Consider the following 139,548-nt stretch of genomic DNA (forward strand, 5'->3'; position numbering starts at 1 on the left):
AGCCCAGTCTCTGTGGGCAAGTCCCAGCCTGAGCTGAGGTTTCTGTGTGTCCCAGCCCCGTGCCAGTCACGAGCAGGGCAGGTCTGATCTGGTCTTCTCTCCCTGAGTCTCCTCCTGCTCCCTTGGACCGCAGGATCCTGAGCAGGGAGGTCATGGCTCCCCGACAGCTCCTGTTGGGAGGATGTGGAACCCTCCCTTCCCTGCTGCCCGCTCGCCTGTCTCCAGGGCTGGACCATCTCCCAGCAGCCGCTGGAGGTGGCACTTCAGGCAGCAGACCGTTGGACCCTAACAAAAGCAGGAAATGGGTGTAATTCTCCCTCGGAGGAGGAATGAACAGCAGATCCCCGGAGGAGGCGAGGCCGGCTCAGAGAGCGGCAGCGATGTGAGAGACTCGGCTCATTCCTTGCGAGGCTGTGCTTCCTGAGAGCTTCCCCCTTCCTGCTGCTCTCCAGCCTCTCCCCAGCTCTGCCAGACCCTCAGCAGCTCCGGCAGCAGCAGGGCAGGACCCACCAGTGGTGTCCTGCTGGTCCCAAACCTGCTCCTGCCAGGTCATGGGGAGCCCGGGCTGGGGACAGCCAAAGGGGTCAGGGGACGTCAGGGATGTGATTTAGTGGATGACATCCCAGCTTTGGGATGAGATGAGCTTCAATGCCACTTCCAACCCAAACCACGCTGGGATTCCACGACTCTGACCCCACACCTCATGCACAGCACCGCTCACTCCTTCCTTATACCCAATCTGAGTATTTTGGGAATAAAGAGAGTGCCAGAGGCGGGGGATGGGAGGGAGGCCACCACAGCCCAAACCTCTGGCATGGGCATGGTGCTGGGAACAGCAGGAGCTGCCCCTTGGGGGTGGCTCCCAGCCTGGAGAAGCTGTTGGAGCATCCCACGGGCTTCCACCAGCTGGGAATGCCAGGGAAGCTCCTCTCCAGTCTGAATTCCAGGACGTGCTCAGGCACTGAGCTCCAAAGCTCAATCAGCCACCAAGGTTTCATTCTGGGGCTCTGCTGCTTCTTCTTGAAGGGATCTCTGGTGCCGCAGAGGATGGGTGGGGATTGGAGAAACCTTTCTGACCCCTGGAGCGGGAGATTGATTAATCAGTGCTCGAATAATTGCAGGGCACTGCAGACATTCTGTTCCCAGCGGCCTGTGCAGGGAAGGGATGAGGTGGAGGATCGGGCCAAGGAGGTCACTCACCCCAGCCCGTCCTCGCCTCGGCCTCAGAGCTGCTCCCAGGATTAAATGGTTTCTTTTTTAAAGCGAGATCTAATCTGGTGACAAAAGCTGCAGCAGCGCTGTGAGCCCATCATCTCCCTGAGAAAAGCTCCTGCAGCCTTCAAATGCTTTCACCACTCAGATGCTGGATTTCAATCCAAGGCTGAATCTGCCTCTCTTCAGCTCCAGCCCTGCTCTTGTCACTCCCTGCTGTGGGATTTCAGGGTTTCCCGCTCTGTTTTCCATGTGGGAGGACACAGGCCAGGTGCTCAGATCACCTGATAACAGAGTTTTAGCGGCATCACACCCCTAGGCCTGGCTTTTCTCCCTGTGGTTGGGTCTGCGGTGCTCCTTCCAGCTTTCCTGGTATTCCCTCGACATCCCTGAGGGTGGGTGCCAGACAAAGAGCTCCAGCAGGGCTCTATCCACTGATTGGCAGCCCCCGAAGCAGGGCACACCAGTACACAATGATCCCTAATTACTCTTCCAAATCTGCATCACTGGACGAGGCAGATATTCCTGGGAGGCCTTCAAGGAGCTCCCTTGGTTGCTGGTTAAAAGCCAGGGTTCCTCTCCCCAGCCTGTCTGGGCATGTCCAGAGTCGCTGCTTTCCAAGATCCAGCCTGAGGGCTTCACATCCAAACTTCAGTGCCACAGATACTCCGGATATCTGCAGTCAAATACGCCCCTGAGCATTCAGCCAGGTAAAAACATCCTCTTCCCTCTCTGTCTCCTCGCTCCGGGTGTCGTTTTCCAGCTTTCCCAGCAAAGATTTCATCTCTTCATCTCCACCATTGATAAAAACCTTTCACAGCAGCGGACGGAGCGCGGGGCCCTGGGGGAAGGAGGTGGGAATAATGCTCCTTTCTGCTCTCTCCCCATTAGCAGCCCCCTCGGAGCTCTGCCAGGGAAGCAGTTTGAATCCATCTCATCTGTGCCCCGTTAATTCCTTCTAATGCAAGTTTTAATCAAAATGTCAGGTGGAAGGAATTCAAACGCCTCGGAGAGATCCCAGCGTGCTCTATCAACACGAGCGCCTCTCTCCCCCCAGCCCCGTGATCCTGCCGCACACAGACAACAGGTCTGGGTGACAACCCTGCTGGCCCTGCCACCAACGCTGGCTGCAGCTCCCGAGTCTGGGGACATCACATCACCAGGTGGGACTTGTCCCAGGGATCCACGTGTGGATGAAAACCCAGTGGAGAGCAGCAACGTCCCGCCGAGCAATGCCCTCAGCACCTTCTCCCCGCCTAGACCCACGTTTCCTCCTCGTTATCCAGGGAATGGCGCTCCCTGAGGAAGGGGAGGAGCTTTCTGCATGCTCATCCTCAATGTCCATCCCAGGACAAGCTTCCAGTGTGACACAGGTGGAGCTCGTGTGGCCCTGAGGGACAAGGGACAATGGTCCCTGAGAAAAGGTCCCTGAGGAAGGGGAGGAGCTTTCAAGGCTGGATGAGGAGGTCTGCGATGCTCAGCCCCAATGTCCACCCCAGGAGGAGCTTCCAGCATGGCAGTGGTGGAGCTCATGTGGCCTTGAGGGACAGGAGACAGTGGTCTTGAGGAAGGGGAAGAGCTTTCAAGAGGAGACAAGAAGGTCTCAAATGCTCATCCCCAAGGACCATCCCAGGAGGAGCTTCCAGTGTGACACAGGTGGAGCTCATGTGGCCCTGAGGGACAACGGTCCCTGAGGAGAGGTCGCTGAGGAAACGTCCCTGAGGAAGGGGATGAGCTTTCAAGGCAGGGTGAGGCGATTTGGGATGCTCAGCCCCAACGCCCATCCCAGAAGGAGCTTCCAGAGTGGCAATGGTGGAGCTCATGTGGCCTCGAGGGACAAAGGACAGTGGTCCTGAGGATGGGGAAGAGCTTTCAAGGCTGGGTGAGGAAACTGGAGATGCTCAGCCCCGATGTCCACCGCAGGAGGAGCTCCCAGCCGGGCAGCCTGCGTCCCCTGCGGTGTGGGGTGGGCTGTGGAAGGACCAGGGCTCAGGGGCTTCCCTGGCTTGCAGGATCTTTCATCCTCCGTCACCACAAAGCCAGGCCAGATCTGCATTTGCAGCAGCCCACAGAAGCTGCCTCTGTTGTCTTATTTTTGTTATTTTTGAGAGGATATTTTAGCGCTGAGCACATTCCCTCCTGTTGCCATGGCAGCCGTGACAGGGGTTATATACCGTGAGAAAAATACCAAAATTAATGAGTGAGTGAAAGAGCAGCCAAGAGAAAAACAAGGTTAAAAAAAGAGTTAAAACAGTAATAAAAACAATCTCCCAATAATTTGGCAGCGAGCATCCCACAGGCAAGACAAGCGGCGAACATCCGAGCCCTCCGGCTCCTCCGTGGATCCCGGCTGGCGTCGCTGCCCGCATCCCGTGGCCAGAGCATCGCCGTGGTCCAAGGGCTGCGCTGCTCCCGCATCATCCCACCGACGCTCCGGATGGGGCTGCACCCACCCAGCTCCTTCCCCCGCAAACCTGCAGCCCTCGGTGACGCGGGAGGCGAGCGGAGGAGAAGTTCTTTAATGTGCTCATTTCCTCGCATTTGGGTTTTGAGGATCTTTTTGTTTTTAATTGTAGAAACAAGCGGATTGTCAGAACATCTGTGTTATTAGCATTTGCTGCCCAAATCTGAGCTGCTGCTTCTCCTGCGGAGCCCAGAGCTGATGAGAGAGAGAACAGAGGAGCCTTTGAACTCCTTGCAGCAGACGGCAGCCAGGTTGCTGCGTGTGTGCGTTGGGGAGGGGGTATTTATTCTCTTGTAAGGTTCATTTGCTCTCCGTGTTTCCCTTTCTTCTCGCTTTCCCAGAGATTTAGCTGGATGCTCTTCCCTCACAGGCTTTGTTCTTCTGACAAGGCCCCACCGGCACCACGAAGCAGCTGCCTCTGCGTGATGCCAGAGCAGCCCAGCACGGGGTACCTGGAGCAGCCCAGCACAGGGGACCCGGAGCTCGGGGCAAACCAGAGCCTCCAGCAGCAGCTCCGGGGGCGGTGGCACTGCCAGCACTGGGACAGGCGGGCGGGAAGCACCTGGAGGGTCTCACGGAATAACGCTGCAGACAGAGCTGCAGCCTGAGGGTTTCTGGTTGCTCAGACTGGCTCTGCTTTCTGGGAATGGTGAAGACAAGGTGAGAGTGGGTGACTCATCTGGAGCTGGTATATCTCAGGATGAAATTCTTCCCTGTGAGGGTGGTGAGGCACAGGGCGCCCAGAGAAGCTGTGGATGCTTCATCCCTGGAAGTGTTCAGGGCCGGGCTGGATGAGGCTTGGAGCAGCCTGGGATAGTGCAAGGTGTCCCTGACAGATAAGGGTGGAATGAGATGGCCTTTGAGGTCCTTTCTAACCCAAACCATTCCAGGGTTCTACAATAACGCCCAGGAGAAGGAAGTACAGGGAATGGCAAAGCTTCCTGTGCTGTCAGAGGGCAAGGAGCGCTCTGGGAGGGGCTTTCAAAGGCAGTGGGGTGGAGGAGGAAGGTAGAGGTGGACGAGGCAGCCCTGGGATCCAGGTCACCAGTGACCTGGACACGGTTTCCCCCCAGCTCCCCAGTGCTGCTGGCACTGCGGAGGGCTCTGCCAGGCAGCTCCTCTGGCCTGCACAGAAGTGATTCCTGATGCCAGGACACTTTTTCCCTGCATTCCTAGAGCCTGGACCTGTCCCTCAGAAACCTGTCTGAGCAGAGGCTGAGGTGACAGTCACCAGTGTCCCAGAAATCAGCGGCATCCAGTGATCTACGTACATGCCCAGCTCCCCAGCACTCCCTGTGCAGCTGCCGATCGACTGCCCCGTGACTCTTGTGAAATGTAAACCTTTGGTCCCCAGCAATCTCTAAAGTTTGCTGTCCCTGCTCCACGGGCAGCCTTGGATCCATGGGGTCACTCCCTCGGTTTTTCCCTTTGCTCCAGCTCTCCGTCCCTGCAAGGAGGGCTGCCAGTTACTGATCCATCAAATCTCCCCTTATCTCCAGAGAATTCCGCTCCCTCTCCCTGCCCAGCTCATTCTGGATCAGCAGGGCACAGCCTGACAAACCCCACAGCTCCTCTCCCTGCCCCAAAGGTGGGCTTTGACCTTCCCTGCCTTCTCACTTCTCATCTTCTGCTAAATTGGCTTCATGTGAATTGACACTCAGAAAAAAAAACCCGCACACGGACGCGGAGGAGCTGACATCTCTGCAGGAGCAGGTCTGGAAGGAGAGCTGGGCTTTCCAGCCTGAGGTTTGACTGTCCAGCCCCCTTTTCCTGCCTGGCAGGATGCAGCCCTGCCAGGGGCTGAGCCCGCTTGTTGCCGGGGAGAAGCGGGGAGATCTGGGAGAAGAGCAGGACAATTTTGGGGGGAAAACGGGGTGATTTAGGGGGTGAGATGGAGCCGGGCTGCTCCGAGCAGGCAGGCGCAGCCTCTAGATGGTGCAGTCATGCAGCCGAGCTGAGCATGTGTGCGGCGAAGGGCGCTGCGCAACAGGTTGGCGTAGCTCAGCGGGGAGACGCGCTCCCATCCTCGCTGCGGCGGAGCGGGAAGGACTTTCCAGCATCCTGGCGAGAAATCCACGCCGCAACCGGCCCGGGAGGTGGGTGAGGGGCAGCGCCACGGGCTGCGCGACCCTCGGAGGGTGCTGAGGGTTTTGGCAGGGCCGGGCTGCAGCTCCCAGCCCCTGGCAGGGAGCGCGGCCGCTCCTTGCAGGAGCACGGAGGCGGTGGAGGCAGCAAGGGAAGGGGCAGCCGCGGAACACGCTGTCCCCAGGCCCTCGGGGACTTTGCATGGCCAGCCGAGGTGCCGGCGTGAGGAGCCAGCTGAGGGAGAACAGCCTGTGAAGGCATCACAAGGGCGCTGGGAGCTCGCGGGTGCTTTTGGGAGCCGCAGGTGCTCCGTGCTGCTGCTGCTGCCGCTGCTGCGCCCCGACACCCCGCAATCAATAAAGCCGTGATTCACCGAGGTGTGACGGCAGGGCACGGCCGCCGCTCCAGCCCCACCACCGCAGCCAGCGGGGGAGCTTCGCAGCCTGCCCGCAGCCCTGCTGGGCTGGGGGCCGGGGAGGGGTGGGCACAGCCCCCGCTGAGCTCGGTCCCAAGGAGGGACCCTCCCGGGTGCGCTGCCGCGGGTCCCCGGCCCTGCGCGGGGGGGTTGTGGGGCCGTGAAGCGTCGGCTGGAAGAATAAATGAGTGAATGAATTATTAAGAGCACCGAGAGGGGAGTGAAAGGGGAGACCCGAGCCGCGCGGGCGCGGAGCGTAGGGGTCCCCGGGGTGAGGGGGTCCGGGGGACCGTGAGGACCCCCGTTCTCCACGGGCACGGCGCTGGGCGCGGTGCCGGCAGCCCGGAGACGGGCGGCTCTGCCCGGCAGCACTGCCCGCTCGTCCCGGCAGCCCGGCCGGGCTCGGGATCTGATAAGGAGCCGGAGCTCCACCTCCCCGTGGTGGTGGTGGAGGCGAGAGGCGGAGGCAGCGGCGGGCGGGGGGGGGGAAGGGGCCGTGCCTGCGCTGCGCTTCCCCTGCACATCCTCACACACACCGAGGGACGGAGGCGGGCACGGACCGAGCTGCCCACCGGGGCTGCCTCCAGCCTGAGCCGCCGCTCCGCCGGAGGAGCCGCAGCCCCGGCCCGGGGAGGGGGGCGGTTCCCACGGGACATTTATATATTTTTTGCCCCCCCCCCCTTTTTTTTTCTTTTTTTTTTTTTTTCTTTTTTTAAAATATTTTTTTCCCCATTTGGTTTTCATCCGTGGATAACGCTCGAGAGGAGCCGGGGGGGTGGGGGGAGCCCGGTCCCGGCGGGAAGGAGGCGATGGAGACGCCGCGGGACCAGCGCGCAGGGGCTCGGCACGGAGCGCAGCGCCGGCACCATCCAAGTAAGAGCTGCGGCGGGGCCGGGACCCCCGCCCGCGGCCAGGCAGAGCTGCGGGGGGGGGGGGGGTGCGGGATGCCCCACGCCGGAGCCCGGCGCCGTGCGGGAACGCGGGGCCGGGCGGCGGCGGGAGCGGCGCTGGCGAGCATCCCGCTCCCGAGCATCCCGCATCCCTCCGCTCCCCTCTGCGCCGAGCTGCGCGGGGCTCCGCGGCCAGCGGGGCGGCTCCCGCTTGTCCCCGGTCCCGCCCGGCGCTGCCACTTGTTGTGCGGAGCGGAGCGCGGCCAGCCCCGCGCAGCGCAGTGCAGGGCGGGCGGTGGTTGCGGGAAGGCGGCTGTGGCGGGGGGTGCGCGAGTGTTTCGGGGTGTTTATTTTTCCGCGTGGGGCGGCTCTGGGTGTGTGTCCCCCGTCCAACCCTGGGTGTGTGCGCCCGCGGGGTGCGCGGCTGCGTGGGAGCCGCAGAAGTTGCGGGTGAGCCGGGAGCCGGCTGGGAGCGGGGCTGTGCGTGTGCCGGAGCGGCGGGGCGCGGAGGGCTGGCGGGGGCCGTGCGGGGTGTCCGAGTGGGGTGCGTGTGACAGCGGGGTGCGGGGACGCGAGTGGGGTGCGCGTGTCTGTGTGCGGAGCTGTGTGTGTGTGTGACGGGGTGTGCGTGCGGGTGAGTGTGTCAGCCGGCTCCGAGTGTGCGTGTGTGTCAGCGGGCTGTGCGTGTGCGGGTGAGTGTGTCAGCGGGCTCTGTGTGTGTGTGTGTGCATATGAGTGTGTCAGCGGGCTGTGTGCGTGCGGGTGAGTGTGTCAGCCGGCTCTGAGTGTGTCAGCGGGCTGTGCGTGCCTGCGCCGCGGAGGATCCCTGTTTCCCGGTACGCGAGGCTGAGCGCGAAGCCGGTGCCGGCAGAGCGGCTCCCGTGGTTTTTCCACGGGTGTCTGCGTGTGTGTGTCCGTGCGTGTGTCCGTGCGTGTCTCTGTGCGTGTGCGCGGGGCTGGCGGAGGCGCCCGGGGGAGCGGGGGCTCCGCTCCCCTCCGTGCCCGCAGCCGGAGCCGGCGGCAGCCGGAGCCTCAGCTCGGGCAGCGCCGCGGGGACCGGGGAGCTTCGGCCGCGGCGGCCGGCAGCGGAGCCCGGCCTCCATCCTCCCTCCCAGCCGCCGGAGCCGGCAGCAGCCGCTCCCCGGGCGCGCTGCGAGGCCAGAGGAGGACCTTATCCTCCATCCCCAAGGTCCCCCCAACCCTCCCGGCTGCATCCCCGGAGCAGAGCCGCTCCCGCTGTGCCCAGCTCCCAGCGGCCCTGCCGGGGTGTTTCAGGCCCGCGACGTTTTTGTCGTCCCCGTGGGCCCCTCTCCAGCCGGGGTGGAGGGCGGGATGGTGGCGGGAGGGGACAGGAGCTCGGAGTGGCTGTGGAGGACCCACGGGTGGGAGGATGGGGGCTGCCACTCCAGGGAGGCTCTGACAGGTCTCTGCCTCGCTGGCTGCCAGAGTTGGAAGGGATGTGGAGAAGGCAGCAAGAAGAGGGAGGGCCCTGGGCTTTGCCGGGTTTTCATCACTGCCCAGCTTCTCAGGGATGATTTTGGGGTGACGCTGTTGCCAAGCCAGTGGGGTTCCTCCTCGCGGGGTGCTCTGGCTCTGTTCACTCGGGCCCAGCCTGCAGAAACGCCGAGCAGCCGCAGTGGCAGCCGGAGCTGGAGCAAATCCTGGGACGTGCTATGGAATACCCAGGATTCAGCCCATCCGTGCCTTCGGCGCAGGACTGACCATCAGCGGCCGTCTTCTCGGCTAACGCGATCCCTGATCTCCGAGCGGAGCTGGGATGAGCTGTTTGCTGCTCGATGGGATGTTGCTCCAGCTCCGAGTGCCGGAGCCGGGCTGGGGGGAGCGTGGGGGGGATTAGCACTTGTGTGCTCAGTGCAGGCTTTGGACAGACTTGTAAGCAGTGTCTCCGAGCCACGCAATCAGCCGTTGGGAGCAAGGAGAGGCTGGACTTCGGTGCCCATTCCCGAAGCGGTGCTGCCTCCCGTGGAACGGGGCCAGGAGGCTGTGGGAATCACAGGGAGCACAGGCTTGTTCAAGCAGTTGCTTAAATTCGCGGCGCTTTATAACCTCTCTCTCATTAAGGCTTGTTTTCTTTTTTTTTGGTGGGGATGGCTGAATTCTGTCGGATTTTGCATGCCACTGTCCTCCGAGAGCTTCCCAGTCATGCATTAAGCAGCGTGACTAACGCCTCTCTCATGTGGTTCAGTCTCTCTCACACTCTCCCCGTAGGGAGAATTGTGTGTGCGGAGGAATAGTTGTTTTGGGAGGGGTTTTTATTTTTAAGTGCTCTGTGCTCTGCCAGCAGGTTGGAAAAAGGTGCCTGGCACCAGAGAAGAAAGTGTGGGATGGTCCTTAGATCCCATGGGAAAATAGCCTGGTGCCTTGGACTGGCCCCTGGGAAGCCTGTGTCTCCTGCACAGACGTGCTTGTGGAGGCTTCCTCCCCCTCCTCCTCCTCCTCCTCCTCCTCCCCGTCCTCCTCCTCCTCCTCCTCCTCTTCACACCCAGCTCTGGGCTCTCACGTCTGCGCTGTGTCATTCGCACCCCTGGGTGCCAAGCAGGATTCCTGACCCTGCTGATTCCTTATCCTGCCGAACCCAGGGCCCCTCAGGTTCCCAGCCCCTCTTCTCCTCCAGCTGCCCTGCTCTGGAGGGTTCCTTCCTTCACCTGCAGGAATGGGACTTGGGTTCAGACTCCAGCCCTGTTTTTGGAGCAGAAATCCTGGGTGCTGGGCACCTTTGGGTGACGCCCTTCCTCCTCCAGGCTGGCACAGGGCTCCTGGCATTTCCAGCTGCTGGGCCCTCCCTCAGCCATGTGAGGCATCAGCACTGCCTTGAGACTTTCCCCTTTCCCTGTGCTCTTTCACCTCACACCAGGGCTTAGTCAGGATGTGGCTACGTCACCAGCACCAGGGCCCAGCCCAGTGCAAACAGCCCAGTGCAAACAGCCCAGCAGCGGGCACAGCGCCTCTCCCAGCCCGGGCATCCTCCAGGAGCCCCTTCCCAACAGCTGGAGCTGCCCATCTTCCTGTCCTCACTCGCAGCCGTTCCCAACACAGGGGTGCTGGAGCTCGGGGCAGCTTCACCTCATGGAGCCAGCTGGATGTGGGGGGTCTGGTGTGAGCGCACACCGGGGGTGTGGCAGACACGAGTGTGACCCAGGTGCCAGTGCCCCCGCACGGGTGACATCACACACGTGCACAGGCGGCGGCGCCAGGGCATGCGCACACGCGGGCACACGCGTTGTGTGGGGCACGCACACGTGCAGGAGCTCGAGCTCACACCTGGGGTAAGGATGTGCTCCTTGTCCTGTGTGACACGCCTGCACACCCTGCCAGAGCACAGCTGTGCTCTGTGTGTGTGTGTGACACACCTGCACACCCTGCCAGGGCACAGCTGTGCTGTGTGTGTGTGACACGCTTGCACACCCTGCCAGGGCACAGCTGTGCTCTGTGTGTGACACGCCTGCACACCCTGCCAGGGCACAGCTGTGCTGTGTGTGTGTGACACGCCTGCACACCCTGCCAGGGCACAGCTGTGCTCTGTGTGTGTGTGTGACACGCCTGCACACCCTGCCAGGGCACAGCTGTGCTCTGTGTGTGTGTGACACACCTGCACACCCTGCCAGGGCACAGCTGTGCTCTGTGTGTGTGTGTGACACGCCTGCACACCCTGCCAGGGCACAGCTGTGCTCTGTGTGTGTGACACGCCTGCACACCCTGCCAGGGCACAGCTGTGCTCTGTGTGTGTGTGTGTGACACACCTGCACACCCTGCCAGGGCACAGCTGTGCTGTGTGTGTGTGACACGCTTGCACACCCTGCCAGGGCACAGCTGTGCTGTGTGTGTGTGTGTGTGACACGCCTGCACACCCTGCCAGGGCACAGCTGTGCTGTGTGTGTGACATGCCTGCACACCCTGCCAGGGCACAGCTGTGCTCTGTGTGTGTGTGTGTGTGACACGCCTGCACACCCTGCCAGGGCACAGCTGTGCTCTGTGTGTGTGTGTGTGACACGCCTGCACACCCTGCCAGGGCACAGCTGTGCTGTGTGTGTGACACACCTGCACACCCTGCCAGGGCACAGCTGTGCTCTGTGTGTGTGTGTGTGACACGCCTGCACACCCTGCCAGGGCACAGCTGTGCTCTGTGTGTGTGACACACCTGCACACCCTGCCAGGGCACAGCTGTGCTGTGTGTGTGACATGCCTGCACACCCTGCCAGGGCACAGCTGTGCTCTGTGTGTGTGTGTGTGTGACACGCCTGCACACCCTGCCAGGGCACAGCTGTGCTGTGTGTGTGTGTGTGTGACACGCCTGCACACCCTGCCAGGGCACAGCTGTGCTGTGTGTGTGTGACACACCTGCACACCCTGCCAGGGCACAGCTGTGCTGTGTGTGTGTGTGTGACACACCTGCACACCCTGCCAGAGCACAGCTGTGCTCTGTGTGTGTGTGACACGCCTGCACACCCTGCCAGGGCACAGCTGTGCCCTTTCCTACGGACACACGGCCGTGCTCCGGGCAGGTGCACACCCCCGGAATGCTCACAGTGCACACCCAGCACAGACACACGCGTGTGTGCACACACTCCCTGTGTTGATGCAGAGATCTGTTGTGTTTCTGCTCGGCTCCTGAGCTCCTCCATCCTCAGCCTGGTCCAGGGATGGAAGAGGTCTTGCTCTCCTCATGCCTTCCTCCCGGAGCCACACATCCCAGCGCCGGTGAGGGCAGTTCTGCACGGCCTCAGCCAGCTGGGAATGGCTCTGCTCTGCACAAAGGAAGTGGCAGGACAAGGGAGCAGAGGCGAGCTTGGCTTCAGGGCCACCGTTTCCTCTCCAGACCTGGAGATGTATTTTCACTGTGGAGGCAGAGCTCATCTCTTCCATGTCCCCATGTCCATGGGCAAGCAGAGAGGTGGAAGGACCGGGAGCTGTTGGCTTGTGGGAAGTACCGAGGAGGACAGTGCAGGGTGCTCCACTTGCTGATGATCCATACAATGCCAGGCTAACCAGGAGCTGGGCACTTGCTGCATGGCACCACTGAGGGGGATGGGGATGGACCGCTTGCCCATGGAGCGTTTGCTTACCCTTGGGTGCAGAGTATGGACAGAGGGAGCGATGGGAGCGGCGAGAGGAGGGTGATGCTGCGGGGCCTTGGCAGATGTTTGTGGGTGTTAATTTTAGGGCACCCAGTCCCTGGGTTTTTGGGTGCCAGTGAGCTGCGTTGAACCCCTTTACGCTCACAGCTCAGCAGAAGCTGCGTGGGTGCTCCTGGACCCTGGAGGAGGAAAATGTGTTCCCAGAACGGAAACCAGGGGACGGGAAAGCTGATGGCCAAGCCCAGTAGCTATCAGGGGCTTGGTGGCAAGGCATGTGGCTTGGCACAGGAGGGGACAGTCTGTGGGGCTGGCGGTGTGCCTGGCACGGCCTGGGCAGTGTGTGGGCACGGGGAGGAGGTGCCAGTGGCAGGGGCAGCGGTGCAGGGGTGCAGCAGTGCAGGGGTGTCTCTGCAATGCAGGGGGGCAGTGCTCCCGGCACCGCCGCTGCAGCAGCGGGGTGGGCACTGGCACGGGGTGGGCATCCAGTGTGTGCCATGTCCCAGACTGGAGTGGGAGGGAATGGGAAGGAACAGTGTGTCTGCAGTGAGGAAGGGAACAGGAGCCGCTGGCGCAGGGTGTGGGGTTGCCTAGTGACTGTGCAGCGAGGGGGATGCTGCGCTGCCGTTGCAGTGCGCCGGGGCTGGGCACTGCCAGGGGCTGCCCGGGGGGTTCCTGCACTGCAGCGTAGCCTGGGCAGGGACCCGGTGTCCCTCGGAGTGCCAGGGGCACCGGGGGCGGCAGTGCTCTACAGGCAGTGCAGGAGGGATGAGGCACAGGGCCCCTGCATCCCTGCAGTGCCGGGTGGGTGGTGCCTCTGTACCTCGCAGTGCGAGGCTGGCAGTGCCACTGTGCTGGCAGTGCGGAGAGGGCAGTGCTGCTCTGTCCCTGCCACAGCGGTGCCCCACGGCTCTGCAGTGCTGAGGGGTGGCAGCCCTGCATCCCCGCAGCGTCCCGTGGCCCTGCAGTGGTGGAGGGGTGCAGTTCCTGCAGTGCAGGCAGTGCCCTGCAGCCCTGAAGTGCTGGGCGGGTGACAGTGCTGCGTTCCTGCAGTGTCCTGTGTCCCCAAAGTGATGGCTGCTGCGGGTCCTGCCGGGCAGGCAGTGATGGATGGGAGGGAGCTGTGTGCTGCCAGTGCCCCGTGTCCCTGCAGTGCTGGGGGCATGGCAGCCCTGCATCCCTGCAGTGCCCCGTGTCCCTGGGTGGGTGTCAGCCCTGTGTCCCTTCAATGTCTCATGTCCCTGCAGTGCCAGATGGGTGTCAGCCCCACAACCCCGCAGTGCCAGATGGGTGTCAGCCCCACATCCCCGCGGAGCAGGCAGAGCTCCCCGTTTGGTGCTCCCGTTTCTGCAGTCCTGGCAGCTGCGTGCAGTGCCTGTGTGTCCCTGCCGTGCGTGGCAGGCAGTGCCCCTGCACTGGTGGCACACAATGCTCCTGTGTTTGGGTGGTGAGAAGCTGTCTCGGAGCCTGGCCGGCTCCCATCGGGTTGTTGGCAGCAGGCTGCCTGCAGTCCACCCTGTTACTGTGCCTCGTTGGGTCTAATTACAGTTGGTGTGGTGACGAAGAGGGTGGACAGTGGCAGGAGTGGCTTCCTGCAAGTGACAGGGCTGAGGTTTCAATGATGGGGTTACTCACTCCAGCAGGGCGTTGCAGGAACTTTGCAAGCCGAGACGGGTCTTTCAGGGCACTTGAGGCTGCCAGGAGCCCTCGGCTGGGCCAGCCCCAGCAGCCCCTTCCCTTTGGGAGCCGTGCCAGGACCATGTGCAGCCCCACATGGTGCAGTGGGATAAGCCAGGGAAGTGGGCTGGTCCCTAACCTCCGGTGTCTGTGTCTCCTCCAGCTCCCCTGCAGCGCAGGATGAACTCGCTGGCATCCTGCCTGGGCCTGTGGCTCCTCTGCCAGCTCCCTGCCCTGGCCTCGGGGACACGTGCGGTCTACAAAGTGCAGGAGGAACAACCCCCCAACAGCCTCATAGGGAGCCTGGCCTCCGACTACGGCTTACCGGACATGGGGCACCTCTACAAGCTGGAAGTGGGGGCCCCGTACCTCCGTGTGGATGGCAAGACTGGGGACATCTACACCACAGAGACCTCCATCGACCGGGAGAACCTGCGGGAGTGCCAGCACCTCCTGCCTGGAGAGCCCTGCTTCCTGGAGTTTGAGGTGTCCATCACTAACCTGAATGCCAACAGCAGCCCGCGCCTGCTCGAGGGGCAGATCGAGGTGCTGGATATCAATGACAACACCCCCAATTTCGCCTCGCCTGTCCTCACCCTCTCCATCCCCGAAAACACCAACATCGGGACGCTCTTCCCCATCCCCCTGGCCATGGACCGGGACTCAGGCCCCAACGGTGTTGCCTCCTACGAGCTGATGGCTGGTCCGGAGGCGCAGGAGCTCTTTGGGCTGCAGGTGGCCGAGGACCAGGATGAGAAGCAGCCGCAGCTGATTGTCATGGGGAACCTGGACCGGGAGCAGTGGGACTCCTACGATCTGACCATCAAGGTGCAGGACGGGGGGAACCCCCCACGGGCGAGCAGCGCCCTGCTCCGCATCACCATCCTGGACATGAACGACAACGCGCCCAAGTTCGAGAAGGCCCTGTACGAGGCAGAGCTCTCCGAAAACAGCCCTGTGGGGCACTCTGTCCTCCAGGTGAGTGGGGGGGATGCTTCTCCTTCCTGCTTCCCCTTCTGCCTGGCTGCAGGGACAACCCAGAAGCATCGGCACAGCCGTGGTTCCTCCAGGGAGGAGGGAGGGTTGGATGGAGGAACCCACCATGTCACCCAGGGCCAGTGGGCAGGCAGGTCCCCGGGATGTCACATCTGCTCAAGCGAGGTTGGAGAGGATGCGCAGGAAGGCGCAGCCAGAGCGGGGCCGCAGGACGCAGCTGAGGGGCAGCAGCAGGGCTGCAGGGAGCAGGGTTCTGGGTTACTGGGAGGGCTGGGACCTGAGGGCCACCGGGAGTCTGGCTTGCAGCCAGTGCGGTCTCAGTGCTGCCCGCAGACAAGACACAGACCCTTTCATAAGTCGCATTCCCTTGGCCGCTCCATGGAAACTCAGGAGGTGGGGACAGGGAGCATCCCTGCTGCCCGTGTGCGGGCTGGCCGTGGCTCCAGAGCTGCCCTGCTGTCTGCAGGGAGCCGGGGCTCTGCCCCATCTTGGGCAGCGCTGCAAACTGGCCCAGAGAGCCCAGGGGGCTGGATCTTGGTGAATTTGGCTTGGAGGGGGCATTGAGATGATAGTAGTCGACATCTGTTTATCTGCAGCTGCCATCTTAATAAGCGGAGCGCGGCCAGCTCTCATCTGCCTGCTAATTCTGATGTGAATTTTTTAAGAATTCATTTTTCACTGTTAAGAGAATGGGAGTTGGAAGCAGATAAGGGAGCTGCATGGCCGGGAGGAGAATGGGCTGAGACGCCGCTGCTGCCATTGCTCAGCTTTTATCTTTCAGGGGGAAAATGACTTCCGCCTGTTTTGTGAGTGGAGGTAAAAGGTGGAATTTACATTTAACAACTTTCGTTCTCCATCCAAATCTGCTGAGCAAGATAACGGTGGAGCAGCAAATGGTGCAGAGAAGAGGCTGCTCAGAGAGCCGATTAGGGAGGCAAATGTTAGACAAACCTCATCTTCTTTAGAAAGCAAATAATAGGCATAGAGGCAGGTTTATGGGGATGCAGGGCTCCTGGCGGGCGGGCAGGGATGGACGGGGCTGTGCAGGGCTTAGGCAGCCCCAATCCCTGCTTGGCTGCACCCCTGGATGCCGCGATGGAGCTGCTGCAGCTCCGCACATCGTTGCCTCCCTCCTCAACCTCACCTGAGCCAGGCAGCTGCTCCAGCCCCTCCTCGGGGGCACAGCTGGAGCTGTCCCTCCCTGCTGCTGGCTGGGTCTCAGCGGCACGGTTCCATGGTTTCGGAGGATTCCCTGCGTGCCGGAGCTGGCCGGGAGGGGAGTGCAGCCAACCGGCCCAGCCGGTTTCTCTGGAAGAGTGAGGCAAAGCCTCCAAGCCCGAGGGCGGCTCCCAGCTGCTCTGCCGGTCCCAGGCTCTTTGCCCCACAGTCCTTGGCCCCAGAAGAGGAAATCCTGGTTTTTCCCCCCGGCTGTCCCCAGGGAAGGCTGCAGCGGTTTGCGGAGGGGCTCACTCCGCCGTCCCCTCATCCTGCTCACCGATTGTCCCTCTGTCCCCTAGGTGAAAGCCAACGACTCGGACCAGGGTTCCAATGCCGAGATCGACTACTCCTTCCACCAGGCCTCTGACATGGTGCGGCGGCTGCTGCGCCTGGACCGCGCCACGGGGCTCATCACCGTGCAGGGCCCCATCGACCGCGAGGACATCGGCACCCTCAAGTTCTCCGTCATGGCCAAGGACAAGGGTGCCAACCCCAAGAGCGCCCGCACGCAGGTGGTGGTCACCATCAAGGACATGAATGACAACGCGCCCTCCATAGAGATCCGGGGCATAGGGTTGGTCACCCACCAGGATGGCATGGCCAACATCTCGGAGGACGTGCCAGTAGAGACAGCAGTGGCTCTGGTGCAGGTGTCCGACCGAGATGAGGGTGAAAACGCTGTGGTGACCTGCGTGGTGGCCGGTGATGTCCCATTCCAGCTGCGCCAGGCCAGTGAGACAGGGAGTGACAGCAAGAAGAAATACTTCCTGCAGACCACCACGCCGCTGGACTACGAGTCAGTGAAGGAGTACACGATTGAGATCGTGGCTGTGGATTCGGGCAACCCGCCCCTCTCCAGTACCAACTCCTTGAAGGTGCAGGTGATGGACGTCAATGACAATGCCCCTGTCTTCAGCCAGAGCTTCACTGAGGTGGCCTTCCCCGAGAACAACGAGCCTGATGACCTGGTGATGGAGGTGAGTGCCACTGACGCTGACAGCGGCTCCAATGCCAAGCTGGTTTATTCCCTGGTGACAGACCCCGCCTCCAAGGGCTCCTTCACCATTGACCCTGACTCTGGGGAGATCCGAGTGAAGGCGGTGCTGGACCGAGAGCAACGGGAACGCTACGAGTTCTTGGTGGTGGCGGAAGATAAGGGGAGCCCCAGCAAGCAGGGCACAGCGTCTGTGGCCATCAATGTCATGGACAGGAATGACAACGACCCCAAGTTCATGCTGAGTGGCTACAACTTCTCAGTGATGGAGAACATGCCACCCCTCAGCCCTGTGGGCATGGTGACGGTCATCGATGCTGACAAAGGAGAAAATGCCCGGATCCAGCTATCAGTGGAGCAAGACAACGGGGATTTTGTCATCCAAAATGGCACTGGCACCATCCTCTCCAGCATCTCTTTTGACCGGGAGCAGCAGAGCACCTACACCTTCCGACTCAAGGCGGTGGATGGTGGGGATCCCCCCAGGTCTGCCTACGTGGGCGTGACCATTAACGTCTTGGATGAGAATGACAATGCCCCCTTCATCACCTCCCCCTCCAACGCCACCTACAAGCACATCCTGCCCCACACCAGCCCTGGCCAGCAGGTCAGCAAGGTCAAGGCAGAGGACATCGACTCGGGCATCAATGCCGAGCTGATCTACAGCATCACGGGAGGCAACCCCTTCGAGCTCTTCCAGATCTCCCCGCAGAGCGGAGACATCACCCTGGAGAAGGAGATCCTGCGCAAGCACCATGGCCTGCACCGCCTGGTCGTGCGCGTCAATGACAAGGGCAAGCCCTCGCGGCACGGCACGGCCCTGGTGCACTTCTACGTCAACGAGACGCTGGCCAACCGCACGCTGCTGGACACGCTGGTGGGGCACAGCCTGGACACTCCGCTGGACATCGACATCGCCGGTGACCCCGAGTATGAGCGCAGCAAGCAGCGGAGCAACATCCTCTTTGGGGTCATCGCCGGCATCGTGGCTGTCACCCTGGTCATCGTGCTGGTGGTCCTGGTGCGCTACTGCCGGCAGCGCGAGGCCAAGAGCGGCTACCAGGCGGGCAAGAAGGAGACCAAGGACCTTTATGCACCCAAGCAGGCCAGCAAGAGCGGGAAGAGCAAGAGCAAGGTGAAGAAGAGCAAGTCTCCCAAGCCGCCCAAGCCCACGGAGGATGAGGAGGAGACGGGGCTGCAGAAATCGCTCAAGTTCAACCTCATGAACGACTCTGTCAGCGACAGCCCCCGGATCCACCTGCCCCTGAACTACCCTCCGGGCAGCCCGGACCTGGGCCGCCACTACCGCTCCAACTCGCCGCTGCCCTCCATCCAGCTGCAGCCTCAGTCACCCTCCGCCTCCAAGAAGCACCAAGTGGTGCAGGACCTGCCGGCCACCAACACCTTTGTTGGCACCGGGGACAACAACTCGACGGGCTCCGAGCAGTACTCGGACTACAGCTACCGCACCAACCCCCAGAAATACACCAACAAGCAGGTAGGAGAGCTCATCCTGAGGCCGGCAGCGGCGCCCCCGCTGCACCGGGGAGCCATCTGGACAGAGGTGTGGGAGTGAACGTGGACTGGCCCCCAGCCCTGCATGTGTGGCCCGGGGGGATGGCGTTGGACTACCCTGGAGCCGAGCCACAGAGCCTGGGCGTGGTGCAGGGAGGGGATGGGGATGGTGTGGGGGAGACCAACAACTGTCTGAGCCCTTGTCAGAGCACCCGGGGCTGGGTCCTGGTGGAGCTGCCTGGGTGACGGTGATGCGAAGGGCGCTGCATGTGTGTGGCTCTGCATGTGGGGCTCCGGGCAGGGAATGCCACCCGCCTGCGTCCCCTTTGGGGACGGCTCTAAGAGCACCGAGGAGGGTGATGCCCACCCTCCCATCCCTCCCTCCGCTTAGGCTGGCTCTTGGGGAGGAGGGACTGGTCCTGCTCCTGCCACAGCTGGGTTCCAGCCCTGCCCTGCTCCAGGGAGCAGTTGGGAAGGCTCTGGCCTCGCTGTTGCCAGCCCGGCTCTGCTGGTGCGGCTGAACCTGCCATCAGCTCTGCGCCAGGGCGCCTCAAAGGAAGCTCTGCGCCCGCTGCGGCTGCCCGGGCAGGTGGGGCTGGGTGGAGGAGCAAAGTTCTGCCTTTTTCCCAGGCTCAGGCTCCGGCTTCCCCCAGGCTCGGGCCCTCTGCCACAGCCAGCGCAGTGAAATCTGCGCTTCCCTTAGTGCCAGAGCCGGGCCAGGAGCTGTGGCTCTGCGGGAGAGGGTCCACAGATCCTGGGGCACGGGAATGGCCCGTCCGTGTGGCAGGGCTGGGTCTGTGCTGGGGGCCGGGGGAGAGGGGCACTGGGGTCTCTGCTGTGGTCGGGTCACTGCTCTTGGTGTCGCCGGGAGGGTCTCTGCGTGCGGGGCAGGGCGGAGGCAGGTCTTGGCTGCTCGCTGGTGTGCACTGGAGCTTGGAGCTGAGCCACGAGGTCATGGGCTGAGCGCGGAGCTTGCAGGACCCTCTTTCTCGGGCTGTCTGGCCACTTAGGAGCTTGCACCACGTTTCTGCTTTGGCACCTCTGTCCTTAACCAGCCAGGGAGGGAGAGGGGGAGCGAGTGCCTGTGGCTTTGCCTTCTTCCTGGGGCCCCGTGGGTGAGGACCACCCACTCCCCCCCATGCTGTACCCCCTGTGCCCCATGAGACCCCTGCCCCCTTCTTTGTACCCCAGTGAGCGGCAGGCTGGGCTCCTGCCGTGGGGCTGAGCTCAGCTGCCCTGTTGGATTTGACTTCAATAAAGTTTTCTATTTTTGACCGGTTGTGCCTTATTTTCCCTGCTGCCCCTGAAGAGGCTCTTGCTCCCAGCAATTTCCCGGGCATATTTTCAATGTCCTTGGCCGCTGGAGCACTCAGGCCCTGCGGAGGCCAGAAGTGATGCTCACGTGGGCCGGCCGTCTCCACAAACCCTCCACCACACCCCAGTGTGGTCAGTCCAGAGGCCTCATGGTGCTGACGCTTCATCCCCAGGTTGACATCTCCCATGTCCAGTCACTGCCTGGCCCTCTAAGGATGTTTCTCCAGAACAGGGCTCCCACCACCTGCACACACACACGCACAGACACACACACACCAGGATGTGGACGCAGTCCGAGCCGTGGCCCAGCCCGCCCGGCTTTCTTCCACCCCAGCATCCTCCCTCAAAGCTTCTCCTGGTTGATCCCCACGTCCTCTTGAGCCACACCCACATCCCACAGCCAGAGCGTGGCGGAGCAGATCCCTGTGCCTGGCTAGCCTGACCCAAATCCCGCCGGCACGGGATGGCAGCCGCCGGCTCCCGCCCGCCGCAGTGCTGCAATGAGGGCGCACGCGGTTGCAGATGGAGCCTTGGCGTGTCAGCAGCACCCGGATCCTGGAGCTCCCCCACCCCGAGAGGTGATGGGAAGGAGAGATCCTCCCAGGAAGGCTTGCTGGAGCCGGGTGGTCCTCTCCCTCTCCCTGTATGGGATCTCCTGGCGGGATGGATGGGGGTGATGCCAATGCCGTGGGGCTTGCTCAGCTCCAGCTGTTTGGAGAAAAGATGGATCCTGGTAGGCAGGAACAGTCCAACACCCCCCCTCCCACCATCCAACCATCCCACCTCAGGGACCCCCTCCCTGGCCACCCATTCCTGTTTCTCCTGATTTTTCTTCCAAACTGGGGCACCCATCCCTGGTCCTGTCACACCAGTTCACCTCTTCCCCAGGGCCTCCAGTGGCCGCACCAGGCTGCCGGGCCAGAGGAGCTCTGGCGCTGGGAGAGATTAGATCAGCCAGGGAAACCAGTGGTTCTGGCTTCGGTGGTTTGAGCCCTGTGCCAGCCTTGGCTCTCACAGCCTCCTCGTTTGTTTTGCTAACAGCATAAGGTTTTATCTTGAACCATCCAGGAAGTGTCTGGGCCTCCTGGGCAGGCAGGGCTGGGACCCGCAGGGAGATGCGATGGCTGCAGAGAAGGAAAGGAGACACCAGCAACCACCTCAATAAGTGCTCCCCTCAGGGCTGGGCAGGGCAGTCTTGGGGCTTGGCTCAGCCCTGCTATCTGCTTCCCTTTGGGAACTTTCTGAGAGAAGTTTCCCTTCCTTCCTCGTCCTCAGCAGCTCTTTGATGAACCTAGGATGAGAACTCAGGCGCTGGCGTGGGGAGCGGCTCTTTCTTCTGCCTGGCTCCCAGGCTCCATCCTTTTTTACCGGGAGGGGATATTCTACATCCTTTCCCAAGACTGCCCTAGGTCCTTACAGCCCCCCACCACCTGGGCTGGAGTGATGTGAACTTGAGTGAGCGCAGCAGAGCTTCCTACACCTGCCCGTGGGCTCAGAGCGCGGTGCAGCATTAATTACTCTCTGCGGGAGGGGAGGAGAGGAATATTGTAGCTGTAATGGACAGAAATGAAATCGTTTTGTTTCAGAATTTAGCTCAGAGTCTCCATAAATTGCAGGTTTAGGTGCTGGCAGATGTCTGGGAAAGTCTCCCACTGTCCTGGGTCAGTGGGTTTTCTCAAGGTCGTTCACGTGGAATGAGCTGATAAATGGATCCAGCAAGGAGCTGCAGATGGAGCTGAGGGTTCATGGGGGACCTGCCCTGCTTTTCCCCAGTTTCAGAGACACGCTGTGCTGGGAGCAGCTCCTCCGCACTGTGAATCAGCTCCTGCTCCTGGGATCAGCTGGGCTTGGGTCAGATTTGGCTTTGCCAGGACGAGATCGAATGAGGGAGATGCCGTTGAGGGGCTGCAGATCCCTGGATCTGCTGGGAAGAGTGGCTGTGTCAAAGCACAGCAGCTTTGTGAGCCTCACTGGGGTGCCTGGGGGAGCACAGGACGGGGTGGGGAGTGGTTCGTTCTCTGTGCTGGGGCATTGGTGGGGATGCCAAGGGCACCACGGGCAAGGCAGGAAGGTGCGGTGGCTCCTGGCACGTCTGCGCTGGGGACTTTGGTTGATGGCAGGGATTGGGAGCACCGTGGGGTGTTTGGAGCCTCAGAATGAGGAGCTGCAGCCACGGGAGATGAGCAGCCCTGTGGTACAGGCAGAGCCAGAGTGGGTGTGCGCAGGCTGTGCTGCGGGGGAGGTTACGGCGGGGTGTACCCAGCCTGCGCCCCGTGCGTGGTGGGTGACAGCCGGATGCTCACTGCCAGCACCCCACGGAGGTGGCAGGGAGGGGAGCACCGTGTCTATGACAAGGGCTGGCAGGGACACACATACAGGCCGTGTAGGGGATGCAGGGGGGCAGCCAGAGTCTCCCTTGGGAGAAGGCGGCACGGGGCAGGGTACAACCCCTGTCCCCAGGGAGGTGGCAGTGGGGGCTGTGCAGCCTGCACTGTGGTGGGAGGTGGCACAGGGGGTGCACAGCCCCAGGAGAGTGGCACAGGGCTGTGCACAAGCTGTGCTGTGGGGAGGGTGGCAGTGGGGTGGACACAGTGACAGCAGGTGACAGCAGGATGGGCAGCCTTGGGCAGGTGACAACTCCGTAGGCAGTGTCTGCAAGGAGGCAGTGGCACTTGCTGTCCCTAAGCCATCAAGGAGCTCACTGGGTCTCTCCTGCCTGGCTGTCGCTGGCCCCACCAGCGCTGGGGACCTCGTCCTTTCTCCCGTGAAGGCACCCAGCCTGTGCTCCCTGCCTGGGGCTCCCCACACGGGGCTGGGTGACAGCACTGCCCAGTTCCCCTCCTGCCATTCCTCTCTGCTTCTCACTCCCCCCTGCCCTCCTCTTCCTCTCCCTTCTCACAGCCTCAGCCTCTCCGCTGCCTGGTGCCCTTGGAGCCAGCGTTGGCCTTTCCTAGCTTGGATCTGGGGAACTCCTCCTTTTTCCTCCCCAGTCTTCCCTCTTCTTTCACAACTGTGTCTGCTCCTCTCCACCCTCTCTCCTGATCTCTCCCTTTGCCCTGGCTTTCCCCAGTCTCTCCTGACTGTGCTGGCCCCAGTACAGAAGGATGCTGAGCCCTCCCAGCGCGGGGCTGAGCCCCTGCTTGGCTCTGCCGGCCGAGCTGTGGATCCTGGGGGATGAAAGCCCTGGCTGTGTGTGCGGCCGCCCGCTCCAAGCCTCCCTGATTGATATTCCCAGCACTGCTCTGCCTGCTCGGCCGGGCTCTCAGCTGCAGTGCTGTTCTCTGGAGCAGGGCCCAGCCCTGCAGGCTGCTTCACCCGGCACCCAAATCCTGGGGCAGAACCCAGGGCTGTGACAGCGTGTGTCCCCATGGTCCTCGGGTGTCCCCGTGGTCCCTGGGTGTCCCTGTGGTCCCTGGGTGTCCCCGTGGTCCCTGGGTGTCCCTGTGGTCCCTGGGTGTCCCCGTGGTCCCCGGGTGTCCCCGTGGTCCCTGGGTGTCCCCGTGGTCCCCGGGTATCCCCGTGGTCCCTGTGTGTCCCTGTGGTCCCTGGGTGTCCCCGTGGTCCCCGGGTGTCCCTGTGGTCCCTGGGTGTCCCCAGGCACTCGATGGCCCCTGCGTGTCCCTGGGCACTCAGCCCAGAGAGCATCCAGAGGCTGTGGATGGGGTGAAGCACAGAGGGTGGGATGCAGCTGGAGGGGGCGGAGGGTGGGGTGTTCCCGGGTGAGGACAGAGCTGGGATGTTCTGGGATGTTCTGGGATGGGATGGAAAGAGGCTGGAGTAATGAGAGGGTGCGGGATGTAGGACAGGCCAGGGAGGGTGTTGTGGAGGGAACAAGGGCTGAGGAATGCCTGGAGCAAAGGGCACGGAGTGGCTGGAACTGTGTTGGGGTGGGGAGGGCAGCGATGGGGGCCGTGGGACAACAGCAAAGGGGTGGCTGCTCTGCTCTGGTGTCCCTGAGCTGGTGGCCAGCCAGGACCCCCCAGAGTGAATCCCCCCATGTGGGGCTGTGCCAGGGCAGGTCCCAAAGAGCCCTTTGTGGTTTTTGGGGTGTTGGACACCCAGCCCCGGTGGTGCAAATCTCCTACTGGTTGGCACATCCTTTGGAATGCTGAGCGCTGTGCCAGGCCCAAATCACCTTCGTGGCCCTCCGCCCTCATCCCCACACACCCCTGTCCTGTGAGAGCACCTGCCAGGAGCCCTGGGCACGGCCCATCCCCAGGGCATGGCCCATCCCCAGGGCACAGCCACGCCACCATTGCACAACCCAGCTCTGCTCCTGGGAGAAACCAAGATGGTCAGTGGAGATTGTTCCAAAAGAGGCTCTCCCTGCAGTGCCCTGATCCTTCAGTGCCCCAGAAAGCACAGCTTGGCTGAGGATTGAACAGGGGTGAGGAGGTCACCCCTGGCATTTTGATGCCCACAGTCACCTCTGACTGTGGCTGCAGCATCCACCAGGGCAAGCTGGATGAAGCTCAGCCTTGGCTTCACTTCTGGAGTCAGATCTGCAACTCAGAGTCACTCAGCTTCCCCCTAACAGGCCCTTCATTGACCTTGTCTTTTGTATTGACCCTTTTCTGTACTTCAAGGAGAGCTACAAAAAAGGTGGAGAGAGATTTTACACAGGCAGAGAGTGATAGGACAAGGGGAACTCTTTTTAACTAAAAGAGGAGAGGTTTAGATGGGATGTTGGGAAGGAATTGTTCCCTGGGAGGGTGGGCAGGCCCTGGCACAGGGTGCCCAGAGCTGCTGGGGCTGCCCCTGGATCCCTGGCAGTGCCCAAGGCCAGGCTGGACATTGGGGCTTGGAGCAACCTGGGACAGTGGAAGGTGTCCCTGCCATGGCAGGGATGGGATGGGATGAGCTTTAAGGTTCCTTCCAACTCAAACCGTTCCATGATGCTATTCCCTGACTTTCTGAACTTTTCTGGAGGTCTCTGCACCCTTGAGGATCTGCTTTCCCTGTAGTAAAGGCTTCTTTCCCGAGTGCGATTCCCAACCCAACCCTCTCGAGAGGAAGAGGAGGTCAGGCAGAGGACCAGAAAGAAAACAACTCCCTCAGATCCCTTGGAAAACATTCCTGGCTGTTTTGCATCAATGCCTGGTGTGGTGGAGGCTGTTTACTGCCTCAGCCCTTCAGCTGCTTGCAGGGAAGCGTGGGTGGGTTTGTGGTGGGAGCATGGGCTGTGACCTGCCAGCAGAGCAGCAGGAAGCTCCACCACCTCATCATTTCCACCCTTCTGGCACCCACAGCCAGGCCTTGTGGGTCCTGCCCAGAGATCCCTGAAGATGCCCCTTTCCCGGGATGTAAACATCCTTCTGAGCTCCTCCTGGCTTGCAAAACACCCGCTCTGATCTCCTATCTGCACATGGCACCGGGATCCTCGCACGTTCTATCAAAGCTCAGGGCCGTCCTTTGGGGAGGGCAGCAATTCCCCACCTCTCTCCCTGGGAACTGATCCTGCTCCGGAGCTGTCGGAGCAGCGTGCCCTGATTCAGCTCTTCAGAGACATCTTGAAAGGCCCGAGCAACCTGAAAGCCTGCAGCTATTTTGCTCCCACATGGCCTGGTTTTCACATCCTCCCAACTCCTCGGTGCTCGGGAGCAGCTGCCAGGGAGGCTCTGCCAGAGATCCGGCCCTGCTGCTGGAGCACCTCTTGGCTGAGCTCTGGACTGAGATGCTGCTGGAAGTGTCCTGCTGGAGCGATGTGTGATGTTCCTCTCACACTCATCCATTCATCCTCCTGCTTGTGCCTCAAAAGCACTCGAGCCGCGTGGAAAGCAAAACCCGCGCTTCAGGCGTTTGAAGAGCCCTTCGTTTTCATTTAGGCTGGGCAAGACCTTCTGGGGTGTTGTGATTCCAGGCTCTTCAAACGCCTGCAGGAGCTTGGGTGGTTTTTTTCTCCAAGGATTTCAAGTGGATCACCATTTATTAGGGTCTATCAGGGCATCTCTTGCCCGGAGAGCTCAGAAACCTTTGCTAACATGCAGGAAATTTGTCTGGAGCCACGATCTGGTTCGGCCAAGGATGTGACAGCAATGCTGGGATTTGAGGAGCTCATCCATCCCAGGGATCCTGTGCCAGTGGGAATGGGAGTTGGAGCAGTGCACGCAAGATAAGTGGCCCTAAGAAGCCTTCCTATGACTTGTCCTACCTGTTTGATGTCTCCAAAGGGAGGTTTGTCTCACCTGGTATCTCCATTCATCAGGAGGTGCAGACCACTGAGGTGAGGGCTCTGCCCTTCTCTGCAGTGTGTGGGTGCCCAGACCTCGGGAACAGGCACGATTCCTCGGGCAAACAGGAAAAGCTGCTGTCCTTTGCCTGTGGAAATGGAGCTGGTTGAAGAACAGGTCTGCCCTCAGAGGAAAATTTTCAATTTGAAAGCAAATCAGGAGGAATTGACAGTTTTCCCCCTCTGTTTCCCAAGTCAATCAGAATATATATTATATACAAATATATTTTTTTCCTAGTAATTTCTAAAGGCATGATTCTGACCGACCTTTTTGGGTTGAGCTCTGTAATTAATACTTGGCTGGATTCCTGAAGTGAAAAGTTCCTTTGCAAGAGCATCATTTTTTCATTTTCACGTGTCAGCAAAGATCTTCCCCCCCCGCCCCAACCCTGAGACAAGGAGCTCTCTTGAATAATGATCTGATTTCAGCAATTTGACAGGTTTTCCATGGACAGGCTTCCATGGAAGCATTCCTGGTTATCTTCATTTTTTTTTCAATAGAGTCCTGAGCCTCCAGCTTTGGACCCCCTGGTCTCCCCAGAGCCTTCAACACTCCCTGTCAGCTCTGCTGGGTGCAACTGGGAGCCAGATTAGCTCATTATTTTCCCAGCATTATTTTCCCACTCCGCAGCTGTTGGATTCCTCGAGGGTTTTATTCGAGTGTTGCTCCCAGTCCCGGAAGCTTTTTCTCCCTGGGATCTTCAGATGGTTTTAACGTGATTATGAGACCTCCTGCTGCGGCCAGGGCAATTTCCACTCCACACCAACCATCTCCAGAATAGCTCCATTATCAGCGGGATGGTGACAGGCATTCCAGGGCAGCATGGCCGGGCCAATTTAGACATCATTCCGTAAAGATTATGACCCCTTTCCATTTTCCCGTTCGCCCTTCCGATGATTTATTTCCACATTTTCCTTGCCCATCTTCATTTCACCCAAAGAAAAGCCAAATGGCACCTCCTGGATGGGCTGGGAGATGGGATAGGCTGAGGGTTAGGCAGGCTCTGTCCCCAGGCTGCCTAAATGGGTTTCTAATTGCGTTAGATCTTGCTCTGAGTTAGATAAATTCGATCTGACCAGGCAGGTTGGCACCGGGCTTTGGCGGCTTCTTTGAGCATCATGCAAATTTCAGGAGGCTTCAGGGCACCTATGTGGAGTCAGCCCGCATTTTCCCTGGATTTATTCATTAAATAGTGCCTCGGGAGCTGATGTCCATTTGAGGCTGGCTGCTCTGCTATCATTATTTCGGCAGGACTTGGAGGCTGGCTCTGCTGACTGCAAGGTCAGCACTCGCTAATTGTCAGCTGAGCAGCCACTCAGGAGGGGGAGCAGGTGCTTTTTGGGATAACACCTGGCTCTGGGATTCCATGGATTCCTGCCTGTCGTTCCTCTGGTCGCGGATTCCTTCTCTGGTTTGTCAGCAGTGAAAGAGCTGGGGGGTTGTTGGGAACTGGGGGTGGGCACAGGGATTTGGGGGCAGGCACAGCCACCACACGAGGCCTCGTGAGCAGCACGGACCAGAGCTGTCACCCCCCGGCCGATGTGCCCTGTGGGACCCCCGTGGCTGTGGTGGAGGTGGCCCCAGTAAAGTCAGGCTGGCAGATGACAGAGCTGGGCCTTTAACTGTGCTGGCGCTCCTGCCCAGAACTGTCAGGGTCCTTTGGGGGACATCACCTTCAGGGATGAAATTTTGGGAGGGCCTGAACGAGTGTTTTGAACAAAGGAGGGGTCTCACAGGTGTGCACAGGCCGCACCTTTGCTTAGAGGTGGATCCATCCATCTCCCTCCCTTGTCCAAAGCAGGCAGAGCCCCTGGGACCTGATCCCGTGCTCGGCACCAGCTCTTCCCTCAATTCCTTTGTGTTGTGCAAACACGGAGCAATGCTGGGAATGCAGCTGGGTCTGCTTAAGCACCTGGACACCTGGAGATGCTGTGGCAGGGCAGGGAGGGACCCCCGGGCAGACAGGACCCCCAGGCCACCAAGGGGAGGAGCGGAGCAGAGGGGAACTGTAGGTGCCAGGAGGTGACACCAAGCCAGGGCAGGGCTTGCCTTGTCCCTGTCCCTCAGGGTGCTGCTGTGCCCGGAAACGCCCTGAGCTCTTCCCATCACCTGCAGGGTGGGTGCAGAACGAGCAGGGAGGGCTCCTGGGGGGCTTCTCCTCCAAAAATCAGTGCAGCACAGTGTTCTGCGAGGGGGGCATGGAAAAGGATGGGAAGAGCTGTCACAGCTCCATCCTTGCCCCAGCACAGCAGCAGAAGCGCCGGTGGCTCAGACGAGCGGTAAAATGGTCGGCTCAGGGATGAGCTGAACCCATGTCCTGTTTCCTGGAGCTTGAGCGTTGCCCTGGGTGGTTTTGGCAATTCAGCTCCAGCTTTCCTCGAGGCTTGCCCTGGTTTCCATGGCCATAATATTCCCCTCAGCCTCCTGCTCCGAAGGCTGTGCTGCGCTGGAGCCCTGCTCCTCTCCAGGCAAAGCAAATCATTCCCAAGCCTCCACCCACGGAAAGCTGGCTCTGGGGCGTTCAGAGCACGGTCCCTGGGCTTCTCTTTCTTTCCCTCCGTACCCAGGGATGTTGCAGCGCTCCAGGTCGGTTTGTGAAGGAGAGGGGTTCATGAATCCATGTGGAGTTGAGTAACTCGGGTGCCACAATGGCTCCCTTGTCACTTATTTTGATATTCCGGGCGCTGGCTCTGACATTGCCTTTCACTCCCGGCCCTGTGAGTTGCTGCATTGTGGCGGCTGTTGGGGAAGCAGCTCCTTTGGCAGCTGCCTGAGAGGAGGCTTCTGGCGTGTGGGGAGGCGCAGGAACCTTTGGAAGCTGCCAGAGGAGACCGGGAGACACAGATCCCGCTTTGGGATCAGCAGCGAGCCGGTTAACAAGGGCTGGATTTCCCCCACTGCGCTCGGGGAGGGTGAGCAGGGTGGCTCCCTCCATCCCTGCCAGCAGGAAAAGGGTGCCTGGGGCGGATTTTACGGTTTCCTTTGTGAACAATGGAATTTCTCCTGCTGCTCGGTCCCTGCCCTCTGCACACGGGGTAATGTGGGTTTGTGGGGACACGGTGGCATCCCAAATTCCTCTTCCCTCCTGGCACTGCTCTTGTTTGGGCTGAGTTTGTTTTCCCTGGGTTTAGCAAGGAGAATCTGCCTGGTGCAGGCCCTGATGGATCTGGAGATGTTTGAATGAGGGAAGGAAGAGGCAGGAGGGAGCAGAGGGGCTGAGGAGTGCGGGGTCCCCTTAGCCCCATCCAGCATCCGTGAGTGGGAATCCTCACAGAGCCATCAAGGTTGGAAAAGACCTCCAAGGTCATCAAGATTTGCTGTCACCCAGCCCAGAGCACTGAGTGCCACCTCCAGTTGTTCCTTGAACACCTCCAGGGATGGTGATTCCACCACCCTCCTTCCAATGCCACCCTTGCCATGAAGAAATTTCCCCCAATACAATTTTTCCTAACATGCCCTCATGGCAGAGGGAATCAGCACAGGCAGGGATTGGTGTTGGGGTGTTTGGGATGTGTAGCCAGGACCAGGCAGGTCAGGGACAGCCCATGAAAATTCATCACCGAAACAAATTCCTGCTACTGCCAGATGAGCCCCAAAACTGGAGCTGTGGGTTTGGGTCTGGCTTCCCTGTGGCTGGAAGGCTGGGACAGGGCTGGATGGAGCACAGGGAAGGGCAGCAGGGCTGGAAGGAGCAGAGGGAAGGGCAGCAGGGCTGGAAGGAGCAGAGGGAAGGGCAGCAGGGCTGGAAGGAGCAGAGGGAAGGGCAGCAGGGCTTGAAGGAGCACAGGGAGGGGCAGCAGGGCTGGAAGGAGCAGAGGGAAGGGCAGCAGGGCGGGATGGAGCACAGGGAAGGGCAGCAGGGCTGGAAGGAGCACAGGGAAGGGCAGCAGAGCTGGAAGGAGCAGAGGGAAGGGCAGCAGGGCGGGATGGAGCACAGGGAAGGGCAGCAGGGCGGGATGGAGCACAGGGAAGGGCAGCAGGGCTGGCCAGACCTGCCCGGTGTCTGCAGGAGGACCTGGCAGAGCAGAATGCAGCCCGGATTTGTGGAATTGGAAAGGGGCAGAGCGAGGAGCAATTACTGCTGTTTCCTCACAACCCTGCAGGTAGGAGAAGTTCAAGGCAAAATGAGCAGGCAGCAGAGGCAGCAGCAAAGGGAAGAGCTTTTCCAGAGAGCACATGGGCCGGGAGTTCATTGCTTCTGGAATCCGCGGAGGCCAGAGCAGGCATGGGCTCAAAAAGGCAGGAGAGCACTTCACAGAGGATGGGGGTCATCGGAGGGAGAGCTGCCAGCGATTCCTCCTCGAGAAAAATCCCTGAGCTGCGGCAGCACAGAACCTGCAGGATTTTCCTGGGGATGAACATCCCCGTCAGAGCATCCCCGCGGGAAGAGGGGGACGGGGGCTCTGTTTGTCCCTCAGATGTGGAGCTGGCACAGGTGTCCCCATCAGGAATATCACAGCGAGCACTGGGGAGCCCTGAAAATGAGGTTTTTTTTCCAAAGCCACCATTTCTCAGCAAATAGACAGCTCTGCCCCAAATCCCATTCCAGCACAGTGGCAGCAGTTGGAAATAGGAAACCAATAAATAGTGGGGGTAAAAGGAGGGAGTTACAGCAATTAGGAGAAATGAGTCGTTCTGGAGTGTAGAAAATTAACAAGCAAAGCCAAAGACATTGGGGGAAAATCAATTATTACAAAGTCACCACAATGAGTGCTTTAAAAAATGCGCCGGGAAGAGGCGGAATCCAGGAACTGTCAATCCCAAGTGGAGATTGCAAAATTGTTAATTATGGAGAAAAATGCAAAAGTATTCAATAAATAGTTGGCGTCATCTGGGCTGAGACATAACAACGTAGGATGTGGGACCTGCCCATGCACTGGGAGCCAGCAAAGGCGTTCAAAAGACACATATTTGACATGTTTGGATGGAATAATTTATGCCAAAAAGTGGGATCGCTCTGCTCTGAGGTGTCCATGGAGCTGGGGAACCCGGGACGGGCAGGACTGGGAGGGCAGCGATGCCACGAGCAGCTGGAAGAGCTGGCTGGGGCTGTGCAGTGCTCGCTGTCCTCGGCAGCCCCAGGGAACAACTGGATTAATGGCTAAGGCAGGGAATGGCTGATGGAAATAGCACTGACGTCAGTCACTGTGCCTGATGGCAGGGGACACTGGGCACTGGTGTTACGTGACAGGTCCGGCTTTGAAACCTTTCCTTAGGCATGGTCCTGGCCTCCGTGAGGAACAAGGTCTGCTCCAGGCATTCCTGCGGGGCTGGAGAGGCAGAGCTGGTTTGTGTTGGGTACAGAGCAGCTGGAGACTGATGGGTGTGCCTGCTGATAATGGGGACTTTATCATTACTATTATCATTATTATTATTATCATTGTTATTATTATTATTATCATTATTATTATTAATTCTTTTGCGTGGACGCAACTCTCAGGTTGGACATCAGCAGGAATTTCCCCATGGAAAGGGTGCTCAGGTCTTGGCAGGGGCTGCCCAGGGAGGTTTGGAGTGCCCATCCCTGGAGGTGTCCAAGGAACACCTGGATGTGGCACTCGGTGCTTTGGGCTGGGGATCAGGCACAGCTTGGACTCGATGGGTTGGGAGGCCTTTTCCGAGCTGGGATTCTCAGCACGGCATTGTGAGGCAGATCTGGTTTATCCAGAGCTTAGAGAAGGAAAGCTCGGCTGGGATTCCTCGTGGAGCGAGCTTCTCCTGGAGTGGCTCCTTGGCGCCGGTGCCGTGCTCGCTGCCATTCAGCGCCGCAATCAACGGTCTGGAAGGAAATCTAAAATCACTGCTGATAAAGCTGCGGCTGCCACGGAGATTGGCGGAGTGGGAGATGGTGCTGAGGACGGAGCAGTCATGCAGAGCAATCCAGATTGCTTGGTAAACTGGGCCCGTTTAAACAAAGTGCATTTTAAGCCGGCCCAGCGCGAAGCTGCGCACGGAGGAACGGGGAATGCTGGCTGGTATCCTGGGAAGCGCTGACTTGAAAATGGATTCGGGGTGATGCAAATGGACTACTCTGCGTGAGTAGCTCAGGGTTAAGAGGCTGGCACAGACCTCAGGTGGAAAAAGCCGCGAGGCTGGAGGGGCAGGAAGGCGCTGGAGGAGGCCCTGGTGAGATGGCAGCTGCAAGGGTCACCTCTGATGAGGAACGGGAAGAAAATGGGGCGAGAAAAGATGAGGGCCCCAAACCAGATTTGCTGTTTGCAGGCTGGGACTTGGCCCTGCTGTGTTTGGCTCCTCGAACAGAAGCTCAGGCCTGTCCCGACTGCACCGCACAAGCGGCTCCTTGTGCAGAGGCCGCTGCCGGCTCAAAGGCTCTTTAACCTCCCGCAGAAAGGTCACACCAAACCCAGCTTCTGCGAGCCAGGGCCAGGCAAATTGATTCCGTGCCTTTCCATGACTCCAGAGCGGGTGGAGAGCTTCCCAGGGCACCTGCTGCTGGGGCTGGGCACAGCGGGAGGGGGACGCTCCCTGTGCCAGTGCCATGCTGCCCTGTGGGGCTGCAGGGGACAGGGCTTGGGAGCCCTGCAGTGAGAGGAGCCCTTTTGAGGGCTGCCTGGCACGAGGTGACATTTAAAGGAGGTGTTTTTCAGGTGAAAGCGCTGCTGTTTGATGGAGCCCCCGGGGGAGGCATCGTGGCTGTCACAGGCGGGCTCCGGGAGGTTGGTTGGTTGTGTTACGGAGCCCGGCTCGTCTGGCTGGGCTGGGATGAGCACGGAAGGAAAGCAGGAGCCCGGAGCTCGGGATGAGCCGCGGCCAGGCAGGGAATTGGTGTCAGCCGGGCAGGCAGGGTGCAAGGGGAGGCTGGGGGAGGGCAGTGCCAGGCTTTACACACTCCCCGTGGGCTAAGAGGGCACTCCGGAGGGTCATCGGCACCTGGGCAGTGCTGCCTTGTCCTCAGCTCCTCCAGAGCCCTCCCGAGAGGGGCTCGCCTGGGCCTTAATGACAGGGATTGCACCCTCTGCTCTGGCACGCCATGGGCACAGGGTGCCTGTGCCCCATCCTGGCAGTGACCCAGGCCAGGCTGGACAGGGCTTGGAGCCACCTGGGATAGTGGGAGGTCCCTGCCCATGAGATGAGCTTTAAGGCCCTTCCAACCCAACCCATTCCATGATTCTGTGACTGCACTTGGCCAAACCTTGGCCAAACCTACCACTGGGTTGTTTTTACCATAGTGATCAACCTGGTCTTCCTTGCTGCAGGTGGAGGGCACCCCTTCTTATCTGCCAGTGGTCCCAAGCACAGACTTCTCCTTTCCAGCCTTTGCCACCCTCAACCTTCTCTTCCCTGAACCAATTTCTCTCTTTTTAAAAAAATTTTTCTCATGGTTTCTAACAACTGCTTCTCTGTTCTCTGCTGAAGTGGGGCACATCTCCTCCAAAGTGGTGCCCAGCTCAGCCTCCTGACGCCCAGCAGAGCTGTCACACCCCGACACTGCTGCATTTTTGGGTGGGAGGTTGGCACTGTGGGTGGATCCCCAGCCCGCGATGTGCAGGGATCCTCAGCCAGCTGTAATTACTCCTCGTGAGGGTGCAGATGTGACAGGTCCATCCCACATCTGTCACGGCAGCAGCTCATGAAAACAGTGCCCAGCAATGGGCTCAGGACACCACCCGGAGATTTAATTTGATCCATGATCCCAGCTGAAAGGGCTCTTTGCAGTAATTCCTTTGGGAATAACACTTCCCAAACGATTTGCACCCACCCCGCACTACATTACCCAGGCAGGGATGTGCCGTGCTGCACCTCCGCTGTTTGCTTGCATTACTTATGAGAAAAATCAGCTAAAACAGTGTCAAAAAAAACTTCCTCAAGTCGAGCTAGAGCACTGACTGCTCCTCCTCCTTCCACGAGGCCTGCTGTCTTTTCAAAGGAAGGAGTTCAATGGCTTGACATGTTTGTTTGTGACAAACCTACAGTGGCTGTTACTCATTTCCTTGTTATCTTGTAGGTACTTACAAAGAGTTCTTTTATCTGCTTCGGTATTTTTCCAGGAACTGAAATTAAGCTAACTGTTTTATAATTCTCCAGCTCTTCTTTTTTCTCGTCATTAAAGACAGGCGCTATTTTAGCTCGCTCCCAGTCTTCTGGAAGCTCCCTGATTCTCTACAAATTCTTCAGGAAAAAACCAAAAAGAAAAGTCTTGGGAAAAGGGGGAAAAAAAAACCAACCCAGCCCTAACAGCTCGGAAGTTACTTAAATCAGGTCTCTAAGCATCTGTGGTGAATTTAATCAGGTCCAACCAACCTTAAAGCAGCTCATCTAAATGCTCCCTCTGTGTTCCTTCCCTCTGTTCATCTCAATTCCTTCCCCTTCCTGGCCGGTGCTCGCTGTGTGTGGGACGCCTGATTGCCACTGATTTGTAGTAAAGACACCAGCACAAAAAAAGGTATTCAGCCTAAACGATGTGTTGGCTCCTCTCTCTCCTCGTCACCTTCAGATCCCCGTCAAATAATTCCCGTCTTGGGCTTCTTCCCGCGTTTATGGTGGAGAAATACCGTGGTGGCTTTTTCTTGCTCTCGGTGTTTGTGTTTCATTCCCTGCTCTTGCCCCTTGAACTCGTGCTACCCTCTCCACTCCTCGGTAATCACACCAAAGAAGGATTTGGTGGAAGGATTTGGAGCGGGATAATGATGTGGCTTAATGGCTCTTGGCAGGGAGCTCCTCCCCGAGTGTGAGCAGAGCTGGGGAGGGAAAGTGTGAAGTGGGGTCTTTGAAATGCTGAAGGAGCACACACGAAAGCGGCGATGGTGGTGACCCTGGGTGGAGAATGCTGAGGATGGGAGCTGGGGTCAGGCCAGGGGCTGGCAGGGCAGGGAGGATGTTGCCGTGGCTCCGTGCTGGGCAGTGATGCCATCAGAGAGGCTTTGGGGTGGCTTTGGCTGCGCAGGGCTTTGGGGTTGGGTGGGGGACCCACAGGATGGGGACACCCGGTAAAGGGTGGGGACAATGATTCAGGAGGCTGTGCCAATGAGGGACCTTTCCAGAGCTGTCCTGCCATGGGAGGGGACATCTGGGTGACAGAAGAGGCTGGGACAGAGCCGTGGAGGGAGTGATGGGTTGGGGGAGCCCAGGGACCACGCAAGGTGTGCTCCCTGCATGTGATGGGGGGCTCTTGGCTGGGATGGAGCCTGGTGCTGAGTGTGTCAGGATGGCTCTAGGGGCTGATGATGGGCTCAGGTTGGATGACCCCACCCTTTGCCTGCATCTGCTCGGTGGGTGATGCAACAGCTTCTCTCTTGCCTGCAGTTACCTCATCGCCGAGTGACGTTCTCTGCAGCCAGCCAGGCTCAGGACCTGCAGGACCCCTCCCAGCACAGCTACTACGACAGCGGGCTGGAGGAATCTGAGACCCCCAGCAGCAAATCTTCGTCGGGGCCCCGCATCGGGCCCCTGGCCCTGCCCGAGGACCACTACGAGCGTACCACGCCCGATGGCAGCATCGGGGAGATGGAGCACCCTGAGAACGGTACGTGCCCGCCCCCATGCCTGTCCCCTCCCCTGGGACCTGCACCCGAGGCTCCTGGTCCTCCATGATCCATGTCCCTGGTGTGGGTGACGTGGAGCTCGGCTGGGACAGGCTGGCCACACTCGGCTTGGTGGGGATGGGAGGATGGAGAAGAGGTGAGGCTCAAAGCAAGAGAGCAGCAAGGACGTGGTGGGGAGGGGAGAGGTGGGTGAGGGAGGGGAGGTCTGGGCGAGCTGTGGGATGGGAAGAGTCAGGGAGACAGGTGGGTGTGGCAGGGGACAGGTGGGGCTTGGAACGACGCAGAGAGGGGCCCCAACAGGGTGGTCCGAGATGGCAGCACAGGGCTGAGCAGAGTGGCTGTATCCCAGCCTGTGGGGAGCTCGTGTCCACAGTCAGGGTCCCGTCCCTGTCCCCACCACAGGGGGTTTGGGGCGTGCTGGAGCTCTCCACGTGTGTTTGGGCTCGCAGCTGCGGGAGTTCCAGAGGGCAGAGGGCAGAGGGCAGAGCAGCTTTAGTGGCACAGGCTGGGCTGAGGAGATCCGTGCAGTGGAGGCTCAGCGAGCGTGGTGGTGGTGGTGGCAAACCCCAGAGTGACGTGTCCTGCTGTCACCGTGCCCCTCGGGTCACCTCCCGGTGGGGTCCCGCTTTCCCTGAGAACCCCTGGAGGTGTCTGCGCTGTCACCGCGGGAGAGCCGCTTCCCCCCTGCCCCGGCGCAGCTTCACCGCGGCCGTGCTGCTCGTGCTGCCCCTGTGCTGCCCCGCCTGGCTGCAGCCCACCCCCCCAGCTGTCTGCTCCGGCCAGCTCCCGTCGCTTCCTTGGATTTGGCTCTGGCTGTGCACATAACATCTTGTCTCCCGTACCTGCTGCCTTCTGTGCTCGTGTCCCCAGGGGAGGTGGCTGTGGAGGTGGCAGGGTCAAAGAAACCTCTGGCAGGGAAGAGGAGGAGGTGGCAGAGGGTTCTCCTGAAGTCTCCTCCTGTTTCTGGGAGCATCCTTGATTTTGGGGCAGGTGTGTGTGTGGTGGGAAGGTGGCAGAGCGCGTGTTCAGCTGGTTTTTGGGGAGCTGCAAACCCGCTGGGTCCCTGTGTTATGGGAATGGACAGGTCTAGTGGAATGTCTCTTCCCGATTCCCAGGTTATTCCTGGAGTAACACTGGAGCTCTCTGTGTTACAACCATTGGAGCAAGGCACAGTGGGGTTCCCAAATCCATCTGTTGCTCTTGCAATGAGGCACTGCCCTGTCTAGGAATGTTGTGCAGATCACTTTCTTCCCAAAAGTGTCGGTCAGTTGCCTGGGAAGAGCAGTTTGGAGCAATTCCTGGAGCCCTGGCACAGGGCGACAGTGCTGGGCTTCCCAAGTGTCCTTGAGTACCTGGAAGAAGGGTGGTGAGCAAGGAGATGCCATGTGGATGAGCTGAAGGTGAGGCAGTGGTGATGATGGATATGGAAGAGGGAAGGTTGAGACATGGAATGTGGCAGGAAACTCGCAGATGATGAGGGAGGAGAAGGGCTAAAAGTAGAGAGAGGAGCACCTGGAAGCTGGAGGGCAGAGAGGGCTGTCCTGGGATGTTCCTTGGGATGTTCGTTGTGTGCCCAATGGGGATGAGCAGAGCTGAGGAAGGCCAAGGCTCACTGCCCGGAGCCCCTGGGAGCAGCTCCCTGCCCACAGCATCACAAACCTGCCCTAAAACCCTTCTTGGCACAAGGTGCTCTCTGTGTGTCCACCTCCCAGGAGGACGGGAATCACCCCACACCCATCCACCACCAGCTCCATGTGTGGTATGGGCACCGCAGAGGCTCCCAGGGAACAGCCACAACCCTGCTCTGCTCTCCATCCCCCAGGATTGGCTCCCTTCCCATGGCAGGGCTTGGGAATCAGGCTCCAGCAGCTGTCCTGACCTGCACTGGGTGCAAAGGCCGTGGCAGGCCAAGGCTCTGGGAAATCCACCAGCATTATCCCGAGCTGGTCCTGGGGCTCCGCAGATCATCTGGCACGGCACTTCAGGAGACCTGAGGAGCTGGGGTCAGGGTGGTGATCCTCTAAGCAGACTGTGAGGGGACCCTGGCACTGGGACAGGTGATTTGGGGATTAGGAGGTGCTGGGAGTGTTGTGTTTGCTCCGTCCCCTGCCCTCTCTGCTTCCAACCACACCTCGTTTGTCCAGAGAAGAGTCATGTCTTGCTTCCTACAGAGAAGGAATGATGCGGGATCACCATGACCTTTTGGGAACTGTCCCACCATGTCCTTGCCTTGGCTTCATCAGCAGCACCAGCCCCTCAAAGCGATCAGATCTTGAGTTTTTGGGAAGCTGGGCAGACTAAGCCGTTCTTGACCTTCTGTTAAACCGCGGAGACGCGCTGGATCCCGCACCCCCATCCCGCGGCACGAGCGCGAGGCTGACACGACTGTGCATTTTCTCGGCTTTCATCTGGTTATAAATATCCAACATAACAGGGCTTCCATTGCTTTCTCCAGGAGATTATCCCTGCAGCCGAACCAATCTGATAAGCAAGTATGCAAGGCTATTTATAGCTTTTCAACTAGAAGACAGATCCATGCCTTTTCTTTGTAGATGGTTCTTCACTTGATTAACACACATCTCAGTGTCCTCCTTTTTTGGACCCTTTCTGCTGTGCACACTGCAGGAAAATGCTGTATTGCAGGGGCTGAGCCAGGCCCTTTGCAGGAGGAATTACACCGGTTCTGGTGAAGACTCCTCCAGGAGCTCGGTGCTGCCGTGGCAGCTCCTCAGTCATCCCAGGCGTTTGGCATCGCTGCTATTTCCCCTCGCTGCCCGCTGTTTCCTCCCCAACATTTCCCTGGGCTGCTCCCCACCTTGGTGGGGCACGCTGAGCTGGGAGCAGAGCTCAGTCTCCCGCTTGGCCACCCGCTGCTTTCCCCAAAGACATCTGTTCCCCCCCGGATCCCAGATTTGCTTGGGTTGGAAGGAGCCTGGCAGTGCTGGTGCTCCGTGGAGGCTCTGCCCTGCCATAACGCACGCGGGGCTTGGGTGGGGGACAGTGCCAGCCGCTCTCCATCGGCCGTGGAGGGAATTGAGCAGGATTTCAGGAGCAAATATGAGCAATTTAGGATCTGTTACATGGAGTCTGTTTTCCCTCTGTCCCTGCGCGGTGCGAACGTTTCCGAAATTGTGATTTATTGGATGAGGCATTTCTGATTCGTGTTTTTCCGCCCCCAAAATCTGTTTTATGGCTGTTATTTAAAGTGGGGACCCCATGCCATTTTTAATGCATGCAGTTACAAGCCTGCTCGGAGTATGGAATTAACAACCACCTCATGAGCTTTCCCGACGCTCTCCGTGCCGTAGGGTCCACATTTCCCAGATGTTCACGAGTTTATCCTCACAGTTCCAGCGAAGAAACTCTGCCATAGGTGGGGAATGAAATAGGAAATTGCAATTTGCACTTTTCGGAGGTGGCTGCTCACTCTGGGTGACCCTGGATGAGCTGGCAGCTCCTCCCTCTGCCGTTTTCGGGATCCTGGTGTTCCAGAGGCACGAGGCAGGAATCCGGCTGCTCCCAGATGCCGCAGCCCAGGCTGCTGCTGACGTCCGAGGTGGGAGCAGAGCTCAGCTTTGGGACTTTGTGGCAGAGCTGGTTTCAAGCCCTCCTGCCTGGTTTTGCCAAGCCCAGCCTTTCCCAGTCCTGTCCCAGCCCCTCCCAACACCTTGGCACAGCTGGAGCGGATGGATGGAGATGCTGCTCAATAAAACCCCGCCAGCCCAGGTTTTCCTTGGTTTCAGGGAAGATTTAGAGGCACGCATTGCAAAGCTGAAAGGAGCAGCTTGTCTTACCCGTGTGCGACACGGCCATGAAATCCCAGCCCATGATTTCTGCTGGGAGCTTTCCTTTGGGGATTTCCCATTTTGTTAGCACAGAGTGCGAGACCCCAGGGGAGCCGTGCCAGTGGCAGGTCCTCTCTGCCCCTTAATTTCACCAGTCTACACTTAAATCCTGCTTCAGCTCCTCCCTTCTCTTCCCACGGAGTCCCACAACACCAGAATTGCCTCTCCTGGTGCGTACTCGGAGATCCCATTCAGGCAACTCAACATTTAAAGATCTCTTTGAAAGAAAACTGAGTCAAGTCCCTCCCTGTGAGCAGAGCCAAGGCAAGAGATTTTGGCAGCTGGGTCTCTCTTCCTCTCCTCCCACCCTTCCAAGCGCTCCTCCCAGCCATTGCCATCTGCTCCTGCCACCACCACAGACCTGCAGCCTCCTTCCTGGGCAGCAGCAACATCTGGCACATCTTGGATGTGTGTGGTGCTTTTTGGCAACCCTTGCAGAGGCAGTCTGGGGAGAAGTTTCCCTCCTCCTCTTTCCTCCATTTCTGATTATAGTTCAAGCCTTCCACTCCTTCCGCTCATTTTCCTCTCTGCATGGTCTCCAATTTGCCCACAAGCTTTTGGTGGGGTGGATGTGTCCAGGTGATGGCCCAGAGCCCCCCAGCAGCATTTGGTGACATGCACAGCAGCTCCAGGTGCAGGGATGATGTGGCTGGGAGTGTTTGTGTTCGCAGCGTGACCGTGGCATGGAAACACGGCTGCACCTGGCTGTGCGTGCACCCTGCAGTGCTGTGGGATCATGGAATGGTGTGGCTTGGAAAGGACCTTAAAACCCATCCAGTGCCACCCCTGCCACGGCCAGGGACACCTTTCCCTATCCCAGGCTGCTCCAGCCTGGCCTTGGGCACTGCCAGGGATGCAGGAGCAGCCACAGCTGCTCTGGGCACCCTGTGCCAGGAACAATTATTTCCCAACATCCCATCCATCCCTGCCCTCTGGCAGAGGGAAGCCATTCCCTGTGTCCTGTCCCTCCATGCCTTGTCCCCAGTCCCTCTCCAGCTCTTCTGGAGCCCCTTTAGGCCCTGCAAGGGGCTCTGAGCTCTCCCTGGAATTTTCTCAACGCTGAGCTCCCCCAGCTCTGAGCACCTTGAGAAGGTTGGATGGCTCAGAGGATTCCCGAGCCAACCATCCCTTTTTCCTGCTCACCACGAGGATGGATTTGCAGCCCTGGGCAGTCACTGCCTCCTGCCTCTGCTTTAGTGCCAGTCATGAGCTGCTTTTTAAGGTTCTCACTGCGATTGTTGTTCAATTCCTCGCAGCCAACAGATGGGACAAAAAAATTACATTCTGTCTCCTTCCCTGGCACAGAGGCTCCTCTAGATCTTAAAACCTATTCTCTTTTTCCTACATTATCTCTAAATGTCCCTTTTGTCTTGCAGAAAGAGTTCCAGGCACATTCGCAGTCTGTGGAGTTGGGCTGGTTTTTGTTTTTGCAAATGTACCCTGCAGCACTTCTGCTTTGTTGCAGAGGCTGAGGAATGCCTTTGTCTGGGGTGTGGGATGTGGGATTCCAGCTAGCTCCCGGTCCTTGCAGACTGGGATCCAGCAGGTCACGCATCTGCCCAGCTGAGCTTGGCCCTGGTTGCTGCTTGGACTCCTCTCTAGCTGAGACATTGTGGGTTTGGGGTTTTTCTAACTGATCTTCAGCCCTTTTTAACACTCCAGGGCTGGAATTCCTTTTGTCCTGAGCAGCAGTTCCCAGTCCTGCCCGGGTTTAGGGTGTCCACATTCTTTGTGACCATCTCCTGCTCCTCATCTGCCTCTGGAAATTCTCTCTGGGTCCCTCAGTGATCTTCAGCACCTGCATTTCTCCAGAAGAAATCCAGAGCTTCTCTCCTTTCCACACTTAATGTTGGTTCACCCCCAAAGCCGGCTCCTGATTTGCTTAATCACCGCTGGGAAAAGATTCTTATCAGGAGAGAAAACATCCAGCAGATTGCAAATGGCCCTGCATTGCCCCATCCCGGTTTCAACATTTCTGCCTGAGCTGTAATTCCAGCCCTATTTCCTTCGTTTCCATATTTTCTGGGTAAACTCTGACGCCAGAGCTGCTCAGGGCAGAGCAGCTGTCCTGCCATGCCAGCCAGGTCACCTTCCTTAATTGTCCCCAGGAGCCCGGGGTAAACAGCAGACGGCCGTTCCCCTGCCCCAGGAACGAGCACATCGCTCCCAGCTCCTGAGAGTGCCTTTAATCCTCTCAAGACCTTCTAAGAAGGCTGCTCCTCGCTTCCGACGTTGTCCGAAATAGCTGCAATAATTCATCTGCCTCTCTCGCCTCAGCAGGATTACGTGGTAGCGCACACATAAGGCTGTCCTCGAGTTCTCCAAAGATCCTTGGCGGATCCTGGATATCTTTAGAGCAGTTATTTGAAGAACCCACACTTCCCTGTTGGATTTCAGTTGCTTTTTTTCCCCCATTCCTGTCCCTGAGCCCACGTGGTGTGGTTGTGAAAGGTCTGGGCAGTGCAGTCACTCGGCGTCAACGCCCAAGAGACAAAATCTCCATATTTCAGTGGGAAAGTGCCTTCTCTTGGGGAATATCTAGGCCCCCATGGCTCTGTGTGTGCCTGCTGCATTCAGGATTGGATTTTGGGAGTTTTCCGCTGTTCCTTGCCGTCCTGGCCTGGGCTGGGATCTCCTCCATTCCCTCTTGCTGGTGGCAAGCCAGTGGAAATCCATGACTGTCCTCTCGCTCGTGTTGTGTCCTTCACATTCCTCCCGCTCTGAATTTACCAGATGGAGAAAACTTCATCATTTCTCCTAATCTTTATTCCTCTTTCCACCTGGAAGCCCTCCCCAGGACGCTGCTGTGCCCGTGCTTGGTGAGTGCACAGCTCAGGGAGGTGACCCTGCCCTCACTGTGCGCATTTTCCGGGCAATCCTGCAGAGACCCCAGGCCTGGGGAACCCGCTGGGAGCTGCTGACCCCAAACTCACCCCGCTCCTTGGGATCACTCTTAGGCTCGGTCAGCTCCATGGCAAGCTTTGAGACTTCCCTTAAGGGAATCAGCTCCAAACAGATGGGAGTTGAGAAGTTTTTAGCTAGGAGCTCTACATGAGCTCATCGAAGGAAGGCAACTTCTGCTGTCCCAGGGAAGGGAGGGTTCCCCATCTCCCCAACAAGGGAGGCCAAACTGTCATGGAACAACTCCAGTGCAAGGCAGGAACATTTTCCACCACATTCGACCTCAGCAGGCCTGGGAACGGGTTCTCACCTGGCAGAACACGACCCCAGTGACATTAAAACAGGGAACCCAACCCACACAGGACTTGGCATTTTCTTTTTCCCTGGCAATGGTTGCAAATTCCGATGCAAATGCCCATGCAAATGGTCATGCACAGCTATTCTTATCTCGGGGCCAAATCTTAACATCCCTTCTTTGGTAGAAAGTCGATTTTCCAAAAATAGTTTACGTCAGCCTCCAACTATTCGTGGCTTCAGCTCGAGTTCGTTAAACCCAGTTCCAGGAAGAGTTTTCCGAATTAGATCCGCAATGGGAACAGGAGGGTGGGGCCCTTCTTTGCCTGGACCATGTTCCTCTCCAGGAGGACGTTTCCTCGGAGTGAGGGGTTGGGTGAAGCTGCTTCAGGCTCTTCTTTGGTGTTTTCCAGCACATTTTAAACCACTCACCTGAACTGGGGAGCTGCTGCCACTCCTTTGGACAGGTGGGGACAGCCGGGCGTGGGAAGGATGATTTCTGTCGATGAGCCACAACACTCTGGGTGGTTTGGGAGCAGAATAGGTCTGTCCCCTCCTGTCCCTCTTGGCCAGCTCATCCCTGTCCTTGTGCCATCCTGCTGTCCCAGCACAGCTCCATGGCCAGCTGCACAGGGGAGTGACCAGGCTGAGGTGTTGCTGGGTCACTTTTTTTGGCCATTTTTGCTCTCCAGACAGAGCAGTTTTCCCACCCTGCCTGCTCCGTGGCTCCACAAAGAGCTGAACTTGCAGGGATTCTGCGGGAGGCAGGGATTCTGCGCTTGGCATTCAGCTTTAGAACACGTCTAAGCCAGAAAAAGCCACCGAGTGTAAAAGCAACAGACAGGCAGGATCCCTCAGCAGCCCCAGACTATTTGTTGTTTTCAAAGACCTGCTTCCTTAGAAAGCTCCTTTTGAAGTAATTTGACGTGCCATTTCCAGCTCCTGTGTGATCTACCGCAGTTATTCCCCCTTTATCTGCCTCCCAGTGCTCCGGAATGTCTCCATAAACCCGCCTGGCAGTGCCTCTGCCCGTGCAAGGGACCTGCATTAGCGTGGGATTTAAACCTAACGCCAGAGGAGCTTACAAAGTCTCCCGTTTGAGCTTCTCATGGACTCCGTGCTGCAGTTTCTTTCTCATAAAAATCGCAGGTGGCTGAGTTTGAAGGATCGGTCAGGTGTGGATCCCTCACATGGAAAATCCCTTTTGTTGGCAGGAGATAGAGGATAAGGGATTCATCCCTGTCCCTAGTGAAATCAATGGCAGCTCTGCTGTTGAGACAGGTCAGATGTCAGTCTCAGTTGTTGGCTCTTCCCTGGGATTTGATCCTTTGTGCTCTCACCATTAAAGAATCTCTCTTCCTGTCTCCTTCCCATGGGCTCTCATCCATCGTGATTTGAAGTCCCCTCCGTTAAGTGGCTGGAACGCCAGCGCTCCGCTTCCCCGGCCGAGAGGACACTCCATAAATCTCCCATTAGTCATGGATGTGGCGAGCCCTCAACAGGGATGGGCTGCTGTGCCTCAGAGGTTATCAAACCATGGCAGCCCCGGCGTTTGCCTCTCCTTTCCAAGAGCTCAGCTTCCCAACAGCGTCCAGGGCGCATTTCCCGGGAGCTGAGGTGGGCACGCTTCGCTCAGGGACACAACAGTGGCCACATGGTGCCCAGTCCTTGTTCCGTGGCCAGTGTGGCTGGAGCTGGGCTCCCTTTCCAGCACCTCTGAGCAGGACAAGAAGCTTCCAACAAGCAGGAATGGGGGAAGTTTATGTGTCCATGGCTGGAAGGCTCCGTTTTCCTCAGACAGACACACAGGGACATTGTCTGTGTGTGATGTCCCCAGTGGGATGGAGAGGGGGCTGTGCCTCTGCACGGGGTGCAAGGTTCCCAAATGACCCCTGTGAGGCATTTCAGCCTCAATCCCCGTGGAAAAGGAAGGCTGAGCCTCACTGATGGGAGCACAAAACCTCTCAGGGGCTGATGGATACCGAGTCCTACCTGGATGCTCCTTCCAGGGCTGTATCCCTGAAAACAAACAGCCAGATCTCAGTCCTGGGCTTGGGGGACAAGAGCAGGGAAGGATCCCTCCAAAGTGCTCTGTTCCAGGGCTCTTGTCTGTGAGGGAGCTGCTTTGATCCAGGAGAAAACAGGCTCACATCAGACTGAGCTGGAGGATGAGGACTCTGCTCATGGCAGCTCTTGGACATGCTTGGATTTACACTTGGCACCTTTACTCCAGCACGAGACTGGTGCTGTCAGGCTAAAATAACATCACTTTTCCAGTAATTTGGGGTAAACTGGCAGGCATGCTGTGAATCGGGAATAAATCAGCTCCGGTGGCCCATGGGTGAAACCTGTGACTGTCCACGGAGTCTGTGTTCTGATTATTCAGATAGAAAATGTTCTTCCACGGATGGCCATGAACCCTCTGGACAAGGAGCATGAGGGAGGCTGGGGAAGGGATCCAGCGGGGAAGAGCAGGGTGCTGGAATGCACAGGTTCCTGGGAACAGCAGTTCTCCATCAGCCGTGTGTGTCTGGGTTAGAACAACCTGCCTGGGCGTGAGGAAACAAGGGGCAGCAGGAACAGGAGGAGGGGGTCAGGATGTGATCCGTGCTCAGGATGTTGGAATGGCTGTCGTGTTGTTTTATTGCTGCCGAGGAAAGAGAAAATGGAGCAGGGAATGCAAAATGACAGAGAGTGAGGAGATGTGATATTTGCCTGATGTATTTTGCTGGTAATTAGTGTAATGCCAATTAGACAGAAGTAATCTTTTTTTTTTTTTTTTTTCCCCTTCTTCAGCTGTATAAATTATTGCTGGAATATCTGCCAGCTCAAACCCAGATATTAAACTCGGAGTGATGTGGAGATCTCTGCTCCTTGAGGATCTCTAGATGAAATTACCCAGACAACAGGGACCTTGACAAAAGCAAGGCCGACTCTATCCAGAATGAAAACGAATCAAAGCCAAAGGAATTTTTGTATTCCACGTCTGGCGTCTTGCTGCTTATTAGCCACACAGGAAGGGACCCCCACAGAGATGCAGCAACATCAGTGAGAAAAGGCAAATATCTCGCCTTTCCCGCAAACAATGCCACTTGCAGGCTATTGTTCCCCTATCAGCTTCCCTGAGGAGCAGATCCCGAGCCCTTCCCGTGCTCGGGCTGCAGGTAAACCCAGCCGCCCACATGCATTCCATTTGTTATTCCCGGAGCCCTGTTTTCTCCCCGTGCTACCCCGCACCGGGACAGCAGCGCCGGGCTTGTTTTGCCTCCGGGTCCCCCGGGACGTGGAGCTCTTTAATGATGATGAACGGCTTCCTTCAAAGGGTCAATTGCTGGCCTGGACCTCTCCAATCGCGGATCCCTCGGAGCTCTTTACCTGGGCACAGGCGCTGCTTTGCTCCATGCTGCTCACGCATTTTCCCTCGCATGAGGAGCGGACCTGCTCTTGCCATCTCCTCCCTTTGGAAAAATAACCGCTAAAAATGATGCCCTTGGACCGATTCCGGAAATTCTCATCCATCTCTGTTGGACCGTGAAATCCAAATCTTCTTGTGATCATCCTGCTGCTCCCTGGTGCTGTGCTCTGGGGGTTGCAGAGCTGGCAAATCCCCTTTGCCAACCTGCCTCTGACCCGGGGGGGGGGGGGAGGGATGATGTATCCCGCTTGTCCCGCCTGGATTTTAGGATTTTGTAATCCTGGCTGGCTCTTTAAAGCGTGTTTTATTCATGGCAGCCTTTAGGACCGCCTCTGGCTGGCCTCCCTCGAGTGGTGCAAACTTTACTGCGTCTCTCCTCCAGCAGCCTGTAAACTGCAGCACCCAGGGGTAGCTGGAGGTTGATATTCCCTATCGGAAGCGATTATCCGTCTTTTCCCTGCTTTTCCTGCAAGGGCTTCTTGCTGCCATCCTAATAACAAACTCAGGGCCCAGTGATATTCATCAGGATCGGGGCTTTTTCCCAAATGAGCCATAACCAGGCTGCCCCGTTCCTAAACCTCCCCATATCCCGTGTTCGCTCCTTCAGCCGGATGCTGTGGCTCTGATCCCTCCTGCTTTTCCAGGAGAAGGGGATTTCCCCCCAGTCCTGGCCATTAGGGCAGCAGATCCTTTCAGGGCTCGGTGGGCAATCACAGCAGGAGGGCAAATGGTCCAATTCGAGCACCAGGGTTGATTTCTCGGGGTGATTTTTGCCCGCACCACAGGAGGATGTGACCGGCGCTGCTCCTGCCACGTGCCAGCCACAAAACCTCTCCCCGTGGTGCTCCCACTGCAGATTTTCAGCCTGGGAGTCTGTGGGCGTTGGAGGCGTCAATAAGGAGCGTTTTCAGCTGCTTTGTGGCACGGCTGCACTGCAGAGAAAGGGGCTGGGCAGTTCAGGGGCTTGGGCTCGGGATCTCTGAGCAGTCGGCAGAGAATCGGCCTCATTTGGTGTGGGATCATTCCCCCAAAGTTTCCCGACTGTGTCCCTGCTGTAATGCTCCCAGGGCTGCTGCATGTTGGATTTCAGGTGGGTTTGGTTCCCTGGGGCTGGGTTTGGGATCCAGGGCTGTGTGAGCATCCATCGGGGACAGACATTTCCCCCTGAGCGCAGCCCAAGAGCCTCACCCTGCACTTAACGCCCGTCCCCTGAGCCTTGAGACAGCCACCAAAAATTCTGGCAGGGATCTCCCTCTTCCCCCTCGATGTCTGCAGGACAGCTCAGGCGAGCTCAGGACAGGCTGTAAAGGAGTTGGAATGATGGGAGGGGTGCTCCCTTTCCTCGGAAGCAGCCCAGGAAAGATCCGTGGCGAGGAAACAAAGCGTGCACATGCAAATCCGTACTGTCATTTCCTCTCCCAGTTTCCTTGGGGTTTGGCTTGACTCTCTTCCAAGGGCTCTTCCTTCTGCCTGCTCTGCTTCCCTCCGAGTGGTCTCGGCTCCCTTTGTTTGCAGAGCCCCTCGTTGAGAGGAGCCCTTTTCATAAACTTGAGATTTCTTTTGTCACTTAAACACCTCCGTGACTTCAAAGGCCGGGAACAGCACTTGGCTCTGTGGCTCCCGGCCCCCCTGCACCAACAATTTCCCCCCATCCATTGTCCTGCCAGGGAAGGATTATTAAATTGTTGATGGAGCTGAACAATGGTTTTGTTCAAAGGCAGACATGCGAACGCCACTTCTTTTCTCCTTGACACAAGAGCTTTAATACCCAGCAACAATGAGAGGCAGCCACCAAGGAGCAAACACGGAGAGGGCTCACAAAGCCAGGCTGGTATTCCCAAATCCCTGTGCACGTGAACTGGTGCTCCTTGGAGTGCTCCCCGTGGCTGTAGGTGAGGTGAAAGAACTGAAAATTAATTACAAATAATTCAAATATTGCCCGTTAATACTGGCTCATGTGATTAGGACGTGAGCAGCCGGTGGGAGAGGACCAGAATTAAGGTTGGAAAAAAACCTCTGAGATCTTCAAATCCAACCATTCCCCCAGCACTGCCCAGGCCACCACTAAGCCATGTCCCCAGGTGCCACATCCACAGGGCTTTGAAATCCCTCTAGGGTGACTCCACCACTGCCCTGGGCAGCTGTGCCAGGGCTTGACCATCCTGCACTGAAGAAATTTTCCCTGATGTCCGACTTGAACCTCTGCTGGTGCAACTTGAGGCCACTCCTCCTGTCCTTGTCCCCTGCGAGCAGAGCCCGACCCCCCCGGCTGCCCCCTCCTGTCAGGGACTTGTGCAGAGCCACAAGGTCCCCCCTGAGCCTCCTTTGCTCCAGGCTCAGCCCCTTTCCCAGCTCCTCCCCAGGCTGGTGCTCCCATTCCCAGCGCAGTGCTGGCACCGCGCTGCTCCCGTGGCTCCGTTCCTCGCGCTCGGAGTGTGCCAGGCACACACGCACAGCTCCAGCCGGGCTGTGCCTTCGGAGCAGCTCCTGGAGCCTGGAATGAGGATCATTCCCTGCACTGCGCAGCCTCGGGCTCTGACATTTTGTGCTGTGCAGGCTCCTTTCCCATCGCTTATCACCTCAGCTGCTTTCCAACACCACAGCGTTAATTTGCCATGCTGGGTTTCCCTCAGGTTAATTTCTTTTTTCTATTTTTCCTAAGTTTTAGCGGAGCTGTTCCGGCTGGTTTTGGAGAACAAGCCGTGCTGCCTCAGCCCTGCTAACAAAGTGATTATGAAAATTTCCTTTCAAGATCCATTAGCTTAACCACGCTCTGGGAGAGGGGTGTGGGATTTGGCACGGGAGCTGCCAGCAGCGGTCGGGGGCTGCTTGTCCTAAAATGTGCACTGAGTGTACTCCAGAACACATCCCGGGGTAGCTGCGCCCACACTGCCGTGTGTGGCCTTCAGACAACAGCATTCCCAGGGTTCATCCATCAGGGGAATGGATTCCAACTGGCAGAGAGTAGGTTTAGATTGGATATTAGGCAAAAATCCTTCTCTGTGAGGGGGGTGAAGCCCTGAGGTTGCCCAGAGGAGCTGTGGCTGCTCCAGCTGCTCCATCCCTGGAAGAGTCCAATGCCAGGTGGGACGGGGCTTGGAGCAGCCTGGGATAGTGGGAGGTGTCCCTGCCCATGGGAACAAGAAGAGCTTTAAGGTTCCTTCCAACCCAAACCAGTCTGTAATTCCACGATTCTGTGATCCATGTCCTCTTTTGGAGACCAGCAGGAGTTTGCTGCTGTTGCTCCATGGGCATCCATCCTGTTCCTTGATTTACATCCATCCAGTTGCTTAAATGTCCCCTGGACATTTCCCAGTGCTCTGTGGTCTCCAGTTTTCTTTGGGATGTTTGGCCCAGCACGGCAGGAATTGTCCTTTTCCTCTGGGAGGGTTGAGCATGGCTGGCTCTGCTCTGGGGCTCTGGGGTCAGGGTGCACCTGAGGGTGCCTCACTGGGAGCCCAGGGGTTCCCAGGTGGGCAAGGAGGCCATGGACACCTGGCCTGGATCACAAACAGTGTGACAGCAGGACTGGGGCAGTGCCCATTCTCTGTGCTGGCCCTGCTGAGGGACCTCGAGGGCTGTGTCCAGTTCTGGGCACCTCACAAGAAGACCCTGAGGGGCTGGAGCGTGTCCAGGGCAGGGAACGGAGCTGGGAAGGGGCTGGAGCCCCAGGAGCGGCTGAGGGAGCTGGGAAAGGGGCTCAGGCTGGAGCAAAGGAGGCTCAGGGGGGACCTTGTGGCTCTGCACAAGTCCCTGACAGGAGGGGGCAGCCGGGGGGGTCGGGCTCTGCTCGCAGGGAACAGGGACAGGAGGAGAGGGAACAGCCTCAGGCTGGGCCAGGGCAGGCTCAGGGTGGACAGCAGCAGGAATTTCCCCATGGAAAGGGTGCTCAGGCCTTGGCAGGGGCTGCCCCGGGAGGTTTGGAGTGCCCATCCCTGGAGGTGTCCAAGGAAGGGCTGGAGGTGGCACTCGGTGCTCTGGGCTGGGGATGAGGCGGGCATCGGGCACAGCTTGGATGGCTGGGAGGGCTTTTCCAACCTCAGTGACCCTGGAATTCTGTGGGGGAGCTCCTTTGGGGCTGCTTTGGGGGTGCTGGGAGATGGAGCCAGCCCGAAGTGCCTCCCAGCCAAGGCATTTTCTTGGCTCATTCCCAAGCTGTGGCATCGCCCAGGTCCACCTGGAGCAGAGCTGTCCCCACGTCCCCCCACGCACAGCACAGGGGTGGCACACTGGGGTCCCTTGCTGCATTCCCAGAGCCACCAGTACAAAGAGGCTCTTCCTTTATCTTCTTCTTCCTCTGCTTGTCCTTCCCGAGGCCTGTTCCCTCCCTTCTCCTGCTCTTCCTGGCGAGCTGACAGAGGCTCCCTCAAGCTCCAGTGCCCTCCGTGATGAGCTGCTGCCAGCCAGGGAAGCACGGCTGCAGCTTTAATTAAATGATAAGGGCAGAGCCCCGGAAGTGGGGAGATAAGTGCAGCCGTGTCTGCCACCACACTGGCCCAGGCTCTTTCTAATTAGCTTTGAGAAGCTCTGGAGAGGCTGATTAACCCTTGGAGGTGCGGGATGAGCGCTGGGATGCAGCAGGAGGAGGGTGCCCAGGCCAGCCCCAGGGATGGGGGTGCAATCCCATGGTCTGGGTGGGATGAGGGTGCAGGGGACCCTCTGTGCTCCCCCCAGCCCAGGGCAGAGGGGACAGGTCAGGGAGGATCAGAGCTGCCCTTTGACAGGCTCAGGCACAAGGCAAAGCTCCAGGATGCTGTGCTCAGGTTCCTCCTGGGAGAAGTGTTTGCTGCTGTGACATCCCCCTGCCAGGAGTGGGGGACTGTCCCCAGCCCCACAGGGCACAGCCCCTCTGGAACCACGATGTGTCCAGTGATGCTCTGAGAGCTGGGGACCTGGGGACACGGGGTAAGAGGACCACTGTGTGTCACCAAGCCACGTTAACATGGACTGGCAGCTCCCCAGGACCTGGTGCCACCAGGGCCACCACCTGTCCCTCACCCAGGTCCAGCCAAGAGTGAAGTGCAGCACAGGGCTGGGAAGGACAGCTGGGCTTGTGGGCACCGTGTCACCAGCTCAGTGGGTGGTCAGAGCTCTCAGTGGCACTGGTGACGCTGCTCCTGGTGGCCTGGCCCTTTGTGTCACATCGGCTGGCAGCACCGGGTACCCGGAGCGTGCCAGGGAGCTCTGGGAGGGCCATTCCCGTGTCCCCAGGGAGGTCTGGGAGGGCCATTCCCGTGTCCCCGGGGAGCTCTGGGATGGCCATTCCCGTGTCCCCAGGGAGCTCTGGGATGGCCATTCCCGTGTCCCCAGGGAGCTCTGGGGGAGCCATTCCCGTGTCCCCAGGGAGCTCTGGGATGGCCATTCCCGTGTCCCCAGGGAGCTCTGGGATGGCCATTCCCGTGTCCCCAGGGAGCTCTGGGATGGCCATTCCCGTGTCCCCAGGGAGCTCTGGGGGAGCCATTCCCGTGTCCCCAGGGAGCTCTGGGATGGCCATTCCCGTGTCCCCAGGGAGCTCTGGGATGGCCATTCCCGTGTCCCCAGGGAGCTCTGGGATGGCCATTCCCGTGTCCCCAGGGAGCCGCTGCCTGGAGGGGAGCCCAGGTCACCCCCACAGCCCCCACGGGCGGAATCCCGCGCATCCATCAGCAGAGCAGAGGTGGGAATTGGGCGGGAGCAATCGCGGAGGAATTTGGGCAGCAGGAATGCGCATCCAAGGCATGCATGAGCGGGCAGCCCCCGGGGATGGCAGGTGGAGCCGCGCTCCCATGGGATTTACATAACCATCATTAGCCCTACCGGAGCCAGGAGAGCCCTGTGCTCCCACCTGTCCCTGCTCCTGGGGCGGGGACGGAACCAGGGCAGCTCCACCGCCCGCAATTCCATGATTTTAGGACCTTCGTGCGCTCCTAAAGGAGCCTCAGGCGTTGTTGCTCACCTGGGTGTTGCAGGAGCTGGGGGAGGGTTTGGTTATTCCATGGATTGATTCGGACTCCCCAAGCTTTCTTGTGGACATCTGTGGAAGGTCTCTTGTCTGTAGGGTAATGTGTAGGATATTTATGGATTCAGGATTTCATTCATTGGTTTGTTTCATGCAACGTGAGTGAGGACGAATGCCCAGCAATGCTCGTTCCTCGCCTCTGCTTTTGGCTGCCTCGAGCTTTAGCTGCAAGGACCCGATCTTTCATGGAGGGCAGGTGCCAGGTACCTGATATTTTGAGAATTGCCAGTGAAATGTGCTCAGATATTTTATTTCCAGAAGGAGGAGAGGAAATTGCTGGTTTTTTCTCATTAGGAGAGCAACCCCCCCCCCCCCCCCCCCCATCCTCCAGCCCATTTTTAAAGAAGGAATTTTCTGTGGTCTCTTGACACTTTCCTTGCACCTTCCCCGATTTCTGCAGCCTCTGGGGCAGAGTCTCAGTGGCAAAGCAGCTTCCTCCCCGTTATCTCTCCCCGGTGGTTCTGTCCTCTCCTTGGAAGCCACAAAGGGACCCCAGGGGAAATATTTCCCACCGGAGTGTGACTCTGGTCTGCATCACAAAGCACTTTCATGAGGAGAATTAAGGCTGCCTGGACAATCCTAATTTTGGCATTTCCTAACCTTTGAACCCTGTAATCCCATTAAGGTGCTTCTTAACATAATCATATCAGCATGTGTGTAATAATTCTGCTTTTTATAGTCCAGCGAAGGTTGAAGCCCCTCCGTGCCAGGGTAGGAGATCATGGGGGTGGCACCACGAGCACAAAATCTGTTATAGGAGGGTTGGGTTTATTTCTCTGGGTACCACAGGGAAGCTGTGGGGTGATGGGGATTTTGGGAGCCCTAAGCGTGTCACTGAGCCCTGTGAGCCCCGCAGGGACATGCTCAGTGTCAGGGAACATCCATCTGGGTGCTCTGCCTGCCATTGCTGTGGCCATGTGGCCACTGTCTCACAGTGCCCGTGGTGTGACTGCGGCAGGGAGGTGGCTCCTCCAGCTCCAGCCCCGGCACACGCGGGAAGATCAGATCCCCTTGGAGTGGGAAAAGGAAATACAGATCCCCTGGGAGATGGGAGAAGGAAGAAGAGATCCCCTGGGAGCTGGGCTGAGGAAGAACACATCCCTGAGAGCAGGGAGAAGGAAGAACACATCCCCTGCGAGCCGGGCAAAGCCCCTCAGCCCCACCTGTGCCGGCGGTGCTGAGCCTGGTGGGTGCATCTGTCCCCATCCATTCCTGGGGGGTGCTGGGATCCCCTCGGCAGGAGCTGGGAAGCCGCTTGCAGCTCGGGAGTGTTGGAATGTCCTCCAGGAGCCGGGGACTCATCCGGGGGCTGACAGCCCCTTAACTTGGGGGCGAGCTGTGTGTGCCGCCTGGAGCTGCTGCTGTTCAGCACGGGGGCAGAGCCAGCGGGGCCGGGGGAGATGCTGGGTGTGTGTTCCATCTCCTGCCTCCGGAGCCCAGCAGAAACCCGTCTGTGCGCTGGGGAGCTCTCGGGGTTCATTGGAAGAGCGGGTGTTGCTCGCTCTTGCCCCGGGAGCCGGAGGTGTGGCTCGGAGCCGCAGTCGCCACCTTGGTGGGCAGTGCCGGGTCGGGCTCCGATACCGGGAGCCATCTGGAGCGAGGGTGGGAAGTTTGGGAAGCCATCTGTCAGGGTGTTGTAGCGCTAGGAACGGTCCTGCAAACCGTCTGCACCGGGAGGGGGTGAGGGAGCTGTGGCTGGGGAAAGCCGGGGCTGACGGGGACGCCAGGGAGCTCCGTGCCTGCGCTCCCAGCTCCCGAGCTTCCCGTGCTCCCAGCTCCCGCTGTTTCTGTGCCCATCAATCCCTGGAGCAGCGCTGTGGGGCCGGACACCTCTCCAGCAGCTCCCCCAGGGCCTGCACAGGGACATTGGTGAGCTCTGGGCTGGTCCACATGGGAATCTGGGGCCAGGAATGGGTGAGGAGCTGTGGGAGGGATCCTGCATCCGTAGGGTGTCCTGGGGTGCTCAGCCCAGGGAGGGATTGTCCCGCTCTGCTCTGGGCTGGGGCAGCCTCACCTCCAGTGCTGGGGCACTTTGGGTGCCACAACAGCAGAGAGATCCAAAGCTGCTCCAGAGTGTCCAAAGGAGGGAGCCGGGGCTGGGGAAGGGTCTGGAGGGGCCACCCGAGGAGCGGCTGAGGGCACTGGGCTGGTGCAGCTGCAGCAGAGGAGCTGAGGGCAGAGCTCAGGGAAGGAGGGAATGGCTGGAGAGGGAGGTTTGGGATGGAGAGCAGGGAAAGGTTCTGCCCCAGAGGGTGCCGGGCACTGCCCAGGCTCCCCAGGGAATGGGCACGGCCCCGAGGCTGCCAGAGCTCCAGGAGCGTTTGGACAGCGCTGCCAGGGGTGCACAGGGTGGGGTTGCTGGGGTGTCTGTGCAGGGCCAGGGGTTGGACTGGGTGATCCTTGTGGGTCCCAGGACATTCCATGATTCCATGATTCCCTGCTGGGATCATGCACTGGCTGTGCCCCCCTCATTTGGGGACCGTGAAGGGGGGCTTTGAAGGAGATCCTGGCTCCAGAGGCACCTGCAGCACAGCTCCCCTCTCCCAACAGCCCTGGCCAGGAAAAAACGTGTTGGGAATGGGCCATGGAGCTCCTGTTCCCTGCAGGGAGCTCCCACTGAGCTGGCCAGGGCTGGGATGGTGGGCATCTCTTGTGCCAGTGTGGGGGACTTCTCCAGGCTACCGGGCCTGGCATGGAGAGCGAGGAATAAAGGGGTGAGATAATGCAGGACATTCATTCACAGGCGTGGAGGAGGGCATGGGATGGGATGGGATGGGATGGGATGGGATGGGATGGGATGGGATAGGATAGGATAGGATAGGATAGGATAGGATTAGGATAGGATAGGATAGGATAGGATAGGATAGGATAGGATAGGATAGGATAGGATAGGATAGGATAGGATAGCAATGGGGTGTGAGAACATGGGATGCTGGGCTGCACAATGCCCACCAGCTTTCCTTAGGGTGTCTGAGGAGGGAGGGGAGCAGCAGCACCGGTGCCTGGAGGAAGCAGCTCCGCAGGGAAGTGGTGTCTGGAGGGAGCAGCGCTGTAAAACATGGAACCTGGAGGAAATGGCTCCACCGCAGCGGCGCTGCCTGCAGGGAAGGCAGCAGCGGGGGGAGGCAGCACCTGGAGGCGGCAGCAGCCCAGAACATGGCACCTGAGGGACGTGGCACCCCGGGGGAGCCTTACCTGGAGGCAGCGGCGCCGTGGGGGACGGCGCTTCCCGGGAACGGCGCTGCGGGGAGCGGCACCTGTGGGGAGCGGCGCCGTGGGAGAGCTGCGCCTTCGGGAGTGCGCCGTGGGGGACACACCTGGGGGACACACCTGGGGGGGGACACACCTGGGGAGGACACACCTGTGGGGAGTGACGCTGCGGGGAGTGGCACCGCTGGAGAACACTGGCACGGCAGGATGGGGCCCGTGAGCAGCTCTGCCGTGGGCAGCGGGGAGCAGGAGTCCCGGGAATGGTTCCTGGAGGAGTGATGGTGCAGGAGAACGGCTCTGGGAATGGTGGAGTAGGGAACGGTGCCGACTGCCAGGAGCTGTGGGGTAGGAAGGGAGTCCTTGTTGCACAGGGAGGGGGGGACAGTGCTGCTGGGAGAGGATGTCCTGGGAGGCCACCACCGTCAGGGACATCCCAGAGGGGTCTGCAGAGCCCTGAGGGCTTGGAATGGGAGAAGGGGCATTTCCAGGTGTCCACAGCTCGGTGGCCAAGCTGCCTCTCCTGGGAGCACTGCCCCCTGCCCTGGCTGAGGACAAACCTCTGGGCCCTGCTCCATCCCCCTGTCCCCGGGGCCAGCACAGCTCAGGGCTTTGGGGCTCTGCTTTCGGGGCAGCTGGGTGGGACGAGTGGCCAGTGGAGGCCAAGAAGGCTCTTTCTGATCCCAGCTATGGGAAAGCATCCGGTTTTCCTCCCAGCTGCTCTCCCCGCTCTCCCATTCCCCCTTTCTCCACACCACCAAGCCTCTCCCGTCCCTCCTGGCATGCTGTGCTTCCCTCCTCCCCTTTCCCGGGCTTCTCTGCATCCTCTGCTGTGCTCTGCTCTGTCACAGCCCCACTGCCTCCCCTCCAGAGCTGCTCCAGCACCTGCCCTCCCTTCCAAGCCCTCTCCTGTGCCGCCTCATCCATCCCTGCTCTCCTGACACTGCACGGTGCCGCCGTCCGATGCAAGTGGAAGACACGGGAGGACCCAACCAGGCTGGGGTGGCATAAAAAACATGCTCGGGGCTGGCTCTGGGCCTGTGCTTGGAGCTCCCGGGCTTGCAGAGGGCGAGGGAACCTCTGCCCGTCTCCTGCAGGAGATGGAAGCGCTGCTGTCTGAGGCTGCTGCTTTTGTCTCGTTCCCAAAGTGCCCCAGAGCTCTGCTGGAATCCCCCAGTACGGTTTCAGAGGGGCGACTGCGATGGGATGAGCTCCTGCTCTGGGTGGGGGGAGAGGCAGGCAGCAAAAATCAGCAGCAGCACCGATGTGAGCCTGTTCCCGGAGGAGCCAGCCTGGCACAGCCTCCTTCCCGAGGAGCAGGAGACGGGAACAGCATGGGAGCAGTGCCACGGCTCCAGGGGGCATCTCTGAGGGCATCCAGGTGTAAAACCCCCACCGTGCCCGTCAAAAACCCAAGGGGATCCGATTTTTCCTGCCCTGGATTCATCCCTGAGGAGGAGAGAGCCCCGGGGCAGCGGACAAGGGGGTACCAGAGAGAGGCAAAGCTGCAGGAAGGGGGGAGCTGGGAGGATGGGGGGGTTGTGAGTGGCCAAGCCACCGCTTCCCTGGCTGGGAAGCACAGTCTGGAGGCCTGGAGGGAGGATAACCAGGATGGGCCAACGCTCAGGGGAAGCCGGCAACTGCACAACTCGGCGTGGCCAGGATGCCGTGGTGCCACCGAGGGCGCGGCCGTCCTCTTCATCCCCCGGGAATATTGTCACATTCCAGGGCTTCGGAGGCACAACCTTGCATTTTGGGTGGAGGAGGGGCCCGAAATCCCGAGTGCCCTTTGTGCACCCCGAGGTGCGAGCCTGCCTCACCACCCCACAAAATTTGGGAAAAGCGATGGGCGAAATTCCCACCAAAGATGGATTAGTGCTTGCCTGGCGGCACATCCCTGAGCCACCAGCATGTGCTGGGAATTAGGCCATGGGGTCGTGTTTTCCCTCAGTCCCAGCTATTCAGGAATTCTGCCCTGCCCTGTTCCGGGCTCATGGCACAGAATCCGCTCCTCAGTGGCCCCGCAAGCGAGGGGACAACGCTGGAAAAAGGCTTCAGTGCCAGGAGCAGACAATGGGAAAAGCAGAATAAAAGCCCCTGAACACAGCGTTCCTGCTTGATCCTGCCATTCCCAAGCTGCTGCTGGCACGGGGAAATCTCTGTAGCTTTATTCCCTGCAGAGGTGGATTTTATTTCAGCCCTGCCAGTCCCCTCCGTGGGCTCGGCAAAGCTCCTTCTGCCCCAGGAAGAGGGGATGGCTCCCATCCACTCGCCCAGGAGCACAGAGCACCAGCGCCTTTCTGGGGGAGGAAAGGATGTGCAGGGGGAAAGCTGGTGAGGAAAGGATGGCCATAATTCCTCTTGGACAGAAGTGAAAGACCACAGAACACGACCTCAGAGTGACCAAGCCATTGCGTGGCCACTGGGGCATCCTGTGGTCCTGAGAGGAAAACCTGATGGATCCTCTTGGATTCAGGCTCCGTTCTCTGCTTCGACTTGCACGGAGCAGGGATGAAAACGGAGCTGTTGTGCCTCTGGTTCCCCATCTCCCATTCCAGCTGAGCTGGGGGAGAGGAACGAGGCCATTCCCCCGGAAATGGGGCGGCTGGTGCATGGCCAGCCCCAAGGACGTGCCCTGCCAAGCTGTGCCCTGGTGCCGCCCGTGCCGCTGCCGTGTCCCCCCCGCTGCTGCTTTTGTGCTGCTGCTTCTGTCCCCGCAGTGTGAGCATGGCTGTGCCCTGTGCTGTGAGCAGGGCGGAGCAACCTGCTCGGACGGATCCGTGTGTGTATCCATGTGTGTATCCACGTGCATCCGTGTGTGTATCCCTGCGTGTGCACAGCCCCAGCCCCTCTGCACGCCTGAGCTTCTGGTGTCACCACCCGCGTGGCTTCGAGCGTCCCCCGTGTGAGTCCAGCGAGGGCCACTGGGCTCCAGGGAGGATCGGGATAAAGCTGGAGCAAGGAGTGAGGGAGGAGCAGCCACGGCCAAGCAGCCTCCAGGAGGCTGGAGCAGGGCCAGGAGAGGCCGAGGAGGCAGCGGGGACAAGGGGGACAGGGCTCGGAGCAGTGTGACGGGGGGTGGCACAGGCTGAAGGGGGTGTGGAGGCCGGGGCTGTGCACTGACGTGACCCTGTCGTCCTTTTTCTGCCCCTCATCAGAGTCCCCTGAGCGGAGCAGGCTGTGAAGGGGGGCTGCCATCAGGTATGTCCGTGTGGCTCCCACCAGGATATCCCAGCTTCCGTGGGCGCCAGGGATGCAATGCGGGCACAGGCCCTAGGGGGAGAAGTGGGCTGCCTCAGCCCCCAGCTGAGGATTTGGGGACGGTCACTGGGGGCTGTTGTAGGGCAAGATGTGCTCGCACAGTGGTTGGCTGCTGACTTTGCCCCTTCGTCCATGCCCGTGTCAAGCATTCCCAGCATTGTCTGGAGCCTTCCCTGCATCCTGTGTGTGAAAGCTGTGCCAGGGTGACTCGGGGGTGTGACAATCCCAAACTGGTGGCAGGAGGGAGCGTTGGCCAGGGCAGAAACCCCACTATGGTGCTCTTTGCTTCTTCCCAGGGCTCAGGGAGCACCTGTGGGTCTACCCTGCTTTTGGGATCAGGGGATTGTGTGTATCCAGTGGGAAGGGGGATGTCCCACATGTCTCAGGTCCCCAGAGCTCTCTGGCATCTCCCTCCATCAGTCTGTCAGTGGAGAGAGCTCCACGGCGGAGGAGACATGGAGGGGATTTTTGGGAACCACAGGGACATCTGGAAGTCCGAGCAGTCTCAAGCTCCCACTTCCACCCCAGCACCAGCACCAGGCTGGCTCTGCCTGTGGCAGCAGGCAGTGACGTGTCCCAGGGCGCTCTGCGGTGTCCCAAATTGGGGTGGGAATCAAGGAATGGCTCATGACCAGGATGGCTCTTGGAGGGACGCTCAGCTCGGCATGGAAGTGCCAAATTCCGGCCTCGGAAGCCTCGTGACAGATGCTGCCTGTGCCAAGGACACCTGGCCAAGGCTCGGTGACACCTGGGGTAGGGGGTGGCTGCTGTGTGAGGACACCAGACCGTGGACTGGTGTAACTGGTGCTCCGTGTCCCGGCTGTGCCAGGAGCAGGGAGCTGTGGTGCCCTCGGGTGCTGGGCTCCCTCGGGCAGGGTTTGGTGCACAGGGCACCTCTGGCACGGGGGGCTCCCGGCATCTCCAGCCTCTCATGGCTTTGCCTCCGTGTGCTTGGGGGTTTCAGGCTCCACAGGAGACCAGGACTTCTGCCTGGGCTTGTGGCTCCTGCTGAGGGTGCCAGGGGGAGGCTGGAATGTGGCCTGGAATGCCTAGTGGGAGCAGGGCAGGGATGCCCGAGGATGCTGCCCAGGACGCACGGCTGTGCCTCAGGGCTGAGTTCAGGGCGGTTCTGCCTCTGCACAGTGAAACCATTGGTGGTACCCAGTGGAAATTCCTGGAGCTTAGCAGGTTCCAGGTGCTGCCTAAACTTTTGGGATCACGAGCCTGGTTGGCAGCGTGTGTCCCGCTGTGCAAACCCAGGCTCCCTGTGCCATCCTTGTCCCGAAGGGGCTCGCTGAGCTCTGCTCTGTGCTCTGCCTCCTGTTTCTCTGTGGCCTTGGGTTCCCCTCCCAGCTCTGCTTTGCTCCCTGGCTGTCCGTGGGTCCGGCTCTGGGGGTGTCCATGGGTCCGGCTCCAGGGGTGTCCATGGGTCCGGCTCTGGGGGTGTCCGTGGGTCCGGCTCCAGGGGTGTCCGTGGGTCCGGCTGTCCCTCCCAGCATGGGTAGGAGGGAGCTGTCCAGTCCCAGCCGCTCATCCCTGCGCTCCATCCCCGCATCCCGAGCTGGGGTTCCTGGGTGTGACGCTGCTGTCCCTTGTTCCCCGCAGATCTCCGGCCTCTGCCCGATGTAGCCATGACTGGGACCTGCACCCGGGAGTGCACGGAGTTCGGCCACTCCGACACCTGCTGGATGCCCGGCCAGTCCTCCCCCAGCCGCAGGCCCAAGAACGCCCTCAAACTCTCCACTTTTGTGCCTTACCAAGACCGAGGGAGTCAAGAGCAAGTCGGGAACGGCAGCCCCAGACTGTCGGAAGAGCGCAGCACCAAAATGGCCAACCTCCGCCTGCTCCCCACGTACAGTGCCTTCTCCAATAGTAGCCATGAGCCCTGCAAGGACTCTCCCATGGAAGAAATTCCTCTCACCCAGACCTCGGACTTCCAGCCAGCCACCACCCCCTCGGCCCAGACCACCAAGAGGGAGATCTACCTGTGAGGCTGGGCGCGAGGGGCAGGGAGCGGAGGCCAGAGGAACATTTCCCACTTCGATGCTTTATGGCTCCGGCTGCTTCTCCAGGCAGGGGGCTCTGCGGGGAGCAGGGCAGGGCGAGGCAGGGAGGAGAGGAGCGCCTTTTTAACCCCGTGTTTCCCGGGGCTGGGGGTGGGTGGGGAGGATGAGAAGCATCCCAACCCCGATTGCCGAGCATCCTGAACTGCTGCCGGGGAGGGCTGGGCAGGCTCCTGGTGCAGAGGGCACGGAGAAGGGGAGAGAAGGGCTTACGTACCAAAGGTCCACGCAGAGCTGGTGGAGTTCCTGGGGCATAGGACGAGGGGTGTCCCCAAGCACGGGGAGCCAGCTGCCTGTCTCTTTGCTGTAGACTCCTGTAAATACGAATCTTAGGAATGACATTCAAGTCCTGCCTGATCGCAACTTTTTATTGTCCTTGAAACAAACAAACAAACAAACAAACAAAAAAAAAAGACGTTTAAGGAGAAAACAAAACAAAAGAGAAAAAAAAAATCCAGACAAAAAAAAAAAAAAAAAGAGGAAAAACCAAACAAAAAAAAAAAAAGAGAGAGAAAAAGAAAAATAACAAACCACAGGGAGCAAGTTCCAGCTTTGAATGGTTTCGTGCGTGGAAGAGCCCCTGGGAGCGCAGCGTCCGGCCCGCACTCATGTTCTATATTGTAAATAGAGATGTGATCAGTCCCTGAAACAGCAGCTGGGGAGCTGGAGGAGAGAGGCAGCATCCTGGCCGGACTGTAGGGACTTTGCTATTTTTCAGCCTGGATCTCTTTCTGAACGTTGTCACTGTGCCCACAAGCTGCAGGGTCCCTAGGGACTGCCCGGTGCCATAGGTGGGGGCTGCTTTGGGGTGGGGGGGGGGTCCCCGGTGGTGGCCCTGCGGCTGGCGGGTGGAGGAGGGGTGGGGAAGCCCCCAGTCAAGGGACCGGCTGGGTCCGGGGAGGGGGTGTCCCCAGGCAAGGGACCGGCTGGGTCCGGAGAAGCCCTCAGTCCGCCTCTGCTGGCAGGGAGGTCGCCAGCGGCTCCGGCTCTCAGCCCATCGCCTCAGGCCTCCTCCGGGGCAGGGGTAATGCCCACGAGGCCAGGCTGTGCCGCGCCCTCCACCTCCGTCCCATCCGCCTGTAAAGCCACCATTGCCTTTGTGAGGAGGAGCTTTGTCTCAGGGTCACACCGGGGGCCGCCGAGCCCCTGCCCGCTGGACTCCCGCCGCCCTTAGGCCACAGGGCCACTCTCACGGGGTCCAGCTTTCTCTTCCATTGTCAAAGGTCCACCGGTCTCCCCGGCAGGTCCCCGCTGCCCCGGCGTCCTCAGCTCCCGTGCAGGGTCCCCGGCCGGGGCGGGGGGAGCCGAGCCCCTGCCCCTCACAGGGCTCCACAGAGGGGGACCCTTGGCTCTGCCACTGCTCCCTTGGCAGCCGGGGCACAGTCCTGGTTTTGGGATGCACCCCTGGCAGGAGGGGTCCGGGCGACTCGCGCCTCATTCCTGGGTAGCCCTTGCCAGTCCTGGCCCGCCGGGCCGTGCTGCACCCCTGTGCTTCCCGTCTCCAGCTCCGGCATCTTCCTGAGGGAGCGAGGCCAGCAGGATGGGTGTCCTGCGGCGGAGCATCCCCGGACCGCACGGTCCGTCCCCGCGGGGCTGGCGGGTGGCTCTACCGGGCTCCGGGGGCGCAGGGACCCCGCAGGGCCGGGGCGGGGCAGGGCCTGCCCTGCCATAGCTGTAGTGCCTGTCGGGCCCCCTGCCCAGCCTCCTCCCCCTCCAGCACCCCGCTCTGAGCAGCTCCTCTCTCTTTCTGGGGCGGTGGCGGGGTGCAGCCACCTCCCCGTGCGGCTCCCCGAGGGGACACGGCGCCAGCCGAGCCCGGGCGACAAAGGAAGGGCGGCAGAAGGCGCCTGCTCGCACCCGCTGCTTCGTGTCCCTCGTGTCCCCCCGTGCCCCAGCCCTGCCTTCCCCGGGTGGCACCGCCGCCACCCCGCATCGCCCGCGGCCCCGGCACCTGGCGGTGCCACCCGGAGGAGGCAGGACCCTCCTCCCGGCCTCCCGCTGCTGCTTCCGCCCGGCCGGGTGTCCCTGGAGGCGGGCGGGATGCTCCCGGTGGATGTGCAGCCGCCCGCCCGGCCGGGATTCCTGCTCTGCCCTGCGGGGCCGCGTTCCCCCGGTCTGGCTGCCTGAGCAGCTCCCGCTCCTGAACTCGTTTTTATTGTAGCTCTGTAGTTTCAGGGCCAAACTGGGCAGAATGTGCAATTTGGCCGCGCTGGCCACGATCTTTGACTCCACTGCCAACTTGGCTGCTCACGCCTCCCCTGGGCTCAGGCAGTGGCAGTGTCCAGTGCCCCTCTTGGGGACCTCCGGGAGAGCCACATCCGAGGGGGGCTTGTCCAAGACCACCTTATCGCGGCGGGTGGGCTCCCTACCTTGTGCTGGGGTCTCCAGAGGGATCCCGTGGCTGGAATTCCCGTGGCTGGAATTGCTGTGTCGTCTCCTGGAGCACCTGGCGATATCCTCAGTGCGAGCATGGGGGGGTTGGGGTGCAGAGGGGTCCCCGAGGGATAGGTTTGGGGGTGGGTTTGGGGATGGGGGTGGGGATGGATGAGTCCTGTGGGGTGCACAGAGGGGTGGTGGGGCTTTGAAGGGGAGCACAGTGGGGCACAGTTTGGTACCAGGGTTCGGTGTCTGGGGGTGCAGAGGGGTTGGGGGTCTCGGGGCGCTGGGTGGGCGTGTGGGGAAGGCCAGAGGGGGCACTGGGACCGAGGCCTCAGTGGGGTGCCAGGGTGCAGGGGGATGGGTCCCTGGGGAGGAGAGGGTGCTGGACATCAGTCCTGGGAGAGGGGTTTGAGGGGATTTGTTCTGGGGGGAAGCTCCCAGTGCCATTGGGGATCAGTCCCGGGGGAGGGCGAGGAGAGGTGCTGTGGGAAGAAGCTCATTTGCACAATTATAAGCCAGAAGGATAAAGCCTCTGTGCACGTGGGGGGGGACAGCTCCCCACGGGCTCCAGTCTAGACAAGCACAGGGAGGAGGAGGAGGAGGAGGAGGAGGAGGGTTCACTGTATCTCACACTGCACTAGGACAAGCCAGGGGGAAAACCAAAGGTGGGAGCCAGGGAGCAGGCGGGCTGCGTGGGAAGGATCTAAGCGACCCCTTTGTAGCTCTTCAGTGTTGGTTCTATTTATACGAGATTTCATTTCCTTGCTTGTGATGCCTTGTTTTTTGTACAGTTTTATGTACATGCAGGTGTAGCTTTTCTAAAGGAGAAATCCTATGGCAGAGTAAAGTACCCCACTATTTTTCAGATGGTGCCCTACGTCTAAGGCGACGCCTCTTGCTAAGGTTGTACTGCTCAATGTGTGATGCATTTCCCTGTGCGGGGAAGCCTTTGGGCCTTGGGCTTGGTTTTCCCCGGGCGCTGTGAGCACAAATTGATTCCCTTGTAACTCTTTCCGTTCGGAGCCGTGAGCATGACACCGTCGTGATCCCCTTTCCGTTCTCCCCTGTTCCGTTCGTTTGCTGAGCTGTCAGATGACCAACTCCATTGTAATTAGCCCTTCCTAAAGCTTTACAATAAAAGTGTGAAAACCCGGCTGCCTGCGCCTGCCTGCTTCTTCCCACGCGTCCCCCTGAGCATCCTCAGGGAAGAAAGGGCTGGGAAGGCTTTGGGATGTGCCTGCCTTCCTCCAGGTGCAAGGAGCCCTGCTCCTGTCTCCCTGTTTTCCAGCTTGGGGATGTTCCTGCACAAGGACAAGGAAGATAATCCCCCAGCGCATTTTCCCACGGAGCTGTGTCCTTCAAGGCCAGGCTGGACGGGGTTTGGATCATCCTGCTCCAGTGGGTTGGAGCTGGATGAGCTCTCAGGCCCCTTCCAGCACAAGCTGTTCCATGGTTCTGGGATTGATTTTATGATTGAAACCCAAAATATTTCAATGGAAAGACACCTCCAGCCCCAAGGCTGCCTGCACCGGTCACCAGCCAAGGTGGGAATCAGGAAAATCAGACCAAAGTGCTCCAGACCCTCTCCCACCTCCACCACTGCTCCTTGGAGATTTGCTCCATGCCCCACCATTTCACCATCTCCTTTCCCAGGCATGGCTGGGTTTTTTAGGTGGTTCAGACCCTTTGGAATCAGCTGCGTCCCTCCAAGCCAGGGCACATTTGCAGCTCTTCCCACCCCAGCTGCAGGGAGCGATTCCCTGCCTGCCTTTGCACAGGATCCCGACCATCCCCAGCTGCACCGGGAGTTTCCTGGCTCGGGGCAGAGCCCTGTACCACCCCTCTCTGGTGGGCTCCGTACAGGTGTGGCACAGCTGGGCTGTGCTGGGCTCACACACAGCCTGGCACCTCTCCCTGCTCAGCTCTGTGGTTGGACCACCAGGCCAAGACTCCTTCCCAGCTTGGAAGCCTCCAGGAAGGAAGGGTTCCCACGTGAAGATGAAGCTCAGCCTCCACTCCCCCTTGCAGAGCCTCCTTTCGAGCCATCCCCACCACAGGGCTCTGCAGGGCCATCGCAGGGCATCCAGTGCCCCCCACTCCCGAGGGATCCCCCCTTGCAGTGAGGGCTGGGGGCTCTCAGCTGCCCCTCGGGGCAGGCCCAGCCCAGCTGGGAGCAGGGATGTGTCCCCAGGGAGCCCAGGGAACCCAGTGCCCTTTGCTGCCATGCCGGGGAAAGAGGATCCAGGTGCTGAGGATGGTGCCAGGCTGGCACAGCTGGCACAGAGGGACAGAGCCACCAGCACCCTCCTGTCCCCAGGACAGGTGACCAAAGGGTGTTTTCCTAAGCAGAGACAGTCCCAGGCCCTCCCTGTCCCTCCTGAACACCCCTGGCCCCATGCCATGCCCTGCGGTTTCTCCTCACGCCCCCTCCTCCTCCTCAGCCATCCCAGAATACCCAGACCCCTCCCCGATCCCATCTGTGCCTCCTTCCCCTCTCTGCTGTCCCTTTCCCGGCCACTCCTTCTCCTCCTCGTTCCCTCCTTGCCTCTCCTCCCCGTTCCTGTGCTCTCCCCTCATCCCACACGACGCCTCCCCGCTCCTCCAGCACAGCCCCGAGCTCGCATCCAGCCGGCTCCGTGCCGGGCTGGAGCCCTCCGGTTTCCATGGCAGCACACATCAATTACCGGCTGGGAAGGGGCCTGCGGATGCTGCGGATGCTGCAGCTGCCCAGCACGGCCGGGGGCTCGGGCACGGGGATCCCGGCAGCACCGCCCTCCGATGGGATCCGGTGCCCACGGAGCCCTGCAGGGGAATGGGAGACAGGAATGGGCACAGGGATCCTGTCAGCACCACCCTCCGATGGGATCCGGTGCCCACGGAGCCCTGCAGGGGAATGGGAGACAGGAATGGGCACAGGCATCCCATCAGCACCACCCTCTGATGGGATCCGGTGCCCACGGAGCCCTGCAGGGGAATGGGAGACAGGAATGGGCACAGGGATCCCATCAGCACCACCCTCTGATGGGATCCGGTGCCCACGGAGCCCTGCAGGGGAATGGGAGACAGGAATGGGCACAGGGATCCTGTCAGCACCACCCTCCGATGGGATCCGGTGCCCACGGAGCCCTGCAGGGGAATGGGAGACAGGAATGGGCACAGGGATCCTGTCAGCACCACCCTCCGATGGGATCCGGTGCCCACGGAGCCCTGCAGGGGAATGGGAGACAGGAATGGGCACAGGGATCCCGTCAGCACCACCCTCCGATGGGATCCGGTGCCCACGGAGCCCTGCAGGGGGTGGGAACAGGAATGGGCACCTCAGGACTGTCCCACCTGGCCGGGCTCCAGCAGCAGAGTGATGCGGCCTCGGGGTGTCCCCGCTCAGCCCGTGGGGATTCAGGCCTGGCTGGAGGTGGAGATGGATCTGCTCCTCCTGGTGCCTTCCCTGGGGTTGGGGCACCTGCAGAGAGGGGTGAGGGGTGGCAGAGAGGGGTGACAGGGGATGGGCTGGGCTCGTGCCAGAGCTTTGTTGTGACCTGGCTTTTCCAGGTACCTCCGGTTTAATTGGGTCCTGGCTTACAGCGGCAGCTGGGAATGTGCCAGGCCAGGGACATCCATTTTGACGGGAAATTTAATTCCCGTGCCTCCCGAGGGCCTGACCCCGCAGCCCCAGCTGTCCAGCTGCCTGCACAGACCTGGCAGGGTCATTTCCAGGGCTTGCATGGTAATGGGGATAAGGTTTGGGATGTCTCCCTGGCTCCAGCAGTGCAGTGGCACCGTTTCCTCACAGACTGCTCTTCCTGAGGGTTTTCCCTGCAGGAATATGCCCAGCCCTAAGCTCTGTGGGGTTTAAAGCTGGATTCTCAGTAGCCACAGGAGCACAGGAGGGTTTGGGTTGGAAGGGACCTGCCATGGGCAGGGACACCTCCCACTGTCCCAGGCTGCTCCAAGCCCCAATGTCCAGCCTGGCCTTGGGCACTGCCAGGGATCCAGGGGCAACCCCAGCAGCTCTGGGCAGCCTCAGGGCCTCACCCCCTCACCATCTGTGCCCATGTGCTCCCTTCCCTGAGCTCCTGACTCCCAGAGCAATGGGCATTTCTGGGAGCTGGAAACAGGGAGCCAGGTGGGAACATCAGAACGGCCTCATCTGTTCTTCCTGAATCCTTAAAGAATTTCAAAGATGCTGAGGTTGTTCCTGGGCCAAGCAGCTCCGGTGGGAGCAGGGAGTGAGCCAGCAGAGCCCTGCCCAGGGCTGGCTGAGCAGCGAGTGCCCAGCAGGGTGGATTTTTCCTTGGATGAGCAACGGGACAGCTCTTTCTGCTGTGATGATGGCCACAAATCCCTGCTGGCATGGAAGCAGGGCTCTGGCTCACCGCGGAGCCAGCCCGGTGCTCAGGGTAGAAGTTCCAAAAGAATTGAAGAGCTGACACCACTTTTTTTTTTTTTAATCACCAGATGTGTTTTATTCCACGATTCCCAGAGGCAGCTGCGAAACCTCCAGAGCAGGACCATGGAGAGGGAAGGGAGAGGCTTCAGCGGCTGGACCAGGGTTGGGAACAGAGCCCGGAGTGCCGGAGGAGCGGGGCCGTGGCTGGCGCAGCCGCTCCCTCCTTCCTGCGCCGGCTGCGGGAGGTGCCCGGCCCCGCACGGCCCCGCCAGGCGCTCCGCTAATAGGATGAGCGAGCGACAAGCCCGCGGTGGCCCCGGAGCCTGGCCCTGCATATGTTGTGGTGGCCTCTGGGGGAGATTGGATATTGTGCTGCAGGAGAAGCCCCTGTAATCGCCCGCAGGATGATTGGGATTTGCAGCAGCTCAGAGGAGGCTGGGGGGCCCGGCCCCAGGCAGTTTGCTCGGTGTCTCTGCTTGTCTGGCACTCTGGTGAAGGGGATTAGGAGATTTAGAGCCAGCCCAGCCCCCTCTCTGGGGGGCTCTGGAGCCGGAGCCCCGGCAGAACGCACGGCTCCCTTGATTCCCACAGGCAGATTGATGGGGGCAGGGCCGGGGTGCTGCCACCAGCAGCTGATCACGGGCGGGAGCTCTGCTCCTCTGCCAGGGAGGAACTGCCCCCTCAGCACAGGGACAGTCCCTCACCTCCCTCCCTGGCCAGCTGATCATCCCAAAGCAGCTTCCACCCCACACTGCCCCCATCCCTCATCCCAAAGCAGCTTCCACCCCACACTGCCCCCATCCCTCATCCCAAAGCAGCTTCCACCCCACACTGCCCCCATCCCTCATCCCCAGAGCTCTCACCCCACCCCGTCCCCGTCCCTGCTCCGCTCCCAGCCCCTCCCAGTGCTCCGAGCCCCCTTTATCCCGGTGTGAGCCCCCAGGCTGGCCTGGCACCATGATTTAATCCCACAAGGAGGCACAGCTGCCTGGACCGAGCTCTCCTGCCCATCTGCCCGAGCTGAGCCTGGCCCAGAGCACGGCCCAGCCACTCCCTGGATAAGGCAGGCTCGGGGGCTTAGTGCGAGCGGCCCTAATGGGATTAGCGCGAATGGGAGCCACGCTCGGCGCCACGGAGAGGGATCCGTGCCTGCCCTCCCTCCCCGGCTCCCTCCCTGCCCGTCCATCCGCCCTGCACGTGCCAATCACATCCCAGCACCCACGTTCCTGGGGAAAGGCAGCTTCGGAAAACTCCTGCAAATGAACGCCTGCCACGGATCGGATCTCTCAGCTCCCTGAGCCCATCGCTCCACCCTGATCTCATTCATTATGGGCATGGCTCAGTCCCACCTGCACTCCTGAGACAGCCCCAACCTGCAAAGTTTGACTCCAGAGAGAGAAGTTTTTTTTCTCAAAAAACCTTAAAAAGGTTTTAAAAGGGGTTGGACATCCAACCCTTCCTCAGTTCCCTCTTTGCCGCAGCCTTGTCACAGTTCCAGTGCTGCAGGGATGCTCTGGAGCCCGTGAGGCTCAGTTTGGCTTTCTGGGAAGCTCGGGAAGGATCCCACAGGAAAACCACCAGGCCCAGTGATTAATTAGTGTTGTAATGACACTGAGGATCCCCCATAACCCACTGAGGTGTCACCCTGAAAGCACAGGGCAGAGAGTTCTGCTCCTCTGGCACTGCCACACATGGGATTTTGGGAAGGAATTGTTCCCTGGGAGGGTGCCAAGCCCTGGCACAGGGTGCCCAGAGCAGCTGGGGCTGCCCCTGGATCCCTGGCAGTGTCCCAGGCCAGGCTGGACATTGGGGCTGGGAGCAGCCTGGGACGGTGGGAGGTGTCCCTGCCCATGGCAGGGGGTGCAGCAAACTGGTTTTTAGGGTTGCTTCCAACCCAAACCATTCCATGGTCTATGACCCTGTGGAATCAGGCAGAGCTGATTGTGGTCCCAGCACTTTGTGTGGCCTTTGGGCAACACCTCTGGAATCAATGGAATTGAGTCATTCCTCAGTTTCCCTGCATGGAGCTGATCTGGAGGAACCACCAGGGAAGGCTGAGGCTGCTCTGCCCGCTCACAGCTCGTTGCCTGCATGGTGCCACCACATTCCAGTGGCACCTCCTCCGCCTGGGCAGACTCCAACAAAAACCCCTCACAAATCCAGGAAAAGCCCCAAAATCCAGTTCTTTCTCCCCAAACACAGCAGGGGGTTGCCAAAGGAGGATGTCCATCCTTAGGGAATGGATAACAGAGGCCACCTTGCCTGGCCCTCACACCGAGCACTCACCCCGAAGGTGCCTCCTGGCTGCAGCCACTTCCACCTGCTCCAAACATGAGGCCAGGAAAAGGGAACACGAGGCCTTCAAGGAAAGCCTGGAACGAAGCAGAGGGCTGGGTACCAGAGGGACTCGGCTGTAACGGAGCAGGGACAGCAGGGATGGGGCTGCAAAGCGCTGGGAAGGGCTGGTGTGCAGGGCAGGGATGTGGGGGAGCACTGGGAAAGCGTCAGGAGGGATGGAGCTTTCTTACCCTCCTTATCCCTACCCTGAACCCTTCCCCGTGCTCTCCATCCCACCCAACTCACTGCTCTGCTCCTGGTTCTGGTCCTCTGGGACCGTGGCAGGGCCGGCTCCTCCATCCACACACAGATCCCAGCTCCCTGAGAGCAGATCCATGACTCCCTCACGTGTGGCTCCTCCATCCACACACAGATCCCAGCTCCCTGAGAGCAGATCCATGACTCCCTCACGTGTGGCTCCTCCATCCACACGCAGATTCCAGCTCCCTGAGAGCAGATCCATGACTCCCTCACGTGTGGCTCCTCCATCCACACACAGATCCCAGCTCCCTGAGAGCAGATCCATGACCCCCTCACGTGTGGCTCCTCCATCCACACACAGATCCCAGCTCCCTGAGAGCAGATCCATGACCCCCTCACGTGTGGGCCTGCAGGATTTCTATCAGCAGCCACCCCAGCCTTGCTGCCAGGGCACTGCATTCCTTTCCTGGGAGAAGCTCTGCGCATCCCAGCCCTTTCCAAGCTTGCTGGAAAAGATGGCGCCTTTCCCAGGGTCTCTCTGGCTGCCAGGGCAGCTCTGCCATGGCACAGCTCCCTCGCTGTGCAGATGAGCTCATCCCCAGTGTGATGGCATCATCTGCACCCCAAAAGTCTTTGCTGGGGGTGAGGAGGGTGGGGAAGGACCCACAATTTCCGAGGAGGAAAAGCCAAGGAGAGGCTGTTTTCCCCCGGCCTCCCCGGAGCCTGAGAGCTGCTGATTTATGCTCATGACTCAAACGTGCAGGAGATGAGGACACGATCAAATCCCACTCGCTGCTCCAGGGCTCCGCCTCCGGCCGATGGATGCCGGAATCTGCTCCGGCACAGCCACCAGCCAGGGCTGAGCACAGCGGGAGGCAACGCTGGGACCCTTCACAGGCCCTCGGACAGCCTCGGGGACACGGTGGGATCCCAAAGGGGTCACAAATGCGATGGAAAATCAGCCCCAGCTGAGCCTTCGGGGCGCTGGTTTTCCTCTATGCAGGCAAAAGCGAGCTCCCTGAGATCCTCCCCCTGCTTGGGAAACACCAGGAAACACCAAATCCCTCAGGTCTCGTGCCGGAACTGTGGGATGCCCCCTCCAGCTTTCTCCCTCCTGGCTTTCATCCCTCGTGTTTGTCCTCCCATGCCCTTCCCACCCCCTCCTTTCCTGAGGACCCCAGGGCCTGTCTGGTGCCTGGAGAGGCCCTGGTTGTCCTCTCAGTGTGTGCCCAGCCCTGGTGACCCGGAATGTGTCACCAACCGGAGCCTGGCCAGCCTGAGCTCTGTCCTTCATCCCTTTGGCACCAGACCGATGCCAGCCCTCCCCCTGCCAGCGGCACAGAGGTGCCACACGCTCCGGAGCCGGGCTCACTTCATCCAGCCTGTCCCTGTCTGCAGCTGGACACTCCCTGGCAGCTTCCCAGGGGTCAGCGGTGGGTGGCAGATCTGTGGTGCAACAGGGACATTTCTCCAGGAGCAATTCCCCCCTGGTTTAACCTCGCACGAGACAGCAGAGAGTGGGAGGCTGGAGCTGAGGTGGCACCCAGCCCCTCTGGGGACAGCTCTGGGCCTGGCACTGGGCACAGCTCTCCTGCCCTGGGCACGAGGGGTCGGAGCACGGGCTGGGAAAGAGGGAAGCACCGGGAATGCTGTGAAGAGGGAGGAGCAGCGAGGGCTTGTCTACAATCCCTCAGCGTCCCAAGGTGGAACAGGAGCAGAGAAACGACGCCAGGAGCAGCCAGTGAGGAGGTGAGCCCAGGTGGCACCTGCAGATCCACTGGAGAAAAGGATGGGAAGGGATGGGATGGGATCAATGGGATGGGGTGGGATGGGATGGGATCAATGGGATGGGGTGGGATGGGATCAATGGGATGGGGTGGGATGGGGTGGGATGGGATGGAATGGGATGGGATGCGAAAGGCTCTGGGGGGTCCTGCATGCCAGGCTGGGCAGCTGGATGAACACAGCGAGGGCAAACCTCCCTCAGCACCTCGTCCCTGGGCTGGGCTGGGGGTATCCCCAGCAGCCTGGGGACGGTGCCAGCTGTGGGGGCAGTGCCACCCGGCTTTGCACACCCCCACACACCCACATCCTCCTCCCCGCGGCTACCACAGGGCTGTGAGTGCAAGGCTGAGCTACCACATGTCCGGGGGGGACACAGAGCGCGTCCCCGTGTGTCCCTGGGCAGGGGCTGGGTGCCACGCACCCACACACAGCATGTCCCCGTGTGTCCCCCGAGCACGGGGTGGGTGTCGCACCCAGCCTGGGCTCTCCCCGCCCCCAGCCCGAGGCGGGTGCGGCTGCCGCGCAGGGCCCGGGGCCGTTATTATTCTTTATTAGTTTTCCTGTCCGTCTGACATATTCTTTATCACTCTGTCTCAATCTTTCACTCATCCTCCTGCTCTCCCTCAATCATCCCCGATTAGTTTTCCTGTCTGCCTCCCATTCCCGGATTCCTCATCAGGCGCTCCCTCCCCCGCTCCTCCCTGCTCCCCTCCCATCCCCTCTCCCGCACTGCCCCGGTGGCGTGGAATTCTCGGGAATCGCGGGGCCATCGTGGATGTTCTCCAGGAGCTGGTGGCTGCCCAGCGCTCCCGCTCCGTCTCCATCCCCGCCCTGGGAGCTGCCAGCAGCATCCCGGGGATGTCGGGGGCCTCCAGCCCCCGCCCTGGCGAGGACGGTGCTGAATCGGCTGCAAGCTGAGCCCCTGGCTCCGAGCAGCTCAGGAGGAGCCAACATCTCCTCGGATCCCCTGGGATCTGCTCTGCTCCTGCTTCCCCATCCCTCCGCTCCTCCTCCTGGTGCCTCATTCCCATTCCCCTTCCAGTGGAAGTCCCTGCACAGGCTGGTGCTGGAGGACTGGGTGAGGCTGAAGGCAACTGGCCAGCAGAGCCAGAAGAGGCCCTGGCTGGCAGCCCCGGGCCGATTCCCAGCTTTTAATGCCTCTCATCCACGTCTGGCGCTGCTGCTGCCAGGATGTCCCCACCAAGCACACGTGAAGGGGTCAGAGCCAGGGATGGATGCTCGGGAAGGAATCTTTGGCTGAAGGCAGAGGCTGGGGGCAGACGTGGCTGCATCCCCCAGCAGAGAGGGCACAAATATTTCACCTCATCCCGCTCCTTTTGGGAGCCAGGGGGGAAAGTCTGCAGCGCTGGAGGAGCGGGCCTGGCTGTGGATGGAGGGGGATCCATCGGCCCAGACTGGTGGCAGCTCCTCATGGAGACGGGATCTGCTGGGCTCCCCTGATGCTGGAGGAAAGGGGTGCCCCGAGGACACAGTGCTGGCAGCTCCCTGAGTCCCAGCACGGACAAAATGGGAGCTGGAATTGCAGGAAGGACCTTTGGTGCCACAGCAGCCCCTGCCTGGGGCTGAGGGGGTGCCCTGACCCATCAGCTGGGACAAGAACGGGATTTCTGTCACTGGGCCAGCGGAGCTCAGTTTTGGGCAGGACCCATCCTCTCCAGCCTGATTTCCCAGCACTGCCCTCGCTCCTGTTGCCCTCATCCCTGCCCAGCCCCGAGCTGCCACCCCTGGCACCCATTCCAAGGGCTGGGGGGGCTCTGAGCTGCACCCACGCGGGATGGGAGCCCTCCTCAGCAGGACCCCCGTGGCAGCGGGGCTGCGGGTGCTGCGCTGCATCCGCTGCCGTGATGGATGTGACAGGCACGGGGGTTGCCAGGAGATAACGTCCCCCTCCTCCTCCTCCTCCTCCTCCTCCTCCTCCTCCTCCTCCTCCTCCTCCTCCTCGGGCGCTGCAGCCAACGCGGCTCGGCGCTGGTGAGGTAATGCTGCTCCGGCGCTGCCCGCCTGCCCGGCCTCTCCCCGCCAGCATCCAGGGGAAAAGGAAAAAGAGGGGGGGAAAAGCCTTTTCAGCCATCCCCGTGGCCATCCTCGCTCTGCCTCCCCTTCCCCGGGCACAGCCAGGGAGGGGTCACAGAAACCAGCGCCCAAAATTGCCCCCCTGCCCTTCCCAGGGCATCCCCGACCCCCTGCTCGGGTTTTGCCTCGGTGATGGGAAGAGCCAAAGAGGTTTCATGGATCTGGGAGGGGAGAGGGGGAGGCCGAGGGGGCTCCTCACGCACACAGAGGCTCGTGGAATAAATATCTGGCTACAAATTATCTGCTGATCTAATAAAAAAGATATTACCTAGCTCTCCAAACCTGGTTTCAAATTATTCCTCCTGCTCTGCTCAGCAGCCTCCTGGGAGATCACTGGCAGGTTAATTTGCTATTGAACGGGTCCCAACTGGAATTAGGCTCCAGCCTGGCTCTGCTTTCACTTGACACTTAATGAAAGTCGCTGTTATTCACTCCTGCCTCTGCACTTCATGCACTGCACCGCGTTTCACAGGTGGGAAAGAGCTGACCGGGAGATTTTCCTTGGGTTCCAACACTTGCAAGGCCCGGAAGGGGCTGAGGTAGAAAATAAACTGGCATTTGTGTGCTTTTCCACCAGAACTTGGTGTGTTCCTAACAGAAGTGGCCTTTATCTGGGGACTGTCATTTTGATTATTTTATGTCTCAGCAGTGCCCCAGAGGTGTGCATAGAAAATGAAAACAGATAAAGAGCCTGAACGAGGCACAGCTCTGCCACAGGCCCCAAGAAAGCAGCGGGGATTCGGGGGGGAGGCCGAGGGGGGACGACTTAAAGCCACCAGAGCAGCTCCATGGCACTGGAAGGAGGGATGGATCCCAATCCCAGCCCTCCCCACACCCCTGGGGTGATGTCCCAGTGATGACAGGACTGGGGTGGCCTCTGTCCCTGTGGGAGTGGGAGAACTCCATCCCTGTGCCTGGATTTCTGCATGGAGGGACCCCTTTCCTCTATCCTGGGCTCTCCCACCACGGCTCCTGCCTGGAGATTCCCAGGAACAGCTCCCAGCAGGGCTGTTGGAGCATCCCACAGGCCCACAGTGCCCTGTCAGGGTCTGTAACCCCACAGACACGACAGAAATTCCAAACGTTGCAGCTTCTTCCCTGTCCACCCCTCGCAGGTTTTCCCTGTCCCATCCCACCTTCCTCACCCCGCTGCTCTCCTTGCACAGCCCCGTTATCCCACCACGTTCTCCCTGCTCTATCCCTTTGTCCCAGACATGTCCCTTCATCCCTCCTTGACCTCCAGCCATGGGCCAGGAGCTTCCCCTGCTGCCCAGGCGTGGTTTGGTTGGGGCTCAGTCCCTCGATATCCACCACGGACAGCAGGAAGAGCTGAGTCAGCAGCCCTGGCATTCCCCTTCTCCCCTGACACCCCAACTCCAGTGAGCAATTCCCGTCTCCCTCTGTTCCCGCCCTTCAGGCACTCAGAGACAGAGATCCGGCTCCTGCCTGTGTGATTGATCAGCCGAGCTGGACAGATTTAGTTCATTTAATCTGCCTCCTAAATCCCATCCTTCATCCCCCTCAGCATCTCCCTCGTGCCCGTCTCTCGTGGCTGTATCTCCTCGGGACAGCCGTGCCTCCAGCTGTGCCTCCAGCTGTGCCCGGGGATCGGGGCGGGAATGCTGCTGCCAGCAGGATCCCTGGTGTGCGTGGCCTGACCCTGCAGGGTGCTCGGGTCCCTCAGGACGCTTGGGGACGTCCTCTGCTGTCCCCTCTGCTTGTAGGAGCCTCTCAGCCGATGCTGCTCCAACACCCAGACCTTGAATGTGACGGGTGGTCCTCAGTGACCTCCTCAGACCCCTCTTATCTCCTGTGCTGGGATGGGCGTGGAAGGAAGCAGCTGACAGAGCACCAGGGTGGGAAGAGGAGCCGCAGGACACTGTGGGATCGCTCCTCTCTCCGTGCTGGTGCTGCAGCATCCCCTCCTTGCCGCAGCATCCCGCTGTCCCCAGCTGAGCTCCAGGCACTGGAGAGTTTCTCCTGGGCAACCCCAGGGCTCTGCCGGGGATTCTCTCCTGCAGGGCTTTCTCTCTGCCAAATCTGGGCCAAACCAAGTGATGGTTCTTGTATTTGTGGGGAAAATGATGCAAAATGCTGTGAATCCTCGTGGAGGTGAGGATGTGGGACTGGTCCAGCCAGGCTTCCCTGAGCCTGCAGAGACCCAGCAGGTCAGAGAGTGGGATCTGTCCTGTCCCTCTGGGTCAGGGATTTGGGGGATCTTGGCTGAGGGCACTGGGCTGGTGCAGCTGCAGCAGAGGAGCTGAGGGCAGAGCTCCCCGGGGCTGCAGCTCCTGCCCAGGGCAGCGCAGGGACAGCTCCGAGCTCTGCTCCTGGGCCAGGGACAGCACCCAGGGAGCGGCTGGAGCTGGGCCAGGGCAGGCTCAGGCTGGAGAGCAGGGAAAGGTTCTGCCCCAGAGGGTGCCGGGCACTGCCCAGGCTCCCCAGGGAATGGGCACGGCCCCGAGGCTGCCAGAGCTGCCAGCGGTGCACAGGGTGGGGTTGCTGGGGTGTCTGTGCAGGGCCAGGGGTTGGATTGATGATCCCTGGGTCCCCTTCCCACTCAGGATATTCTGTCATCCAATGATTCTCCCATTCCTGTGCAATGAGACATTATGTCCAGGTGCCATGGAATTCAACATTCCCATACTAGGACCATCCAGCAGTTGTTCCTATGGCTGCTGTTCCCATCTCTGTGCCCAGTGAGGACCTTCCACCATCTCCTCTGACTGCCTGGATCCCTCAATGTATTCCCCACCCCAGGAGCCCAGAGTGGCTCCATTGGAAGCAGCAGGACTGAGCTGGCAGCTCCACAGGGAAGAAGGAAGGGAGGAATGGAGGAAGGGAGGGAGTGAGGGAGGAAGGAAGGAAGGAAGGAAGGAATTTGGAAGGAATTCGGAAGGAATTCGGAAGGAAGGAAGGAATTCGGAAGGAAGGAATTCGGAAGGAAGGAAGGAATTCGGAAGGAAGGAATTTGGAAGGAAGGAATTCGGAAGGAAGGAATTCGGAAGGAATTCGGAAGGAAGGAAGGAAGGAATTCAGAAGGAAGGAATTCGGAAGGAAGGAATTCGGAAGGAAGGAATTCGGAATTCGGAATTCGGAATTCGGAAGGAAGGAAGGAAGGAAGGAAGGAAATAAGAAAATAAGGAGGGAAGGGAGGGAGGGAAGGGCCTTCTCCCCAGTTCCCTGGGCAGGAATTCCGGGGTAAGTCCTGTGGCAAACCCACCTGCAGAGGCTGTGGGTGCTGTGCTGGTCCCCTCTGTCCCCACAGTGCCCTGGGATGCTGCCCCACTCCTTTATTCTCCAGAAGTTTCCCTGGCTCTCGGCTCCGTTGCTGGGTTGAGGAGGGAGCCGTGCCGTTATCGGGGCTGGGATCGCCGTCCTTTCTGCCGCGCTTCCTTTTCCCAACCCCTCGGGTAATTTCCTGCTCCTCTGTAACTTCAGCAACTCCATCGTGGGGCTCTGCTTTATTCCACAAGCCTGGTCCCACCCCAGGCCCTCTGCTTGCCCCCAGCCCCACTCAGCTGCTCAGCTTCACCTTTCCTTAAAGTCAAATGTGACAACTGAACCAGATTTCCTTTGTTTTCCTGTTGTCCGTAGAAACTCTTTAGCTTCTCTTCTCTTCCCTTTTCCTTTTTCTTTTCTTGGTGAAAGGCAGATTTTAGAAGGCTCTGCAGTGCTTCAGCCATTTGAGAGTCATCATTAATTTAATCTTCTTCCTAATTTATTAATGGCTCCTACTTTCTCGCCAGTATTTGAGACTCCCCTGGTATATTTGTAAAACCCATCTGATTCCCCTTCCCCTCTTTGGCAGCATGAGTTCATCTGCCTTCCCTCCCCCTCTGCAGCAGTGAGTCACTGTCCCCCTGTCCCCAGGACGTCACGTCCCAGCCCATCACAGCTCCCAGCAGTTCTGCTCTCTGCTCTTTGCCTGCTCCTTGTTGGGTGACCTGCTGCCCTGTTGGTGAGGGAGTATGGCAGGCACCCCTCATCCCACCCCAAAAGTGCCACCCTTTCCTGGTCACCTCTCCCACCAGGGATGGGGGCACAGGGAGGGGACACCATGCAGGGGCTGTGCCTTGCTGGTTTGTTAATTGCAGCAAGATTCCAGCCCTGCCGGAGAGGGTAAAGCAGCACCAGATTTGAGAAGAAATGAGCCCAGGGGTGCCCAGGGGTGCCTAGGTGGGCAAGGAGGCCATGGGCACCTGGCCTGGATCACAAGCAATGTGACAGCAGGAGCGGGACAGTGCCCATCCCCTGTGCTGGCCCTGCTGAGGGACCTCGAGGGCTGTGTCCAGTTCTGGGCCCTCATGGCCAGAGAGACCCTGAGGGGCTGGAGCGTGTCCAGGGCAGGGAACGGAGCTGGGAAGGGTCTGGAGCCCCAGGAGCGGCTGAGGGAGCTGGAAAGGGGCTCAGCCTGGAGCAAAGGAGGCTCAGGGGGGACCTTGTGGCTCTGCACAAGTCCCTGACAGGAGGGGGCAGCCGGGGGGGTCGGGCTCTGCTGGCAGGGAACAGGGACAGGAGGAGAGGGAACGGCCTCAGGCTGGGCCAGGGCAGGCTCAGGGTGGACAGCAGCAGGAATTTCCCCATGGAAAGGGTGCTCAGGCCTTGGCAGGGGCTGCCCAGGGAGCTTTGGAGTGCCCATCCCTGGAGGTGTCCCAGGAAGGGCTGGAGGTGGCACTCGGTGCTCTGGGCTGGGGACAAGGTGGGGACCAGGCACAGCTTGGACTCGATGGGCTGGGAGGGCTCTTCCAACCTCAGTGATCCCAGGATTGTGTGGAATCTCTCCTAATGAGCCGTGCCCTGGCACACAGAGCTCGCAGCTGATGAATGGAGAACACAGAGAAGCAAACAACACCCACAGAGCGGGAGAGGAGCCCGAGACTGACCCACAGCAGCAGAGATATTCCCTTCATCCATCAGTGGCTGATGTTCCCTGCCAGGCACAAGATTCCAGCAGCTGTAAATGCTCCCAAAGTGCTCCAGGGCTGGCTAGAAGGGGTCTCCATCAGTTGGAATGTGGTAATGGCTGATCCACTGGTGGCCCAGTTGTAGGAACTGGGTCTGATGGCTGGGAGGAGGGTGGGTGGCAGCTTCTGGGACAGCTTATCATGGGATCATGGGATCATGGAGTCATGGGATCATGGGATCATGGAGTCATGGAATGGGTTGGAAGGGATGTTAAAACTCATCTCATCCCACCCCCTGCCATGGGCAGGGACCCTTCCCACTATCCCAGGTTGCTCCAAGCCCCGTCCAACCCGGCCTGGAACATTCCCAGCTTCTCTGGGCTTCTGATGAGGACCAACTTGGGTCAGACTGGGAGTGCTGGGGTCCCACTGCCGGGCACGGGGCCACCCCACAGTCCCACCCCACGGTCCCAGTGTGCCCCGTGCCACCTGCACTGCATCCCCCCCACCCTGCCCAGCACCAGCAGCCCCAGCTGCCCATGATCCCGTGGCTGGGATGCAGCTGATTCCTCCCTGGAGCACATCCCACGTCCTCAGAGACCACGGGCAAGGAAAGGAGCTGCAATTTCCCAGGAAATGCTGAGGATGTGACTTTTTCTCCCCCTTTTTTTTTTTTTTCCCTCCCTTCATTTGCAAATGAAACAGGCCCATCAAAGTCTGAGTGTTTTCTGGAGATGAAGTTCGGGAAGTGTTTCTTTTGGATTAATCCAAATGTTCCGTGTCAACAAAGCCCAAATACGTCACCGCAATTTGGACTGTTTCAAACACAAGTAGAAGGAACACTTAGATTCAATTTTGTTCCTAAATGTCATTTGGAACAGAGAGAGAAATTCCTCAGCCTGCAAATGTTGAAACAGACATTTTGATAGCACAAGGATACTTAATCCTATTAAAATAAAATAAGATGGGAATAGACATATTTTACTCTTTTTTTTTTTTTTTGTCTTCTTTGGTTTGGGTAAAATCACCACGAAAGATAAAATCCTAAATGGTTTGAGAGAGGATGTGGGCTCCAAGGAGGGCCCTGAGCTGGAGGCTTTTGGGGCTGTGGCAGTGACTGGGTCATGGAATCATGGAATGGTTTTGGTGGGAAGGGACTTAAAAGGATGAGATCCATGGGCAGGGACACCGTCCACTCTCCCAGACTGCTCCAAACCCATTCCAATCTGGCCTTGAACACTTCCAGGGATCCAGGGGCAGCCACAGTTTCTCTGGGCATCCTATTCCATGTCTCTCCTGGTCAGGAGAGGGGAAGGAGCTCTGCAGCTGCACCCCCTCATCCTGCAGGATGCAGCTCAGCCCCGCTGTCCTGGCTGCACCCACAGCATCATCCCATGGCTGACCACACGCTGAGGAATCTCTGGAATAATCTACTCCCAAAAAATTCCCTTTTTTCAGAACAGGCCATGAAATGCTGATCTTTTGAGCAAGAAATGTTGTGCTCGGAGCCCCTTGGATCTCACCGCTGCTGAGGCTCCTTCATTTCCAAGCTGGGCACCCTGGAAGCTCCGAGTCTGGCTCCAAAGCTGCGTCCCGAGGACAGCTCCAGCATCGTGGGACTGATGAACTCCTGGGTCACTTCATTGCAGAGCACAGTCGGGTTAGGAGAGAAAAATGTTATCAGGAACTGGAGCTGTCACAGCAAAATTGTGTTTGCAGATTGCCAGGAAGGAGCAGAAGGGAGCCTGGCTAGCAGCAGCTGGGGCTCCTTTTCCTGGGGTTTGCTCAGGGTGCTGTCAGATCTCTCCCTGTATCCCCCAGCTGGGAATTTCCACGTGTGACAGCTCCTCGCAACTTCAGTGCCCGTCCCCACACCAAGGTTTGGGCCACTTTGTCACCACCACGCCTTGTCTTCACCCCTCTGTGGGCTCGGCCACCCTCAAAAGTTCTCCAGCCCCTTGAAAATCCCCTCAAAAATTCCCTGTTTCCCACGTCTCTTCCTCCAGGCTCCCCGGTTTTCTATCTGTTTGACCAAGACATCACTTAAAATATCTCTTTTTTTTTTTTTTCCACTCAAAATTGCACAGTTTCAGCCAACGTGTTTGGACTGCAGTGCTGAGGGTTTTCATGGAAATTGCTGGCAGCTGGAAAACGCAGCCCCAAGCCAGGAGCATCCTGCTTCCCTGCTCCCTGCATCCCCCCGGCGATGGATCCGGCTGGGATCCTGGGCAGCAGCCAGCCAGGAGCCCGAATCCCAGGGGGAATCCTGGAATTTCATTCCTGGCCATCAATGCACTCACAAATCTGCCGTGCCTGTGAAGCTGAGGAGACACCATTCCCATTCCCATTCCCATTCCCATTCCCATTCCCATTCCCAGTGCATGCACCGGGAATGGGATCAGCACAGCACTGTGGGGCACACACAGCATCCCCACAGTGGCTTCCTGCTGTCCCATCCCATCCTTGGAGCCGGGCAGGAGTGTGGCTGCAGGACTGGGTTGTCAGGGTGTTCATTCCTTTTTTTCCAGCTGAAGAAAAGCAGGAATCAGCAGCACTTGGACTGGGATGCGCCGTGGCTGCCTGAGAGCAGCAGCCAAGCACGAGCAGCGAGCAGACAGTGAGGAGAGGGAATTATGGACGGGAGAGCGGCAGCCCTTGTGCAGGGAAAGGGCTGGATTTCCACGGGAAAGGCGGGAGCAGGGAAGGAGCAGGAAAACGCTGCCGGGGCTGACTCACAGTGTGGAAAAACGTCCCCGTGTGCCAGGGTGAGCGCAGGGCGGTGGCAGGCAGGTGTCACACCGGGTGCTGGCAGGTCCCTGCGTCACTCCAGCCGTGCCTCGTTCCAGGCAGTCTCTTCCCTGCTCCAGCACAGACGTCATTCCAGTGCCTCCCAGCCCACGGATCAATATTTAACGCTGTGCCAAAACACTCAGCTCTGCAGGATGGGCTGAAAAGGCTTGGAAGGGCTCATTCCCGGCTTTTCCCCGCTCTCAGGGCACATCCCTCCGCTCCAGGCTGCTCCAGGCACGGCGAGGTGGTTGTGGAATTGTTTATCCACGGAATGACCTCCCTGCTTGTTCTCCCTTACCTGGGATACGCAGCAAGTGATGGAGCTGGGATGGGGTGGGACTGACTCCCCAGCCAGGCTTTGAGGGTCTCAGCTCCCATTTCTGGATGCTGGGATAACAGCAGGAACGTGGAGAAAGGGCTGAAGTGTCGGAGGCAAGTGCTGCACTGCAGCTGCACCTGGGTCATCCCACGGGCAATGGGAATGGTGGGTGCTGCGGGAGCTGCAGGAGGGGACAGGGATGTGCTTTGTCCTCGGCACCAGGGGTACATCCCCCAATCCACGCCCGTTCCTGAGCTCTCCCTGAGGTAAACAGGGATGGCATTGCTGAGCTGGCAGCTGGAAGATCCTAAGGGTAACTTAGGGTGAGAGTCAGCAGGTTCCCGGAGCTCCTTTTCCAGGTGAGGTGCATCCCCCAGGACCAAACTGTTCCCCAGGATGTTGGGGAAACTCTCCTGGCCCCTGAGCAAGGCCCAGGCAGCCCAGGGTGGGATTGTTTGAAGGAGGCTGGCGGCAGTTTGGGAGCACTGGAGTGGCACTGGGGCTGCGTTTCCGGCTGAAAACATGGAGTGAATGTCCTCCAGGGAAGGAGGGAGAGGCCCTGCAGGGAGGAGGTGAAGGCCTTGGGCCTCCCTTCGGAAATTCAGCTGGAGACAGGAGCACCTTCTGCCCAGGGAGGAGTTCTCCCTCTAACCCATCCCCTCCAGACAAGCCCCTGGAACCCTCTGCTGCCATCTCCCTCTCCATCCATCCCACATCCAGCTCCCACCCTGCCCAGGCAGAGGGGCCGTGTCACCGCGGGCAGCCCGGCTGTCGCTGTCACCAGCCCACCACGCGCCCGGTCCTCCTCCAGGAGCTGCCACCCCACGCTCCCGACCACGGAGCTGCTGCTGCCAGTGCTGGGGAGTCGCTCCAAGGAGTGATGGAGTGGAAGCAGGAGCAGCTGGCGCCAGCGCCGGGATGTGCCGCGCTCGGCGCGGGCCGTGCGTGCCCTGCCAGCCCCGGTGGATCTCCGGAGCTGTCAGCTCGATGGAGCGGTGACACTTCAGCCTTGTCACGGTCACCCCGTGTGGCAGCACAGCCTGTGCCACTCCAGCAGCCGGCAGAGGGGACATCTCTGGGGGAGCAGCCCGGGGAAGGGGTGTCAGGGACCTGTGGCCTTCACACCTGCAGGGAACCGCTGGGGCTTTGTCACTTTGTCACCCACAGCTGAAGCCAAGACACGGCTGCTCCCAAGGAGGGGCCAGGGAGGGGATTTGGCCACTGGCCATGCTGACACTGGGCCACCTCATCACGAGAGGTTTGGAGCAGAGCCCAGTGACATGAGGAGGTGACATGTTTGCATAGCTGTCCCTTCCGCCCAGCTCGCTGCCAAGCCTCTGGCAGCAGGCAGGGAAGAGAGCAGTGATACAGCATTGCACCAGCTGGCTCATTCCCAGAATCCCAGAGCCACGGAGCTTGGGAAAGACCTCCAGGATCACCGAGTCCAAGCTGTGATCCCCACCTTGTCCCCAGCCCAGAGCACCGAGTGCCACCTCCAGCCCTTCCTTGGACACCTCCAGGGATGGGCACTCCAAAGCTCCCTGGGCAGCCCCTGCCAAGGCCTGAGCACCCTTTCCATGGGGAAATTCCTGCTGCTGAATTTGTGCAAACCTGGAGCATGGGGTGCACATCTCTGTGTGGTCACAGGGCTGGAGACCTTGGGGGATCCCAGAGCCGTCCCAGTGTCACACAGATGTTCAATATCCATTGCTGGGACTTTTCCTCCTCCCTCTGTTATTCCAGGACTCGTGGCTTGCCCAGCCCTGTTTTCCTTTGTGCCACGTCTCTCCTCAGCTCAGGAGGTTCTCCTCCATTCCCTCCCTGGAGCACTCTGGCGTGGCAGAGCAATCCTGGTGGGCAGGGAGGCCAAGTCCTTCCAAAGAGCCTTGGAAGGAGCAGGAGTGCCGAGACTGGTCCTGGAGCTGAGGGATTTCTCTCCCCAGGAGCTCCTGGAGCTCAGCTCACCGTCGCTTTTCCCCTCTGATCCAAGCTGAGTTCGTGGTCCTTCCCCGAGTGACTCCCCAGCAGCTCCTCGTGCTTTTCATTCACGGGAGCTGCTCTGGAGCTCCTGGATCAGCTCCTGAGTCCCTGACCCCACATTTGTACTCTTGGATTCCCTTCCCGTTCTCTTCCCGCAGCTTTTGAGGTCACCCAGTCTGCTCTGTTTGATATTCCACTGCTGCCATCGCCGGCTTCTCCTTTGAAACCCCGGCAGGTTTTATCAGCAGCCTCGTACCTTTCGTGCAAAGATCATTAGTGGAAATATTAAGGAAAATCAGAGCCTAAATGGATCTTTGAGGAACTCCATTAGCAGCCTGCCTGCAGCTCCGAGCTTGCTGGTTTAACTCCATCCATTGCCACCTCCCCTCCGGGCATTTCCCAGCTTTCCCAGGTTCCTTTCTCCATTAATCCCCATCCTCACCAGTTTAATTAATAATTCCTCCTGTGCCTTACATCAAATGCTTGGCTGAGGTTCAGGGAGATGAGATCTCCTGGAATTCTTTTGTCTGGGAAAGCAGCTACTTTCCGAAGAAAAGCCAACCTGCCATGGAGTGCCTTTGGTAAATCCATGTGGGATTTAATCCCTTTTTCTATTTATTTCAGTGCTTTTAATTACAATTTCCTTTAAAGTCTGTCCTAAAGCCCTTCCTCTTGCTCAGGTCAGGTCTCAAGTTGTCTTTCCTCCAGATCCTGGTTTTTCCTTGTTTCTGGTCAGTCAGTTCTTCATCCCAGGGAAAAACTCCTGTGGGCACATGGTGTAGGAGAAGGGAATTTCTGGGAATCCAGCCTGGGCAAGGCTGGACAGCTTGGAGAAGCCTCCCAGATGTGACCCACCCCGGTGGAATGGAGAGAATCAAAATAAAAGTTGTGTGTTGGGACAAGAACAGTTTAATAATTGAAAAGAAAGTAAAACGCAGCAATAATGGTAAATAGTAATGGTAACTAATAATAATGATAATAAGAATAATAGTAATAGAATAATAATGGAAAAAAACAAGTGATGCACAAAACAGTCACTCACCACCCCCTGACTGATGCCAGCCTCCCCTTCCCAAACCCAGATCAGCTTTTGACTTACTTTGCTTCAGAAAAGGGAATTTTTTCTTCCCTGTTGGCAGCTGGAAACCCCTCTCTGCTAAGCTGAGCCCTGCGTTCAAACAGAGCAACGCGATTATTTTCAATTCCTTAATCTTCAGCTGGGAAAGGGTCCCAAAAATGCCAATGGATGGTACAGGGAGGGCCAGAGGTGGGGTCACTCTGCAGGAGAGGAGCAGGGCTGGAGGGGACAGAAATCCCTCCCCAGGAGATGCTTAGGGTCGGTCCAAGGCATCCAAGGTGGGATGGAGGAGGGGACAGGGGTGTCCCCCCGTGGCTCTGGGGTGCCAGGGGTGGCTCTCAGAGCACGGCTGTGCCCAGACAAGGACAGGGATGAGGGGACAGTTCTGGCTCTGTTCCTGAACGAGGCCAGAGGCTCTGGGCGTGCGGAGTCATATCCCTGGATATTCCAGGCCAAGCTTCCATGGAAAACGTGTTCCCACCTCTTTGGTGATGGATAAGGACACTGAAGTCTGAGCAGCAGCGCTGTGCCCAGAAGGAGCTCTCCACACTGGAGACGCCCCGTCCTTCCCATTCCTGCACTGTCCCTGCTCCTCCATCTCCTCATGCTCAGTTTTCCTGGGAAGCTGGCACAGCTGGGATAGCTCAGAGCTCGCTCCTGACCTTCAGCTGACGGCTCCATGGAGAGTTCCACCGATCCCGCTCCCAGCAGCTCCACTCGGAGTTTGTGGTGCCACCCACATCCCGCAGGCCACCTCCCCTCCTCCCAGCACCCCTTCCTGAATTTTCTGTGAAGCAGAAACCAAGGCAAAGGCTGTGTTTGTGTCTCTGGGATGGGTTTTATTCCGCACCATATGTTTAGCAGCAGATGCTTCCTATGGGAATGTGACCAAGGCAGAGACGCTTTTCCCTGACCCTCTTTCCACACTGTGCAGACCCAAGGGGAAAAGGGAGAGCAAACATTTGGATGGGGAAGCTGCATTTGCAGCCTCCCAGCCCCTTCCCCCTGCACTCCGTGTTTGCAAAGCTCTGGTGGATAAACAACCGCGTCCCCTTGGCAGCTTCCAGGGATCCCGAAGAACACTCGGAGCTCATTATAAACAAGCGAGGTGGAATTTTTGGTTGGTTCCCAGCGCAGCCTGAAGTGCCGAGAACATCACACGTCTTTGAACTGGGGAATCAAAGGGTCAGAGGAGTTCCTGGCGCTTCCCCAGAGCCTGGATTTTGGATACCAGTTCCTTGTGTGTGCTCTTCAGCCAGGAAGAATTCACCGCATCTTCCCGATAAAAGCCTGGAAATGCCTTTTAACTGGAGCAGCTCCTGGCATCACAGGGAGCTCCAAACAGAGGCTGCTCATGGGGAGCAGCTCCTGCCCATCCCAGGAGCACATCTCCATCCATGGATCCTCCACATGGATCCTCTGCCATTTCTCTTCCTCTCTATCATGTAAGGATAGGGACTGTGGAAGCACAGAATCCCCGAATCCGGGGATCCCTGAGGTTGGAAAAGCCCTCCCAGCCCATCGAGTCCCAGCTGTGCCCGATGCCCACCCTGTCCCCAGCCCAGATCACCGAGTGCCACCTCCAGCCCTTCCTTGGACACCTCCAGGGATGGGCACTCCAAACCTCCCTGGGCAGCCCCTGCCAAGGCCTGAGCACCCTTTCCATGGGGAAATTCCTGCTGCTGTTCACCCTGAGCCTGCCCTGGCCCAGCCTGAGGCCGTTCCCTCTCCTCCTGTCCCTGTTCCCTGCGAGCAGAGGCTGCAGCCTCCAAATGCTCCAGTACATCCCAGTATGAGTGACTGGAGGAGCGGGATAAGGGTGGAAAATTCAGCTTCCATGTCCAGATCCCAGACAGATCCTTGTCTCTTCTGGAGTTTCTGCGGAAGACTTGAATATCTCTGGAGTTTTCAGCTGTGTTTTTCTGGGGCTAAACCGAGTGCTCCAGGCTAAAGACACAAAATTTCTGCCCAACCTGGAGCATGCAGCACATGGAGCACCCGGAACCTGCTGTGCTGTCCCCAGTGGGACCGTTCCCGGGAGCGACGCCGGGATCCGCGCACATCCCACGCCTCGCTGGCCGCAGGAGCAAATCCCCGCGAGGGAAAAGGGATCTTGGGTGCTGCCTGTGCCGTGGTGGCAGCAGCTCCAGGGCAGGGCCCGGGGCAGGGAATGTGTCCCTGAGGAATGCTGAGTGGGCTGCCCGTGCCAGGAACATCTCCTGCCTCGGCAAGAGGAGCCCAGCTTTTGTCACTTCCCATTTCTCAGCCGGCAAAATCTGGGAAAACAGCTTGAAATCTCCAGGCTTCTCCTGCTGACTCCTTCGTGCTGCCATTGCCACTTCCAAATGGGAACCAGCTGATCCAGCAGGTCAGAGGGAATTCCCCCCATCCCAGTGTCCCTGGGCACATCCCTGTGCACAGCCCTGGATCTCGGGGATGTTTCGATTTCCCAGTGCACAAAAAAGCGCCAGGAGAGGGATTTTTCCAGCTAAAAGTGGATCCCCTCGGTGCTGCAGCCCCTCACATAAACCCTGCAGGCACCTGGAATCCTGCTGGGAGAGGGGACACACGAGGCCCCTCCTGCAGAAGTGGAGCTGTGCTTGGAATCATGGAATTATTATGGTTGGAAAAGACCTCCAAGACCATGGAGTCCCAACCTTCAGCACTGCCAGGGGTCCCCAAGCTCATGTTTTGTGAACACTCGGAGGGATGATGATCCCACCATTTCCCTGGGTGAATTTTCATGCTCTGGATGGGTTTGGTTTGGGTTTTCCAAGGTGGGGATGGAGTTTTCCAGGTGGCTTTTTGTCCAGGGAAAGCTTTCCTCCTCTCCAACCCCTCCAGTGAGGTTATTAGGGATCTAAAAGCTGCCAGCCTCAGCCAAATCCTTCTTCCTCCTTTTCCGTGTGTTTTGGTCTCTCTGCTTCTCACTAGTGAATTAAAATCATCCAAAATACACATACTTACAGCTGGGTATCGCAGCCACTCTCTGTCCATCCGAAGGGCACAGTTTCCCTAAAGTTTCAAGGAAAAATCACTGGATCTGGTGGCCTGGGGAGGGAAACACCTCCTTCCCTCCAGGCACCAGCTCCTTGAACCCCAGAGCCGGCACCCGGAATCGCAGGAAGGATCCCATGGCAGCCACCGACTCCCAGGAGAGAGGATGGATTTCTCAGCTCGGGTCCTGGAGATGGATTTTGGAACGGAAACTCCTCTGGGATGGCTGTCAGAGCCGATCTGTGACATCCAAATCCCCTGGCTCGGGAGGAGCACCAGAGGCTGGGAATAGCATTGCTGCCAGGAGCCTTTCCCTCAGTGGGGTCAGGAAAAGGGCTCCTCTGGCCTTGTACTACCTGGTCCTGCCTCCCAGGAGGATTTTCCTCCTTCTCCTATGGCAGATGGTGCTAAAATTCAGGGAATGGCAAGATCCAGCCCAGGAGGAGTCACTGCAGTCCCTGCTCCAGGTCTCGTGGTTGGAATTAGCACAGCTGTGCTTCCGTGAGCTATTTTGGATAAAATCCTCCTCAGGACAATCTGTCAGATCCCAAACATAAAGTCCTCAAGTCACTCCCTGATTCCAGCATGGAAACCCTGTATCCAAGGAGTTGTTTGTGGTTCGGATCCAAGGCTTTAAGGTGCTCCAAGTCCCTTTTCTCTGCTCCTTCCCATCAGCCCAGAACCCCAATCCCACATCCGCCTCTGCCCCTTGTGCTCCCACAGCTCCCACCCGCCCTTTCTGGGATTGTCCCACGCCACACAAATGTCCTTGGAGTTTGTCACTGGGAAATGCCTTGGGAATGTCCAGCTCATCAATCCCAGCTCTTGCTCAGGGTCTGCCGGGGCTATTCCCCTCGGATGAAGGACGGAGCCATTCCAGGGATAAACATTCCGTCACGGGTCATGGGAAGTGGAGGGCAGCGTGAGGAGCTGGGAGTGTCCAACACAGGTTGGGGTTTTTCTGGAAAATGTCCTCAAGACTCCTCTGCTTTCCAGAGGCTCCAAAGCCACCAGGAACTCCCCAGACCGAGAGATTTGCTGGTTTTCCTGCAGAAGCAGACGAGCCCAAAGGACATTCCACAGGACACAGCGCTCCAAGGGACACCAGAGGTGCCTTTCTGCCTCGCTTCCTCCAGAACTTGGAGGTCAGAGCCACACAGTCCCTTCCCTGGGCAGGACACCACGGGCAGTGCCAGGATGGAGCCATCCCAGGTGTACTTTGGGTCCCATCACAGAACCTGGGGATCACCAGGTCCTGCTCTGGTCCTGCCACAGGGAGCCCTGTGATCCCTTGGGATCACCCGTGGGTGGACATTAAATTTGTGAAGGGCTTGGATAACCTCGTGGGTAGGGCTGGAAAGCAACCAGCTGCCACGGGGGATTTAAATCTCTAAGGAGGCCTCTTGGGAAGCCCAGCAGGGACCATCCCAGGAGCTTCCCATGCTCCCTCCAGCCCTGCTGGGCTGCACTTGGAGGTTTTATGGGAGGAATCCTCCAGCATGAGAACCCCAGCCCTCACACCAGCACACCCCATCCCTGCCTGGATCCTGCTGGAAGATCCTGGGAACTGCTTGGTGCCGCTTTCCTTTTCATTTTCAAAGTGCTGACAGCTCCCCTTTGTCCATCCACAGTTTTTTTGCTCTGGGCTTTTGTCTCCGTTCTTGTGAAATGGAATCATTTTGTGCCCAGCCAGGAACTCGGAGCTGCTCTGAGGTGACAAACACGGCAGCAGCAGCAAATATTGTCACCGCAGCTCTTGGCTGCAGCCTGACCCCGCTGCCCACGCACGTCCCCGCTCTGTGTCACCACGGCTGGAGCGCCTGCAGGGGACACAGCCTGCTCGTGGGTCACCTGCCAACCTGCTCCCATCATCCAGAGGTGGAATTCCAGGAAATCTGGGGCAGTTCCTCTTTGTCCCCAGCGTTCCCGTCTTCCCTGCAGCATCACAGGTGCTGTTTTCCCTCTGGCTGTGCCTCAGCACTGCCCTGTGCCCGTGCTCTGCATCCCAGCCCTTGGCATTTCTCACACTCCCATCCCTGTTCCCCACGACCTGCCAGCCACGGCTCCAGGCACTTCCTGAGCTCCCTGGTTCATCCATGGCCAGGCTCCTGCCCGGATCGACGGGGTGCCCATGGGGCCGTGCCCACATTCCCGGGCTCTGCTCTGTCCCCGAGCAGGGCACTGCCTGCCCATGACGTTGGGGACACTGTGGCCTGCATGCCTTTGAATTAATTCCATTCATTTCACAGTGCCAGGGTTTTGCTGAACCCTTTTCCTTATTTTTCACATGATTGCCAATCTCTGCTGTTGCACGGCCGAGTCCAGCCATTTTCTTCCAGCTGTCCGGAGGGGCCATCAATCAAATGAGCAGCTGCGGGAGCGGGACGTGAGGGACATTGGTGTGCAGAGCCCGCGGGTGTCACCGTGTCCCTGCGTGTCCCAAGGCCTCTCCACGGGCCTGCTCTTCTCCCTGTGCCTGCTCCCCCCTTGCTGTTGGCTGGGCCACCCTCTGTGCCACCCTCTGTGCCACCCTGCTGCCCAGGGTCCTGCTGGGGCTGCCCACCTGGGCCTCCTGTGAGTCCCAGCCCTGCAGGCCATCCTCTGTCCCAAGCAGCACGCAGGGATCTGGGCCAGCCCTGGAGAAATCAGTCCAGGGGAACTTCTGCAGAGCAGTGCTTGGCTGCTTGGACTAAAATCCACCTGGGTCATCCCCTGCCTGCTCCATCCCCTGCCTGCTCCATCCTCTGCCTGCTCCATTCTCTGCCTGCTCCATCTCCTGCCTGCCCCATCCCCTGCCTGCTCCTTCTCCTGCCTGCTCCATCCCCTGCCTGCTCCATCCCCTGCCTGCTCCATTCTCCACCTGCTCCATCCCCTGCCTGCTCCATCTCCTGCCTGCTCCATCCTCTGCCTGCTCCATCCTCTGCCTGCTCCATTCTCCACCTGCTCCATCTCCTGCCTGCTCCATCTCCTGCCTGCTCCATCCTCTGCCTGCTCCATCTCCTGCCTGCTCCATCTCCTGCCTGCTCCATCCTCTGCCTGCTCCATTCCCTGCCTGCTCCATCCTCTGCCTGCTCCATCCTCTGCCTGCTCCATTCTCCACCTGCTCCATCTCCTGCCTGCTCCATCCCCTGCCTGCTCCATCCTCTGCCTGCTCCATCCTCTGCCTGCTCCATTCTCCACCTGCTCCATCTCCTGCCTGCCCCATTCCCTGCCTGCTCCATCCTCTGCCTGCTCCATCTCCTGCCTGCTCCATCCCCTGCCTGCCCCATTCTCTGCCTGCTCCATTCCCTGCCTGCTCCATCCCCTGCCTGTCCCTGCCTTGTTCATCTCCCTTGTGGTCCATCCCCTGCCTCATCCATTGGAGCTGCCACACAGTCCCAAGCCATGGCTGCACGGAGGAGGTGACAGCGGTGGCAGAAGAAGGGGGTGCCCTGGAGCCGGCTGGGAACAGCCTGTGCTCCCCTGGGATGTGGAAGGGCAGGGCTGCCGCACCTTACCCAGGCTCAGCGCTGGGCCGTGCTGTGCCAGCCGCAGCTCTGGGCGCCAGGCAGCTCTCCAGACCTCCCATCCCTTCCCAGTGCCAGGGAGGCCGGGGCACATTGGCGCCTCTGTTTCCATGGAGCCTCCTGGTTCCGGGGAGACGTTTTGGGGGTCAGCTCCTCACCCCTGTTGCAACCATCATCGGGCACTTGGAGGCTGCCCTTGAAACTCTGCCTGAACATCTGAGCCCTGGGCAGAGCTGCTGCTTCCAGGCTGTTGGCTCTGACCCTTCCTGGCTGTGGGGCATCGCTCTGTGTCTCCTAGAAAGACTCTAGACAGAGCTTGAACTCCTTCCAGCCCTCCCAGACTTTCCTCAGCTCTTTGCTTTCCTCTCCATTTAGGAAGAAGAGCTCCCAGCTCCCACGGACGCCGCCTTTGTGCAGCAGCTTTTTGTGCCACTGGGCCTCCTTGCAAAATTGTCTTCCTGAGAAGATGAAACCAGACACAGGTCAGACTAATCGGGCTCGAGGTGGGATCTTCACCCCCGTTAATCACCCTGGGCTCCTCCTGCAGCAGCTCAGGGGTGTGTGCCAGACTCTGTCAGACAAGTCGTGCCTGCGAGTTTATTTTCCTCCGCGGAGAGCGCGAATGAAATGGGGATGAGCGGTGAGAAGCAAAGCACGGCCAGCCAGAGGCGGGTGGGAACATCTCAGCTCAGGTGTCGGAGCTCATCCCTGCTGACACTCACACCCTGGGCACAGCTGGGTGGGGCAGGAGCTTTTTGCAGGAATCATGGCATGGTGTCCACACCTGCAGAGGGGAACTCAACACCACAGGATTGATTTTCCTGCTGGCTCTGAGCTAATGGATGAGCTCTCCCCTGCTCCCATCCCACGTGTCCCTTATTCCAGAGGCGCTGCCTGCCTTCCCAAGGTGGAATTGTTTTCTGCCGTGCTCGGGAGGATCTGACAGATTTTGTCTGGATGTGGAGCACAAAGCGGGGTGAGAAAGCCTTGGTTGGTCACACAGGGGAAAAGGCAACAGTGACCTGGGACAGGACATGGATAATGAAGGGAATTCAGGCCGGGAGAAGCACAAGGACAATGACCTGGGAGTGTAAATATGGGAATGCTGGGAAGCAGCTGATATCAGGGGGATGGAGGTGCTGCACTCCAGGGACTCGGCCTGCAGGGAACCAGAGAGGAATTGTCCTGCTCAGGTGAGAGCCCACCTGCAGAGCTGCCCCAGCCCTGGGGCCCAGCACAGGAAGGGCCTGGAGCTGCTGCAGCCAGGCCAGAGGAGGCTCCAGGATGATCCGAGGGATGGAGCAGCTCTGCTGGGAGGAAAGGCTGCCAGAGCTGGCATTGTCCAGCCTGGAGAGGAGAAGCTTTGGGGTGACCTCAGTGGGGCCTTGCAGGGCCTGAAGGAGCTGCAGGAAACATGGAGAGAGATGTGGGACAAGGGATGGAGGGACAGGACAAGGGGGAATGGGGCACCTTGGGACAGTGGGAGGTGTCCCTGCCCATGACAGGGGTGGCACTGGATGGGCTTTCAGGTCCCTTCCAACCCAAACCATTCCCTGATTCCATGACTGGGATCACTCTGTGTGGGGAGGAGATGCTGGCTGGGGATGTGGTGCAGGTACCTCTCCATCACAGGTGCCACGAGCAGCCCCACCCCCCTTTCCCGTCTCTCCAAGTGGAAAGGAAAGTGCCAGAGCAGGAAGGCAGAAGGCTCCTAATTAAAGCAGATAAAAGGAATCAGTTTCCTATGTACAGCAAAAGCGTAGCTGGAGGGACTCGTGGCCACAAGGAACGCCTGAGGATGTGGATTTAGCAGGGATCAGAGGAGGGTGAGATCTGGAAATGGGTTAGATGGGGTCCCAGGGGCCACCCTTGGATGGGATCACACATTCGGCTGAGCCAGGAGAAAATGCTGCATTCTTTGGGCCATAAACCACCCCTTTGTGCTCTCAGGGATCCGCAAGGAGAGGGATGTGAATGTGGCAGGACTTTGGGGTGGGTCAGACAGCAGCCCAGGAGGTGCAGCTGTGATGGCACCAGCTGAGTCTTGGAAGGAAACATTGGAAAAGAGCAGCAAATCTGGATCTCCCCACAGCAGACAGGACCTGCCCACCGCTTCCCTGGATCTGCCTCGTCCTTTCTGTGGGATCCCAGGAGCTGCCAGCTCCCTCTTTCTGGGCAAAACTGGCTGAGGTGTGGAGAGGGGAGAGCAGGAATCTGCTTCTGACTGTGGAAAGCACAGGTGACAAAGAGCACAAGCTGCTTTCCGAGCGGGATGAGGCTGTCCCAAGCAGGGTGGGAAAAGCCCCGGTGGAGCAGGGATACCGGGCCCTTTGGGGCAGGAATTGGCAGCCCTGGGTGATGCCATGAAGATTTTTTGCCTTTTCTTTTATACCCCTGTTATACCTTTTTACAACTCCTGTATTCCCAGTGCTTTTTGCCTCCATTCTTGGCCTTGTTTGTCAAGCTGAGAGATTAAACATCTCAGAAGCTTCGTAGCTGGGGATCAGTGTGCCCCAGAGCCCAAGGTCCTCTCCAGAACATATTCTGTAACCTGAGATAGAACTATCCAGGGGAAGGCTCCTTGGGGAGGGGGGGCTCACTTGAGCCTCTCATTGGGGAATCTTTGATAGATCTGCTAATTAGTAACACCTCTAATGTGATACCCGATGTTGGGGGAACACACTCATACTCGGAGGGGTGCATCTTGATGCATATGCCCTGGACGTGTGCACCTAAGGATCCTTAAAATAAATCCCAAGGTAAAATCCCTTTTCCCCTTCTAACCGTGTACAACTCTTGATTTTAAGACCAGGAAAAGGCATCAGGGTACAAACCCCATGGAGAGGGAACCCCAACACTCCAGCAGGGATGGGAACAGCCCTGGTACGGGGGTCAGGCTGCACTTTGTGCCTTGGAGCTGCTGGCACCGGTACCTGGTTGTCCCGATATCCCTGGGAGGAGCCCTGACCCACCCTCCTGGGAATCCAGGACCCTGGGAAATCCGTCCCGCTGATTTTTTTCCTCTCAGATCCCCAGATCCAGAGCCCCTCTGAGATCCCTCCAGGCAGGGGCAGAGCCAAAGGGCACCGTGAGCCCCCACTCCAGGGCAAACTTGCCCCGGCGGCAGCAAATCCACAGAAAATCCTTTCCAAACACAAACAGATGGAACTTTACGTGAGAGAGCTTTCAGGGCCAGAGAAAGGCACACTGATAACTCTTGGTAGGAGCCGTGACCCCGGCGATGAAAGCAGCAGTGTGGCTGCTGGAAATGCAGGATTTTCAAAGGCTCTCCCAGTGTGGCAGGGACCCCCAGGCATTCCCGGAAGGGGGAGGTGGGAATGGGGAAGTTTGGCTCGTTTGGCACAGGGATAAAGGAGCTCTTTCTAGTCAGGGACCCGGCAGAGCCCAGCAGAGCGGGGGATTTATGAACGTTGAATTCTCACACCAAGCAGCGACCAAAAGGCAGCAAAAAACCCTCTTGAAGTCATGAAACTGTGGCTGAAGAGAGGGAAAACCTCGGAGCTGGGGAGTGCTGGAGTCAGGCAGCTGGAAAGAGGGAATCAGGGGGTGAGGGGGGAGAGCAATTGTGGTAAAAACCTGGAAAATTCCTTTGGAACCAGCTCCTGAAGGGATTGCAGGCCTGCATTGCTGTTGTGGGGAGCTGCTGTGCTGCTCAGGAAGGAGCGGGGCTGGGCTGGCCCCGGGCTAGGGGTGGCCCCGTGGCAGAGCTCCAGGGATCTCCACTCTGCCCTCCCAGCCAGCGGCTCCAGGAGCAGGTGGATTGGGAATTCCCTCGGATGGAAACACGTGGGGGATTTGTGCTCTTTGCCATCCTCCTCGGGGCTGGGGTGGTTTGATCCAGCAGCCCACGGGCACTGGGGAACACCAGAGCAGGACCCCCCAGAGGCAGCGGTTCCAGTTTGAGCTGCAGGAAGCGGGGCTTTACCCCAAATCCGAGCTGGGTTTTGTCATTTTTGTCCCAGCAGAGGAGGGTGGCACCTGGCGGGGGAAGCTGAGCGTGACCAGCAGAGCTCCGCTCCAGGTTCCACACGGGAAAAGCAGGATGAGATCCCACCTTGGCCCTGGAGCTGGCAGAGAGCACTGGGGATCCAGGAGCAGCACCGGGCTGCCTCTCTCCTGCCAAACCCCGGAGCTGCCGGCTGGACCCCGGCATCCTGCTGGCTCTGCCTCCACCGGGAGGCAACACCTGAGTGGCCGCTCCAGCCCTGTTCGCGTGGCACCGCTCTTCCCGGATTTCCTGGTCCTCGCTGCTCGACATCCCGATATCCATGGAGACACGACATCACCTCCGCCAAGCTTCCCTGCGCACAAGACAGTGCCCTGTCCTCTCTGGCAGCAGCGAGCCGCACATTCCTGACCTCCGGGCTCAATTACTGCAGCTCATTATCTCCGGGAAGGGAGCCAAGCAGGCTGAGAAAGCTTCCACTGGTGCAAACTGCAGCAGATCTGCGTGCTCAGACGCCCGGGGGCTGTGATCCATCAGCCTGCAGCTCCCGCTTCCTCAGCCCGCTTCCCAAGGAACGCGGCATCCCTGCCGGGCCCCGTTCCCGGCCCTGGAGAGGCAGAGCCAGAGCCCTGCCCGGGCTCTCCTGCTGGGCTCTGGGAGCCCTCCCGGTGGCCCTGGAGAGCTTTTCCCTGGGGATGTGGCTCCCTGCTCCCTGTCTGAGTCAGGCAGGAGGAGGGGAAGGCGGCAGGGCAGGGATGGGGCAGCCGTGGGCACAGGGATGGTGATGTGCCCGCGGCAGAGGGAAGGGAGAGGGGATGGAAAGACCAAGGAGGAGCATAACGAATCCTCCCGGGCTTGGTCACAGAGTTTGGGTGAGTGAAAAGCCGTGATCCAGGATGAAAGGACTCATCTGACGGAATTCCAGCATGGACCTGGCTAAAGGAGAGCTGCTGAGTGCACAATTCCCGTGGGAGGAGGCAGAGAAGGGCAGCGTGGCGCTGCCAAGCCATGGATGCTCCCAGTCAAAGCAGCCAATTCCCTGCTCCAGTTGACTCAGGAGAGCAGGAGCCAGCCTGGAGACCCCTCTGGGATGGGAATTGCCATTTGGGCACCCCGTGGATGCGGGCAGGAGGAGATGGATGCTTCCCTTGGAGCTTCAGCCTCACCTTCCCTCTGCCTTCCCGCAGCCTCTCCGGCTGCCCTGGTGGGAAGATCGGGAAACACCTGGAGCAGCAGTGCCCCGGCAGCATCCCCCTCACCCCTTCCCTCCCCCTCCCCTCCCCCAGCCTCCCCAAGTCGCTCTCTGCGAGTTTATGGGCAGAACATTTTGTTTGCAGAGCGCTGTCAGACGCGACATTAAGAGGCGCCGTAAATCAGCGCGTGGGGGCCTCTCCAAGCCTCGGCAGATGAAAACCTTTTATCACAATTTGGATCTGTTTGCACTGGTATGAAAATTATGGCTCCAGTTTAGCATCAGCTTCCCATTATTCATGTCCCTGAGAGCAGCACCAGCTAAATTGGATTGTTTCAAGCCTCCCCACCCTGCTGGCCCTGAGAGCCTGGCAGGTCCCACCCGGCTCCCCATCCTCACCTTGATGGCTTCTCCCAGCTGGATGTGAGCAGGAAGGAGGCTCCTGGCTGGAGGAGGGCTTGGGAATGCAAAAAAGAGGGATTCCAGGAGGATGGAGATGCTTCTGCATCACCTCAAGCTGGAACAGGCACGGCCCCCACTCGGAGCTGCCTCTTCCACAGGTGGGAAGGGCCCCAGCTCCGGGCTGATCCCTCCCTGTGCTCCATGCCCAGGCACTCTCTGCTTCCTGGGGAGTGTTTGGAAGAGGGAAGAGTTCAGGAGTGAGGGAAGGACGAGAGATGTGGATGGAGCTGGGAGGGAAGGGAGGCATTTCCAGCCACGCTCAGATCCTCGGTGCAAGAAATCAGGATGTGCCTCCTCCTCATCCTGACAAAAGTGCCAGGGGGGATTCCTGGGGTGGGGTGGCCTGGCCTGGCACGGGCTGGTTAACACATCCCAAAGAGCCTTTGGGGTGTGATCAGGGAGTTATCCCAGCTCCCCAAACACCTGGAAGTTCATCTCACCCCAGCACCACTGTCCTGGCAAACTGGAAAACCCTTGGAATGTTGGTGTCCACCTGAAGCACTGAGGTTTATTTTAAGGATTTTCCTTGCAATAAATTGAGCCAGAAACCTCCACCGAAAGGTGGTGAGAGGCACCATCAAGCCCTGGCTGGAGGTGTTGGAGCTTCCTGCCAGACCTAACTCAGCTCCACAGGAAGAACGATTAAATTCCCCCTGGAACAGTCTGGGACCGTCATCCAAGGGGATGATCCCGTTGGAGTGACCCTGTGACACTGTGACCCTGTGACCCTGTTCAGGAAGGGTTTATGGGATCCGTGGGATGAAGGCCTGGCCCTGCACAGGGGATTTGAGGGCTGGAGTGCTGGGGGTTGTCCTCCTGCCCCGTGGCCACACGTCACAAGTCACGGTGCCCTCCTGCTGCGCGTGCCACGCGGTGCCACCGGGAACTGCCCAGCCACAGCCCCGTGGTGCCAGCGGGGAGCTGTTTGTGTGAGGAGGAGGAATCTCGGCACCTGAGGTGCCTCCGTGGGCAGCATCGTCCCCCTGCCCTCGCCGAGCTCTTTCTTTTCCCGTTGTGTGAGGCAGCTCAAGCAGCAGCTGCACAGACCTGGCTCTCCAGAAATCAGGAGCTGGCACATCAACAGCCTCTGTGACACAGCTGGGGACATTTATTTTCCTTTTTGCACCTCACCGCTGTTGTAATTGCACTTTTTTTTCGCTCATACGGCCAGATGCTCTCCCAACAAACCTTGGAGTCTGCTGTGGCCAGGCAGGAGCTGTTTTAATTTTAACTCAGCACCAGAGTGGCTGCTCAGGGGACAATGTCAGTGTCCAGCAAATCCCTCGGGGAGGTTCTGTGCCATGGCCAGAGCTTTGCTGAGCAGGGAGCATCCCAAAAAATGTGGATATTGCTTGTTTTTTGGGGTTTTGCTGACACTCACCCCGTGCCTGGCCCCCAGGCCACCCTCCCCTCCAGCCAGGCCCGTTGTGAAGGTCCCCGTGTCCCTCGGGAGCGGTGGGGTGACACGGATAAATCCAGCTGTGACACTGCGAGCCCCCGGAGCTCGCCGAGCTCTCTCAAGCACTGCAGGCTGCTCCCAGACAGCCCGGCTTTATTTCTCTCCCATCCATCACTGATTTGCCACACTGTCAGAGTTCAACAATAGCAGTAATAATTAACCATTTAATCCGACTCAAACACTGGGGCTTGTTTGCTCTCTCTGCAGATCAGATGGGAAACATTGCAAAGATCAGATTCTGATGTTCCCCGGTTTCGTGTTAAGTGTCTTGACTCTGCAAAATTGCTGGGAGTCTTTCATTTTGCTCTTTAAGCTCGTTAGTCCAAATTAAAAACAGCATTCATTCTAATTTCAGCTGCTTGAAATCCCTCCAAGATCAGTGCTATTATTCTTTGGAGCGCCTTGGGAGCAGAGAGAACACCCGGAGACATTCCCTCGCATTCCTGATGTCCAAATGGCTTTGGCAAAGCCACCAGCTCCAGCTCGCTGCTCCCGTCACCCGCCTTGCCAAGGAGGGAATTCCCATTTCTGGGATGTCCTGACCCCCTCTCCTCAGGAATCACGACCATGGATGCTTCCCTAATTGCATTCAGGACCTCGGGATTAATTGGCTTTGGCCAAACTCCTGAATTTTGTCTAAGCTTGGCTCTAAGTGGAGCTTGAAGGGCGAAGGGGACGATTTCTTGTGGTCACTGCTCGAGCCACCTGTCCTCCCAGGGCTGAGCTTGGACGAGCCTCTGCTGCTTCCCAGCCTTTCCACCCTGTTTGCTTTTCGATTCCAGGGTCACAAACAATTCCAGCAATTCCAGCCTCACTCAGGTGTGAATGGACTCTCACAAGGACTCCTTCCCACCGAATCGAACAGCTCCCTGTTATCTTCCCAGGCATTTATCTCCTGCCTCTCGAAATGCTCCATCGAGCCTCGCCCGGCCCCGCCAGCCCCGTCTCCAGCACGGGAAGCCGAGCGAGTCAGGCAGTTTCCAGGCTTTTCCTAAGGGATGTTCGGCTTCATTTCCTGAACTAACAAAGCTGGGCAGGGAGGGAGGAGAGAGGCAGCAGGAGCAGAGCTGCGGTCAGGATCAGCCTGGCAGCTCGGGAGAGACCCCGGCAGAGGCTGCAGGGGGATCCAGGGTTCTGTGCTCGGTCAACACCAAATTCCAGCAGTGGGAGAGCCCCAGGGATGCCTTTCTGAGGTCAATTCCCGCAGTGGGAGAGCCCCAGGGATGCCTTTCCAAGCCAAACCCTCCCCACAGCAGCCCAGAGAGTAGTGCCCTGATGTTCCAGCCCAGGGATCACACCCGGAGCCATCCCAGCAGATCCCCACTGGGAGGTTGGGAAAGAGGGTCCTGGATGCCCAAAATTCCAGCCTGGCATCCCGAACGTCCCCTCTGGGAGCCATCCCTTGCCCCAGGACGTCTCATCCCAGCTCTGAAGGCGGCTGGGCTGCCTCCATCCACAAAGGATTCCTCACCCCCTCCTGCTCCCACCAGGCTCTGCCTTATCCCGAGGGGATTTGTCCTGGGAAAGGGCTAAATCTGATCCGGGAGGACTCTCCAGCCTTGCCCAACTCCCAAGGAGCTGGGGAAGGAGCAGGGAAAATCAGGGGAGGGGTTGGAAGGACATTTATTTCCAACCGGACGCAAGAGGAGTATCCCAGGTAGGGGGTGAAAGGCAGGAAGGGTTTTTTTCCCTGGGATGCTCCAGGAAAGGTGATTTAGGGAGTGTGGTCTGAAGCCACATCTGCCTCCAAGGCTTGTGGAGCCTTCCCAGAAGCTGGGAATTCCGAGGCTGAGGAGCTCTCGATGCAGTTAATGCCTGCTTTAATACCTATTTTCCATGTGCAGTCTCTAAATTGTTGCCACAGCCTCGAAAATGTTGTGACTTGGAAGCCACGAAAGCTGGAAGGAACCTGCTAATTGAGAACACAGCCAGGCTGTAAATCCCAGGAAAACACCGGGGCTGGCAGGAGACAAACCCAGGCCCAGGGAGAGAGGGAGGGGGAGAACTCAGCTGGAGAGTCGGGGAGGGAATTACAGAGAGAGGGAAAGAGGGAGAACATGGGGCTGGTGGGGTCCCCAAGGCGGGCTGAGCCTCAGGTACCACTGCAGGGTGATATTAGGGAATCAAAGGAATTGATTCAGATGCAAGTGCCATTAGGAGAGGGAATTTAGAGCAAACTGCCGGCATGAATAGGAACTAATTGCCAGAACCAGGGAGATTCACCCAAAAAAATGGAACGGAAAGAAAAGATGATATTTCCCATCTGCTGATGTAAAACCGAGTGCTGCAAATGGGCTCGGTGGCAAAGTGAGGGAAGGGATCAAATGTAGCCCTAGGGGTCTATGTGGGGTTTTATTTAAGGATTAAATGGGATGTGGAGTCTCACAGAGCAGTGGGTCAGACTGTGTGTCAGGAAAATGGAAATGAAGCTGTTGGGTCCACGAATAAATGAGTTCTAATAGGAAAATGTTCCTTCAGTGCCTGGGGAGGGAACCTGTGCATCAGGAATCCGTGGATGTTCGCCAAAGGGATCAATATGGGCACAGGGGGATCTGGTCAATAGGATCTGCTGGGATTTTCAAAAGGCTTTTGGGCAATGTCCGGCATCAGAGACTTGTTGGGAAATGAACTCATGATGGGCCAAAAAGGAAATTCCTCTCCTGGGCAACAGGAAAAATGGGATTGAAAATGGTGTGGAGCATCTCTGTGCTGTGAGGAAGCTGTTCAGCCTGGAGAAGAGAGGGGACCTCGATAAAATCTGCCCCCGTGCCCCCTCAGGTGAGAGCCCACCTGCAGAGCTGCCCCAGCCCTGGGGCCCAGCACAGGAAGGGCCTGGAGCTGCTGCAGCCAGGCCAGAGGAGGCTCCAGGATGATCCGAGGGATGGAGCAGCTCTGCTGGGAGGAAAGGCTGCGAGAGCTGGCATTGTCCAGCCTGGAGAGGAGAAGCTTTGGGGTGACCTCACTGGGGCCTTGCAGGGCCTGAAGGAGCTGCAGGAAAGATGGAGAGAGACTGTGGAAAAGGGACTGGAGTGCCAGGACACAGGGAATGGCTTCCCAGTGCCAGAGGGCAGGGCTGGATGGGAGATTGGGAAGGAATTGTTCCCTGGGAGGGTGGGCAGGCCCTGGCACAGGGTGCCCAGAGCAGCTGGGGCTGCCCCTGGATCCCTGGCAGTGCCCAAGGCCAGGTTGGACATTGGGGCTTGGAGCAGCCTGGGACAGTGGGAGGTGTCCCTGCCACCTTCCAGGGGCAGCCCCAGCTGCTCTGGGCACCCTGTGCCAGGGCCTGCCCACCCTCCCAGGGAACAATTCCTTCCCAATCTCCCATCCAGCCCTGCCCTCTGGCACTGGGAAGCCATTCCCTGTGTCCTGTCCCTCCATGCCTTGTCCCCAGTCCCTCTCCAGCTCTCCTGGAGCCCCTTTAGGCCCTGCAAGGGGCTCTGAGCTCTCCCTGGATCCTTCTCCTCTCCAGGTGAGCACCCCCAGCTCTCCCAGCCTGTCAGTTCATCTCTCTCACACTCCTGGACCTCCAGTGAACCTTTCCAGTCGCTGCTGCCGTGTCTGCAGCGCTCGGCTCGCTCAGCAAACCGGAGATGAGCAGCGGCTCAGCCCCACTCCCTTCCCCTGGCGCTGCTGCTGCCTCAGCCCCGGGCTGGTCCCGCTCGGATTCCGGGCTGGTCCCGCTCGGATTCCCTGCTGGAAGCTGCTGCCTCTGCTTTGCAGCTCTGTTTTCTCGCTGTCATATCCCTCCCTTGCCCCTGCCCAGAGCCTGCCTTGCCCTGCGTGCTGGGATGATTATTTTACGGTACAAGTGAGTATTTCACGCTGCTCCGCACCCCGCGGAGCTGGATGTGCCCCGGGCACGGTGAGGCTGGGCGCTGTCCCTGAGGCAGAGCCCGCACCCTGCTCCTCCTGCCCCCGGCCTGGATCCCGCAGGGATTTGTCCCCTCCGCCCCGTGTCAGGGATGCTGGGACAGCTCTTGGCAGCATCCCTCACCTCCTGCCTCCCATTTCCGTGCTCTGCTCCCACCAGGGACCGCCCGCAGCCCCTCTCCCAGGCTCCCTGGGTGACCCTTCCTGCCTCCTCCGTCCCTGCGGCTTCCCAGGACAGCCCCGGGGCACTCCAGCACCCAAAGCCAGGGCAGCGCCGCTCCGCCTCAGCATTCCTGCTCCCGAACAAATCCCAGCCTCGGAGCCCGAGCAGCTCCTGGGCCCTGTCGCTGCAGGGCATTTGTGTTGCAGGAGCGTTCTGTTCACGCTAAATTAATCTGCCTGTACGTTCAGGGCTCCTGGATTGGGGAAAGCGATGCTCTGGTCCTCCCTCGGCTTCCCCTCCTCAATCCCGAGCTCACGGACAGTGGGATGAGGGGTTTGGGGGTGCTCACTCCACTCCCAAGGGCTGTCCAGGCAGAGGGATGGGAAACGCCGTGAGGGAGGAATCAAGGACTCTGCAGCAGCCATTAACCCTTGGAAGGCAGGGTGCTCCAAGGCCTGGCTGCCTCTCGCTCCCTGGAGTGCCAGGGAAGGGCTGAGTGCCCGCCAGGGATCCGTGGGGATGCTGCCACTGCTGCTGCTGCTGCTGCTGCTGCTGCTCACGTGGCTCCCTCCCCATCTCCAGCCACCAAACTGCATTTCCGAGAAGCAAAACAGACATTAAATAATGCTTGGATGTCAGAGCAGGCTGAGGGGGAGGCTGTGGGAGAGGGGAGGAGGAGCAGCTGGGCCATCCAGGAGCCAGGGGAGGGGAGGAGAGGGTGGGAAGGGGCTGGGGGTGGCACGGGGCTGGAGGAGGTTGAGGGCAGGGCCAGATGTCCCAGAACGAAGTGACCTCTGCTGTGGCCGTGGCTGAGTAGCTCGGAGCGTTGGACGCTTCATTGGAAGAGTCCCTTCCGCAGGCTCCGGGTGCTGCTGGAGGAATTGGCTGTGAGCACTCAGGATCTGGGATTCTAAACCCCAGCAAGGCGTGACGGGGCAGGAGGGGCAGCTGGCACTGCCATCCTTCCCTGGCACAGGCTCCAGGGCAGCACAGCGGGGTTTGATCCGTGTGAGCTCCCAGCTCGTCCTCTGCTCCAGCTCCGAAGGGGAAACAACAGCCAGAGCTGTCCCAGGGGAACGCGAGTCGGAAGGGATGGACAAATCCCAGCAAATATCTGCTGGCTCTCCTCAGAGGATAATGACACATCCTTGGAGTCCTCCAGCGCTGATCCCAGCAAAGCCGAGCCTTTGAGAGCCGCGCTGAGCTTGTCCCCAGCTTCCCGGCCTGAATTCCCACGGTGCCATTTATCCGAGCACGCTTCAGGAAGCAATCGGAGATTCCCACAGGCAGCAGCAGCAGCTCTGCTCCACCGCTGGCTGCCTCTGTGTCCCGAGGCAGGGGCAGGCTGGGGCAGGCGCTGCTCGCACGGATCCTGGGAGACCACCCCCGGATCCGTCGCTTCCCAGCGCCTGCTTGTGCCGACGCGGAGCGGGCGAATCCTGCCGGAATCCTGCTCCTTCCCCGCGCTCAGCCAGGCTCTGTTCCCCCCTCAGCCCTCTTAGCAATGCATCAGGAGCTTTGCTTTTCCCCCAGGTGCCTTTTGTGCTCCGTTCCCGTTTGATGCTCCTCATTGGGAGCCATCCAGGCAAACACCTGAATTCCCACCTCTGCAGCACCCGGGGAGCCGAGGGGAGGCAGGGGAAGGAGGGAGCCTGGGCGGAGGTGAGCAGGAGCTCTACCTGGAGTGCTCCATTTCCTCGGGAGGCTTTGCCAGTGTTTAAGAGGAAATTTGAGGAGTAACGACCTGAGCAGAGCAGAGGGAGAGGCCCCCGGGGGCAGCTCGGAGGCAGAGGGAGCCCTGTGGATCCACATGGATGAGAACAGGGAGGGAGAGGGAGGAACAAAGAGGGAGCATGGGATGGAACATGGGGAAGAGGCCACCTGGGAAGGGACAGTGACAGGGACTGCAATGCCCACCGGGGCTGCAGGAGGGGTCTCTGGGGGAGTCCAGCCTGGCTACAGCAGGGGGACCTGGAATCGGTTAGGTGGGAAAAATCCTCGGACATCAACAAGTCCAGCCATTCCCCCAGCACTGCCAAGGCCACCACTAACCCATGTCCCCAAGTGCCACATCCACACGGCTTTTAAATCCCTGGGCAGCCTGTTCCAAACCTTTTGGAGCAGGAATTCTTCCTAACATCCAATCCAAACCTCCCCTGGCGCTTACCCTGCTTTGTGCTTCCCCCTCATCACCCAAGGGCTGAGTGGGACAGAGTGGCAGTGCCACCCACACAGCCCACCCAGGGCACCACCACCCCCACTTGCTCCTGAGCCTCTCCCAACCCCTGCTCAGGAGCTTCCTGCAGGATCAGCTCGTGGAACAGCACCTCCCCGGGGAGCCCCGAGGCTGGGCTGCTCACCTGTGCTTGCAGGGCTGGAATCCTGCAGCACCTGGAGCACAGGGAAACGAGGAGCTGAGGAGATGAGGAAATGAGGTTCACATCCCCCTCCTCCAGCGTGGCCAGCATCCAAGGGAAGGGATGCTTGGGGAAGGTCCCCAGACACGGGAGGGATGGAAGGAGGGAGGGCTCCCTTCCTGCACGGACCCTTCCTCCAGCCCCGGGCCATTGTGCTGCTTCCTTCCTGCTCCTTCCAGAGCTTTGTCGGGGCACGGAATTGTCCCAGGTAATCCAGGCCCCAGCTGCTTCCTGCTCCGCCTGGGCCATCGCTGCCGGAGCAGGAGGGAAGGAGGTGAACAAGACGCTGAGAAAGGCGGCGAGGAACAGCGTGGGATTGCACTCCCCCACAGCAGCCAGAGCACAAATCCTCCTTCCCGGGGCTTCCTGCTGCCTCTCTGCCGGCCTGCTCCCATCAGTTATCCCAAACAGGGAGCAGCTGGCTAAAACCCCGCTAACCGACTGCAGCGGGAGCGCAGCGCTGGCTCTCACTGAGCTCCTCTGGATCGGGCAGGAACGAGCCCGGCGTGCCCGAGGTGTGACACCTCTCCTGCCTGCCTGGGGCCACCTCCTCCCCGTGCTCCCACCCCTGTGGATCTGATCCCGGGCGGGATGGGAACAGCAGATTTGGGAGCAAGGAGAAGCTGCACTGAGATCGGGGGTGGGTGCCTGTGCTGGCAGCGCCTGGAGCTGGGAGCTTATCCTTAGTGTCCTGGCAGGGAGCTTGGAAGTGGGGGCATGGCCCAAAAATGGGATTTCTGGCGATTGGGTGGTCCCGTACACCAGGGATTGGAGGCATGACCCAAAAATGGGATTTCTGGGGGTTGGGTGGTCTCCTGCACCAGGAAAGGACCCACAGGAGGGAAGAACCAAGAGCCAGAGGTGCCTCCAACACTGACCCTGTTTGAGCAGGGACTGACCCCAGGGGACTTCAGGGTTAGGCTGCAGGATTGGGGTTGGATCCAGCATTCCCCATGTCCCATCTCACCCAGGCTGCAGGACTGGGGCTGGATCCAGCATTCCCTGTGTCCCATCTCACCCAGGCTGCAGGACTGGGGCTGGATCCAGCATTCCCTGTGTCCCATCTCACCCAGGCTGCAGGATTGGGGTTGGATCCAGCATTCCCTGTGTCCCATCTCACCCAGGCTGCAGGACTGGGGCCCATCCAACCCAGCACCCCATCCCTGGGCAGTGAAATCCCTCCTGGAGATTTTCCAGCTGCTTTTCCAGGGATGAATAAGGCCTTGCTGGGTTAAGGAAGGACAGATGATTCCCAACAGGGGCTCAGCTGCCATCTCCACACTTTGGCTGAGGGCCTGGGCCACCAACATGGGGCGATTCCAGGATCCTCCTTCCCCAACTGCAGACTCCCCCCTCAGTCTGGAAAAGTGTGTCAGCGCTAAAAGCCTCGACAAATTCTTGGGAGAAAAATTTGCCGAGCTGGATTGAGCAAAAAACGCAACCACCCTCGTGGGAATTGTGTGTGAATCACATGGCAGGAGCCAGGGAAGTCTGGGGAAATCACAGGATCACGGAATGTTTTGGGTGAGAAGGGAACTTAAAACCCATCCAGTGCCAGCCCTGCCATGGGCAGGGACACCTCCCACTGTCCCAGGCTGCTCCCAGCCCCAATGTCCAGCCTGGCCTTGGGCACTGCCAGGGATCCAGGGGCAGCCCCAGCTGCTCTGGGCACCCTGTGCCAGGGCCTGCCCACCCTCCCAGGGAACAATTCCTTCCCAATCTCCCATCCAGCCCTGCCCTCTGGCACTGGGAAGCCATTCCCTGTGTCCTGTCCCTCCATGCCTTGTCCCCAGTCCCTCTCCAGCTCTCCTGGAGCCCCTTTAGGCTGCTGTGAGCTTGGAAGCTTTCCAGGATCCACAGTGAATGTTTCCTGTGCAATGCCCAGCTCCGGGTGCCCACTCCATGCTCGCCCTGGGCCTGGGTTCAGCCTCTTTATTTTTATCCCAAGCCTGATGGATCCATGCATGGATTCAGGGCTGTCAGATGATTTTCTCCCAATTCCTTCATGCAGCTTGTTTCTTTTCCCTGTCCAAGGCAGGCAGACACCTCCCTCGGTCTGTAAGTGAACCTCAGGAGATGTGGCGGCTGGCTCTTCCCAGGGACGATCCAAGTGGGCTTTAATGGATTGTGCTGCTGTTGCTGGAATGTTCCCCGGTGCTGTGGCCGGGGGGGGGTTTCCAGCTGTGGCCAGCTGGCCGGGCAGGATGATGTCCTGAAGGTGTGCAGGGCTACCGGGCTTCCTGTGTTTTCCTTCGCCCTGGCCTGGGATGACGCTCCCGCATTGTTAGGCGGTCCCAGGAGCCATCAGCGCCGTGTTCCAGTGTCATTGTTTTCCCAAGGATCCCGTTCTGTTCAGGGGTCAGCTTTCCGGGTCACAGTCCTTTCAGGAAGGTTGGGCTTTGCATCCTTTTGTCTGCTTCTTCCTAGAAGGGCTGGGCGAGCCGCTGCGGTGCATTTTTCCTCCTTTTCTTCCCCATTCCCTCCTTCCTCTCCGGGACTATCGATCCGCAGCCCTGCGGGATGCTGGGGGAGCGCAGTGCCTGTGCTGTGCGCTGGGAAGAGCTCCCGCTTTCCCCCAGCTGTGCTCGGACCGCGCGATTGTTTTCCCTCCTCACTCTTGTTTTGGGATCCTTCCCACCCCATTCCTTAGCCCCGGGCTAAGGAATTGCTCCGCCGCCCTCGTGAAACTTCTGCGGCCGCCTTAAGGCCGTTTGAAGCGCTGCCATAATGTTTGTTTAAAAACACATTAATTAGCTCGGGGGTAATTGGGGTTTGCAGGGCTCTCTCCCGCACCGTTCCGCCCGCTCTAATTTGTTCTATCGATCTTCCCGGAGATAGGAGCGGGAGCCAATCGGCGGCGCGGCTCCCGCTGCTGTCACTCCGCAGCATTTGTTTACGCCGGGCTGGTGGCCCCTGCTCTGCTCAGCACGGCCGGGTTCTGCCTCCCGCCCGCTCCCAGCAGCGCAAACCACGCCGCTCCCAGCAGCCCATCCCTTTTCCCAGCGCTGGTGGGACGCACGGTTGGTTTCCCGGGATGCGCCCGGCGGTGCCGGTGAGCCCCGGGGTGTCCCCGAGCCCTCGGAGCCATCGTGGCTGCGGCTCCTGCTGCGGCACGGCTCAGCCCTGGGTTTCCATGGTAACCCCCAGGCTCGTTCCCCGACTCCAGGTTTTTCAAAAGCGAACATTTTCGTTTCCATCAAAAGAGCCTTTTCTGCCGCCAGCGCCGGCGCCGCCTCCCCCAGCCAGCGCCGAGCCCGGCAGGGACCGAGCCCCGCCCGGGGAGCGGGGAAGCTCTTCCCGCTGCCCCTCTGCCCTGGTCCTGCACGGGAATCCTCCCCCGAGCGGCTCCTTCCATCTCTTTTTCCACAGAATTCCCCATTTCTGGGCTCGGGATACCACCCTCCGGTATCCCCTTGCCCAAGTGCCCTCTGCAGCAGGAGCAGGTGGGATGCTCCCCAGCACCACAGGACAGGGATTTTCACCAGCCCCTCCCTCTCTCCATCCCTTTTCCACAGAATTCCCCATTTTTTGGCCTATCTGGCTCAGTATCCCCTTGCCCAAGTGTCCATCTGCAGCGGGACCAGGGTGGTGGTGCAACTCCAGCAGCCCCAGGACCGGGATTTTCACCAGCCCCTCACTGCCTCCGTCCCTTTTCCTCAGAGTTCCCCATTTTTCAGCCTGTCTGGCTCGGTACCCCCTTGTCCAAGTGTCCCTTTCAGCAGGAGCAGGGTGGGATGGAGGTGCAGCCCAGGACCGAGCTCTTCACCATCCATTTTCCACAGAATTCCCCCTTTCTTGGCTCAGTATCCCCTTGCCCAAGTGTCCCTTCCAGCAGGAGCAGGAAGGGATGGAGGTGCAGCCCCAGCAGCCCCAGGACTGGGATTTTCACCATTCCCTCGCCCCCTCCGTGTTTTCCCCTTTCCTTGGACACCCCCCTTGCCCACATCCCTCCTCAGCAGGACCAGGACGGGATGCTGGTGCATCCCAGCCCCTCTCCACCCCTCTGGCGGCAGCATCTGGCTCTTCACATCCCTGCCGTGCCTCTTCCCACCTGGCAGACGCTCGGGGAGGGCCGTGCCCGTTTTTCTGCCAGCGGACACAAAGCATTCCCAAACAATGGCCATTGCACAGCCCAGCCCCGCATTTAACAGCGTTTTACAGGCGGAATAAATCTCAGGGACTCCATAAATCTCGGGGCTGAGATAAGAAATGTGCATCCAGAGCCTGGCGCGGAGTAAATCCTGCCCAGCTCCAGGACACGCGAGGAGCATCCTGTATTTCACACCTGCCTCGGAGCCCAGAGGGAGATTTATGGGATTCAGGAATGGAGCCACCGCGCTTTGCAAAGGCTCGGCGTTCCCTGCCCTGCACCGGGACACTCCCAGTTGCCAGGCAGATGGAAAATGAGATTTCCCAGAGCAGCTGGAAAGATCCACCGGGATTTGCAGCTGGGGGAAACCTCCCTGGCTTTGGGCAGCTCTGGGCCAGTCCTGCCGCGTTCGCATTCCTCAACAAGAGTTCAAGCAAATCCCGGTGGAGGGGCCTGAATGCTGTGGTCCCACATCTCCGCAGGGCTTCTCCGTCTCAGCATGGAATTGCCCTGCATCCAGGGATTTCTGGCGGATTCCGGGGACCACCAGGACTTTTGAATGTGGGAAGGCATTCACTCATTTTTCCCGAAACATCCCGGAGCGTCCTCTCCTAAATGGGCACCAGAACATCACCGAGTCAGCTGCACCGAGGGGGAGAGCTCTGGAAAGCACTCGTTCCCATGGATAAACCCTTCTTCCCACGGATTAACAATGGCAGTAACCCCCTCCTGCCTAAAACAAGAACCAGGGAATTCCATGGAAAGAGGTGTCCGGAGCTCCTCACCTCCCCCTGCAGCTGTGGGTCCCAGCCCTGAGCAAGGAAAGGCCAGGAAAGGTTTGTGGGACAATCCTGGGATTGCTGCTACTCCCCATGGAACGCGTTGCAATCCCAGCAATGCTGTGGTTTCTCCTGTGGCGGACAAGACATTCTAATTTCCCAATTTTTCCAGCCCTCTGGAAAGAGCAAATGACAGGAAATGTGAGCCCTTCCAGAAACCAGCACGGCAGGGAAGACATGGGGTGGGTGTGCTGGAGGGAAGCTTGGGATAAAAACTTGGAGAAAAGCAGGGAGGGATGGGGAGAGAGGGGAGAGGGGTGAGGGATGTGCTCCAACTTCGCTCCCCTGACGTTTCAACTGTGGAAGGGAAGGACTGGGACAAAACACTGAGGGACTGGCAAGGAGACAAAAATCCCTGGAATCCAGGAGGACTTGGGAAGGTGGGAGCCACCTCAGTGGGGGCAAGAGCAGCGTTCCCTACTCGGACTGGGTCAGAACCAGAGCCTGAAATAAAAGTCCAATGGAGCCGAGCCGTGGTGTGGGAAGGCTTCTCCCAGGGCAGTTCCCAGGGAAGGGAGGGTGTTCCCACACACTCCAGGTACCTGTGGGTGCCAGAAGCCCCGGGAAGGGTAGAGGTGCCTGGAATACCGGCTGGGAAAGGAGCTGGAGGCAGGTCCTCCCTGCTCAGGGACACGGGATTCCGAGTATCTTTCAAAATAGGATTACAACCAAGAAATAGGAGTCCCTAATCCATTCTCGCCCTAACAAAAATAAGACTCGGTGAGCGGCTCAGGTCAGGGGAAGCGCTAATCCCTGCGGCATTCCCGTGCTGAGGCTGGCAGCCCTGGCACGGCTGGAGGTGCCCTGGCTGCCTGTGGCACCGGGAAGGCAAAAGCCCCGTGAACGGGACAGAATTCCAGCAGCGAAAGAAGAAAATCCCACGGGATCCTGGATGTCTCCAGCAGCCCCCTGGGAGCTGGGCCATGGGCAAGGACCTGGGCTGAGCCTCCCCTCCCGCTCTGGGGCAAAGGGATGGCGGTGAGCCCAGAGCCCCACGGAGCTCCGGGGAGCCTGTTCGTCCTGCAGCACTGGGATTGGGATGTCCCGCAGCTCCCGGTGCTGGCGGGGTGGTTGGGATGGCTGGGAGCACCAAAAACCAAGCACACGAGGAGCACGGCAGGGTGGAGGGGTGGGAAGCACTGCCGGGAATATCCCAGCGCCCGGAGAGCTGGGAAGGGCAGGGAGCTGCGTGTCCTGAAGGGACAGCGACAATTCCTCCGCTTTTCCTGCTGGAACCTGACCCTGGCAGCCACCGAATCCAGGCGGGAGCCTCCAGGGTCTGGTTTCCAGCCTCCCTTTCCACCCTCAGCACTATTTGATGCCGTCAAATGCTCCCAGGCTCCAGGAATCCTTCGCCCTTCTCGGTGCCGGCTCGGATTCCGTGGTGCTGCAGGAAAGCAGAGCCGGGCTCTCCTGAGCTCGCTGCTGTGCCGAGGGGAAGGGCGAGGGGTGCGGGAACACAGGTGGGTTAAAAATCCCCGGGATCAGGGGCACATGGGGCGGAGAGGAGCCCGAGAGGGTGATTAACAACGCACTAATGATGCCTGGTCCGGGAGGTGCCTGAGCTGAGGTTTGGAGGAGGATGGGGGTGATTAGGGGGAATCATGGTGTCTGCTTGCCTGGTCTTTATTCCTGTTCCCTGTTGGAGAGGGATCCTGTGGCAGCTAGCCTGTCCTCCATCCTCATCCTCCATCCCTGTCCTCCATCCTCATCCTCCATCCCTGTCCTCCATCCTCATCCTCCATCCCCGTCCTCCATCCCCGTCCTCCATCCCCGTCCTCCATCCCCGTCCTCCATCCCCGTCCTCCATCCCTGTCCTCCATCCTCATCCTCCATCCTCATCCTCCATCCCCATCCTCCATCCCCATCCTCCATCCCTGTCCTCCCTCCCTGTCCTCCATCCCTGTCTTCCATCCCTGTCCTCCATCCCTGTCCTCCACCCCTTTCCTCCATCCTTCTCAGCAGCACCACAGAAGGAAGGCCCCAAAAACGTCCTAAGCTGGGAGGAGGAGGCAGAAGAACAATGAGGATGTGCCGAATCCCAAATCCCACAGAGAAACTCCCCCTGCCCAGGGCTGGGGCACGGGCAGGACCCAGCCCCTGCCTCAGATCCCTTTTCCTTCCTGCTCCATCTCCCAGTTGGCAGCGCTGGCACAATTGTGGGGAACAGCGGCTAAAAACTCTTTTTGAAATGATTTTTTTCTTTGAGCCCAGATCAGTGCAGAGATGATCCTTCCTTCCTTCCTTCCTTCCTTCCTTCCTTCCTTCCTTCCTTCCTTCCTTCCTTCCTTCCTTCCTTCCTTCCTTCCTTCCTTCCTTCCTTCCTTCCTTCCTTCCTTCCTTCCTTCCTTCCTTCCTTCCTTCCTTCCTTCCTTCCTTCCTTCCTTCCTTCCTTCCTTCCGAATTCCTTCCGAATTCCTTCCGAATTCCTTCCGAATTCCTTCCGAATTCCTTCCTTCCTTCCTTCCTTCCTTCCTTCCTTCCTTCCTTCCTTCCTTCCTTCCTTCCTTCCAAATTCCTTCCTTCCTTCCTTCCTTCCTTCCTTCCTTCCTTCCTTCCTTCCTTCCTTCCTTCCTTCCTTCCTTCCTTCCTTCCTTCCTTCCTTCCTTCCTTCCTTCCTTCCTTCCTTCCTTCCATCCATCCGTGGCCCAAGGGCAGGTGTCGCTGCCTTTATCCAGGTGCTGAGGGTCTGACAGGACGCCCTGGTGCTGCCCCTTCCCTCAAACAAATCTTTGACCTAAAACGTGCTTTTCTCCGAGGGAAAATAAAAGAGTCAGGAGGCCAGGAAGTGGAACTTGCCCCAGCCCTGGGGTGCGGGGGTTAATGGCCCTCTAGACCTCTCAATCTCTTCTAAATTTACCAATATCCTGCTCTGCCTCTGGTTTTGCTTTAATTCCTGAACCAATAATCAGAGTTTTATTCCCCACACTGATCAAAGCTACCCTTTCACCTCTTTTTCTTTTGGAAGCTGATCATCTTGCAAGTGTCCGAGGCTGGCTTGGATGGGGCTTGGAGCACCCTGGGGTAGTGGAAGTGGGAGGGGGTGGGACTGGATGGGCTTTTCCCATTCCAAACCGTTCTGGGATTCTGTGATCCCAGCCCCTGATTTCCCTACACTGACTCTGTGGGGTGGATAAGCAGCAGGGATGGGCTGGGGCAGTCTGGCTGCGATGCGAGCGGGGCTGCTCCGTTCCAGCACGGCCAGGATGGAGGCAGGATCCCGCTGGGATTCCCGGGATGTGGGCAGAGGTGATTGCCCCGGGCAGAAACGTGGCACTCCCCAAAGGGGAGCTTCCTGCAGCGCTGCCGTGTGTGTGCCCCAGGCCTCACTTTTCCCTTCTCACAGCTCCAGGGATTGCCTGGGCTCCGTTCCCAGAGCGTTTTGTAGGGGCAGATGGCTCGGAGCAGGAGGCACAAGGGCATCCGTGGAGGGAGGGATGGGGGGCCAGAGCTGGGGGAGGTTCGGGGCACACACAGGCTCCGGTTCCTCTGCCACGGGAACCCCCTCGTGCCCTCCAGCCCTGCAGTGCTGACCTTTCCCTGCTCCTGGGCTTGTCAGCAGAACCCGTGAGCCAAGCTGGGAATGATTTCCCTCTGCTACGCGAAAGGTTCTTGGGAATGGCAATTTTCCCCTTGTTTATTTGTATTTTCTGCCCGGCAATTAGCGGGATCTCAGCGAGTCAGGAGCCCTGTGCTGCTGCTTCACCTGCCAGGACCAGTTTGCCCTGTGTTACATTTGAAAACGTGATCATATTTCTGACAGACTGGCAACAGCAACCATTAATTCCACTTGTTCCAACCTCATCCCCACTGGAAAAGGGCAGGCAGGACGGGATACGGCCGGAAGTTTGCCGGGGAAAAGCAAATTCCACGGCGTGCTTGGAGCAGCTGAACCAGCTGGGAGGGTCTGTGCTGGCCCAGGGTGGGGCGGTGACATCGGATGTGGGATGGTGACATCACATGTGGGGTGTCACCACCTCCTGATGCCACCAGTGACACCTGAGCTCCCTCAGCGCTTAAATTCCAACACCCAGCGGTGCCCTCCCAGCTGCAGGTGGGATGGGATCCCAGGTTCTGGGCTTTGCTGCAAAGCCTTGTCCTGAGGAAATCATCCCAGGTTGCAGGACTGGCAAAAGGGCCTCAGGATATTCCCGCTGAGAGGTGTCCAAATTGAGCTGCAGGACGTCCTTCCCAACAGACACAGCTCCAGGACATCCTGGAGAATCATCCCTCGTTACCTGAGAGACCCTCAAGGACTTTCTGGCTTCCCGCAGCCATCCCAGGAATTCACAGAGCTCTGGAATTTCCCCGTGTGTGTCTCCCCTCCCCTCATGCCCTCGCACCTCACACCCTCTGCCCGCTCTGGATGCCCCCAAAGCAGCTGCCAGGCCATTCCTGGCGGGATCACAAGGTCCGAGTGCTGCGTCTCCACCCTCCCAACATCTGCAGCTCCTGTGCTGCTCCAGCTCCCGATTTCCCCCCTTTCTGGCAGATTTCCTGGAGTTTCCCACCTTGCTCCACTTCTGGGAAACAGGAATGCAGCTCTGAGGGAGCTGAGTGGAGAAGGGAGACTCCTGAGAGGGAATAATTTAGGACCAGGTGCTGTCAGTGCCCAGCAGGACTTTGGGAATTCTGCCAGCCCGAGCAGGGCTGGGAGCCCAAAGGAGAACTCTGCGCAGAGATCCAAAGGGACGGAATTCCCTGGGATGGAGAGGGACCAGGGTCCCCTTTCAGCTGCAGGGATGGCAGCAGGACCAGCAGGATTCCCGGGGTTTTCCAAGGGGCAGTGCCAGGCCAAGGGCAGTGAGGTGAGGAAGGACAGGGAGCAGATTCCCAGCCAGGCTGGAGGCAGGGAAAAAACACCTCAGAGAGTGCCTGGAAACCACTGGAAACTACCCTGAGAAGCAGCCTGGGAGAAAGGCTGGAGCCTCTGGACAGTGGGAAGTGCAAGGATTCTTTACAACCTTTTTTATTTTTATTCTCACTCCAGCAAAACAGAATTCTCCCATTTTTTCACAATTCTCCTGTGTTCGGCTAAAATCTGGCTTTGACCACTTCAGGCACCTCCAGCTCCAAGCTCTGGCCAGCTCAGGGACTTTCCTGCTGTCCCCACAAACACAGGATATCCCAAACACTGGGATATTCCCGGGCTGGGACATTCCCTGCCATGGATCAGGTCTCAGGGATTTTCTGTGCAGACAGGTCCGTCAGCTGGCAATGATCCATCATTCCTCCCTCCTTCCTAATTCCTGCTCTGATGGATGCAGCCAGCCCTTCTCCAAACCTGACATTTATAGCACCAGTTTTCTCCGGATATAAATATAACCTGGATGCGTTGGAGTAGCAGGAAAATCGTTTAAATGTTCCCTTTGACAGCGAGTTTGAAGATTGCTGACACTAAAACCACTCACTGATATTGTTCTGTATCATCCTGCGCTCAGCCTTCAATCATCCTCATTACGGGTGTGCGGCACGAGCTCAGCCTTCCCACCCTTCCCAGCCTTCCCAGCCTTCCCAGCCTCCCCAGCCCCTCGGGATCCTGGAGAGCCATGGATTCCCACTGGAATGCGGAGCGGAGCCAGCAGCTCATGGATGAGCAGCTCGGGGGAGGGGATTGTCCCCCTCTGCTCCGTCCTTGTGAGACCCCAGCTCCAGCTCTGGGGCCCCCAGCACAGGAAGGACCAGGAGCTGCTGGATGAGCCCAGAGGAGGCCATGGGGATGCTCCCAGGGCTGGAGCCCCTCTGCTCTGGAGCCAGGCTGGGAGAGCGGGGGGTGCTCACCTGGAGAGGAGAAGGATCCAGGGAGAGCTCAGAGCCCCTTGCAGGGCCTAAAGGGGCTCCAGGAGAGCTGGAGAGGGACTGGGGACAAGGCATGGAGGGACAGGACACAGGGAATGGCTTCCCAGTGCCAGAGGGCAGGGCTGGATGGGAGATTGGGAAGGAATTGTTCCCTGGGAGGGTGGGCAGGCCCTGGCACAGGGTGCCCAGAGCAGCTGGGGCTGCCCCTGGATCCCTGGCAGTGCCCAAGGCCAGGTTGGACATTGGGGCTTGGAGCAGCCTGGGACAGTGGGAGGTGTCCCTGCCCATGGCAGGGGTGGCACTGGATGGGATTTAATCTCCCTTCCCACACAACCCATTCCATGATTCCCTGATCCCATCATTTGTGTGACAGCACTGAGGGCCCCTGTACGTGACAGGAAGGTTCAGGCTTGCATTCCACCTTTGTGAGGTGCAGATGGAGCATTCCCCAATCCTGCTGTGCTTCAGCATCCCCTGCCCTGCCCCTGACACTGCCTGGGCTGTGTGGGCTTGCAGGAGCCCTGGAACACCCAACATCCCAGTGGGAGAGCACCTGGAAACAGCCAAAATCCAGCCATTTTGTCCCCAAATGGCTGCAGAGGATTCCTGGTACAGGATGAGCAGCACTGGGAAGGGGGATGCTCCTCCTGGAGCAGCTGAGGAGGCCACATCCGTGTGGATAGTGCAGATCCATCGTGGAATTCAAGCTGGCAGTGCCAGTCCCCTGCAGGACACCTTTCCCTTGCCAGGATGGAATGAAAGCACCACAACTTGAGCCACTGGGATATCGAAACCGCCCTCAGGCAGCCGAGGAGGAGGAGGAGGAGGTTCCTCCCCTCGTGGCTCTCCCACTGTCACTGCACTGGGACAGGAGTGCCACCTGACAGTGACACACAGGAGCTGCCCAGGGGACCTGGCACAGAGGAGCCCTGAGGTGCTGTGACTGAGCCAAGAGCCAGCCAGGGTGTCCTGGGCACCAGGAATCTGAAAATCCTCCAAAAGATGAGGATAAACTCATTTCCCTGCCTTGCTCCTTGGCAGGAGCGTGGCTCTGCCGGGGCTCTGAAGGAGCAGTGCTGGAGGGGCTCCACCAGAGCTGCCCAGAGGTGGGAAATAAAGAGCCAAACCCTGCAGGAGAAGCAGTTCTGAGTGACAGAGACATCCAAGAGCGAGCTGGTACCGAAAAGGTGTCCCAAGCTCTGGTGACACAGCAAAGGAGCCGAGCTCTGCGTGGGGAGTCGGCAGCAATTCCGTCTCCTCAGGACCACGCGGATCAGGCTGGGCTCTGCTCTCAGGTGCCTTTATGCTCTGGAGAGAAGTGTTTTCCCTCCTGAGTGCCAGGATGATGGGAATGCCGGAGTTCTGCCCTGGCCCAAGGCTCGGGGATGCTCCAGGAGCGTGAGGAGCCGTCCTTGGGAGGGGATCACTCAGCGGCGCCCGTGTCTCTGGTGACGCCAGGTGATGTTCTGCCCTGGAAACACGAGGAGGGCTGACATCTGCTCTGCCTTCTGCCTGGCTGCCTTTCTGCTGGGCTCCCCCTGCGCCGAGGTGACGCGCCGGGGCCGCGATCGGAGGTGACACCAGCGCCGGTGTCGGTGACACGGGGCTGAGCAGGGAAAGCGGCTGCAAAGGGGGGGAAAACTCGAGGCTGCTGAGCTGCCAGAGGGCAGGGAGGGACAGGGAGGGGCAGGGAGGGACAGGGAGGGACCGGGAGGGGCAGGGAGGGACTGGGAGGGACTGGGAGGGACCGGGAGGGACAGGGAGGGACACTTGAACACATGGGGAAGGGGAGGAGAAAAGGCAGCACGCACAGAGCTGCTGGCTCGACAAATGATCCAGCAGTGGATCCTGCCGGAGTGTGGGATAAGGGGATGCCAAAGGGCACCGCAGATCCCACCCTTGGGGAGGGAAGTTGGGGAGAATCCTTGCTCCAATTTCAAATGGCAAGCAGAGGTCATGGAATTGTAGGAGCATGGAATGGTTTGGGTTGGAAGGGACTTAAATCCCATCCTGTGCCACCCCTGCCATGACCAGGGACACCTCCCACTATCCCAGGCTGCTCCCAGCCCCAATGTCCAGCCTGGGCACTGCCAGGGATCCAGGGGCAGCCCCAGCTGCTCTGGGCACCCTGTGCCAGGGCCTGCCCACCCTCCCAGGGAACAATTCCTTCCCAATCTCCCATCCAGCCCTGCCCTCTGGCACTGGGAAGCCATTCCCTGGGTCCTGGCACTTGTAGATAATCCCTCTCCAGCTCTCTTGGAGGAGAAATCCGTGCCCTGTCCCAGCATCTTCCTTTCTTTACGGCAGCTCCCGCTAAACTCTGCTCTCCCCATGCGTAATTCCCCTTCTCCAACCCCAAAAATTCCCATCTCCCTTTACCATGGAGATGTTTTCTTTGCTCTTTACTCCTTCCAAAGCCTCCTCCCTGAGCAGTGGCACCACACGGGGAAAATCCCGATACTGCTGATCCCTCTCCGTGGGAGGCAGAGCTCTTCCCCCTCCACCCACCAGCCTGGACATTATTTTGCTTTCGTTTCTTCTGCAGAGAATTCCTGGGAAAAGCTTTTCTTTCTGCCGAGCTCGGGGAGGGCAGCAGAGTTTTCCCACCTCTGGGGCTGCTGCTCAGACAGGAATATCACCCGAGCAGCTTTGCAAGAGCTAAAATAGGGTGCCAGGGTGCAGAAAGGAGGATCTGGGGGCAGCTCAGACCACCTAGATGCTCCCAGGGGTCTGTCTGGGGTGCCAGGGCAATTTTTTCCCATATAATTCACACCAAATGGGATCTCACTGCTCCCAGAAAGAGGAGCTCGGCACAGAGCGCAGCAGTGGGGTGGCAGCAGGGTGGGGATGGCAGAGCCCGGCTGCAGGCAGGGGTGGAGCACTTGGCATCCCGGGGCTCTGTAAGGGCTGGAAAAGGAGCATTCCCAGGGAGTTTGGGAAGCTGGCCTCGTGCTTTCCAGGGAGATGTGCTCCCCCTCATCCTGGGGTGCAGAGACTGGCTGGAGGCACCCACAAATCCAGAACTCTGGAGCAGGGGGTCCCGGTCATAGAATCCAGACTGGTTTGGCTTGGAAGGGACCTGAAATCCCATCCCATTCCCACCCTGCCCACAGACAGGGACACCTCCCAGCAGCCCAGGCTGCTCCGAGCCCCATCCATCTTCTCCTTGCCCTGCCGTGCCATGGGCCTGCTGGTGTTTCCCATTCCCACTCCTGTTGTTCCCAGAGCATTCCCCACCTTCCTCATCAGAGCCTCTCCAAGGGACACGATCCAGGGCAAGGATCCAGGGGGGCTTTGACTGCACCTGGCCAGGAAAACATCGGTTCCTTAGATCCAGGGAATTTCTTGGCCTCACTGGGAGGTGTGGGAGTGAGCCCAGACCCTGCAGGTGACACTCCCATCGGACACTTTGCACCTCTGGGTGCTGGCTGCTCCCAAATTCCAGCTGCCCTCTGGCTGTGGCCTCACTGCTGGGACACCCCAGCACCCAGCTGTGCCTGGGCAGCTTTTCCTGGGATGCAGGATGCCGGAAAACACCAGTTCAGGGACACAAATGCATCCCTGGCTGCTCCCCTGGGACCATTCCATCACCTCCATTCCTCCTCTGGGATGGAGCCTGAGATAAAAGCCACAGGAGACCCTGAGTGGGGCTTTGAGGCCAGGAAAAGGGGGAAATTTTATTGCTGGATTAATAATTTACCAGGACAAACTGGAATTCAGGGCACTGAGAATCCGAGAGATTCCCACAGAGCTGAGCTTGCCCACCCTCCACCCAGCAAGGAGCTGCTTTTGGGGTCTCCCCGCCTCATTCCTGCAGCTCCCTGATTTCCAATTTCCCTCCTCTCAAGGGAAAACCCACAGGGGGTTTTTTTGGAAATACCACAGGGTGTTTCCAGGTGCATTTCCCAGCCTCAGGAGGAGCTGGCTGCTGCTGCTCCCGAGGAGTGATAACCTGGCCGAGCAGACTTGGCACCGGGAAAGGGACAATTCACAGCCCAGACAACTTCACCTGGATTGAATTAATCCGAAGCAGCAGCAGCAGCAGCGCCTTCCCAGCCCTGGCAGCGTGAGATTGGCACCACTCCCTGATAATAAATCGTGCAGAGAACAGCAAGAAATGGGAAAAATCCTGACTTTGATGTGCTCTATCTCCCATCTCCAGCACAGCATGAGAGCCAGAGTGGCCCTGGCCATGGATGAGGGTGGAGATTGCAGGCGTGGAGGAAATGGATTGTGCTGGAAAAGGTGGGAGAATTGGGGGGAGGATTAGGGGGATTAGCTCTCATCAGCTCAGCTGATTCACTGCCTGCGTGAAAATTCGGGTGGGGGGTGCTGATAATTTGGCTTAAACAAAAGGCAGGGAAAATAGCAAAGGGTCCCAACTCCTTGTGGCAGGGTAAGGAAACCCACTTGGAGAAGAGAAATGGGAATCTGAGCTGCTGATTAAGGGTTAACTCATCAGTTACCAATTAGGGTTAGAGCCCAGTGCTGCAGAAACAGCCTGGGACAGGTCATGGAATAGAATCGGGGAATCCCAGGCTGGTTTGGGTTGGAATTCTTAAATCCCATCCCATCCCACCCCTGCCATGGGCAGGGACACCTCCCACTGTCCCAGGCTGCTCCAAGCCCCAATGTCCAACCTGGCCTTGGGCACTGCCAGGGATCCAGGGGCAGCCCCAGCTGCTCTGGGAAATCTGGCCCCCCAAAAATTCAGCTCCCAGCAGAGACAGCTGATTTCTTTCCTGGATGGAGGATGGTTCTTCCTACGAGGAATTTGGGTTCTTAATCCTACTGCTCTTCGGAGGGGGCATTTGAGAGCTCAGTGCTGGGAAGGCAGTCCCAGTTTCCAGCCGGGATTTCACAGTCCCAGTTTCCAGCTGGGATTTCACAGTCCCTTCCCCCCTTTTGGTGCCATATCAATATTCCCCTGAAATGGCACTGGGGGTTATTTTCCTTCTGTTACAAAGAGCAGCTGAATTCCCGCTCAGCCTCGCTGAAATATTGCTGTGAAAATCAAGGGTATGAGCTGACTTATCAGGAGAGAAAAATGCCACAGGGACTAAAGCCGGGCTCAGGGGCTGCACAGCCAGGGAATAACAGAATCCCTCCTGCAAGGCAGGAGCCTGGAGCCCACAGGGACTTTGGGAGCATTACCAGGAAGGCACAAATAAGCACCTTCCAAGAGCCAGGTTTTTCCAGCCCTGCTGTCCAGTCTTAGGGAGAGGCTCTACAGGGATGCTGAATCCTCTTTGCACCCCTGCATCCATGGAATTTTCCTTTTGGCAGCCTGTACCCTCAGTTCCTGTGGTCTGAGGACAATTTTCGTGGAGGAAGTTGGAGCAGTGAGCACCGAAAATCCCCTTTCCAGGGCACACCCCCCAGCAGGTGCCGTGGCCACGGTGGTAGCCCTGGAGGAGGTCCCAGCAGCAGCTTTGGTTGGAGGTTTGTGTGCAGGCACAGAATGCAGCAGGGATTTGGGAATGCAGGCACACGGAGCAGGAGCAGCGTGCATTATTCATCAGGCAGGTAACACTGACACGAGGAGAACATTCTGCTGTTAAATGTTGGAAAACAGGAAAAAAGAGAGGCCACTGCTGGGTGAAGAACTCTGCAAACGCCTCCTGCAAATCCCTTTCATGCCGCAGTTGCCCCACGGTTTCACAAACCATTTTTTCACCATTAAAATGAAGCAAAAGCAGGATTTTAGAGGTGGTTTTGGGTGTTGGCCTCCCTCTATCCCCAAGGGAAGATCCAGCCTGTGATCCCCATGCAGGGCGCAGGAGGAAGGGGAAGTTTCCAGGCTGTGCTGAAGGCAAAACAGGGTGGGGTTGCCCCATCCTCAGAGCTCAGCCCGCAGCCAGGGGCACTGCTCATCCCCGGGGCAGTGATTCCCACCAGGAGCTGTCCCTGCTCTGGCTCCAGGAGCCCTGGGAGTCCCTCTTTCCACGTCCCAAGGGCAGGTGAATCACAGCCCATGTGCCCCCCACCCTGTCCGTGTCCCCTCTGTCCCCATCCCATGACCGAGGCTGAAGCACCTCAGATTTCCCAATCCAGTCAAATTCCAGCTTTTCCTTGAGCCATTTGCTGGCACCGCAGCCAGTGCCAGGTCACTGCTTGGCTCCTCCTCACCCCGGGGGTCCAGCTGGGGGTCCCACATCCAGGGAGCTCTGTGGGGCCAGAGCAGTGTGACAGGGATGGGACAGGGACGGGGACAGGGACAACAGCACCACAGGGCCATCGATCCCAGGCCTGTCAAGGCCAGTGGTAACACAACAGTCAACAAGACACATGGCCCGAGGCAGACCTCAAATATTAAATTCCCCAGCGGAGTGGAGTTCCCAGCTTTAATAATTATCCCTCTGCAGCACAGGCCCCTGAAATCTTCTGATGGAAAGTGCATAATTTAAGTGCAAGGTACTTGTATTGTTGTTAGTGGTTAGTGGTGAGATCTGTGCCAGGTCTGCTCTCCTTTAACATCTTCATTTGATCCGAAAGAGGGAGGGTAAAGAGCCTGTTAATTAAATTTGCAGAGGATATGAAATGGGAAGGTGCTGCAAATCCTGGTGAGGACAAAGAGCTAAAAGATAATGCACCGGGAAAGAAGGGTCAGGCCTAGGAAGGAAATAGCCAAATGAAATTCATTCTGAACAAATGCAAAGTAATCCAGCTGGGGAAATATAATTTAACACCACGGAGACTGGGAGAGAGACGTTTGGAGAGCAGTAATAGGGAGCGGCCTGAGGGACAGCAAATTACAGCGGCATTTGCGATGTGTGGTGGTGGGAAGAGCGGGAGCTGAGCACAGACAGCAAGCAGGCCTCAATGCTGGGTGTCAGGGGGCCAAAAGATCCCAGCACTTCAGGAAAACCAGGGATATTTGTGTTTGGGGCAGCCCAGGGCCAGCTGGGGCCATCAGGGAGCACGGGGGATGTGGCAGAACCCCATATCCCCAATGTCCCCCCTCTCAGGGCACACCCACGGCCGCAGCCCCACACGTGGATCAGGCTGCGGAGCTGGGAGCACCAGGACAAGCACCAGCCCTGTGCTGGGGGTGGGGGTCTCAGCCCCCTGGAAGGGAGGGGGCTCAGCCCTGAGCTCCCATCCCAACCTCCAGGGCACAGTGCAGGAGGCAGCTCCTGGAATGTCACACTGCCGCTGTCCCCACCTTGCAGCCACAACATCAACACCTCCGGGGTCACCTGCCAGGGAATTCTGCCTCCAACCCCTCGCTGTCACCTCCCGGCCCATCCCCCTGCGCAGGGACACCGCTGCCCCTTCACGGCAGCACCGTCATCCCCTATGGCCTCTCCCAGCTCGGGACCAGCTGCTCCCAGAGCATCCCTGCCATGGGATTGTGGCCCTGCACTGTCCCCACGGCCTCCCCGAGGGCTGTGGGCCAGGATCCCACCCTCGGACACCGGCACATGCCCCGGCAGAGGCGGGCCCCGCTCCCCGTGTGCCCACCCCGCACTCTCAGTCATGCCCAGGCAGCCGTGCCGAGCAGACAGCTCCATTTAGGAGGCGCAGCAAGTTTCCAAGAAATCCCGCTGTCTTCAAAGCCAGCTTGGCATGAATATTTCAGCGCAGCTGCCTGGCCCCGGCTCCGGCGCCGTGTCTGCGCGCAGCCCCTCCAGGAGCGGGGGTCACCCCTGCGCGGGGTCACCGCTCCCTGCGCTGGCACCCTCGCCCCCCACGCTGTCCCTTTCCCTGCTGGGTGACCCCAGGGTGGCCTCTCCTGCCCTGCCCAGCAGCACCCGGGCGCTGCCAGCCCGCGGAGCCGGGAGATGCCCAGGGGCCGTCACCCGTGCGCCGCAGACGAGTCCCCGTGCCAAAGTCACAGCCCGGCAGCTCGGCCGCCGCTCCATCCCCACCCCCCCGCCCGTGGCTCACCCGGGGCTGGCTGCGCTGGGCACCGTGCCCCCCTCCCGGCCCGGGGGCCGCGCTGGCTGCCAGCCCCTGCCCGCGTCAGGAGAGCGGCTCGGCGGAGCAGCCACACGTCTGCGGGGATGTGGGGGGCACGGCTGGGGGGGAACCGATGCACCGTTCATTAGCCTCACTCCGCCTGTCCTAATTGCCTGTTCAGGCTGAAACAATTGTGTTAGAGGCTGCTCTGCCTAATTATTATTGTTCTTTTAAAAATAACGGGGAAGGGAGGGCAGCAGGGAGAGGAGAGGGGAAGGGAAGAGCGAGCAGGAGGGCAGGGGGAGCAGCTTGCGGGATAAGTGGCTTGTTTGATGGCCGGGAGCTGCGGGGCTGGTAGGGAATAAACAGGTCTGGAGTGGGTTCGCCCCCTCCCCGCCTCCTGCCTGCCCCCCTCTCCTCTCCCACTGTTTATTTCCAAGCGATCAGAGGGAGAATGAAAGCCCATCTCGGGTAATAGAGGCAGAGGATTTAATCTGCGTGCCTGGGACTTCGGCAAACTGCGAACATCGATCCGAGCCGGTGGGGAAAGAAAAGAAATTTACAGGCCAATAGAAATATATTAAAAAACTTCCTCCGCCCTCTCGCCGGGGTGGGGGCGATGCCACGGGGCTGCAGGCGGGGAGGGGAGCCCTGGCGTGGCACGGAGTGACCCGGGGACCCCGGCGGGCAGTGAGTGGCCCCGGGAGCCACCCCGCTCGCCCGGGGGTGCCGCGGGGCCAGCGGGCTGAGAAGCGGAGGGTCTGGCAGCCAGTCTGACACTTAAGGAATTAGCTCTGCATCATTTGGAGTTTTCTGCTCTACTAATTTTCAGCCGGCTCCTCATTTGCGTTTTCCCCCCCTCACACATTTTAAAGGGGCAGCATCCCGGATTGCCGGGACCTCCAGGGACTCGGGGGGGCAGGGCTTGGTGCCACTTCTCACATCCTCTCTTGGCAAAACCGGCACATTTTTCCCTCTTCTGCAGCAGCCTCTTCGTTTCCACATCGTGTTTCCTTGCCCTGCTGGCATTTGCACAGCCCCGGGGCCCTCCCGCCGCACCTGTGGCATCATCCCGGTGCCCAAACCCTTCACTCGGCAAACAAATCCACCCAGCTCCGACTTTGCCCTTTGCTGTTTGCTTTGGACTCGCACCTGAGCTCTCTGTGCCGGCCTGTCGGCTGATGAAAGTGGAATTTCAGCTCTCTGATGACCGAGGGTGCACTTTAGACTTTTTTGTGGGGGGAGAACGGGGAGATGTTTGATCAGAGGTTTGCATTCCCCACCCCCAGCTCGCTGTGCCGGGCAGAGAGGGCTGAAAACACCATCCTGACTTGGGAGAGGGGAGGACAGCGGGCATTCCCACCTCTTGCTCCATCTCGCTGTGCCCGTGGCAGGGCTCAGCGCTCAGAACACCCCGATCCCCAGCTGCCACCAGCAGGATGTCCCTGCTGCCGGACCCGGCTGGCGGGGTGGCCTTCGGAGCCCTCTGGTACCAGCTGGGCACACCAGGCCTGGCTGCCAGCGCTGCGCTGGCTCCTGCCCTAATCCTGCTTTAATGCTCGCTGCAGTGAGGGCCGTGTCCCAGCCCGCCGTGGGGACAGTGGCAGTGCCCAGGGCCTGGCAGGAGCTGCCTGGCAGCGGGCAGAGGCTGCACGCCAGGCAGATGTGCCCAGAGGCTGCGCCGTGACCTTTCCAGCTCCGCTTGTCCCCCACGAGAGCGCTGTGAGGACGCAGAATTCCAACATTCCAACAATCCCCGTCGCTCTCCTTCCCTGCCCACCCTGCCCGGCACCGAGCAGCCCATTAGCAACAAAGGAAATCAATGAAATTTCAAAAAAAAAACCAAAAACCCGAAGAGAAGCCAAGCCAGCAGCCAAGCCTGGACACGGCTGTTATCCAGCATGAGGAGAAGGACCAGAAACTTCCCCCAGCCGGCCGGCTCGCGGCTTCGCAGCTCGTTATTGATCGGGCATCGATAGCCTCCAGGCACTGCTGGGGTGGGCAGGCAGACACAAATCCGGCCCCGGCGCATCCTCCCGGGCTGCCCAGGCTCCTCCAAACTGCCGGAGGGACCCCTGGAACAAATGCAGCTGAAGAAATTGCCGGAGAAATCCAATCAGCAGCAGCGAGCCTTTCTGCTGGGCATGGCCGTCACTGGGACCTGCCACCCCCTGTGCGCTGGCAGCTCCCCCCACCCAGCCCTGGTGTCCCCTTTAAAGCCCCAAAATGACTCTGGGCCTCCCCACACCTCTGTGGCTGAGCCCCTGAGGGGCTTTTGAGGAGCGCGGATGCTGTGAGCTCCCGGCTGGATTTGATCCCATCACCCCGTGTCCTGGCAGTCGCTCTCACCCTGTGCCCACCTTCGCCCCCAAAGGCACCTTGGCAGCGCTGCCAACTCCTCGTGCCCCGGTTGGTGTCTGTGACCCGCTCAGTCCTTCCCAGCCCTGCCCTGGCCGGGTGACCCCCCCCCCGCACACGGACAGGGACAGCAGGAGCGCTTCACTCACACCCACACGGCAGAAACACCTCCGTGCCCCATCCCCCAGCCCAGCACCCGCTCCAGTTCCCGGAGGTGGCTTTCCCAAACCCCCTTTTCCAGGCAACTTGCTGCGAATATTCCCGGCAAAACCTCCTTGGAGCGAAGCTGCGATTCCCGCGGGGCTCGGACACGATTCCCCGCGCAGGCTCCGGTGCCAGCCCTGCGCAGGGCGCTGTCACCAGAGCTGCCATCCCAGAGGAGAGGGACAGAGCATAGCCCCGAGGGGAGACAGCAAATGCGCTTTAATTCCCCACTTAAGGCACATTCCCAAGGCACCGTCCCTCCCTCTGAGCGCTCTGGGCACAGCCAGGGCAGGCGGCTCCCAGTCCTGCAGGAGTAGCAGGAATTGGCTCCAGGCTTCCCTGGAGTGGGCAGGGAGAGCTGCGGGTCCTCATCCCCTCCCTGGCACCTGCTCCGGCAGCGCCCTGAGGAGCTGGAGCTCGAGTCACCCTCCTGCTGTGCCTGGAGACCCAAATGTGACCACAGAGATCACCCCGGGCCTGCCCATCCGGGGATGGGATCCTCCTGGGGCTGGAGCCCCTCTGCCATGGAGCCGGGCTGGGAGAGCTGGGGGTGCTCACCTGGAGAGGAGAAGGATCCAGGGAGAGCTCAGAGCCCCTTGCAGGGCCTAAAGGGGCTCCAGGAGAGCTGGAGAGGGACTGGGGACAAGGCATGGAGGGACAGGAGCCAGGGAATGGCTTCCCAGTGCCAGAGGGCAGGGCTGGATGGGAGATTGGGAAGGAATTGTTCCCTGGGAGGGTGGGCAGGCCCTGGCACAGGGTGCCCAGAGCAGCTGGGGCTGCCCCTGGATCCCTGGCAGTGCCCAAGGCCAGGTTGGACATTGGGGCTTGGAGCAGCCTGGGACAGTGGGAGGTGTCCCTGCCCATGGCAGGGGTGGAACAAGGTGATTTTCTGCATTTCTATGATTTCTAGGATCTCTCCCTGGGCACGGGACCCTCCTGGCAGCCAGGCACAAGCCAGGGGTGAAAACCGTGGTCTCCACTTTGACCCTCCCAAAAGGGAACTGAAGGCTTCACCCCAGAGCAGAGCCCTGCTGAACTTGTGGCATCTCCGGGGTGGCAGGTGGCACACCTGGGGTGACAGGGAAGGAGCCCTGTGTGGGTGCTGAGGGTGCAGCACCTCTGGGAGCACCAGGAAGCAGGGGAACATCATTCCCAGCAGGAAGAACAGACATTCTCTTGCATGGAACTGAACAATAAAAGCTCAGGCCTCGGAGAGAGATGAGTGAAGAGGGACATGGTGAGAGCCTTGCAGAGCCAGGCCTAGCTCGGGGAAGGTGATTACTGAGTGATTATTGCCGACTTCTCATTATGCAGGAACAAAATGAAATTATCCTGCAACTCATTTAAAGCAAACAAAGGGAAGAACCTTCCCCTGTGGTGCATTATCCCAGAAACCCAGGGAGAGCAGCTCTGCCCACAGCTATCGACCGGCAAACCTGGGACGGGCACAGGGGCATCACCCCAATTAGTGCCATCCCCGTTAATCACTCACTGCTGGCCAGAGGAGCCTCTGCTGCCCGTCCAGCCCATCCGCAGCTCTCTGCTGTGATTATCCCCGCACCAGTTGGTCGGGAAGGATGCAGCAGAGACCCAGGGGAGTGGGACGTGGCTGGGAGCAGCTCTCAGGATCACCCAAGTGACAGCGATCAAGATGCCGAGTGACAAACGCCTGACTGTGCAACTCAGCAACCCCGGCCCGTCACAGGGAGCAGCTGCCTGGAGGGGGCAGGGGGCTGCCATTCCCTGAGGGAAAACAGGCATGGAGGAGCTTCCAGCGGGTGGGAGCGCTGAGAGCGCGGGCTCCTCTTCCAGGTGCTTCCCTCTGGAGTTAAGAGGAGCTGGGGATGAGCGGGTGGAGAGGCTGGAAAAGTGGGCAGCGAGGGGCAGCGAGGAGGGATGGAAGTGAAGTGACACAAGAGATGAAGAAGGAAGGGATTGAGAAGACATCCAGGAAGGCACGAGGAATGCGAAGAGGCAGCAGCAGCTGGAGGCAGAGGTGCCGTTGTTGGCGTCAGGAAAAGAGGAGCTGGGACAGAGAGGGGCCCTGAACCCTCATCCCGGCTCTGCGTGCCAAGGAGTGTCTGCAGCCGCTTTCCAGGGGCATTCCTCAGCTTTCCAGGAGCGTTCCCTCAGTCCTGCAGGCTGAGGAGGCAGCACCAGGACGTCTCCACGGAGTGAAAAATCAATATTTTCACAGGGAAAAGTGAATTCTCCACCCACACTTGGGTTGTGGGGACAGAATCCAGAGAAGGACCGACCCAAAAAGATGTGGAAATGGGGCAGGAGGTCGCTGATGGTTTGGAGCCAGCCTGGGCCGTGTTGTGGTGCCTGGGGCCTTCAGTTTGAATTATTTTGCCTTTTCAATTTAAAGAAGAAAATTTAAAATCAACATTTTTGGTGCTGTGAGCAGCACGGGAAATCCAGCAGCTTCCTAAATTCCTTTAGTCCAGGTGATTTTCCAAGGATTCGATCCAACTTACTTCACTTAGGATTTGAAGAGATGGTTGGCTTTCAGCTGTGTTTGAAATCTCATAATGGATTGATTAATGACGGATTGATTAATTTGGGTAAACCTCCCAAGGAGCTGGGTGCCCTAATCGATGTCACAGGCGCACAGTGGGAAGAGGCAAATCCTTGATGTCCCCAAGGCCCCTGGGGACAGCTCAGCACTCCCAAACCACACCAAGCTTTTCATGGGGGTGCTGGGGTCAAGAGGCCACAGCCTGTGCTGGAAACCAAACCTCAGCCATCCCAAAGTTCCTGGGGAAAGCCAGGACTCGTCCTCCCAGAGCTGATTTGTTTCCCTTCAGCGAGTGACGCTGTGGCAAAGTGACATTCCTGATATTTCCACTCTTTCACAGAGTGGGAGCTTTCCCAGCTCATTTCCCTGCCCAGCTCCGGGGCCATGGCAGCAGCAAACAGCCCTGGGAGGGTTACAGATCGAAATCCCTGCGCTGGGGCCTGGTTTTCCTAAGTGGAAAGGAAATGATCCCAGAGAGGCTCACTGGCGAGTCTGTAACGGGAAACCGTGGGATGGAGGCGCGGGATGGAGGAGGCTGCGGATTCTGGGATTCTTATCTGATGTTCCCTCAGTGCATCACTGTCCTGCAGCTCCTGAGGTGCCAGAGGGGCTGGAGCTCCAGCAGTGTTGGGATTCCAGAGTCCACAAATGAGGAGGACACTCGATACAATAATAGGGAATGGGGGAAGGAGAGTGATAAAGGCGAGGCACCTCCAGGTAAGTGCAGCCTGCTCAGCTCAGCAGAATTCCAGGCAATTCATCCAGCCTGGAGCTGCTGGCTGGGCTGGATCCAGCAGCGATTCCACAGGACAGGACACTGGGTTTCAAGGACCTGCAAGGACAAACCCCTTCCCGTGGTAGAACAGCCCCCAGCACATCCCAGGCCAGCTCCCAACAGAGCGGGAATCACGGAGACCAGGATCAGCCCTGGAGGTGACAAACACTGCTCAGGGGAGAGCCCAGCAATCCATACCCAAACTCACCTCGCTGGAATATAAACTCAGCAGGTGATGGGAATTCCTGGAATAATGAGGAATAACGAAGGGCTGGGAGCAGCCCTGAGCAGGCTGGCACGGGAGAGGTGGGGAAGGCACAGCAGGTCAGGAGGGAAAGGGATGGTACAGCCGCCTGGGAGCTTTGGGAATCCCAGAATCGTGGAATGGGTTGGGTTGGAAGGGACCTTAAAGCTCATCCAGTGCCACTCCTGCCATGGGCAGGGACACCTCCCACTGTCCCAGGCTGCTCCAGCCTGGCCTTGGGCACTGCCAGGGATTCAGGGGCAGCCCCAGCTGCTCTGGGCACCCTGTGCCAGGGCCTGCCCACCCTTCCAGGGAGGAATTTTTTCTGGCCTGACCCGTGGCTGATGGCCCTGCTCAGCTGAGGGTCCCTCCCCCCAACCCAGCGGCCGCTGCAGCAGCTCTGCGGTTGGATGTCCTCACTGGCTCCTCCAGGATCCGCATCCTCCTGGGATCTCATTCCAAACCAGCCCAGGCGCTGCAGAGCTGGACAATGGAAATGTGGATAAATCTGGCGGCATGGGTGGGTGTCAGTGGCCGTGAGTGCTCCGAGGGAATTCCAGCAGCTCCTGCAGATGTAGGACAGGGCCTCGGGAAGATTCCCAACTCATTTCCACTCTCAGGAAACAGCAGGAGGTGTTGGCACATTCCAAGATCTTCCCAAAGAGCAGCAGCAGTGGCTGCAGGAGCCCCAGCTCCAGAAAAACATCCTCGGTGTGCAGGGGGTGGGAGAAGTGTTTGCTGAGACAGCCCCTTAATTAGTGGGGTGCAGATGATCTTTCAGGTCCCTTCCAACCCAACCCATTCCGTGATTTTCTGAGTTTTCAGGCAAAGTAGCAGCAGGGAAATCCTCGCTTCTCTCCCCTGATTGAGGCTCATGGGGCACAGCATTCCCAGCTGTCCTGAGCTCTCCAACACCCCACGGATGGATGGGATTGGCTCCGGAGGGCTCCCAGCAGCTCTTCCCTCCCTGGCCACCTCCATCCCCACCTTCAGCACCAGGGAGTGGCTCCGGGATTCCCAAAGGAGAAGTCTTGGCCTGCACGGAGCAGCAAAGCCCCAGAATGTGTCTGAGGCTGGTGGAGGTTTCCAAGCCTCCTTCCCAGCAGTGGGAACCACCCAGCACCTGGAAGGCCCAAAGGGATGAAAGGCCCAAAGGAAAATCTGAGTGACCAGGATAACCCCAAACCCTTTCCCATTTCAGGTGTCTGAAGGCCTGATTCCACCCTGGAATTCACACACATCCTGAAAATCCCTTGAGAAGAGGCACATGGATGGTCTGTAAAAGGATTTTTGGGATGAGAACTGGGAGCTCTCCATGTCCAGCTGGGAGGCAACTGGTGCTCAGGGGTGCTTCCCAGTTCAGTGCTTCCGGAGCCATCCCTCCCAGTGCCGCTGCAATTATCCCGTTGTTTGGGTGTCCCTGAGGAAGGAGAGAACCTCATTACCCGCCGAGCTGAGGACTGGGATGTGCAGGGCATGCCAGGGAGGCTTTGGGATGAGGATCCCCATGAGCTGAGAGCTATCCATGCAGCCACTGATCCCTGCAGCTCCTGCTAAGGCAGCAGGAACAAATCCCAGGGAAAGCAGAGCAGAGGAGGAAGCTCTGGAGGGGTTAACGTGCTCTCGAGCATGGTTCAGTGAAATTGTCAAAAAATCCCTTCTGACAAATTGCCTCAGAAGAGAGCAAAAAACCTAAAGAGCCGAGTGCATGGTAATGATTTCTGAAAAGTTCCCCGGCACCGAAGTGGCCAAATACTGTTAGCGAAGCAAATCGCGTTTTGTGCACATAACTCACACCAGAGCACGGAATCCAGGCGGCCCCGCTGCCCGGGATCAGCGGGACACGAAGCCAAGTCAGCCAGAAAGCTCTGCCTGACTCAGGGCGGGGATGGGCCCCAGCCGCGTCCCCGCGAGATCCGCGGGATCGGCAGCGCTGTGGGATTCTCCAGGCACGGCTGGGCCGAGCAGACAAACCTGAGCCCCACCCAAAACCACCTCCGTGTCCTCCTCCCCGGGCCGCGCGTTTGGGGAGTGCCTCTTCAAAGCGGGCTGCTCGCGGGACATCAGCACCTTCCCGACGCTCATTTTCCCAGGCTTTTTGATCCCGCACGGAGCCCGGGGCTGGCTCTTTGCATGTCCCAAGCCTCGCCGGTGCCTCCCGAACCGGCCGAGCCCGACGGAGCCCTGCTCCACCCCGGAGCTGCTTCCCGGGGGAGGGAAGGACCTGCCGAGCAGCCCCCAGACGCTCTGACTCCAGATGCTCATGGAACAACATCCCCCGTCCTTCTCCAAGAGGGCTCTGACGCGTTCCCGGCGTGTCCGACACGCCGGGAATAGCAACATTGAGATGAAGCTTGGGGCTGGGAGCCGGCTTTTGGAGCAGCCGTCCAAATATTCCCTGGATTCCCTGCGCTGTGGTGGCGCTCTGGGAACGTTCTGATGGAGCTGCTTGTTGGACGCGTGCTGGAGGTGCTGTTGGGTGGAAACCGAGCCGCTGCCCGCTTTTCCAAGCCATCCACCCCGCGAATCCCGCTTTTGGGGTGAAATGGAGGGAGACGTCCCATGGCCCCGCAGATCCTGGGATTTGCGGCAGGGCTGGTGGCTCGCGGGAGGCGCAGCTGTGGGTCAGGGAGGGCTGGTCCTGCTGCTCCTCTCCCGATCCCGGCGCTGCTATCCCGGCACAGGAGGGCACGGAGGTGTCGCGCCAGCCCTGCCGTGTGCCAGGACGCCGGCCCAAAGGGCAGGGAGGAGCCCGGGCTGGGCAGCCTGGCTGGAATTCGGTCATGGAAAGTCTCTGGAATTCATTAGCGGTGCCTCAGGCCAGGCAGGATTGTAATAAACACCTTCTTTGAGTCCTGTAGGTAGAAGTTACATGAAAATTACCTACTTTAAAAGCGCATTAGCATTTCAAAGGCAGGCATTAGGAGACAGCCGAGCGCGATGACTGCGCACTGGCAGAGCTGTGCTTCGCCTCTCTGTGCACTCTGACGCTTTTCATCTCACCCCGGCGTGTCATTCCCAGCTGGATGGGCCACAGGGTTGGCTCCAGGAGCTCCCAAACCACTACCGAGGCTTCCCGTGTTGGATCAGGAAGAAATGACTCCAGCAGGTCCTGGCGCTCCTCATTACTCGCCCTCAAAGTGGAGGAGGCTCCTCCAGCGGGTTCTGCGGCGGCACAGGTGAAGCCGAGGGTGTATTCCCTGGTCTGGGTGATTAAAAAAGCCCTGCTCTGCCCCAGTGTCCTGAGCATTCCCGTGCATTCCTGGCGCTCTGATCTCCAAAGCTCCCGCGAGCAGCGGGAGCACGGCAAAGGACAGAGATGGAAGCGCTCGGGGACATGAAAAGGCCTTTCAGGGAAGGAGCTGAGCAAAGCAGAGCTGGCTAAAAGTGAGCTCAGGATGACCCGGGAATGGGTTTTCCCTGTTAAGTGGTGAGGAAGAACCAGGGACATCAAACAGAACGGTGGAGCAGCAGGATTAACCATGGAAAAGCCTTTCCTGCGTGTGGCACAGGGGCGGCAGGGCTCTGCGGCCCTGCTCAGGTGAGCCCAGAAGGTGATTCCCTAAACTGCCAGCTCACAAATCCATCCGGGAATGGAACACAAAGGAACAGATGGGATCCGTGGCTGGGGAAGCCTTCGAACAGGAGCTTCCTTGTCGCTGCTGGAGGCGACACCCGGGGCAGCTGTAAGTGCTGCCTCTCCCTGCTGGTAAAGAAACCCTTCCCTGGCACTCGCCAGCTCCAGCGGGTGTCCAGGCGCAGAGCAGGACGCATCCCGGCTATTCCCGGGAGCAGGATCCTAGGGAGACATGGAGGTGCAGATAGGAGGTGCAGTGCACAGATGCCTGGCATCAGCGCAGCTCCAAGCTCAGGAGCAACCCCCGAGACTTGCAGGGAAAGTGGAGCCTTCCTGCCCCTGCTCCTGCTCACGGCGATGGCTCCGAGGCTCGTTTTGTGTGGAGATGCCCCTTGCAGGTCACCCGAACTTCCTCTGGAGCCGAGTGTGCAGAGCGAGGCAAGGGAAGGGAGAGTTATCTCCTGCCGGAGTAATTACTCCTTGTTTTGCCAGATAATTCTCCGGGAATTTGAATGTGCCCATTTCCCTGCTCCTGCTGCAGCTCTGAAGATTGTGCTGCTGTCATATGTGAGTTCTTATCGCTTATCTCTGCTCTTTTATCTTTGCCACTCATTTCAATGCGTTTAAGACTCCGTGCAGAGCCTTGTCTGTGCTCCAGGGAACATCTGCACAGCTCCCAGGAGCTCTCCTGGCTCCTGACGGGACTCAGCAGCCACTCCAAGGTGCCAAAACCCTGTCATGAACCCGGAATGTGCTCCAAGACCTTCAGCAACTTTTTTTATCAAACATTCAATCCTTCCTGTCCGGGTTTTCCCTGGGATATTTGCCATCCTGGCTCTGGCAGTTGAGCTTTGCACCCAGGCAGGCACTTGGCACTGCTGGGCCTGGGCCTGGCACATGGTGTCCGAGTTCTGGTGGTCCTGGGAGCTGGAAAATCAGGATTTGGAGGGGTGGTGGGGTCAGCCCAGGGTGTCTGTAGGACCAGAGGAGACTTTGCAATGGCAGGAGAGAGAAAGGTGGGACTGTGGGGGGCTGGCAAAGGGGGCCAAGCCCACCCGAAACCCCCCAGGCAGCTGCAGCTCCAGAGGTGGCTCCAGCCCCATTCGCTGCCCCCTCACACCTCCATCTCCTCCAAACTTCTGGACAAACAACCCTTTTACTCTCTGGAATTTGTCCTTGCTCCCTTTCCCTGAGGACCGGGCTCGGTGCTGCCTGGGGGGTCTGAAAGGGAGGCCCAGATGGAAAATTCCAAGGGCTAAACCCCCTTCCCATCGGGAGATGCAGATCCAGGCTCCACACTGGGCTCCGGAGAGATCCAGGATGTGTCTCCCAGAGCTCTGGGGGGGCTCTCCCGGCGGGGGCTCCCCGTGCCAGGTCGGATTTCTCCGTGCGGAGCCGGGAGCAGTTCCCGTGGCGAGGGATGGTTACGCACACGTCCCAGTGACACACAAACCCCGCCTCGGCACGCAGGTTTCCCAGTGCTCCCAGTATCCCGGCGGGGCTGGGGCCTGCAGGCCACGCAGGGCAGGGCTTGGAGCACACTTTGGCTTGGGAGCAGGATGTTCCACCCCTCCTGCAAATTAAAAAAATCTCCTGTGCATCCATCTCCTCCGCCACGGGAGGCTTTTCCCAGCCGCCATAACGGATTTGGAGCCGGGAACCGGGAGATAAAATAATCTACTAATTGGAAGTGGCACCAAACATTTTGCCTCTTGCCCTGGCTGTGATCTCGGGGGCAAGTGGCTGGCAGCTCTCCAGGAGACGGAGCCAAGGGACAGCGCAGCGCCGAGGTGGCCGGGGTGCCACCCCGAGAGCCCCAGCCCATTGTGTCCCCAGCACCCTGTCACCTTTAATTACACCCAGAGATGCCCATCAAAGGCAGAGCTGGGTGCAAGGCTGAGGAGGAGTGACAGGGCTGGTGCAGAGGAATTTCACACAGCAGCCCAGGCATTTTCTAGCTCACTGACTCGTTTTTCCTACTCTTTTATTTTTTTTCGGATGGCTTTGCACTCGGCAGCCCTGGGCAGGCTGGCACACAGCGAGGGCACGGCTTCCTCCAGAGCCAGGAGAAGCCAGAAGCGCTCATCCACTCATTTCCTCATTCATTTCCTCCACAACATCCGTGTATTTACCAGGGTGCTCCTCTGGGCTCGGAGCTGTGGTCACAACAGCTGGTGGCACTGGGTGGCTCTCAGCTGGTGGCACTGGGTCCCTGCTCTCAGCTGGTGGCACTGGGTGGCTCTCAGCTGGTGGCACTGGGTCCCTGCTCTCAGCTGGTGGCACTGGGTGGCTCTCAGGTGGTGGCTCCAGGCCAGCGTGGCAGCCCTGGGCACCTGGGGGGTGACACCTTGAGCTGGGGCTGCCTTTCTGCAGCTGGACAACAGCTGGCACTGTCCCCACCACCCTGTCCGTGTGTCCCCACTGAGGGGCTGCCCAGAGTCTGTCACCCTCTCCCAGTGCTTGGTGAGGGCATGGATCCCCCTGATCCCTGAATTCCCAGTGAGGATCCCCCAGATCCCTGAATTCCCGGTGAGGATCCCCCAGATCCCTGAATTCCCAGTGAGGACCTGCACAAACCTCATCCTTTTAAGCACTCGAACAGCGGCCTCGAGCTATTTTGTTGGAAAAATAAATGGATTTTATTTATTTATAAATAAATATAGGCTGCTGCTCTGTAGGTCCAGGGTCTGCTTGGAAAAACCGTCTGTGCCCCCTTTTCCAGACATTTCAGGGGACCTGCTCCAAAGGGGGAACCCCACAAACTCATCCTGTGGGATCCTCACCAGCTCTGGGAAGGGCAGAACAGGGATGAGCTGGAGAGGAAGGAACGGGCGGGTAGAGCAAGGGGAGGCTGTGCCAGCAGGGAGGGGGTTGGAAATTCCCATGGGACCTGCCATGGGACACGGGGACACCTGACCCCTCCCACTGCCTGCAGGAGCCAAGGCTGGAATGTGGGGGCAGCTCTTGGAGATGAGGAGCGGGAGCACAGCCGGGTCTGGATCTTGGAAGCATCCAAGCAGTGGCACCAGAGGGATGGGCAGGAGCTGAGCGCAGCAATTGCCCCGGCCAGGAGGCAGAACTGCTGCCCTGGGCAGGGCCCGGCCCCGAGCAGATTGTGCAGAGAGGCTGTGCAGTGTCCCTGGCTGGGGATATTGCAGAGCTGTGTGGGCACACTGCTGTGCCCTGGGCTCTGGGATGGCCCTGCTGGGGCAGGGAGGTGCCGCCAGGGGAGCCTCCCAACCTGCCCCAGTCTGGGATTCCCTGATTCCGTGAATTCCCAGTCCCTGTTAAACACAACAAAGACACCAGCTGGCTTTGTGGCTCTGTGACATTCCCAGCGCAGCAAAACGGGCGGAGACTCAAAGAAACCCTCGGAGAAGGTTTCACCCAACCCGGAGCTGGTCTGGTCTCCGACAGCACCGGGGTGAGTCCATCCAAATTGCGGCCATCCCTGCTCCCATCCCACGCCTTTGTGCCCAGCCGGTGCTCCCGAGCCACTCCCGGCTGGAGAAACGCTTGTCTCAAGTTGCCATCTAGGGGAGCGCACAAAGGCAGAGGCTCCGAGGGAGGGGACGAAGCGGAGCACACCCAAAGCCTCGAGGGCTTTGTGTTCGGAGAGACGCGGCTGCCGCACAAACGGCGACAAAGAATGGGGAATGGGCGACTCAAAGCGCCCCAAAGGCGGCTCGGGAATGACAAACACACGGCTCGGGAAGCCTGAGAGCACCGAGTGTTTATGAACTCCTGGAGACTGGCGGGTGGTGAGAGGGGGAAGCTCCGGGCAGGGATTTCCCCCAGGAGAGGGTTTAGGGTCCAGTCCTGGGAAATATTTGGATGCTGGAATAGAAATCGCTCGGAGCTGTCTCCTGGGATTTGCCCGCTGACTCGCAGGCTGCCGGTGCTGCTGGCAGGGGCAGCTCGGGGCAGGGCACACGGGGTGGCCGGACGCGCTCCCGCCGCCCAATTTCCCGGGAGAGCTTTTCCCAAATCGCCCCTGGCATGTTCAGCTCCTCCAGGATCAGCCAGGGCGTGCTCGCAGGGGGTTCCTACCCGGTCGTTTTGCGGTGGCAAAAGAGGGAGATAAAAAGAGAGATGAGATCAGTGCGAGCGAGGCTGAATCCGGGTTAAATCCAGAGCGGCGCAGGACGGAAACAAACCCGGCGGGGTTCGGAGGGGAACATGCAGGGAAGGAGCGGAGAGCAGGGAAGGCGGGTGAGGGTGGATGGGGGCACTGCTGGTGGCACATCCCTGGCGGCACAGCCGCTCCCGCATCCCGGCTGCTTCCCCAGGTGTTTTCCCAGGTCTTTCCGCAGGTCTTTCCCAGGTCCCAGCTCCCTCAGCAGGCTGCGGAGCGGCGCCGCTTCCCGGGGAAGCGCTGGCAGCTCGGCAGACAAAAGGTTGCCCGTGCCCGCATCTCTGAAGTGCTTACTTATCGCGGCGGAGCCTCGCTGCTCGCAGCCCTTTCCTCCGCGAGGGCAGAGGGTTCCTATTGTTGTTCCACAAACCGCTTCCCCTGCTAGTTCCTTCCCTTCCAGGCTCCTGAGTGGAGCTTGGCTCGGCTCCCTCTGGACTAATTTGATGAGAGATAATTATCTCGTTAATATCATCTTATTTTCTTAAGTCCCAGCCTCTCCTTTATTAATTCTGTCAGTCGCCGGTTGTGTTGCTCTTAGGTCCGTGGCTTTTCAAAACACTTCTAACAGGCACTTCTGGGAGAAAGTCGGGAAAAGAACAACTTCACTGGGAGAATGTAAATATTGACATTTTTTGCACAATGGAGATTTTTAATCGGCTCCTCCTCGCAGGGCTGCCCGCCGTGGGAACCGCTTGGCCGCCGTGCCCGTGGGTGGGATGCGGCTGCTGAGGGAGATGCTCGGGATCTGCCGCTCCCTCGGGAAGCGCCGGAGAGGAGCAGGGGCGGGAATTCCGTCTGCAGGGAGCGGGAGGTGCCCCGGGACACGCAAAACAAGGTGCCCTCTGTGCCCTGTCCTTGTGCTGAAGCAGCTGAATGCAGCAGGAGAGGGATGGAAAATGGGAAAGGTGTGGGGCGGTTTTCAGGGAAAGGCCCCGTTCGCGCTATCCAAGGGCTACCTGGGAGATGGGGATGTGGCTGACCCCAGCCTGTGCAGGGGACGGGGATCCCACAAAACCTTTCCAAGCCTTTCGGAGCTCGTTATCCTTCGCAAGAACCTTTATGGCCATTGTTGACATTAACAGTGCAATCGTTGGGATTATTATCCCAAATAATCCCACACACGGCTCATTGTGGAGCCAAACTTCCACCCCTGTCCCGTGCTTCCCAGCAGGAATGCCAGGCAGGATCCCACCTTCCGTGGTGTCACATCCTCCCTGCATCCCTCACCATCAAGGGAAGGCTTTGTGGGGTGCAGAGGGGATCCAAAGGATGTCCTGATCCTGCTGGATCCCCCAGCGCTGCCCTGGGGCAGGGTGGGGGCTTTCAGCTCCGCGGGGATAAGGAGATTTTGGGATTTATCTGGGGAAAAGAGCCATTTTAGCTCAGCTGAAGAGGCAGAGCAATCTTCCTGCTCAGGGCAACTTGAAGGAGGATTTGAGCAAGGCCTTGATTTGTCTGAGAAATGCAGTCTTTCCTCCAGCATCACTCTCCAGATCCACACAGGATTTTTCCCCTGGATCAGGACCTCAATCCTCAACCCTAAATCCTCAATCCTAAAACAAAGCAGCAGTGGGAATGCGAGGCTGGAAGCGGTGTGTGTTCCCAGGCAGTTTTGTGGATCGGGATGGGAACGCAAACCTCTTCTCTTTGACTCAAGGGGTTTTTTTTTTTCCTTTTCCCTTTTCAATAACACAGATCTCAAACTCATTCAAGGCAGGGAAAACGAGGGGGTCGGGCTGGCTTCCTCTCTGCCAGGAACAGAATTCCATTAAGCTGCTCCTGCCTGCTGCAGGAAGGAGCTGTTTGTTCCCAGTTGGTGCTCACACTGTGCCTGGCGATGGAGCATCCCAGAGCTTCCCAGTGCTGCACGAAACAATGGGATTTAATATCTGCAGCACGCTCTGAAGCTGTGGATTCCCACTCATTTATTTCAGGGACCAAACCCATTCACTGGCAAGGCAGGGAAGTGTTTTCTGCAGTGTCAGATGGACTTCCAGCGTTTAATCCAGGAGAATCCCATTTTTTAGCTGATGTGGAGGGTCCTTTTAGAGTCCTACGTGGTCTGGGGTCACCCCACAGGCTCCACTGGGCAGAGGGAAACTGATTAATTAGAAATAAAATCATAAAAATCATTTAGGTCATATCGGGAGAAGACTTGGGGGGGATTGGAACAGAGTCCCTAATTTGGTCATCCAGCAGCTCCAGAGGCTCAGCTCCAGCAGGA

The 139,548-nt window shown here is 59.2% G+C and overlaps 1 protein-coding gene across 1 annotated transcript; it reads left to right on the forward strand.

The window, feature by feature from the left end:
- Positions 1–6,937: 6,937 nt before the first annotated feature.
- PCDH1 (protocadherin 1) lies at positions 6,938–60,518 on the forward strand (the record flags this gene model as incomplete). The annotated part of the gene is made up of 5 exons (XM_082291134.1): positions 6,938–7,049; positions 14,000–14,814; positions 16,350–18,542; positions 35,368–35,587; positions 60,133–60,518. The coding sequence occupies exons 1-5, from the start codon at positions 6,986–6,988 to the stop codon at positions 60,516–60,518; spliced, it is 3,678 nt and encodes a 1,225-aa protein (XP_082147260.1). The 5' UTR covers positions 6,938–6,985.
- Between the last annotated feature and the right edge of the window lie 79,030 nt (positions 60,519–139,548).

The sequence above is a fragment of the Coloeus monedula genome (genome assembly GCF_965178545.1).
Source record: "Coloeus monedula genome assembly, chromosome: 15".
Taxonomy (NCBI): Eukaryota; Metazoa; Chordata; class Aves; order Passeriformes; family Corvidae; genus Coloeus; species Coloeus monedula.